The sequence below is a fragment of the Phacochoerus africanus genome, chromosome 16, assembly GCF_016906955.1.
Source record: "Phacochoerus africanus isolate WHEZ1 chromosome 16, ROS_Pafr_v1, whole genome shotgun sequence".
Classification (NCBI taxonomy): domain Eukaryota; kingdom Metazoa; phylum Chordata; class Mammalia; order Artiodactyla; family Suidae; genus Phacochoerus; species Phacochoerus africanus.
The window spans coordinates 42,906,952-43,016,476 of record NC_062559.1 but is presented as its reverse complement, the minus strand read 5'-3'; the positions used below and the strand labels follow the sequence as shown (position 1 = coordinate 43,016,476).

General features: G+C 47.2%; 2 protein-coding genes across 3 annotated transcripts; one reads left to right on the top strand and one right to left on the bottom strand.

Annotated features, from left to right (window-relative positions):
- The first annotated feature begins 5,869 nt into the window (after window positions 1–5,869).
- On the top strand, window positions 5,870–40,171 carry WIPF3 (WAS/WASL interacting protein family member 3). Its single transcript, XM_047763126.1, has 8 exons — window positions 5,870–5,881; window positions 11,633–11,765; window positions 14,330–14,461; window positions 19,600–20,355; window positions 24,589–24,738; window positions 25,774–25,875; window positions 36,074–36,150; window positions 38,003–40,171. Exons 1-8 carry the CDS (start codon window positions 5,870–5,872, stop codon window positions 38,024–38,026), a joined length of 1,386 nt encoding a protein of 461 aa, XP_047619082.1. The 3' UTR covers window positions 38,027–40,171.
- Window positions 40,172–47,596: 7,425 nt separating this feature from the next.
- Window positions 47,597–106,563, bottom strand: SCRN1 (secernin 1). 2 transcript variants are annotated; one of them, XM_047763577.1, is made up of 8 exons: window positions 106,370–106,563; window positions 79,429–79,588; window positions 69,288–69,469; window positions 61,575–61,777; window positions 60,029–60,223; window positions 57,166–57,331; window positions 50,542–50,722; window positions 47,597–47,859 (listed from the first exon to the last, which is right to left on the bottom strand). In XM_047763577.1, the coding sequence occupies exons 2-8, from the start codon at window positions 79,585–79,587 to the stop codon at window positions 47,701–47,703; spliced, it is 1,245 nt and encodes a 414-aa protein (XP_047619533.1). In that variant the 5' UTR covers window position 79,588; window positions 106,370–106,563; the 3' UTR covers window positions 47,597–47,700. The 2 variants fall into 2 exon arrangements, with proteins under 2 accessions (XP_047619533.1, XP_047619532.1); XM_047763576.1 differs by lacking the exon at window positions 47,597–47,859 and adding an exon at window positions 49,057–49,267 and having other exon boundaries at window positions 106,370–106,421.
- Window positions 106,564–109,525: the final 2,962 nt, after the last annotated feature.

The following is a 109,525-nucleotide window of genomic DNA, read 5'->3' as shown; positions in this document are numbered from 1 at the left end:
TATTTTTTTAAATTATCAAATAGTAATTTCGACATTTCTAGGGGAACAGTGACAGCTCTGTGAATTACATAAAACACACATGGAGATTTGTGTAACCACCATCACAGTCAGGATGTAGTGTGGTTCCATCTCCCAAAACACTCCGCCTTTGTAATCACAGCCTCTCTATCTTTTACGCCTGGCAGCGGCTCATCTGTTCTCTGCCACTGTAGTTTTGCCTTTTCCAGAACGTCTTAGACATGTCATCATATGGTCTGCAATCACATGAGCCTAGCTTCTTCACTTGCGATTCTTTCCTGTTGTGTATATCAAGGGCTCTTCCTTTTTATTTTCTTGTTTTTATTCCATTGCTGGGTAGTATGTTATTCCCTGTTAATCCATTCGCTCACTGCAGGACATTTGAGTTGTTTTCTGTTCTTGGTTACTATGAATCAAGCTGCTGTATAAACATTCGTGTACAGGTTTTTGTATGAACCTAAGTCTTGGTTTATCTAGGGTAAATACCCACGAATGAGATTACTGGGTCATATGTGAAGTGTGTGTTTAACTTTATAGGAAACTACCAGACTGTTTGCTGGAGTGGCTGTAAACATAGCAAATCCCATCAACAATGTATGAGAGTTCCAGTGGCTCCTCATTCTCACCAGCACCTAGTACTGTCAGGTTTTTTTGTTTTGTTTTGTTTTTTGTTTTTTTTCTTAGCCATTCTAATAGGTGTGAGGTGGCATCTCATCATGATTTAAATTTGTATTCCCCTAATAGCTAATGATATTGAACATCTTTTTATTTTCTATTTGTTTTCTATGTATTCTTTTAGTGAAACATCTAAGGATTTTGCCTTTTTTTTTAAACTGGGGTTTTTATTTTTCTTACTGTTGAATTTTGAGAGTTCTGTATTTATTTAGATGCAAGTCCTTTGTTGCATCTGCAATTTGAAAATATTTTCTCCCAGTTTGTAGCTTGTATGTTCATCCTTTTCACAGTGTCATTCTCAAAAGTTTTAGCTTTTTGATAAAGTCCAGTTTAATAATTTTTTTCTTTTATGGGTTGTGCTTTTGATGTCCTGCCTAAGTACTCTTTGCCTAACTCCAGGTCACAAAGATTTCTTATATGTTTTCTTTTAAAAATGTTATAGTTTGACATATTGCACTTAGGTCTATGATCCATTTTGAACTAACATGTTTCAGGTGTGAGGCTTAGGTGTAGTTTCCTCTCTTTGCATATAAATGTCCAATTGTTCCAACATCTTCTGTTGAAAACACTAGCCTTTCTCTATTAGGTTGTCTTTGCACCTTCATCAAAAATCGGTTGACTGAATTTGTGTGGATCTACTTTTGAATTCTCTATTCTTTTTTTTTTCTCTTTTGCCTTTTTAGGGCCACACCCTCAGCATATGGAGGTTCCCAGGCTAGGGGTCCAATCAGAGCTGTGGCTGCCAGCTTATGCCACAGCAACAGCAACGCCAGATCCGAGCTGCGTCTGCGATCTACACAACAGCTCACGGCAATGCCGGATCCTTAACCCACTGATCGAGGCCAGGGGTCCAGCCCCACAACCTCATGGTTCCTAGTCGGATTCGTTTCCACTGCATCACGACGGAAACTCCTTGAATTCTCTATTCTATTCCATTAATCTATGGATCTCTCCCTTTACCAGCACCATGCCAGCTTGACTACTGTGCCTATATTAAGTCTTAAAATCAGATAATATGAATCCTCCAAATTTTCTTTGCCAAAATTACTTTGGCTATTTGGTTCCTTTCCCTTTCCATATAAATTTAAGAATCAGCATGTCCATACCTATCTGAAACTCTTAGTGGGATTTTCATTAGCATTGTACTACGTTCATAGGTTAACTTGGGGGGGAATTGACATCTTTACTATGTGGAGTCCTCCAATTCATGAACATAGTATGTCTTTTCATTCAATTAGGTCTTTTTTATTTCATCAGCATTTTGTGGTATTTAGAATCCAAATCCTGTGGTTTTTTTCCCCTTGATTTATGCAAAAGCATTTCATTTGTACTTGGAGCTATTTTAAGGTATCACGTTTTTTTTTTTTAATTCCAGTTTCCATTGTCTATTACTAATATATACAGATGTGATTAATTTCTTTTGTGTTGATTTGTATCTAGTAACCTCACTGAACTCATGCTTGCTTTTTATGTATTGAAATTTTCTATAGAGAAAATCATGTTGTCTGTGAATAGGGACAGTTTTATTTCTTCCTTTCCAGTATGTATCCCACTTATTTCTTGTGTACTCACTAGGACTTCCATTTATGATGCCGAATAAGAGTAGTGGGAATATCTTTGCTTGGTCCTGATCTTAGAGGGAAAATATTTCCTTATTAAGTATAATTTTCGCTATAGTTTTTTTTTTTTTGGTTGATGCTCTTTATTGAGCTAATAAAATTCCTTTTCATTCCTACGTCGATGAGTTTTTGTCATGAATGAATGTTGAATTTTATCAGATGATTTTTCTGCCTCATTGTATGTGATCGTGTGATTTTTCTTCTTTAGACTGTTAATATGGTGGATTTTATTAATTGACTTTTCTATATTGAACCAGCCTTGCATTCTCAGAATAAACCCCACATTGTTATAGTTTATTATTCTTTTTTTACTTGATTCTATCAACTTCTTCATAGTTAAGGATGATAACATTTGCTTCTATAATGTAATCATAGGTAAGTGTTTCTTGTTTTGTCTCTAAAACAGTCTCTTAAAAGTTGAGGTATAGAGAGGTAAAGTAACTTGTCCACGTTATGCCACTAATAAACGGTGGATGCAGGATCCTATTCAAGGTGAGGGGCTCTGGAACCCTCATTTTTAACTGCAAAAAAGGCTGCCTCCCATTGATTGAAGGCTGATGGGCCCCCTCCATGGGTGATTCACTCTACCAAAACGACTTGGCCAGTGCCAAACTGGACTCAGATGCTTGCTTCCTTAAGCGGTAACTCAGCCAGAAAATTGTAGAGCTGACCCTTGAGCCCAGCTCTTTGCACTGTACCATATGGCCTTCTTAACAACTACCCAGTGAATATATCTTTGGCAGCCCAGCAGCACCAAAAGAAGTGACCGGGGAGGAACAAAGGATGTCAGGAGCATGGGCCGCAGAGACATCAGGTGGGGTGTGGAGGATCGTCTGCAGGCCAAGGAAGGACTCCTTGGGTGCTCACTAGGGAGGGAAGGGCCTGGCAGGCGGGGGCCAGAACTGGAGTGAAGGCCAAGCGTGATGATAGAATTATAGAGCACGCGTGCTAAGCATTAGCCCAGGGATGGTCACCTAGGAGCCCAACCCAAGGGGGGTTGGAAGCAGGTTCTGGGATGGATAAGCATGTCATCAGGTCCCGCAGCGAGACCTTTTCAGGGCTGTCTCAGGCTAAGCTGTGAGTCATTGCTCCTCTGGGATCAAATCCAAGTCCAGACGCAGAAACTTCTGTCAGTCTCTCCATCCAAAGGACCCAGAAAAGTGACTGTGAGAAGAAGTCCGGATTCACTTACAGTATCGTCTGTAATAGGTGACATACTTTGGAAACACCTTGAACTTTCTAGAAATTTTGGAATTTTGCCCCCCCCCCCCCCCCCGGTTATGTTTGTGACCTTTGTCTCCTTCCATATTTGAGCAGCGCTCATAATCTTTATTTCAGAGTCAACCAAGGGAAACCACATGCTGAAAACCCTGCATTTCTCTCTGCAGCCAGCAGAGAGGTGTGGAGGAGAGGAGGGGACCTGGGGGACCACCGATGTTGGCTGGTACAAGCTGTGTTACCTGAAGAGAGAGTTTCAGGTGCAGGCTGTTTACAGTTGAGGGTATCAGCCTCTCAGCATAGGGTTACTCTGAACAGTTTCCATTTTAAGTGCTCCCAGCCCTCCCCCTGCCAGGACGGCTGCCCGTTCACATTTAATGCACTAACCAGACTGTTCTCAGAGCCCATCAGCAGCCGCGTCTGCCCTTTCTGGCCCTGGCAAAGGCCTAGCACTTAGCTCCTTGGGTCCCGGCCCCGCCCCACCCCCACCCTTCCTTTTCCTTCTGATGCCCTTCTCTGCCCCGTCCTTCCTGCTCTGGCTGCCACAGTGCATGTGAAACAACATCTGATGTGATCTCCGGCCAGAGGACAACCAGCCCTTCCCAGCTGCAGGCTTGCCAGGTATTTCCTGAGTGTTCAACCTTCACTATTTTCCTGGGCGACGTCATTACCAAGAGGCGAATAGCTTGGTGGCCAAAAGACCCTGACTTGCCTGGGCTCATCTCTCAGCTCTTCGCTTACTAACCTGCTTCCCTCTGCACCGTATCTTAAAACTGGACGTAATACTCATAACTAGTACCTACATCGTGGGATTGTCCGAGTGCCCTTAAAATGAATTAATACCCAGGAAATACTTGTCAAGGTGCCTGGCACATACAGATGCCTCTCCGCTTCTTTTTGTCATTGTTGTTTCTGTCACCTTTGCTCACTGCAGCTTCCTTACCCAGACTCCAAAGTCACCTTTGTGTGCACAGTAAAGAGGAGGAACCAGGTCTCAGTGAAAGCTGGTTACTTCAAATGAAGGAGTGGAAGAAGTCACAGGTTTCAAGCTTCGATGAGTGGGAGAAAGCCTTTAACAGATGCAGTGACGCTGGAAGTGATGAGCTGGAATTCACCAGAGCAGCATAATTTCACTAGTTTGCAAATTAATCTGCTGGGATGGGAGCATGGTTCTTTTTGGTAGTACTTTTTGTCTAAATTAAATAGAAGATATGAAACCTCAGCCATTTTTTGAGACATTGTTCAAACTGTGTATCATTTCTTAGAATTCTTAGCACCAGGCCCTTGACGACCAAAGCTGAGCCTTTATTTATTTATTTATTTATTTTTTGAATTTACACGGTTGTTCTTTCTAGGTCCAACATGGGTTTTAAAATCAGGCTTTCTCATAATTTAAATCGTAGCCATAAAAACCTAGGAATATTAGCATAATCGAATAAGAGAATGGTGCTGAATTGAATCCCAATTTCTAGGATCAGAGTGACCAAAGGATAAAAGTGTGAGGACAGTTTGAAGAATCAGGGCCGTGGCATAACCTCGAAGGCAGTGCTTTCTCTCCCCATACCTGCATGCTTTGTTGGAGCAGATAGATGTCAAAACTCCAGGGTCTAAAGTTTATACGGAATTCATTTCAACAAAATACTGATAGGTTATTCACAGTCTTGTTTTGTTTTGTTTTGTTTAAGTTGGATATGGAGTTCCCCTTGTGGCTCAGCAGGTTGAGAACCTGACTAGTATCCATGAGGACACAGGTCTGATCCCCGTCCTCGCTCAGTGGTTTAAGGATCCCACGTTGCTGCAAGTTGCGGCGTGGGTCACAGATGTGGCTCGGATCCTGCATTGCTGTGGCTGTGGTGTAGGCCAGCAGCTGCAGCTTCGATTCGACCCCTAGCCTGGGAACCTCCATATACCGCAAGTATGGCCCTGAAAAGAAAAAAAAAAAAAAAAAGTTTTTTTAAAACATACTGGATGTGCTGCTACTAAAAGGGAAATGGCTCATTTTTTTTTGCATGTTAAGAGTTCCCACTCAAAAATAAAAGGAAGAACAACATATAAAAGCTATAATATTTGGCAAGATCTGAGTAGGGCTATGATTACAAATGATGTGTTTTGGAGAAGGTGTGGCTCATACAAGGAAAAGGCTAGTTGAAAACATTTTTGTTAAAAAGATCTTGTAGAGGAAACTGGTTTTGATGTAGAGCTTAAAAGAGAAGTTTTGGCAGGTACCACAGGGCTGGGGCAGCAGGAATGTTCCCAGAAGAGGCAGAGCATGAGCACGGGCTTGGAAGTACAGCGTATAGGTAGTGGGACTATTTTATAACACTGGTGTGGGTAGAAAAATGTCGACATTGGTAAGTAAAACTCAGGGAAGCATAGAGAAATGCAATCAAGCCCAGGAGATATATTAATGAGGACTTTGAATTTTTTTATCCCAAGGGAAGTGGAAAACCCTTGCAGGTTTTGAGCAGAGTGATCTTGATCTTGATCTTGAACTTGATCTGGGTGGCAAGTACTCTGCTATGGGTAAGCATGCTGTTCCAGGAACAACAAAAAAAAAAGGCTCCTTATCTGGCCTTCCAGGATCAGGAGGCTTCCTGGAAAATAGCCAAGAGAGAAGTGTGAAAAGAGCAGAGAGATTAGCTTGAGCTAAGGTCCAGAGGTGAGCTCCAGCAGGAAAGACTCAGGAAGTGGAAGGTCTGGGCTGGTCACTAAGCACCTTGTGCAACGTGAAGGGATTCGCCCTTGATCTCGAGGGCAGTGAGGAGTCAGCAGAGACTTTTATGGAGGGAAGGGTCATGATAAGTGTCCCTTACACTGGTCACTCTGGTGGCTGTGTGGAGGTAGGCAGGGCAAGAGGCACGAAGACCAGGTGAGGAATCCAGAGGTGCTGGTGGCCTGCATTACGTCTGCATCACAGAGATGGAGAAAAGGAGCCAGAGTCCAGAGTCATCACTCGGCAAAGATCAACAGGAGTTTGTGATTGAATGGCCGTTGAGGTCAAGGAAGAGGGAAAGGTCCTGGGACAGGGAGTTCGCTGCCAGCACATGGTAACCAAACGGATGCCAGGGGATGAGATGACTGGTGGATGGGTGCAGAGGGTAGGACCAGACTCCCCTGTAGCCTGTAGCCCCAGCTGAAGGGTCCTAGCTCTTCTCTACCTCCTGATCAGGAAGTGGTGCTGTGAGGCAGCTCTACTCCAGAATAACAGTCCAGGGTCTGTAGATAGTTGTTTAAAACCAGGCTTGGAAAAAAAAAAGGAGGTTAGAAGGTCTATTTTTATTTGCATATTTGGATTTCTGAAAATGAGAACTAAAACTGTTAGATCTCCAAATGCCTCATCCTAGAACAGCCTGACTTGTGTATGTTCAGGCTGTGGGGAACATTGTGTCTGGCCTGACAGGGGTGAGTTTGCTTTCCCTGAAAATATTTCCTGTCCCTCTTTGGGATCTCAGGCCCTCTGTTCTCCTACATAAAGATGGCAGCAGCAGGAGGAAGGCAGGGCCAGTTCTGGCCGTCCTTGAGGTTCAGATGTGGTAATGAAATGCTGGTACCCTGGCTGCTGATACCACGTTTGGAGGAGGCAGGAGGAGGGTGAGGGCTGGGCTAAGGAGCCCTCTGTGGACCTGGAAACCTGACTACTAACTTGAGGTTTAGCAGCCACATTGGAGAAGGTACCTTTAGGAGACTGCAAAGCTGAAATTGTACTGGAATGATAGGGTTTAGGATCATCCATGAGACAAACAACCTGCTAGATTTGAACCCACCCACTAGATTTTGATTAGTTTCTCCCAGAAACCAGTATCAATCAGATGGACAGGTGTAGTGATGGCACAGGGTGGCAGGGTCACAAAGAGCAGGAGGACATGCACTTCATTCCATTTGGGCTGGACTGCCACCCCCTCCCCCAAACCATACTGAAACCTGATCAGCTCATTTGTTGGAACAACAAATGGGTATGCAAAAGCTTTCATAATTTATCAAGACAGGAGGACAGACACCTCATGGCCCTTGGCCCAGTTACTACTCTTCGTAATCTTCCTGGTTCACTTGAGATTTTCAGCCTTGGCCTGGCTGGGGGATGGGCTCATTTGCATGACTTCTGCTACTTTGCATCCTTTCAGGATCCAGGTTATTCCATTAGAAGCTTGCTCTAGGAGAACTGAGTTGAGAGTAGCTTTGTGTGGAACTCAACAAATTGTCACACCCAACAATGATGTTAAGAAAGAACAGGAACTTTGACATGACATTTTAGTTTTTCCTGTGTGTAAGGAGACCAGGAGACGTGTTTGGTGGATATATTTGCTATGGGAAAAGGGTTCAGTAGTGATCTCTCTCTCTTTCTTTTTTTTTTTCTTTTTGCCTTTTGTCTTTTTAGGGCCGCACCTGCAACATATGGAGGTTCCCAGGCTAGGGGTCTAATCGGAGCTGCCGGCCTATGCCAGAGCCACATCAGTGCCAAGTCTGAGCTGCGTCTATGACCTACACCACAGCTCACAGCAACGTCAAATCCTCAACCCACTGAGTGAGGCCAGGGATCGAACCTGCAACCTCATGGTTCCTAGTCGGATTAGTCTTTGCTGTGCCATGATGTGAACGTCTTTTTTTTTTTTTCTCTTGATTATATTATTAGTAAAGTCGCCAATAATCAGGATTGACATAGAATAAAAGACTCAGTGAATATCTGAAAATCTTCTTTCTTATCTCTGTATCCTGTAACCGTGGTAACAAGACTTTCTTAGGGTTGTAGATTTTTAAGAAAGCAAATTACGGATGCATTGTTGATATATATTGCAGATGGCGTAGAATTAACCGTCACGGTATAATATGGTCTGCAGTGTGCAAGTGAATATGTCCTCAGATGTCCTTTTGCCTAAAACCTGTGAAGCTGCTGTCCCCTTAGCCATGAAGTTATTTGATCTTTTTTACCTCAGAGGAGAGGATTGATAGATACCTTACTAGTATCAGGTGAGAGCGCGCCCTCTAGTGGAAAATCATCAGGGCTGACAGTGGCACAGGAAAAAAAAAAAAAAAAAAAGGCAGAGGTCAAAGAAGAAATGTTCAATTTAGTCCAGCAAGTTGAACTTCGTCACCTAAACCTGCTGTGACTTAGAGCCTCCTGCTGATATGGAAGATGTTTATCAGCAAGTCTGTCAAGTGGAATTGTCAAGAATGCACTGAGGCTTGTGCTCAGTAAAGTATGCAAACTAAAATCATGATTCCAAGGATATGCACCATTCCTCAGAGCCCTGACCTGAAAGGTGTGGGATGGGCAAGGTCAGGGAGCTAGGGATGCATTTTGGCAATAAATTTAAAAATTGAGCAGATGAGATGTATAACTCCACCCCCACTCAAGGACGTCAGAGATAGGGTTCCAGTTGCTTCTTTAAACAGAAGAATGCAGTTCATTATATTGTTTACCTTGTAGCTAGAAAAAAAATTAAAATCACTTTCACCCCCTAATTCCTGACCATAATATGTGCCTGAGATTATAATGCTAGATTTTTACAAAAAAATTATGCTCAGAGTTCTCCTGAGTGCAGCGGGTTAAGGATCTGGCTTAAAATCTCAGCTGTGGTGCAGGCCACAGCTGTGGTGAGGGTTCCATCCCTGGCCCAGAAACTTGCGCATGCCACAGGTGTGGCCAAAAAAAAAAAAATTCATACTCTTGGGTAAGGTCATGTTATTTCTGTTGGCTCTTTATTCCTGTTATTAACTATTTGTAAATTTGGGAGGAGACTTTAAAAATCTTAAAAGTTTGCAGCTTAAAATGATTTATTGGCTAATGCTAAAATCATGTTGTGTGGGAACTAGCCCGTTGTAAATATGCAGTCCTACACACATTGCTAAAAAAAGGTATATCATTGGGGAGTTCAATTCATTGGTGGCTCACCGGGTTAAAAATCCTGTTTTGTCACTGCTGTGGCAGTGCAGCCAAGAGAAAAAAAAGTATATCATTACGGTTGGGGCCTCTTGCTCATAGCTCTGTCATTGCCCATCATCCATGAGCACTTCTCAAGGGCTCAAAAAGCATGTTTCCAGGCAATAATAAACTGATTTTGAAGCTTGTGCCCTTCAAAGCCGGTGTAAGATGCATTACCAGTGCAGTAGCGTCAGCCAGTGAAAATGCAGACTCAGCACCTTTTAGCTAAAGCCACAATTGCCTTTTCCAGTTTCCAGTTTGTGACACTGGAGAGTCTCCACCTGTCTGCTTGGCAAATCTGGCTTGTCCTTTTCTGACAAATGGTCCTATGGAGAAAATGGCTATAGCAGGAGCTTGTAAATCCTATCTATCCATCCAGGGCCAGCTAAGCTCTCCTATCTTCCCTGCAGCCTGCTCAGCCTGAACTCCCACTTGATGAGACTCATGGAGGCACGCAGTCATATGCTGCACTGTGTGCCAGCTTAACTCCTTGCACGGACGTCCTGTCTCCCTAAACACCTGCATATGTCCTTGCGGGCAAGGCCAGTGTATTATGCTTCCTGGGGTCTAGTTCCTTCGTTCACTCACTCACTCATTCATCCAGTAAACAGTTTTTGAGCCTAACTGGGGCCGGGTTTTACTCTCTGAGATCTATTGGTGAGCAAAACGAACGAGGTCTTTTTCCTGGTAGAGTCCTGCACGCGGAGGGGGTGGGGTCAACCTTCAACTCAAACCACACCTGGACATTTTCCACAAGGAGAGAGAAGTATAAATGTATTCACTGTGATGAAACTTACAGAGGCCAAAAGGAACATGGTGCCCTAAGAGAAAAGCCTGGGTGGCCTCGTTTAGACTGGGGATCAGAAAAGGCCTCCAGAGTGGTGATGCTTAAGCTGAAAAACCAAAGACACACGGTGTATTTCTTGTTTGAGAACTGCTTAACCAGCTCTGGGGTCTTGTGGTCTAAGCCTCCTAACTGCAGAGGATCCGCCTGGAGGTATCTTCCAGGACAGCCCCGTCTTTCCCTTATTTACCACCAGTCTGTCCATGTGCTTCTGGTTCTGATAGTCCATGGAACCCCTGTCGGTGCAGGGTGCTCCCTGGTTCTGATAGCCCGTGGAGACCCTGCCAGTCTCTATGGTGGGCGTGAAACAGTCGGACTTCAGTGCTACTTGCAGAGATAGGACAAAGAATAACAAAAGTTATTTTTTATGAAGTTATTATTAACTTTGCATTTTAGGGCTACACCTGCAGCATATGGAGTCCCCAGGCTAGGGGTCAAATTGGAGCTACAGCTGCCGGCCTATGCCACAGCCATGGTGATGCAGGATCTGAGCCGTATCTGCGACCTACACCACAGGTCACAGCAATGCCAGATCTTTAACCCACTGAGCGAGGCCAGGGTTCGAACCTGCATTCTCATGGATCCTAGTTGGGCTTGTTAACTGCTGAGCCACGAAGGGAACTCCTATGAAGTTATTATTTAGGAAGCATTTTGCAGTCTAGAGAACACTCACTAGATCTAACCATAGCAGGATGCCCTGAGGCTGCCGTGTTGCAAAGTAAAAACACGCGGCCTTTGGAATTAAGCAGATCTGAGTTTGAACCTAGCCCCGTGACCCTCAACAGAGATTTCATAGTCTGTTTTTTCATCTATAAAATGAGGGCACACCCACTTGAAACTCACAGGGTTTCATGAGGATTAATGGGATGCATCCAGGCACAGAGAAGGCAGTGACTAGACCTTCCCTGCAACCCCCTGCACGTCCTTCTTTCTGGATCTGTCCCGGAGGGGACCTAGGGACACCAGGCAGGGTGATTGTTCAGAACCTGGGAGAAAGGATGAGGAACACACAGACGGACGCGGATAAATGGGTGGGGCTTACCGAGGAGGGGGACGAGGGGCTGTGCATTGGGGCTCCTCAACTTAGGGGAGTTTGAGCACAAGAAAGTCCGTTCTAGGTCCCCAGGGAGAGGGGTGTGAGCAGTGCAGGAGGTAAGTCTCCCTCAAGAGACCCAGAGGTGCCTGCATGGGTGGGATGGGCCTTGGGAGGGCTGCAGGTTAGGGCACACGGAGAAGGCAGAAAAGCTGTGGGAGGAGGCACTTACCTCGGTTAGGACGTGTGGCTTATCTGCACATGTTATATGTAATTATAATCAAGTTCCTGTTAATCCCTTACAGATAAGTACCGATACTTCCAGCTTGAGAAAGGCAGATCCCAAAGGCCGGAGTGCACTGTTGGCTGATATCCAGCAAGGAACTCGACTACGAAAAGTCACGCAGATCAATGACCGCAGTGCCCCACAAATTGAGAGTAAGTGAGCATCTGGGCCAGGTCTGCTGAGAGCCAAGGGCAGGCCATGGGAGGCTCTCCAAAGACCCCTGGCTTGCTCAGGGCAGGGGCCACAACTGCTACCTAGGATGCACATCAGGCCATCTCAGACCTGTTCGGTGTATAGTCCACATGGTCAAGAGGATCAAAGGTACGCTTCCAGGTCTGCAGATGGGTTATAGCATACCTTCCGTCACTCTTCAGATTCTTAAGAAAAAGAAAAAAGAAAAAAACCTTCATGACAAGGAAACTTTTTTTTTTAATGGCCGCACCTGCAGAGTATGGAATTTCCTGGGGCCAGGGACCGTATCCAAGCCACAGTTACTACCTGTACTGCAGTTGTGGCAATGCCAGGTCCTCTAGCCAATGGCACTTGGCTGGGGATTGAACCCACACCTCTGCAGCAGCCTGAGCTGCTGCAGTCAGATTCTAAACCCTCTGCACCGCAGCAGGAACTCCAGATAACTTTTTTAATTGTGATAAAATACACATAATCTAAAACTTAACATTTTAACCAAAGTATCCAATTCAGGGGCATTTATACATTCACGGTGTTGTTGCAACCATCACACCTGTCTAGTTCCAGAACATTTCTGTCACCCCAAAAGGAAATCCTATGCCCATCAGCATCCCCTCCCTGCTCCCTTTACCCCCCAAGATCCTTGGCAACCACTCAGTGTACCTTCTGTCACCATGGATTTGCCTTATTCTGGAGAGTTGACATAAACGGAATAATGTGATAGGTGGCCTTTTGTCACTGGCTCCTTTTACTCTTCATAATGTTTTAAAAGTTCATCCATGTAGTAGATGTATCTGTACTTTATTCCTTTTTATTGCTGAATAATATTTCGTTGTGTGGATGCACAACATTGTGTTTATCCATTGTGAAGGAACAGTTAAAGATCAGCTTACCCTGAGTCAGCATAGTCCTCAGACTCAATGAGAAGGAAAATTAAAAATCTCAGCATCAGGAGTTCCCATCGTGGCGCAGTGGAAGCGAATCCGACTAGGAACCATGAGGTTGCAGATTCGATCCATGGCCTCGCTCAGTGGGTTAAGGATCCAGCGTTGCCGTGAGCTGTGGTGTAGGTCGCAGACGTGGCTCGGATCTGGCGTTGTTGTGGCTGTGGTGTAGGCCAGCGGCTACAGCTCCGATTCGACCCCTAGCCTGGAAACTTCCATATGCCACGGATGCGGCCCTAAAAAAAGACAGAAAGACACACACGCACACAAAAAAATATCGGCATCAACAAGCGCAAAGTTTTTGGGTTTTTTTAACGAGGAAAAATATTTCTGCAGAATTCTCTCACAGGATCTCATGACTATGGGTTTCTATGTCTTCTAGAGTTAGATGGTGTGAAAGGAGCTCTGTGCTTGGGTCAGATGTGTTCTGATTCTGCTGCCAGGAAAATCAAGGAAACTCTCTGGGGCTCAGTTTGCCCATCTGAAAAATGGGGGAGATAATAATATCTGCCCTCTTTTTTTGTCAAGGTTTTTGAAGGTTCAAATAATACATGCAGACCTATTTTTCAATATAAGGTATTATTAAGTCTCCATATATTTTGTAGTGATGCAATGGTAATCTCAAAGGTAGTCCTAAAATATAATTGTATCTAGTATCTGTAATTATATATGTTACTGCCATGGGTAGACAAATTATTCTCAGAAATATTTTCAACATTGGTCACAATAAAAATTAGTTTCTGGCTAGACCCCTCTCTAATTAGTTAAGCCCAATGAACAGATAAATCCATTTTATTGGAACACTCATTTCCTCATCATTCCAGTGAAGACGTAATGCATGATGTTAATACTCCAAATACTCTGGCCACATTCGTTCACCAGTGGGCACCGTGCCCTGATTCTCTGTGCATATTAGCTTCAGGCTGTGAACATCTCCTGCCAGGAACACTTGTAAGCCGAATGTCTTCTCGATTTTTCTGTAGTTGGTAATGACACATATCTGGAAGGCTGGAATTAATGACACCTTTCCTCAGGGGCTCATGAGCTTTCTCTTCCATAGGAAGAAAAAAAAAGTGCAGGGAGCACATGGGGCCTGGGGAGTGGGAGCTGGGGAGACTGGAAAGGAAAACCCACAGCAGAAATCTCTGCAGACCTTCTCTTCCCACAAGTTCTGGGCCAGGCTCTGTGGACAAGAAGTTAAAATGACAGCCTGAGTTAAATCTGTGGCTTTTCCTGGTCTGGTCCTCCCACCACAGCTAGTGGAGAATAGGGCCAGCTCTGTGCCTACCTACAGTGTTTGGGTTTTCTAATTCGAAAGGAGCTGCTAGTTCCCCCATCGGCCTTTACTAAACAGCTGTATAGGGATGCCTTTTTTAAATCCGTTTCAGAATGGTCACTACTGAGGGTTCTTTGGTAGCCTGGAGAGGGTGGCAGACAGGCCCAGGCACGTGAGTCTACAGGGTACCAAGGCAGGGGCTTCTTGAGAAAGACACCAAGTGGAAGGGTAACACTGGAGGTGGGAGAACGAGAAGCCAGGGTGGCTACTCAGCTCTGCTCACATCTCCTTCCTCTTCTCTCTAAAGGCGCTAAAGGAACAAACAAAGAAGGAGGGGGTCCTGCAAACTCTCGAGGCGGGAGCACACCCCCAGCCCTGGGAGATCTGTTCGCGGGGGGCTTTCCAGTGCTGCGACCCGCAGGCCAGAGGGATGCAGCAGGTAAGGAAGAGTTCAGACTGGCTACCTTGTGACCCTTGTCGCCTTACCTTGTGGGACCAACTGCCGGTAAGTGCAAGTGTATAGAGTAAGCCCTCACGTAGGCAGAGAGGGCATATTTGGAAACCTAAGCAGAGGAAGTTTCCAAAACAGAGAATGACTTTTAAAGGATCTTTGAAATCCTTACCCTGTTTCCATCACCCATTGTAATCACTGAAGAATGACTCGCCATCGTGTGGCGTCCTTAGCGATGGTGTGGTTGTGGCCCACACTGCCCAGTGTGCCCGGCAGATGTCAACCACGATAGAAGACCTGAGTGACGTCACTGCAGACGCACTGGCAATGGTGAGTTGTGATGGTTCTCTGTCATCAAATCCCTTAGGTGTTGCTGTGTAACAAACCCTAAACCCAAGGGACCTTACCTAACCATTTATAGCTTGTAGCTCTGCGGGGTGGCAATTCGGATGACCTCAGCTGCACACCCTCTAGCATCTACAGATTGGGTAGGTGCCTTTGTTAATCTTATGTTTCTTATCTCTCTGGTGCCTCCAGACTGATCCATCTGGTCCCTCTGCATCTAGCAGACTGTTCAGGTTTGTCCTTGTGATGGTGACAGGGCTTCCACAGAGAGGACAAAAGTACCTCAAGCCTCCAGAGGCTTAGTCTTGGAACTAGCCCAGCATTACTTCCTATGTCATCCTCTCGCCCCAAACACGTCAAAGGCCAGCCCAGAGACGGGGGTAGGGAAAGGGCCCTCAATCTGATGAGAGGACATGTGAAGTCACATTTCAAGGATTATGGAACCAGGAATGAAGAATAATCGAGATCATTCATGCATCCAGTCCACAGCCATCATTTGTGTTTTAGGGGGTGCTAGATGTTTTGAAAGCACTGGATTAAAATCAGACAAGTATATAATTATTGGGTGGAAAAAAAAAAGTGTTTTTTCCTATCACTGTGCTCCTTAGCCAGAAAGATGTAAAAAATCCAAGAATTTCATTAATCCAGGGACTATCAGGCCCCAGGTATTTCTGATCTAGAATCTTCTACCATGTGACTTTGCTCACCTTCTCAATGATCTCTGTGGCCAGTTGACATTATGGGGTGCATTTGCTGCTATCACCTACTGATAAAGTCCAGCTGGCATCTTCTCAGGGGCCATATTTCATTTCCTCACTTTTGCTGAGGGGGTGGCAGGCAAGAACGTGTGGAAGTCTTCCCGAATAAAGCGAGCTGGCATTCCTCAGTGGCCTCTACTTTTTCAAAATTTCTGAGTCATATACAGAAGAACGTCCTCTGGGGTATAAAAGGTCCACTGGTTTCTCTTCATAGACATATGGACAGGAGAAATAACCCCCAGTCCGCTTTTAACAGGGACCCGCCAAAGGAGTCAGCAGTGTTCTGACTTGCCTCCGGTAGGACACAGGTGTCAGAGGTATGAGCCACTAGATGAAGACAAGAATTGACCTCTTTGGAGGAGATCAAAATCCATAATGTAGTGCATCATGATGCCAGTTACAGGATATAAACCCAGGGACAACCCAAAAGGTAGATGCACAGACTGGGGGCCATGTCAGAGGAAGAGAGACCCTGGCTCTCCTCAATCAGAACTCATCCATCAGCCCCCTCGTCATGCAGAGAAGAGGACTCAGGCCCTTGCTGCCTCTCTCATCTGACTGCCTACCACTCTTGCTGGCTACACCCTCTGCTCCAGCACACTGCCCTCCTTGCCGCTCTTGAACACGCCGGGCATGCTGCTACCACAGGGCCTTTGCACGGACCACTCCCTTGGCCTGAAAGACTCTTCCTTGGGTGTCCACATGGCTCAGTCTCCCTTCCTGCAGGTCTCTGCTCAAGTGGCACCTGATCAACCTGTCAGGGCGGCTCTTCCTCATCATCTCATGTAAAACACGAGTCCTCTTCTTTCATCCCATATTCCCTCTACCTTGATTTATTTTTCTTATATACTTATCACCATCTCGCATCGTAGTTGTCAACCAGTTTCTTTGTTTCTTTTCTGCCTTCTCCCTCTAAATGTAAGCTCCATGAAGGCAGGAGCTGTGTTGTATTCACTGCCTGGCGCACAGTGGTGCTGAGTAAATATTTGTTGGTTGGAATGTGTGAGGGGACGGTGTGGTAGCTCAGAGTCATGAGGCCCAGAAATCACAATGTCTAGTGCTCACAGAACTTTTGGGGGTCCATGAACATGTTTGAATGTCTTTTAAAACTTAAAAAACATGAACTTTTCGGGCCAAAGATGGTATCTGTCTTTATACCAATGCAGTCATAAAACATACTTTTAAAAACATTTTTAAGGGAGTTCCTGTCGTGGCACAGTGGTTAACGAATCCTACTAGGAACGATGAGGTTGCGGGTTCGATCCCTGCCCTTGCTCAGTGGGTTAACGATCCGGCGTTGCCGTGAGCTGTGGTGTAGGTTGCAGACGCGGCTCGGATCCCGCGTTGCTGTGGCTCTGGCTAGGCTGGCAGCTACAGCTCCGATTAGACCCATAGCCTGGGAACCTCCATATGCCGCGGGAGCGGCCCAAGAAATAGCAAAAAGACAAAAAATAAAAAATAAAAAAAATAAAAAAAATAAAACATTTTTAAGGAGGAAGGGGCCCACACAGACAAAAGCTGCCAGGGTCTTTGTAAGTGATACATAATGTGGCCCTGGCTTAGAGCTCCAAGGAGGGGGAGGTGGCGTTAATAAAAGGTGATGAGGAAACACCACTGGCTTGGATAGGATGTGTAATGAGACTTCCTTGTAATACAAGGTTTTCTGGAAACTCATGCAAATGGAAGGAAGAAGACATGTATCATCTTTTGATAACCCCCAGGCTCCACAAGTTGAGTCTTCTTATTTCAGTGGAGCCCCCTTGAGGTACTCAAGCTGACTTTTCCCCACACGCTTCCTGGTCTCCTCTTGTGTTTCCAGTTGGATTTCTGGGGCTGGAATTCATGTTATGAAGGAGAGCCTCCTTCCTCCCTTCCTTCCCTCCCTCCCTGCCTGGGTTGCTCACCTGTGCTGACTCCTGTGGGTCTCACCTTAAATTCATGCTGCCAGCGCAAGGCTTCACCTCAGAAGGGCAGGAACTTAGGCTGGACCAGGATTTGTGCTGTCCTTGCTTCTGTGGCTCATATGGTGCTAAAAATGGGTTTGCCCACTTCTCGTTAGATCGGCCGTGTGTAGTAAGCAGAGACTCTGTACTGGTCACTGACTCACTTTAAGGGCTTCGGCATCTTGGCTACGTGGTATTCTCAGACACTTAAAACGTGAGGATTAGTTACCCAGGGGTTGATTTTGTTCCTCAAACTTGTTACCCCTTTAAAGTTCATCTGGGACCTGGACAAACAGGGAGGGCTTGCCTCGTTTGGAGAGCTGCCTGCCTTCTCCAGGCTTGAGAAGTGGGATGCAGGAATCCCCGAGCCTGACACGTACTCTGGACTTCATAGAAAGTGTCTCATCTGGGAGTTGCGGGTGGTCGATCCTGTCCCTGGAAAGGCCATCTGGGGACCTTCCCCTCCTGGTCACAGTCAGCTGTTCTGGCAATGCCTGCCTTGGACCCCTGGTGGGACCGCATCAGCCAGGGTAGTTGCCTCAGTGAAAGACATCATCTCTTCCGTGACCATCTCAAAGAAAATCTCAGCAGAGGAAATGGCACCACCGTCCTGCAGAAGAGCATTCCACAGCTGACCTGTCATGGACTCTGTTGTCCAGGCGCCTGTCACCTCATAGCCAGAGGAGGGTCCTCTGTTTGGAAAACCAGACACTGCCATTCTGCTCGCTTCGTTTCAGCCCCAGAATCACCGCTTCCATACCTTGCTTTGACTGGCCCGACTTTTGGCGTCAAGTACGTTTAGTATGATGTAGTACCTGGCTGGGTAAACACACTGGAGACCCATGGGCCGAAAAGCTCAGAACCACCAACAGATGCTGGCGTTGTTATCTGATGCAAAAGCTGTGTCTCCTATTCTGCAGCACCAGGAAGTTGGAGGTGTGAGAAGCAACCATTTTTTTTAAGTGTTTTCCACATATTTTCATGGAGATTATAAAATATAGGGGTGCTTGAATAGGAAAAAGTGTATTCCCAAAAATTCCTTTTAGGGAGAGCAGTACATTGATTTGGAAGAGATGTTTTACTATGCCTCCTGAGGGAGGGACGAGGACACATGTTAGCATATTTTAGTGACTACAGGGCTTCTATGCACTAAGCAGGGAGAGGAACCTTTTTCTCCTTCAGAGCAACAGGGGATAAAAGGGTAAGAAGTGGCAGTGGGGCAAAGGGGTGCGCAAAGGGTGAGGCAGCCCCTCCCAGGGAGCACCCCCACCCCAGTCCTCCATGAAGCCCATCAAACCCCACATGCTTACTCTGAGGTTTCTTGTTGAATGCAAGAGGCCTTGGATTTCACCTTGGGTGATGGGATGAAGAATCTACAGGGTGAGGAAGTCAGGAGACCAGGAGACAGCGAGCCCTTTAGAAATGGGCACAGGTCCTTGGAGAATGGAGCTTTGAACTTCCAGATGCCATGGGACTGGGAGGTTCAAGGTCATTGAACCCAGGTCCCCAAGCCAGGGTGTCTCCCGCTGACTTCCAGTTGGCCTTGTATATTCAGGGAATCTTGAATCTCCCGCTCTTGATGCAGAAACCAAGTCCTTGTTCACAAAATGCTCGGAGAGAGGAAAACCTTCCAGCTGCCGGTTGGAAGCTTCCTACCCATGAAGATTCGGGCAGACCTAGCGGGTAACAGGGAGTGTGAGGATGGCCTTGAGATGAGCAGGGTGTGAAGGAGGTCTGGGCAGTCCTGTGCCCTGGGCTAGGCGACTGAAGCCCTTGGCAGATGAGGGTGAGGGTGGAATGGAACAGGAAAGCCGGTGCCACACAGCAGACAGTCTGGTAGCTTGAGCTGGCCTTGTCTCAGGAGGATGTGTGTTGATGCTGGCAAACCATGAGGCTGGTCCAGCTGGCCTTTTGTGTGACAGCTGCTGCCTCTGAGGCCTCCAGTAGACAAGCAGGAAAAGAGTGCACACCATGTGGTTCACTGATGTCACACTGGACAGCATCTGTCATTGCTGCGCAGAGGCTTGGGTTTCTCCCAGTTCCACCTGCTGAGCTAACTCAGAGCTCGTTTTACTTTCAGGTGGCAAGACAGGGCAGGGCCCTGGCTCCCGAGCACCTTCTCCCCGGCTTCCCATCAAAACTGTCAGCGGCCCGCTCAACCCCCCTGCCTCTCCCCGGCTAGGCCATGCCCCCGAAGCGCAAGGCGGGGCCAAGACAGTCCCTCCTCGCCCGAGCATGCCCGCCCCGCCCCCTCCCACCCCGCCTCCACCTCCCCCGCCCTTACCCCCACCCCTGCCCCCATCCTCCCCCATCAAAGCTGCGCTGGTGTCCCCACCTGGCCCACCCAACAAAGGGAGCCCCGCCGTGGTTCCACCCCCAGTGGTTGCACCCCCGCTGCCCTGTGCACCTCCCCCGCCGCCCCCGCCGCCCCCGCCAACTCCACCCCCGCCCCCGCCGGCCTTGGTTCTCAGTGACAAGGCAGTGAAGCCTCAGCTAGCGCCCTTGCTCCTACCACCCATCCCACCCCCGCTCCCTCTCCTCCCACCTTGTGGGTATCCCGGGCTCAACACGGATGCAGGCAGCCCCGCCCAAGATGTTCGGGAGCCTCCTGCCCCGCCGCCCCCGCCACCCCCACTTCCCCTTTATGCCTCATGCACCCCTAGGTCCTCTTTGCCTGCGCCCCCTTTGCCAGGCGCTAACAACAGCGGTGAAGCCCCACCCCCGCTGCCTCCCAAGTCCCCCAGCTTCCAGGCCCAGCCAGCGAAGCCCAGCGCAAGCCCTGCGGGATCGGGATCGCAGACATTCCTGCAGAAGAAGAGGCCCGGCCGCGGCCCGGGTAAGCACTGCTGTCCTGCTCCAGGGTGGCTATCAGAGGATCATTTGACTGTTGGCAGCAACTGCGGAGGTACTAGGGACACAGCCAGAGGCCTGCTCCTGTGGGCCACTTGGGGACACCAGGGGATGTCTTAATCCTGCCGATTTTGTTTTAGGACAGACCTGTGCAGTGCCCCCTCTGGAGCACAGTGGGAAAGCTTGTGCAGGACTTCATGTTAAAGACAGGAACCCAAGGATGAGGGAGAGGGGAAGCCTTGTGCAAGATCATGCAGACCACACACCAGGGAGTCTGGCCTTGCTCCCCTTGCCAGAACCAGCTGTACAACGCTGGACAGTCACTTAGCTTCTCTGTTTCCTTCTCCTCCGGGAAACGGGCATAACTGTAGTTCCTCCTCTGGCAGCTGTTGAAACAGTGAGATCTAGAGAGGGGTTATTTATTTCTATCACCAGACTCCAAATCTATTCCAGAGAACAGAGGCTTGTGGGCGCAGCTGTTTCCAGAACTAGCTCTCCTTTTTAATTTTTGTCTGAGTTATTATAGTCTGGCTCCCAGCCAGAATCTTCACTGGCCCTCAGTAGATTAGATTAGCATTCTGCCTTATTTTTGGCAGTTTCTCCAGCTTAAGAATACTGAGGGTCCATATTTTCAGCCAAACATTAAAAATAATCCCTTCATATATCTAACTGAGATGATTCTGGATTGAATATATATGCCCCATGCCTGATTTGCATGAAGTGATGAGGCTTCCGTCACCTTTGTTGTCCTTTTAAATAGCATACCACCCCCCCCCACACACACACACACTCTCTTAAACACCCACATCTGCACACACCCCCCAACACACATCCAAAAGTATACACACACACATGCCTTGGTTTTTCTGAAAATCTTTTCATGCAGAAAGTTTCTTTAATGTATATCCTTGACTTAAAAATAACATAAGTTCATGGAGTTCCCATCGTGGCGCAGTGGTTAACGAATCCGACTAGGAGCCATGAGGTTGCGGGTTCGGTCCCTGCCCTTGCTCAGTGGGTTAACGATCCGGCGTTGCCGTGAGCTGGGGTGTAGGTTGCAGACGCGGCTCGGATCCCGCGTTGCTGTGGCTCTGGCGTAGGCTGGTGGCTACAGCTCTGATTAGACCCCTAGCCTGGGAACCTCCGTATGCCACGGGAGCAGCCCAAAAAATGGCAAAAAGACAAAAATAATAATAATAATAATGTAAGTTCAATGTAGACCAAGTGGAAAAAAATTGAAATCACCCATAACATCACCCAGAAATAAACACTGTCATATTTGGATGTGTTTCCTTTCTTTTTTCTCAATATATCTGTGTATTTACATGGCTTGTACTCTTTTCTATTCTGTTTTTGTTTACTATTACATTAGTAGCAATTTTGATATAATTTGGTATTTGTCAACTCATTAAATTGTATCTCTAAGCATATTAATATGATAATTGATATACATTTTTCTAGTGTTAGATATTTAAACTGATTCCAGTTTTGCTATTATGAGTAATAGTGCAGAAAATGCTTTCATAGCAATTACAGTCTGGATTTTTTTTTTTTTTTTGTCTTTTTGCTGTTTCTTGGGCCGCTCTGGCGGCATATGGAGATTCCCAGGCTAGGGGTCGAATCGGAGCTGTAGCCACCAGCCTATGCCAGAGCCACAGCAACGCGGGATCCGAGCCGCGTCTGCAACCTACACCCCAGCTCACGGCAATGCCCGATTGTTAACCCACTGAGCAAGGGCAGGGACCGAACCCGCAACCTCATGGTTCCTAGTCGGATTCATTAACCACTGAGCCAGGACGGGAACTCCTTGGATTTTTTTTTTTAAGATAGATTCCTGAGAAGGAATTCCTGGTACAAAAAATAAGAATATTTTTAAGCCTTTTGACCCTAAGAGGTAAGGTTTTAATCATTCTTTTTTCAACAAATTAATCATCATAAGGTTCAGGATGAGCCCCTTCCGACACTTGATTCTTTTTTGTTGTTGTTGTTGTTGTTGTTGGTGGTGGTGCTATTTCTTGGGCCGCTCCCTCGGCATATGGAGGTTCCCAGGGTAGGGGTCGAATCGGAGCCATAGCCACCGGCCTACGCCAGAGCCACAGCAACGTGGGATCCGAGCCGCGTCTGCAACCTACACCACAGCTCACGGCAATGCCGGATCCTTAACCCACTGAGCAAGGGCAGGGACCGAACCCACAACCTCATGGTTCCTAGTCGGATTCGTTAACCACTGCACCACGACGGGAACTCCCGACACTTGATTCTTAAATGTTCCAGGTATGGTGAAAACAACAACTACAACAACAACAAAAAAAAAACAAAAAAAACCCTCGATGCTTTAGATCCAGAGAAATCTGAGTTCAAATCCTGCCTTCCCACCCACTCATGTGTAACCTTATGCAAGTTTTTAAAAACGTTCTTGAACCTTGCTTTTTTTTTTTTAATTTGGCAAATGGAAATAATAGTAATAGCAATACTTTCACATAGAATTGTTGGGCATATTAGGTGAGAAACTGTGCCTGAAGTGCTTTGCAGGGAGCTGAGTTCAGCAGCGTGATTTCCTGTCTTTCTAACATGTGAAGGGCACCTTTTCACCCAGAAGAGGGGTTAGCAGCCCCTTCGCCTCTTTAGTCTGCTTGTGGGAGTAAGCAAATCTTAGTGGATCCTGGTACGAAGGAGGGGAGACCAACAGAGGGGGGAGAAGGGGTCTGGAGAGAGGGGAGAGGAGCGGGTGGGAGCTAAGGGGAGAGGAGAACTGCTGCGGGCACCTTCGCGGGCTCCAAAGAGCACACCCGAGGCCAGGGGTGGAGGCTTGCCTGGCCTCTTAAGGTGGGTCTTTGGACATGAAACCTGGTTTTCCATGAACAGCATGAAGGTAATTTCTGCTTCGTGCCAACTGCGGGGAAGAGAAAGAGGTTGTAATTGTGAACATCTTGGCACAGGCTATAATGGTGCAGTTGCCATCCCCTCAAGGTCAGGGCGAAGAGTCGAATACCTGTGTTGATGTGCCAAGGCAGCAGGCTGCTAATTGCCAAATGAGTCATACGCAAAAGTCTTGGCAGAGGACAAGCCTCCTGCAGAGGTCGTCAGGGGGGGCTGGATGTAGGTGGGATTTGAGTTGAGCCTTGGTGGGCAGGTAGGATTGAGATTGACTGCAAGGGGAAACAAGAGCCTGCCATGCAGGGGAGTCAGCGTGAGCAGAAACCCCGGGAGCAGGAGCAGCCCCCCACCCCCCAGCTTGTTCATCTGTCCCCTCTCTGAGCCTCTCCTGTAGAGAGTCCTTCCCTGGCTTAGGTCTCTATTGAGGTTCCCCTCCTTTGGGCTGTACCATCCGGCACGAGGGGTGTTGTCATCCTTAATGTCACAGCAGCTAGTGTTTATTGAACCCTCACTGCGTGCTACTTGACTCTATTTTTTATTTTTGGCTTTTTAGGGTCACACCCGCGGCATATGGAGGTTCTCAGGCTAGGGGTCCAATCAGAGCTGCAGCTGCCGGCCTACACCAGAGCCACAGCAATGTGGGATCTGAGCCGCGTCTGTGACCTACACCACAGCTCACAGCAATGCCGGATTCTTAACCTATTGAGAGAAGCCAGGGATCAAACCTGTGTCCTCATGGATGCTAGTCAGATTCATTTCCTCTGAGCCACGATGGGAACTCCGCTACTTTAATCAACTCGTTTAACCCTCTCAGAAATCTTAGGAGATATGTGTACTGTTAATATTCCCACTTTATAGATGCAAAAACTGAGGCACAGGAGTTCCCGTCATGGCTCAGTGGTTAACGAATCTGACTGGGAACCGTGAGGTTGCAGGTTCGATCCCTGGCCTTGCTCAGTGGGTTAACCATCCGGCGTTGCCTTGAGCTGTGGTGTAGGTTGCAGACGCCGCTCGGATCCCATGTTGCCGTGGCATAGGCTGGTGGCTACAGCTCCGATTCGACCCCTAGCCTGGGAATCTCCTTATGCTGCCAGAGCGGCCCAAGAAAAGGCAAAAAGACAAACAAACAAACAAACAAAAAAAGCCTGAGGCACAAAGAAGTTGTTATTACTCCAGCAGGAGGACTGGGGTTCAGTCCCAAGCAGGCTGTCTTCGGAGGCTTCCCTTTTATCACCACATCATGTTACACCCGAAGATCTCAGTACTTCACCTCGCACAGAAGGCTATAGCATCTGCCATCCCTGTTCCTATCATCTGAATGTGCTGCCATCTTTTCTGTCAGGGACCAGTGGGGGGAAGCTAAACCCACCCCCAGCACCCCCTGCGAGATCACCCACCACAGAGCTTTCAAGCAGGAGCCAGCAGGCCCCAGCCTGGACCCCGGCCCCGCTGCCCGGAGGTCAGCTGCGGAACGGAAGCCTGCACATCACTGGTAAGTGGGGCCCACCATCTGCCACACTGGCTGCCAGTGAGGAAGTGTTTCCCTGGCTCAGAGTCGGAGGGAGTCTCCCAGCCCCCAGTGATGTCATTTCAGAGGTGTGCTACCCAGAAACAGGGTGCACACTCTAGCACAGAACAACTTACAGCTTGTGTTAAATAGGGTTTCTCCCGAGGCTTTCTGGGGGTGGGGGGCGGCTCCAGAGCCCACTCGCCAACCTTCTGATTGAGATTAGAGAGAGAGAAGAAAACAAACATTGAATTTCTATGTGTGTTTCTCTATCTGTCTCCATGGAGAAATCGGGAAAGAGCTTGAAAGGTGGAGTGATTTGGACAAGGTGAGAGGCTGGATGGAAGGCCTACCCACAGCAGAACAATTAAGGCAAAAAGATGCAGCTAGGAAAGAAAGTTATTTGAGGTCAGGTGTGACCAAAAATCCCCGGATCCCTTGGGTTGAGCTACTGTCTGACACAAAGCCTAGAATACAAAGCAGGGACTCAACCCATGAAACAACCTGAAAATCCTGCTCCTCTTGCCATCAGGAGCTCAGGGCAGAGCCCACTTGCTTTGGGAGGCCCAGGGACCCACTGCACACAGGCTGTGATCCTTCCCAGCAGCCAGGCTAAGGGCTCTCGTTCTGCCCACCCCCCTCCCCAGAGCCCTCCCCAGGAGCACAGGGAGGGCCTCAGGCCATGGGAACTTGGCTGGTCCTTTGTCGCTGCCAAGTTCCCCACCTCCGACTCTGGACCCTGGATAGGGCTCTGGCACTTGTGCTCCCTTTAGATGCTTCATTAAAATGTTGGTTGAAGTAAGTTGGGGTGAATAATGGGGAGAGTCTGGGATTTTGCTTTTTCTGATCCCCTCTCTTCCCAGCTAAACAGTGAGATATTGAGATGAATGGATGTCTTAGGGGGAAGAGTCCTGCCATTAAAACCTGGCAGTGGGCAAGTAAACCTGTGTACCCCTGGAAATTATCAAAACTTGGGTCATTATAGTAACCAGCGCAATTTTGTGTTTCCCATATGTGCAGATGACTTTGAATCTAAATTCACGTTCCATTCTATGGAAGACTTTCCTCCCCCGGACGAGTATAAGCCATGCCAGAAGACTTACCCCAGCAAGATCCCCAGAAGTAAGTACCGCTTCATAAGACTCCTGGTTTTCCCTGACCCTCCAGAAGTAGGTGCTTGGGTGCACTGACCGGCCACAGGCTGTAAAGAATGACGTCAGGATTTCATTGTGCTATCGCAAGGGTGCAGTGCTGTTCATACTTCTGGAAGTTTTGGAGCATTTATTTGTCCTAATCCCCCAGGGTTCACTTAAGGCTTTTTACAGAACCCCAGGTTTAATTGTTTGGCATTGGATTGGATGATTACACTCCCCTCCCTGGGACTTTGGGCTAAGGAGCTAAACAGCCCAAGACAAGAGCAGAATGGGATACAGGAGCTTTGCATTAATAGCTGGGGAAGAACCCCAAGACCCTCAGTTCAAAGCTCTGGCTGACTGGGAATAGAGAATGTCCTTAGGTGAGTGGTTCGTACCTTGACTAGGCATTGGAAGGACCTGCAAATCTAAAACACCAGGCTGCAACTAGACCAACTAAATCAGAATATACAGGGTGGAACCTGGATGTCAGTATTTTTGAAAACTGCCGGGTGGTTCCAGAGTCCATCCAAGGCTGAGTCTTGGCCCAGTGAGAGTCTTCCTCCTCCCGATCGTATCGTGTAGCCAGGCCCCAAGAGAGGCTTCACGTGGCTTCCCTATCCAGCCCTAAGAGTGGACGAGGAAGACTGGCCAGTCTGCCGTTCATGGCCAAAAGGGCAGGGAGGCAAGTACTTGAGGAAGACGAGAAGCAGAGGAAAGCACAGCAGGTGCTGACCCCACAGTGATGCCGCCTGTTCGTTAACATCATCCTTGTCCTGGGCTGATCCAACCAGACTGGGCACGAGCTGGGAGGAGAAGACTGAGCCAACAACCTGGATGAGGGTCAATTTCCACCCCACGGCCTGAGTCAACCCCCCACTTCCAGACGTCTGTGGACCGGCATGGGAAGTTGTCACTGTCCCCGGCTAGCCCATGACCAGGAAGCTGAGGCTCCCCCCGACCCCCCGCCCCTGGGCAGGCAGAAGTTCTCAGGCCCTCTGTCGAACCTGTGCCCGAGTAGTGACAACACCAGATCCTTAACTCACTGAGCCGCCAGCGAACTAGAACCTGGCTCTTTGGCCCTCTTCTTTCAGGGACTTTGGGGAAGTCCCTTCCCCAGGGTTCAGCTTCCTGCAGGGCGGACCAGGGTGCGCCAAGCACCAGCCTGCTCTCTGCTGAGATCCAAGGTCCAAACAGGATCCACCTGGGCTGATCTTTCTCTGCCGGCCCATGGGATTGCACAGTAGAGAGAGGTGACAGGTACGCTTTTTTAATGTAAATGTTGAGCCTCGAACCAGGCTCACCTTCAGGTCTCCACCCTCCTCCTCCACCTGCGAGCCCGGTGTATCCTGGGAGGCGGAGGAGTCAACCAACTACGGACTCTCTTGTCCTGTAGTATTTACTACTGAAAAACATCACCATGGAGTTCCTGTTGTGGCACAGCGGAAACAAATCCGATAAGTATCCATGAGGATGCACGTTCAATCCCTGGCCTCGCTCAGTGTGTTAAGGATCCGGTGTTGCTGTGAGCTGTGCTGTAGGCTCCGATCCCACATTGCGGTGGCTGTGGCATAGGTCGGCAGCTCCAGCTCTGATTCAACCCCTAGACTGGGAACCTGCATATATTTTGGGTGTGGCCCTAAAAGACCAAAGGAAAAGAAAAAAAGAAAAACATCCACATGTAAGTGGGGCCGTACAGTTCAAGCCCATGCTGTTCACGGTGACCTGAACCCCTTCCGTGAATCAGAGAGGAGCAGCCTGTGCGATCCCGTGCAGACTCCTTGTGCCCCTACACACCACATGGGGCTTGCTTGTAGTTCCTAAATGGCCCAAGCACTGTCATGCCCCACTCCCGGTGTGTGCAGCATTCCAGGCGGAGCATGGCACACATCCAGGAGAGGGGCACCACAGTGTTTGGGCGGGATGGAGTATTCCTCAATAAACTGGCAGCCAGGTTTCAAAGAGTGGACCTAGAAGGATCCAGGGTAGTTCTCTCTCTTCAGCCCTCCAGAAGAAGAGGGCAGAGCAAGCCTAGGCATGTTATCCTACGGAGGTACCTACGCTCGAAAAGGACGAGGGTGCATATCCTCCTAACATGAAGGCTATTTGATCCCCTCTAAGGCATTGGAACTTGAACCTATAAGCAGAGAACTGTCAATAAAATACTAACCACCACCAATACAGTAAGTGGTCCTGTCGTGGACCCCCTCAGGTGTGCCTGGCAGGGTTCTGGGGGCTTTGCAGACTTTATCATGAGCCCTTAATGTAGAAAGTTCACACGTAGGGGAAAGAAGGTCCACAGAGGCCAAGCGACTTGCCAAAGCATCCCAGCAAGTAAGAGGCAGAGCCAGGAATTTCAGATCCAGGTGAATTTGCGCCAGAGCCAGTGCTGCTTCCGCGTGGCCATGGTGAGCTCTGAGAAGGGATGTGATTAGATCTAGGTTGAGTTGGATAACTGGGGGCTTGATCCGAGGAGGTAGAGAGCAAGGTCAGGACACCTGTGGCTTTGGTAAGTGTGCATGGGAGACGACAGGATGGAGGGAGAGAGGGTGGCCAGGGATTGGGGATGCAGGAACAAGGGAAACGGGGGAGCCAAGGACCTCTGAGTGTCCGCCTGGGCTTGGATGGATGACGTGGCCCTGAGAAGGAGCGGGAGGGGAGCTGGTTTCAGGAGGAGGTGAGGTGAGATGTCTGGACGACTGCAGGGGGAGCTGACCCGAGGCAGGTTGAGCAGGAAACACGCAGGTCTGAGGCTGAGGGGCAAGGTCAGGAATGGGAACTAGGTGTGCGGGTCATTAGCTTGGAGCCCTACCCTAAACCAGGTGTCAGCAAACATTTTCTTCAAAGGGCCAGAGAGGACAGATCTGAGGTTCTACCAGCCATCTGGCCCCTGCACAGCTGCTCAGCTCTGCTGTTTTGATGTGAAAGCAGCCACACAATACACAAACAAATGAGCATGGCTGTCTTCCAGTAGCACGTAATTTGCAAAAGCAGGTGCTGGCTGGGTTTGGTCTGCTGGCTGGATTTAACTGATCTCTCTGCCCTAATCTACTCCAGAAAAACAGTCTTAAACATCCCTTTCTGGGAGTTCCCGTCATGGCTCAGTGGTTAACGAATCCGACTAGGAACCATGAGGTTGCGGGTTTGATCCCTGGCCTTGCTCAGTGGGTTAACGATCCGGCGTTGCCGTGAGCTGTGGTGTAGGTTGCAGACACGGCTCGGATCCTGCGTTGCTGTGGCTCTGGCGTAGGCCGGTGGCTATGGCTCCGATTCGACCCCTAGCCTGGGAAACCTCCACATGCCGCAGGGGCGGCCCAAGAAATAGCAAAAAGACAAAAAAAAAAAAATCCCTTTCTGTTACCTGGCCTTTCTCAGGAATGGGCTGTGGAGTCCTACTGGCTTTAGACTCAGTAGATTCTCATCTACATTAGCTGCATTGGGAGCCCATGGTCTGTCTAGTCTCATCCTGGAGAACAGAACAGCCACACCCCACACAGCTCGCCAGGAGGACGCAGGTGACCATCTGTGCTTCGTTCCTCTCCTTTCGGAGAAGTGTTCAAGTCAGGGTGCAAACCAAAATGCATGCTCACCTGATGATCAAGGACGAGCAGTTTAAAAAGCCAGCCCCACCCTCCTGATGAACGGACATGCTACAGACCAGAAAGGGCACTTGTCATCTCAAAAAGAAGATATGGCTTCAGACTGCTGTGGCACTGGACAGAAAGTACTGCAGTACCCTCTGAGCACAACCACATGAGCAGGTTGCTGCCATCCCTGTGAGCCACAGAGAAGAACCTCGTGGGGGTTTTTTTGTTTGTTTATTTTGGGTTTTTGGTGTTTTTTTTTGTCTTTCTGTCTCTTCTAGGGCTGCACCTGAGGCACATGGAGGTTCCCAGGCTAGGGGTCTAATTGGAGCTGTGGCCACCGGCCTGCACCACAGCCGCAGCAACACAGGATCCAAGTAGCGTCTGCGACCTACACTACAGCTCACGGCAATGCTGGATCCTCAACCCATTGATCGAAGCCAGAGATCGAACCTGCAACCTCATGGAGCCTAGTCAGATTCATTTCTGCTGCGCCACAACAGGAACTCCCTTTTTTTTTTTTTTTTTAACTTTTGATTGTGGTTAAAAAATATGTAACATGAGGCGTTCTCTCTGTGGCAAATGGAATCGGTGGCATCTCTGCAGTGCCAAAGACACAGGTTTGATCCCTGGCTTGGCACAGTGGGTTAAAGGACCCGCCTGGCCTAAGTCACAACTGTGTTTTGGATCTGATTTCTGGTGCAGGAATTCCATATGCTGAGAGTCGGCCCCAAAAGAAAAAAAATGCATAATGTGAAATTTACCATCTGAACCAATTTCAAGTGTACAGTCCAGTAAGTTAAACACACTCCCATTGTTGTGTAGCCCATTTCCAGCCCTCTCTCACTTGGCAAAACTGAAACTCTGTGCCCATTAAACAACGCCCCATTCTCCCCGCCCGCGCTTTCCTGGCAACCACTCTTCTTTCTGGCTCTGTGGCTTTGTGAGTTTGACGACTCTTGGTACCTCCTACAAGTCGAATGATGCTGTATATTTGGCTTTTTAAGACTGGCTTATTTTGCTTAGCGTAATGTCCTCAAGATTCATTCACGTTTAGCATATGTCAGAATTTCCTGCCTTTTTAAGGCCGAACAATATTCTGTTGTATGTATTTACCAAATTTGTTTATTGATTCATCCATCAATAGACACTTGGGTTTGCTTCCATCTTTGGCTGTTGTAAAGAATGCTGCTATGTACACGAGTGTATGGCGACCTCTTGGAGACCTTGCTTTCAACTCTTTTGTGTTTATACCCAGACATGGAATTGCTGGATGATGTGGGATTCTAGTTCTAATTTTTTGAGAAAATGCCGTATTGGTTTCCACTTTACGTTCCTACCAAGAGTGCCCAAGGGTTCCAGTTTCTCCCCATCCTCACCCAGACTTGTTATTTTCTGCTTTTAGTGTTTTGTAGCCTTCTTGATGGGTGCGAAGTGGTCTCTCATCGTGGCCCAAGTCCTCCTTTAAAACAGAGTTATGTTACACTTACAGCAAACGTAGCTGCGATTATTTCCATTAGCAGAGAAACGTCTCCACCAAGCCCTGCAGTAACTTTAACAGTACTGGGTGGTTCACATCATAAAATCAAAGGGTTAGACATCCCAGGACTGAAAGAATCAGCAGGCAGTGTGGGTGCTGGCGTCTTTCTTTTCCCCTTGTGGAGGGCAGTTGAGCAGGAAGGACTTCTGCCCTGGCGCCTTGTCTGAGCCACGCCTGGTTATCACTGCGACTCACCCTTGCACGTGGGCTTCCCTGATGGCCACTCCAGATAAAAGGGCAGCCCTTCCTGTCCCATCACGTGTATTTTCTTCCTGCTGCCTTATCATTTTCTTCAAAGCACGTATCACCTCCTGACATGTTGTCTATTTATGTGTCCCTGTCTGTCTCCCCCAGTACAGTGAAAAGCCCTGGAGGGCAGGGCCAACATCCATTTTTTATTCACTGGTCTCTCTTCAGCTCCTAGCCTGGGGCCAGGCACACAGACACCCGATAAACACTTGTTGAGTTCATCAATGAACATATCCACACATATAGACATGACTAAACCGTTTACAGAAGAAATTTGCAATTCAGCACAAATCCCCAACAATGGAGTTAAATAAATTAGGGCAGGCTCACAGGATGGAATGTTACGCATCTATTAAAACAGTGCCGGTGAGTGTTTAGTGACCCAGGACGGGGTTAACACTGTCCTGAGAAGTAAAAAAACGGAACAAAAACCCCCAGGATACTAAAAGTGCATTGCACAAAACCTCAATTTAATTTTAAAGAGAAATTACTTCATGAATTTTTATGGAGAGGGGGAGAAGTGGACCAAATAAAAGAGAACAGGCTAGAAATACAGACACTAACGCGTGAAGAGTGGTTAGTATCAATGGTGGAGGCCGAGGCAATTTTTATTTTTCTTTTGCTTCACTGTTTTGTCCGAGAATTCTATAATAAATATATATTGCTATTAGTAATCATTAAAACTGACCTTAAAATTCCAAATTAGGGGGAGAGACGACACTCACCCCTGGTCTGAGGGCCTGTGGAGGGAGGGGGAAGCGAGGCAGGCCCCGAGGTCTGTAGGGTGACCCTGTAAGTTCTCTGTATGGGGGAGGCGGGTCCCTCAGACCAGTGTCAACTAGGGCAGTGACAGCGAGAAAGGAGAGGACAGGCCAGATGTGCACTTTCTAAGGCTTAGCTCTGGCAGGTGCTAGAACTGCCATTTCTCGTGAAATGGGTCTTTTTCTTTCGTGAGAGGACTGTGAGAGGTTTCCAGGGTGAGAACGGGGAGCGTCCTGTAAGGTCCCCCAGCTCAGCTCCTGCACGGCAAGCTGAAGGGACCCAGGCAGAAGTAGAGTGACCTGCTGGTGGCAAAGCCGGGGCCGAGGTGAGAGGTGAGGCTCTCCGTTCCGCATCCCCTGTTCTCTGCACCCCCCGCCCACCCCGTGCCTCCCCACCTCCTGCCTCGAGGACCCTGCCCCAGACAGATGGACGTGGCCCAGAGCCCACGGGTAGAGCTGCTTCTCCTAGGAAACCGCTCTTCTTCTTGCCCGACCCTGGGAGTGGCCGTCCAAGGCTGGGGGCACTTCTGGCTCTCAGGGACCAGCTTTGATGACCAGCCAAGTCTGTAAACCCTTTCTGGACGTTTTCCAAGCTGTGCAGTATTCAGCCTCTTGGTGGTTGGCTACAGAAAGGATTTTTTTTTCTTTTTTTGACACACATATCTCTGTGTCTGGGAAAAGATCCAACCCTGGCTTGGTGTACAAATGACAAAAAATAAAGTTGGAAGCCAGTGTGGCCCTCAGGCCCCTGCTCCTTTAGCCCAAGCACAGGCTTTCTTCTTTAAGTCCCACAGTTTAGAGAAGTCTTTCATATCCGGCTGCTCTGTAGCCAGCAGCTCCGGCCACACAGCCGTGTGAATGACGGGGCGGTGGGGAGGGGGTGCCATCTGGTCACCAGGAGGAGGCAGCAGCTGCCATCACTCCGGCTGCTCTGCGTGAATGTGACTGGATGGAGATGAAAAATATATATATATATATTTTTTGGTCTTTTTCGGGCTGCACCTGCGGCGTATGGAGGTTCCCAGGCTAGGGGTCAAATTAGAGCTGTAGCCGCCAGCCTACACCACAGCCACAGCAACGCCAGATCCGAGCCCCTTCTGCAACCTACACCACAGGCTCACGGCAATACTGGATCCTTAACCCACTGAGCGAGGCCAGGGATGGAACCTGTGTCCTCATGGTTCTGAGTCCGAGTCAGATTCATTTCCACTGAGCCATGATGGGAACTCCGAAAAAAAAATATTTCTCACTGGTGCCAAAAGTTTGGCCAAAAGTTTGAAAACCACCGTTTTAGTGAATTTGAAATATTCTTCTATAGGAAAACAGCCCATGTGAGGGACTATTTCAAGGAGAAAGGCTCCACTTGGTGAATTCTAAGAGATCCTGGTGGCATCTCATGAGGGAAAACCCTCTAAGGAGATATTTGGATTAAAAGCATCCTGAGTAACCCTGGCAACGCTCAGCCACCCACTTCTAGCAGCAGTGAGATTTCCCTTACAGCAAGCTGCAGAGCTTTCCTTTGTTTTATGAAGAAATTAATTCTCCTTTAGCTCTGCTATTGTTTCTAGTTGGATTTGTGAGAACTAGTGGGCACAACCTACCTCTGGAGCCGGCTGTTTCATTGTCCAGTGGTTCTGCACAGGCGGGGGGGGGGGGGGGGGCGGGGGGCAGGGGGTGGATTTCATCCTTCCAGGGGATGTTTGTAACTGTCTGGAGACGTTTTTCGTTGATACAAATGGTCTGGGACATGTGCTCTGGCTTCTAGTGAGTAGAGACCAGGGATGCTCTGAAACTGCCCACAACACACAGGCAGCCTCCTGCGACACGGAGCTATCCCGCCCCAAGTGTCAATAGAGCCAAGTTAAGAAACTTTGGTCTGGGGAGTTCCCACTGTGACACAGTGGAAAGGAATCCAACTAGTATTCATGAGGATGGAGGTTCAATCCCAGGCCTCACTCGGTTAAGGATCAGGTGTTGCCATGAGCTGTGGTGTAGGCTGCAGATGTGGCTTGGATCCCAAGTTGCCGTTGCTATGGCTGTGGGGCTGTGGTGTAGGCTGGTAGTGGCAGCTCCGATTTGACCCCTAGCCTGGGAACTTCCATATGCCCTGAGTGTGGCCCTAAAAACCAAAAAAAAAAAAAAAAAAAAAGAGAGAGAGAAGAAGAAAAGAAGAAAGGAACTTTGGTCTGGAGTTCCCACTGTGGTACAGTGGGTTAAGAACATGGGTTGCTGCGGCAGAGTGGGCTCAATCCTCTGCCTGTGCAGTGGTTAAAGGATCCAGAGTTGCCACAGCTGCAGTGTAGGTTGCAGCTGCAGCTGGGATTCAGTCCCTGGCCTCAGAACTTCCATATGCCATGAGTGTGGCCCTAAAAATTTTAAAGAAACAAACAAACTTTGGTCTAAAGGAAGGCTTCTCTGTAGTAGACTAAAGTTTCTTAAATCTAGGAACAATGGTTTCCAGGCCAAACTGCCCCCTGGAATTAGGTCTGGGGCTGTATATCAGTGTTTTGTCACTTTTTACTTGGTTATAAATCTGGCTAAAAACCTAGCTCTCCCTGTACCATTCGCCAAAAAATTGCTCCTAGAACAGATGCACTCATTAATTTTCAAAGTATTTTAATGAAAATTACAGTACCCACTGGATCAATGTTATGTCAGTTGTAGAGACCCTTCTGTGTGGTAGTTCATTTTAAAAACTGTATCTTACCATACAGGTTCTCAAGATGATGACTTATATGTTCATTGTAGAAAACTCGAAGTATTTTAAAGAGATTTTTCTGAAAAAAACCCCAGCAAATCCAAAAGGAATAAATTTAGTATATTATTTTTTTGAAGGACTTCTGAAAAGCATTTTTATTTATTTTTAGACTTAACAACACTTCCTGTTCTTTTAAATTTTTTAAATGATTTTTATTTTTTCCATCATAGCTGGTTTACATTTTAAATGGACTTGTAAAATAGTTAAAGTCTTGATATTATTTTTACCGTTTCAAGCCTGCTTTTTTCTCCTACGTTTCAGACATCACCTTAAATTATTTGCGCCTTTGTAGACATTCAAATGGCTGCTTGGTGTGCCATTATATAGTAACCCTAGATTTCCTAAATACCGTTGCTGAATACAAGTTATTACCAGTTTTCCACTATCATAAATAATCTGTGATAAATATTTCTGCTTTGCATGTTGCTTTGTAAGTAGCAGAGCAGCCTGAATGGTCTGGAGGGCTTTGGGACATGGTTATTTAATCCCTAGTCTGTGACAAAAGCAGACAGAAAAGTCTTGTACCAAAGGCATCAGAGAAAGAGACGCAGGGACCCCATTCAGATTCCCTGACTCACAGGAAAAGTTCGGGAATTCCTGGGAATGCAGATTTTACACTTGGCAAGACCCACCAAGCCATGCACCTGCAGTATACATCTACGTAAGTAAATGCCATAAAGAAAAACAAATCTGGAAGAATAAATACCAAACTTTTAGCAATGGCAAGTCTGGAATAGAAAATTGGAATTAGAAGGGCAGGCAGAGGGGAAGCACTTTAGTTTTTTTCTGTATTATCGTTTGTCTATTCTTTGAATTCTTAATTATGAGAATATATGTGTATGTAACTCATATAATATTTCAGCGTAGTAAGTTTGAGAGACCGAGCTGGATCCTCATGGACCAGAGTCAGCGCTATGTCAGCATATACTTTTACTCTTTTTCTGAAGCAACCCTAGCCTGGCGCCTGGCATATATGGAACCAGGACACATGAGTCTGGAGATGGTGGTGCGTTCAAAGCTAGGAAACTCACCTGCGTCTAGATGACAGGCCTTAATAACTTTTCCTCCCCCCAGCACAGTGGACGTGGCACCTCTGTATCCATGAGCCGTGACTTGGGAGCAGTGGGTGGAAACACAGTCTCAGGCCAGGAGCCTGAGGGTTTCAGGTTGACAGGCTCACATTACCCCTGGTTCCCTTGCCGTGGCCCTAAGTGCTGGTTTAGCCAGAGTTTCTCTGTGTATCGCACAGCCGGCCCTGGGCCCGCTGATGGTGAGATGGTTCCTGTGTCTTTCAGGCCGGACGCCGGGGCCCTGGCTGCACGCGGAGGTGGCCGGACAGAGCTGCGACGACATCAAAGGCAGAAACGCGCAGGTAACACAGCCCTGGGGCCCTGGGCGTAAACCCGGGAATCCTCCTCAGGGAGCCCAGCACGCTGAGGGTGGGCTTCCCCCCCAAACATTTAGGGTGCCTTAGTTTCCAGCTGGAACGAAACCCTCACAGCTTCACAACCTAAAGAGCAAAGATGCGCAGCTTTTCTGCCATCACGCACAGAAGCGGCTGTGGCCACACGGACCCCTTGGGAATCCTCCTTCCCGCGTTACCGTGGCTTGAGAAGCCGGAGAGAAGAGCTCTGTGATGTGTATAGAATGTAATTCGTGTTCCGTCATCTGCAGAATGTTTCTCACCGCACCCTGCGGCTTCTTTCCCACCCACGTGACCATTTAATTGCTGCCGGCTCCAGGAAGGCTGGGAGGGTCGGGGGACCAGAGCCGTGCCTGTGTGATGAGACAGTCTCTGAAGCAAGGCCCTCGTGCTCACAGGAGGCCACCTGGACAAGGCGTGTGCTCACCTGGGCAGATTTGACGTCTTGCACTGCACGCGACAGGCTCTCATCTCACAGGCCCTTTGTGTCTTCGAAAACATGCCTTCTGGCCGACCCCTGCCTCCTCCCGTTTTCAGAGTGCCATGGGACAGGAGGGTGGCCTACTAGACTGGGACCTCAAGGAAAGGGACATGCATGAGAAGGAAGGGACCAGGTTCCCGGACGCTGGGACGAGTTCCCTGGAGGAAGACAATCGCCCTCCTCCTCCTCATCACGGCTGGTCCAGGAACCGCGATAACCATTCTCAGGTGGTCCTAGGCTCAAAACCAGGTGCACGCTTGCAGGTCAGGGGACGTGTGTGCACAGGCAGAGAGACAGGAAGAAGAAGATAGACAAAGTGGTTAGCAGGCAGGCACCCCACGAGGCGACGGCTGATGTTGACGTTCTTCCTGGTGCATTTCTGCAATTTCTGAATTTCCTGCAATAAAGACACTATTCCTGTGATCAGAAAAAATACACGAATAGCCAAAATAACAGCCCCTACGTGAGGAAGCTCCTTATATAGTTGAGATAACTTGCAGATGTTATTTCATTTGATCCTTTTAGCAGCCCTGTGATAGAAGCTGGAGAGATACCTCTAATGCCATTTCTCCCATATGAGAAAACGGAGCTCCGAGGGGTTAAGGAACTCACTCTAGGTCCCACTCGAAGGCCTCTGACTCCGTGGCCACCGCTGCTTCCTTTCCCTGGCTGGCAAGAGCCGCCAGGGCAGGACTCACCCTCACCGTCAGATGCGACGAGCACACATCTGAGTCCCTGAAGCCCATCAGCGTCTAGTCGAGGAGGGATTGTAAGGCTCTCTTGGGCATCCCGTAGCCGAGGAGATCTTTATGTTTAGCCGGACAACATCTTCATCCATTTTCACTTCAGTGAGACAAAAAGCCATCGCCCAGAGAAAGCGTGGGGTTCCAGCCATGGTGAATGACACCTCGGGGGCTCCTCTTCTGGGGGTGCAGTAGAGGGCCCCAGTGATCCAAACAGGCTGGGGGAGGCCTGAGCTGGGAACCTGCAGGCCCGGTCCACTCCTTCCCGTTGCCTTGTCTTGGAATCACCATCATTTCTTCGCTCCTCTTGAGCTTCCTGCCAAGGGAGTCTGCCGGCGCCAGTCCCTTAAATGTTTATGTGGCATCAGGTCCCCACCTGCCACGAGCTGTGCTACCATCTCTTTTCCACACCCCACCCCACCCCCACCCCCAGGTGACGACCAGCAGCCTGCATAGGATGGGACCCCCAGGCCCTGGCAGCCTTTGTGCGTGAGGGAAAGCGGCGGTGTCCAGCCCCGGGTGGGTCATTTGATGCAGAGTCTTCTGACTCCACCTGGTAATCACTGTGTTTCCACAGATCTCTCTAAAGACACTGCGGTGAGAAGACAGATGAAGCCAACATCCTGTGAGCCACCTGGGGGTCCACATGGCGGGGCGGGTGTCCCCAGCGGCCATCGGACCTCACCTTTCCCAGGCTGTAATTCAGCTGTCACAGAGGCTCGGAATGGAGCATCATTCATTGTAAATACGCGGTTCGCACAGGCTTTAAATCAGTATTATAGCCGACTTTTAGTTGAGTAATTTAAAACACACACACATCACCTCTCCATTTTTTTAAATGCATCTTAGCATTCATCTGGCAACACAGATGAAAACCCTGTCCCCACCGCATGGAGTCCATTCCATGGCTGTAAATAAGCACCCAGGCTGGCCCTCCCTAGATGCGGAACTGTTTTTAGAAGATCCGTAGTTTCCCAAAGACCTGGTATCCACCACGGCTTCTTACTGGCATGAATTTACATCCTCATCACACAGACTGCAAAATCCAACCAGGTGATGCCTTAAGGTGACACAGCTCGCAGAGAGTGGTGTGACAGTGCCACACGGCCTCCGGGGAAGGAGATGCCCCGTCTCACCTCCGTCTTGCTGTCCAGGGCTGCTTCTGCTGCCTGATATAAATACAACACAAAGCAAAGGCAAGGCCCACCCCAGGGCCCCTTTGGAGCCGAAAGATCTTACAAGTAGCCAATGCTCTGACTGTTTACAGTGCCCCTCGTGCCCCAGCCTCCGCAACTCCCCTCCTGTCCCTCCAAGTCCCCAGTGCCCCCCTGGCAGCCAGGGTGAGGGGGGCTGCAGGAGATGTCAGTATTTGCCCCCCAACTGAGAAACCTATGTAAGTCACTATTAGAGTCTATTGCTTATTCTATTGCAGAGGTCTTCCCCCTGCCCCCCACCTGCAGGGTTTTCCTGGAAACCCTGAAATATATTCCGAAATATCTGCCTCAGGTATCAGGGACCCCCCCCCTCCCCCGCCCAAGTCACCCTTAGGGAACCTGGCTCCACCCATCAGGCCAAAGCCAGCTCCCTTCTGAGCCGGAGAGACCCTAGCTGGTCTGAGTTCCCCGGCCCCTGGGCCCCTGCGGCAGCGCCCCTGCGGGTGAAGGAGCGCACAGGCTCAAGCAGCCCTGAATGTGGAAAGGGTCATGACTAGCCCCAGCCCGGTGACCTGTGACCCCTTCTCACACACCCTTTTTCTGGAAGGGGCAAAGGGCCCACAGGGTGTTTCTGCTTCCTCGCTGGCTCCAGAGGTTCCCCATTCTTAGAAGGAAACAGACTGATCCCTGGGTTGTGCTCAAAAATAGCTGCAGATTAAAGGAAATCAGGGCGGGAGAGGTTGGGAAGAGCAGTGACGAAATAAGTTTCCTTCTCAACAATCCGCCCATGCAACTCACATCTCATGGATATCAGGCCCGGACCAAGCCATCTGTAAAAGGTAGACGGTTGGCAGGGTTTTGGCAAACATGTGACTGCACCCACCTAGCTGCTGTCCACGGTGGAGCTGGTGCCCTCCAACATTGTGCTTTCTCGTTGCAGCCAGAAGCAGCGAGCAAGGTCACGTTCCCTTCCCTGGGGAGTACATCATGCCAAATTGTATCTGCTCATCAGCTGTGGGCATAAGCTGATGCATTTGATTGGTCCTGCAAGGTTTCCAAAAGGTCAGAACTTCATTATTATAACACTATCCACTCCACTTCCCTCCCGGTTATACAAAATAATTACAAGGGTTTTAATTATCGTGATTAGGAAGGCACCAGACCAAGGCAGTTCCATCTTCAGAGTAGACTACTTGCCTTGATAAGATGTTACACATTCATGTTCTGTGCCACGGGGATGGAAATTCAAAATAAAATCATTCAAGGACAGAGGAAAGGAATGAGCAGAAACCAAAAACCACAATTAGGGAGAAATCCCAGGAATCTGGCATCTCTTCCCTAGACCCATCACTGCCTTCTTGCCCTCTCAACTCTGGTGGTGTCCACAGGACAAAGGCTTAGCCCCTGGCCCACAGTCTCCAATGCAGAGGCATCGAGTCACAGCGCCCCTACCATCCTCGCATCTCCCCGCTGGCACTGTTATCTGTGACTCCCCTGGTGTTTCACGTGTCTTTTCTATTTATTGATGTTCCCTCTGCAGATTCATTTCTTTGTACCCAACAAACTTTAATAAATGGGAATGCTTCCAGTCATTTGCTTGTCCAATTCCATCAATGGTTCCCAGTACCAGTCTAAGCCACCCGTTTCTAAGGATCATAAGGGCTAATGCGACACACTGACACAGGGGCCACCACTTTCCATAAAGGTCTGTGTCAGAAACGAGGCCTGGAGTTCCCATTGTGGCTCAGCGGAAACAAATCTGACTGGGAACCATGAGGTTGTGGGTTCGATCCCCGGCTCTGCTCAGTGGGTTGAGGACCCGGCGTTGCTGTGAGCTGTGGTGTAGGCCGGGGGCTCCAGCTCCAATTGGACCCCTAGCCTGGGAGCCTCCATATGCTGCAAGTGCGGCCCTAAAAAGACAAAAGAAAAAAAAAAAGGGAAATGAGGCCTTTCATTTTTTAGCTGAAATTTCTAACTACAGAATGTTCTCCTGACTTTTGTGGCTAACTGAACTCATGATGGGTATTTGGGCAAACCAGCTGAGGGAGCAGCTTTCTCAAAAGCATCTTGTAAAAAGTAGGTAACACTACATTTATTTAGTTTTATTAATATAAGACGCGCAGAGCGTTGCTTACAAATTTTATGAGCTTGTGTTAAAATGGAACAGCTTTCAACCTAAGTTGCACTCAACACTGCCCCCTCTGCTTAGCAAACTCCTCAAAAAATTCCCTAGGGAGTTCCCATCATAGCTCAGCGGTAATGAACCCAACTACTATCCATGAAGATGCAGGTTCGATCCCTGGCCTCACTCTGGGTTAAGGATCAGGCGTTGCTGTGAGCTGTGGTGTAGGTCACAGATGCAGCTCAGATCTACCATTGCTGTGGCTGTGGTGTAGGCTGGCAGCTGCAGCTCCGATTTGACGCCTAGCCTGGGAACTTCCATATGCCACGGGTGTGGCCCTAAAATGATAAAAAAAAGTCTTAGGTAGAACAGTATCGTCTCCATCTCCATCAGGGTGTTTTAGGTGCTCTGTTTGGAATGTGGTACAGGGAGATGAGGTTTACCTGATAGGTCATTTGGCTTCAGGGAAAACATGGGTCTGAATCTCTGTTTTGCATCTTACAAATTTACGGAAGTACCAAGTTTAACCAGTTTATGCCTCAGTTTCCTCATCTGTAAAATGGGAGCATAAATATGTATGTAAGCATATAGTTGTGAAGATAGAATAACATAACACCTGGGCAAGCCCTTAACCCTTGGGTCACAACAGACCCAGGTATCAGCATGCATGTGTGCCTGCACACACACACACACACACACACACACTCTCTCTCTCTCTCTCTCTCTCTCTCTCTCTCTCAGAGAAGCAGTTTGCTAATTACACACAGAGTCACACAGGGCTCTCATTGGCTGCATCCCAGGAGTTCCATTCAGATGAACTACCCAGATCACCAGCTCTGCTGTTGGATAACAAGGAGAGAGCACTAATTAAAATTCATAGATGCTCCTGAAATAAATATCATCTAGAAAGTGATTTCAAAGTTAGCTGCTACACACTTTGCATCTGAGTTAGTTAAGGACTTGACTTGCCTTATTGGCTGTCATATTAATGGAAGCACAGATAAGTTCTTTCATGACCCAAAGGGCCCGACTGAGTGGAGGAGAAAAGCAATGGCCCAAGATAAGTGACAAAGTGGATCATGAACTTGAAAGCCGTTGACTGTGGAGGTGGGTGAAGTGGCCATAGTTCTAGGCCCCCCTGATGGAGTTTCGGGTGGGACAGGTGGGGCCTAAAGGGGAGTGGGGAAAGCTTAATGGAGAGAAAGGGCTGTGGACTCCAGTAGCAAGTTCCAAATGCTGAGACCTTCCCCCAGGAGGCTTTGGCATCCTTCATGAACCTGTTCTGTTATGAATCGAATTGCATCCTCCAAAAGTTCATGTGTTGAAGTCCTAACCCCACACCTCAGAAAGTGACCTTATAGGGGGAGAGAGTTGTTGCAGGTGTCAGCTGAGGTCCTGCCAAGTCCAGTGTGACTGGTAAAATGGGGAAATGTGGACACAGACACACAGGGAGGGTCGTATGCAAAGAGGAAGAGAGAGACCAGGGCGATGCTTCTCCAAGCCAAGAGATATGGGGGATGGCCAGTAACCACCGGAAGCCAGCTGAGAGGCATGAAACAGCCCTCAGAGGGAGCCAGCCCTGCCAGCACCTTGATCTTGGACTTTAGCCTCCAAAACTGTGAGAGAGAATCCATTTGTTGTTGAGGCCACCCAGTTTGCGGTCCTTTGTTAGGGCAGCCCCAGCCAACTCATACATTCTCGGTTACTTTGGAGTCTTGCAGTTTATGAAAAAAAAAGAGCTGACAATAAAAGATTAAAGAGTCAGCAGCTCCTTGGCGTGTAAACAGGGCTGACATCCACTCTGACCTTGGCAGAGGTCACGCGTTGCCAGTGGTTAAGTCCTGTTTTCACGAACAAGACATTTAGTTGCAGTTACCTGTCACGTGGAGACAAAATCATGGAAGCAGTCTGGCGTTTCTAGGTCACAAGAGGGGAGAGAGCTGGGTTTTTTTTCTGAAGTGGCATCCTTTCCTCCAGTGGCGCTGCTATGGCTTTAAAATAAAGAGGTTTGTTATAGATGACAACAGCCATTCTGATGACTGTTCTAAATTTGGTAAAATACACACAACAAACTTACCAGAGCTCTTTGATGGCTCAGCCGTTTAAGGATCCAGTGTTGTCCCTGCTGTGGCTCTGGTTCGATCTCTGGCCCAGGAATTTTTGTGTGCCATGGGTGCAGCCAAAAAAACACAAACAACTTACCATCTTGACCACGTTCAAGGGCACAGTCATGTGAAGTACATTCACGGTGTTATATGGCCAGTCTCTAGAACTCTCTTAGCAGCTTGCAAACCTTAAACTCTGTACCCCTTCAACAGGAACTCTTCGTTCCCCTTTTCCCCCAGTCCCTGGCAGCCACCATTCTCTTTTCCGGCTCTCTGAGATTGACTGCTCTTGGTACCCCCTAAAAGTGGAATCAAATATTTGACTCGTTGAGAGTGGCTTATTTCACTTAGCATAATGTCCTCGAGGCACATCCGTGTTGTAGCATGGGTCAGAACTGCCGTCCTTTTTAAGGCTGAATATTCCATTGCTTGGATTTTGTTCATCCATTCATTCCCTGATGGACACTTGGGTTGCTTCCACCTTGTGGGTATCGTGAATAACACTGCTGTGAACACGAGTGGAAAGATACCTCCTGGAGACCCTGCCTTCCATTCTCTGGGGTCTACTCAAAAGTAAAATTGCTGGATTATATGCTAATTCTACTTTTAATTTTTTTGGAGGAATTTCCATACCAGTTTCCGTATCAGCTGCCCCGTTTTATGTTCCCGCCAACAGTGTGCAGAGTTACAATTTCTCCATATCCTTACCAACATTTATTTTCCTTTTTTTAAATAGTAACCATCCTGATGGGTGTGAAGTGGTATCTTACGGTTTTGTGCTTATTTTAAAGAGTGATTTTATCCACGGAATGGATAAACGGAGGAAATGCTGAACTGGTTGACTTTGCCAAAAATTCCAGCCAGAAAATAACATCCCCTTGATGCATTTCCCATGTTGTGACGGACACCCACACTTATTCACTTACTCATACGTAAGGACACAGGGCATTCATTTCAGTATTTTTTTTTTATTGTATGCTGGATGTATTTAGACACAATTCCAAGAACAAGCGCTGGATGGGGAAGTTATCTGGTTTGCAGATATTTGTACAAAAGGCTGTTAAGACTACACAGTCAGTTCCCACTGCAGGAAAACAGAAAGACTTTCCTTTTTATTATTCTCTGTCCATAGCATTTTCCAGCTCACACATTTAACTTCTCACAGCATGACCGCAAACACGTACAGATTCATCCCCACGAGAAATCAGCCTTGACATCTCGGGACATCTGGATTCAATCAGAAGCACATGTGATACAAACCGAAGGAGGGGATCTGGGACTTAGGAGCATGTGGAATGAAATGCCATGGCAGCAAGGAAGCACAAGGCAGTGATGGCCTGCAGGTCACATGACCTGCCACCCCTCCCCCTCCAGAGAGGACCGGCCAGCTTGGTGGCTTCCCCTCCCTCCTTCCTCTGTGTGCTTCCTCCCAAAAGCTGAGCCCAGCTGGAGACCTTCCCCAGAAATGACCTGCCTGCTTGTCAGTCAGGTATGCGGTTAGTGATTTCGTAACAGACACACTGGTCCCATCTGGCTTTCCTGCTGGGCCAGGCAGGGCTGTGTAACACCTGTACCCATGTGGGATGACATCAGGCAGCAAAGTAGTTTGCCTGGTTGATAATTATTTTTATATGTAATAATTCACCCAATAGTGAAGGAACTTCACTGCTAACGTCTAAGAGGCATACACCTGCTCTGGGAGAGCACTTATCAGAAGGGCTCTAATAATAACACTGTCTTAGGTTACAGGGCACTAAATCACCATAGTTTCAAGTACACACCTAAAATTCCAAACCACCTCCGAGAGCGAAAGAGTACTACTTCTGCTTTGCTAATTTACTGGGCTCCTGCCCCTCCCTGGAGTATGAGCCTTCATGCATGGTGAATCCCACTTACTAACCAAAACTAGCCACCTTATGTTTGGTTGTGGGACGCGGGGGATCGGAAGAGACTCTGTCCTTCACGGCCATGTCTTCTTTCTGCACAAGGCATGCACAGCCCCTGACCCCTCCCCCAAGTCTTAACGGATACACACAAGGTATGCTAGGAGGCTATTTACATACCGACCTTTAAACATGATTTTCATTGTTCATCCTGAACATTCACTTTCCCCACACTGCCTTCAGAAAAGCAATCCCTGGTCAAGAAGGCATCCATGTAATGATAAGCATTTTCCAAAAGCAGAGTCTGTTAGGAGCATTTAGAAACAAACATCTCCCCTGCAACAGTGCACTCAAAATCCAACTACATATTTCAAGCTGTTAATCTAAGTCACTAAAAGCGAGTACAGCCACATCAGCAGATTCTTTGCTCTCTTCTTGTCTTTACCCACAAATCCCAACGCACGAAGAACCGGTCCACCACGATTATTTGGGTTTTAGCTGGACACAGAAGACCTGTGTACAAGCCTGATGGAAGGATCCCAGCCCGGTTGAGCGTCTGCTAGGCTGTGCCACGGAAGGGCTGCCACGCCCTCTAGTGATAAAACAGTGGCACCACAATTGTGATGTATCGGCGTCCGCCACGGCAACTCTCAGTTAGACTGCTCTCAACTCTCACTCTCCCTGGGTTGCTGGAGTGAGGTCAATGTCCCTAACAGCTGAAATAGCCAGCATTTTTCCCGCTGCACAGTGGCTGGGTAAGGGCATAAGTCTGGCTGGGTTATCCATGACCTTTCTTTGGCCCATAATAATGAAAGCAGGCCTCTGTGTAATTTATTCTCACTAGACTTCTTTTGGTCAAACCCCTAGGGTATCTCAGACATGCCAGGTCTGATGAAATGTTTCTATAACACACAGAGGTGAGACCACGTGGTGGAAATTTTTACTTTATTTGTTTATCATGCAGAAATTCCCCGGCCAGGGATCAAACCCATGCCACAGCAGTGACCCAAGCCACAGCAGTGACAACACTGGATCCTTAACCAGGGAGCTCCTGTGGTGAGATTTTAGAGTGGCTTTCGGCAGGTGGGCTTAGGAGGGGCTGAGGTACCTATATCATCCTCAAACCTCACCCTTCCCTGCTCAGCAGCTGTACACAGATGCTCTGAGAACAGCCCCCACCTAAGAGGAGACCCTGAGTTCATCCGCAGGGAGAGCCCAGGCCAAACCTGGATGAAACGCAGCAACTCTAAGCCACTGTGAACGGGTGCTGTTCACTCCGTCAGCTCAAATGTTCCTCCCACCTCTCCCTGCTCGTCATCGGTGACTTTACATATAGAATCTGCAGAACTGCTGGGCAGAAAGCTCACCATGCTCTTAGGCCGACACCCTTACAAGGGAGTTAGTAGAAAAAAAGATTTGTTCCAGTGAAACCTGTGACCTCAGTGTCCACATCTGTGCCTGGGGCCTGAGTCCCTTCCAGCTCGCGTGGCCTTTGCTACCCTGCTGCGGAGAAGGAGTCACTGACTCTAAGTCACTTCCAAGACAACTGGCACTCACAGTATTTTCACGTGCAAATGCCTATTGACGGTGGAGTTAATGAGGCCCTTATGGTACAGGGGAGGCTGGAGCAATGAAGCCGCTGTCCCACCACCAGCTGCCGTGTTAACACACACTCGTCATCTCCGCCCCCTTCTATGTCAAGAGTGGTGGAGAGTCTCAATAGCTGGAGGTAAGCCCACCCCCACCCCCACCACCTGCCCACTTCAGCTGCCAGTCTGAAGGCGGCCCCTGGGACACCTGCCGGGCCTGAGGCATAAAGCCAAGGACCAGGGAAAGCCAGGTGCTTCCTCCCAGGCGCTGTGGGATGCAACAGGCCAGGCAGCAAGGGCAGGGGTGGGCCTGTTACCCGGGAGTGAAATGCTTCTCCATCCATCTGCACCCTTGCTGCCCTCTGTCTTCCCAGGGCTGAGCCCATCTGGTCCTCCTCACACGCCTTTCTGGGCTCTGCTGGTGACCCAAATCCTTCACGTGCACACGACGTGGGAAACAAATCAGTTTAATTAAAGTCTCTGCTAAGATAATGGGGAGGCTGCTCAGATTCCAGCTACTCCCATCTAAACAGCCAAGAGCGTCTCCCTTTCTCTCCCTCATTAGTGGAGAAATTTGCAGCTTTGTGGAGTGGAACTCTGCCACGGGGCCATTTAATTAATCCTAAACTAGATGGCGGCAGCCAGGCCCAGGATCAATTCTAGACACAGCCACATCCACGGGCGGCAGCCCCGGGCCTCCTGGGAGAGCCACGCCGTGGTCCGGGGCCATCCTGGCGTGGCTGCCTCTGCATCTCTAAAGCGGGCGGGTCCCCGCTCCCACGGAGGAAGCCGGCCGGGAGTCCACGCACCCACACACGCAAGCACAGTGCACAGAAGCCAGGTTCTTTCGGATCCCCGGCAGCAGGGTGGCCGGGGCCTGCAGCTGAGCCCCCCTTATTCCGTCCCAGACCCAGCTGGAGACGTTTGCATCACGGGCAGGCGCCTAGCGAGAGGGAGACCAGGGGCTCCCCCCGGCACGCACATGGGAGCCCTGGGCCGGACAAAGAAATGCTTTTTGTTCACCTGAAAGAAACCGCTACTGAGAGAAGGAGTAAGACTTGAAAAGCGTTTGCCTTCTCTGCAAACTTGGCCTGTCTTTCAAGGCTTGATGGACTTTGGGTCTCCCATGAAAAGGCTCATGGGTCCATTGTCACTGAAACACAATAAGAGCAGCTTAAGATCCACAGTTAGTCATACACTCGCACAACAGGCAAATGGGATACAGGTTACACCGCAGAAGAGGGGGGGCTACACTGCAGGAAGAGGGGGGCGCTTTGAGATTCGAGGCAGAACACAAGGGAACAGCGTGACCTGGACACATCGGAAGGTTCTCGTTTTACTCAGACGGGAGAGTGGTTTGTCTTGCTGGTAATGTGGTCAGGTGGGAAATTTTCGGTAAGGAGGAGACAGCGAATGCTTACTTCACTTAAAGAACTTAATCTCCGTGTCGACACAGTCATAGAAGAGGTCCGCCACTTCGGCGGGGTCCAGGGGGGCAGAGCTGCTCAGGATCTCCTCCATGGCTTCCAGGCCTTGCTGCTCCAAGTCCAGCATGGTCGTCCTCAGCTTCTGACCTCGCTCCTGAGGACGCACAGAGACAGAGCCATTGCCACGGCTGCTGAAAGCCCCCCAGGGCCTGCCCACCCCATCCAGTCGGTTTCCCACGGCACTGCCACAGGGGCCCGCCCGATGGGATGTGGGCAGGTCACGGCTCTGCCTGGAACACTTGGCCCAGCTCCCGCTGCCCGCGGGAGGAAACCCAGCTCCCAATGGCCCTTCGTGACCTGGGAGGCTTGCTCGTCTCACTCTCGCCATGCCCCCCACCACATCTCCTTTCTCCTCGCCAGACCGAATTAGTGGCAGTCCTCCACCCCCTGACACTCTTCCTGGTCACTGCACAGGCAACCCTGCCCCCCCCCAGCCCCTAAAACACGTGGGCGGCTTGCACCCATCTTCAGGCCCCTTCGAAGGCCTTTCCTCTGGGCTCCCACAGTCCAGGGCCTTTCCTTCTGCCACAGTTGCTCACTTCCTGTCTGGTGATGGTCCGTCTACTTGCCAGTGTCCCCCATGAGACCCCGACCTCCTGAGGAGTGAGAACTGGGCTTAGCTCTAACCTCCAAGGCCTGGGACAGAGGAGGCAGTCCCAATAATGTCTCTCTCTTCTTAAAAAAAAAAAAATTTTATAGCCACACTACTGGCATATGGAAGTTCCCGGCCAGAGACTGAATCCAAGCCACAGCTGCAGCCGGATGCTGTAACCTACTATGCCCAGCCGGGGGTCGAACCCATGCCTCTGCAGCAACCCGAGTCGCTGCAAGCAGATTCTTAACCCACTGCACCACCGTGAGAACTCTATCAATAACGTTTCTCTCTCTCTCTCTCTCTCTTTTTTTTTTTTTTTGGCTGTGCTCACGGCATACAAAAGCTCCAAGGCCAAGGACTGAACCTGCGCCGCAGCAGTGACAATGCTGAGCCCTTAACGGCTAGGTCACCGGGAACTCCAACAGTGGATGGTCACGTGGATCAATGAATACGCATGCGACAGGGCTATCCCCAGTGTACGTTTTTTCTGAGGTGGTGAGGTCTCTTCTTCCAAGTGGGAATCACTCATGCACAGTGGATGACAGTGAAAAGTTTCCAGAGGCCCAATTAGTCCCACAACAGAGAAGCCACTGTCACCACCCATCCACCACTTCCTAATGCTGCCTTCACTCAAACCAACGGTCCTTTCTCAAGTGCAAAGTCCACCCAGCCTCATCCGTCTCATCGCTGGAATTTTGTGTAGGTCATCTCAGAACACACGGCCCTTTCCACCTCTGCCTTCCGTTACCAAATATCCACAAAACCGTGCACCAGGAAGTGGCGTTTTTACCCTCCTGGGGCTTCGTGTCGGCCACCGTCAAAAACACGCACTGTCAGGAACCAGTGAGGGCCGCCCTGGACTGAGCTCCCCGTGGTGCAGCGGCAGCATCTCGGTGCCCCGGAAACACTGGGGAGGAAGGACGGTGTCAAATAGCTGTGTGACTTACACGTCAGAATGGCCACTTCTGGGCAAAGAAGAGCGAGTTCTGTAAACAGGGAGACTGCCCTTCTCAGAGATACTTTCTGAATTCACTTGGATTTCCTTTTTTTTTTTTTTTTTGTCTTTTTAGGAAGCCACGCACAGAGGCATGTGGAGGTTCCCAGGCTAGAGGTGGAATCAGAGCCGTAGCCACCAGCCTACTCTGCAGCCACAGCAACTTGGGATCCAAGCCACGTCTGCGACCTACACCACAGCTCACAGCAACACCGGATCCTTAACCCACTAAGCGAGGCCAGGGATCGAACCCACAGCCTCATGGTTCCTAGTCAGATTCGTTACTCACTGAGCCACGACGGGAACTCCATACCTGCCTAACATTGTTCTTCCTCTATTGATGCGAAAGGCATTGCACCAATGTTCTTATAAGACGCCCCTTTCTTCAGGACAAACCGGACCTTTACAAGGTGCTCAGTGCCCGTGGGAAGCAGATGAACATCTAACAACCCCGTTCCCTCCTACTTCCTTCGGCAAAAGAGAGGCTTTGGTTTTCTGGGCTAGCCCATTGCGAATGGCTGCTGTGGGCATATACTGAGCGTTTGTCTTGTTTGAATTGATGTCTTGTAACTTCATTAACCAAAAAGGATTGAGGAGGGAGGGTTGCCCTTTGGAGAATAACTATTTCAAAAGTAGGAACTTTTTTAAAAAGGCTTTTTTGTGAAGGAAAATATACGTAACGTAAAATGGGCCACTTTAGCCACTGAGAAGTGGACAGTGCCTGACATAAATACATTCGCACTGTTGTTCAACCACCACCATCCACCTCCAGAACTTTTTTGAAGAATCCCTTTTTTAAAAACAGCAAATGACTGCATCTCTAAAGTGTCACCATCAGAGGCAACTTTTTAGGCCCAGAAGCATTCAAACAATTTTTCACAGCAGAAAAGCAGTTTTCCCGACGAGAACTGCACATTTCTGTTATTCCCAGGTCGACAGTAGATGAAAGAGCTACTCTTAGCCCACTGAGTTCTAGAACAACATTGAAAGCAGAGGCTTGGTTTGGTTGGCTTTCGAGAGACTGGATGGAGCAAATACCACCAAAGTCGCAGGAGGGGCTCGGGACCCTGGGTCCCTGGGGGCTGACTTGCTAGAGGGGAGGGAAACGATGGGTTTGCCAATGATCCCCCTGCTTCGCTTCGGGCGACCTCGCCACCCCCCGCCCCCGGGGCCACGGCCAGGCTCACCTCGTCACTCTCGATGATGGCCCGAGCCCACTCGTGGGCCTTGTACAGCTCGTGCCGGCGGTCTGGCTTCTCCTGGAACCGGGGCTCCTTTCTGGCCGGGTCGTCGTCCCCAAAGCAGGGAGACTGTGCTTTGGGGACGAGTTTTACATCATCGACAAAGATGAAAGGCTTGAATATGGACCTGGAGAGAAAGAGAGGTGGCTTGAGGACACCAGCGGCTGACCCTTCAGCAAACATGCCCTGAGCCCACTCACGGGGGTGGCAGCAGGGGTGGGGGTGCTCAGCCAGAGTCACACCTGCATGTTTCGGTAACCATTTTAGGAAAACGAAGTGCTGTTCATAAGCTGCACATTCTTCTATGTAGGGCAAGGAGACATCGAAACAGAGCAGCTTTGTTCTGCAAAGGCCATTTGAGAGTCCCTTTCAGTTACATAAAATAAGGCAAACAGACACGCAGCGTTTGAGAGAAGGGCACAATGGGCCACCGCCCTGAGCTGGTCTCTCTCTGCCACGGTCTGTGAAAAGGGTCCTCCTGCAAAGACGGGGTGTGAGACCCCCATCTTTCTTTTTTTAAGGGTCTACCTTATTTGCAAATGCTTGGAATATCTCTGGCAGACTCAGGGAGGGGACAGATTAAGGCAGATGACAAAAAAAAAAAAAAAAAGAAGAATCCCAAAGGCTCCAGAGAGGGCACCCCACAGAGAAAAGAAGTCTGGTTGGGTGAGAGGACAGCCGAGGGCCAAGGGGTGGCCCGTGCAAGAACTCTTTGATGCAGCTCTTTTGGCAGGAGGGAGGTACCTTTGGGGCCATGGCTGAGTGTGTGTGTGTGTGCGTGTGTATACTTGCGCATACCTGAACACACATCAACACAGTCCCCCTAGATGCATACCCCCCAAAAAAAACAGCTCTGCATCTAAGGAAAGGCATCCTGGGATCCCAAGTCAATGGTGAACACTGGGGAAAGAGCAGAAAGCCTAACTCTGTAGCTAGAAAGACACTGCTGAATCAAAGCCATGCACCTCTGGGCGCCCAGGCACCTCCGGGCTCGGGGGACGCCTGTTTTCAATCACACCGCTTCATCGCCCGTGAGGGGCCCCCCAGAGCAGCCCGGGGACGGCTCTGATGCAGGACACAGCTGAGAGGGCTCCAGAAAGCTGATTCTGCTCTGTCCTCAGAGCGGCCTCGCAGACGGACCTTGAGAGAAGTCACCTGCCCCAGGACTCGCCCTGTCCCCTGGCCCCCCCTGTGGTGTGGTGTGACAGGAATACAGGATGATAGGCCCCAACGGGGAAGGGCTTCTGACGGCAGAGGTCAGCCCAGCAGCTGGTTAACGAGGAGGTTTCAGGGTGGCTGAGCTCCCCTATGGGGCCCCTCATGAAGGACAATTAAACGAAGGAAACCATGAGTGAGGCTCAAGGAGGCCCCGTCACTGCACCTGCCAGCTCTCACTGGGACGAACGGAAGGTCTGAGGCACAGAGAGGGCTGACATGAACAGCACAGGCTCGCAAGGTCTGTCTCAGGGTCTGCAGGATTTTAGCCCAGGGTGACCCCCGAGCCACAGCCTAGAACCGGGCTTCACTGGAGGCAGCTCTGCCTGCTCTGCCCTTTTTACTTCTGCCTAAAACTCTGAGCTGGATGCATCAAGCCAGAGTAAAAAAACCCTATTTTCCTCTCATTTCTTTCTTCCTTTGGGAAGGAAAACAAAATTATCATGAAAGAGTCTAACATTTTGTGGTGTTCATTTTCAAAGAGCTTTTTTTTCATTCAATACTCATGGATTTCATTCAATCAGTCAGTCAACATGGGTCCAGTGTTGAGTATCAGGTACTATTCTAGGGACTAGGGATATAGCAATGAACAAGGCAGGGCAAAAGCTTCTGTCCCACTTTACAGGTGAGCTGACCGAGGCTCCCAGAGGCTCCGTGCCTTGTCCCCAGGCACATTCCTAATCCACGCCAGATACAGAACTAAATTCAGAACTTCTAAACCTAAAGTCATTCCCCCCTCCCCACTACCTCTCACTCTTATCTCCTTCTGTGTTTTTTGGTTTTCATTTTGTTTTGTTTTTAACATACATACATCCTGCTACTGCAGAAAAGGAAGACAGCCTTTGTGCTTTGGGATTTAGAATGTTAGTATCCGTGGCCAGTTTACACTTCTGGCTTCAAACATGGCTCTGTTCTTACTGAAGGTGCAGAAACTTCCCAGGCGACCACGCCAGGCTTGTCCCACACCCTGGGGTCCCCTGGTAGGGGCGGGGAGGTCTGCTGGCACCGAACAGAGCAGCACAAAGGCTCCTGCTTGGAGGAATCTGCTAGCCTTTGAACCAACCCCAAAAGAGCCCCCAAACACCAGTTTCTCTCAATCGCAGGCATCCATCGCTCTGAAGGGTTCACTCCTGGGTCAGACCAGACACACGGGGAGTCACTGTAATCACACAGTCAGAGCCACATCTGGCTGAGAGCAGACCTATCCGTGAAGGGGTTTTTCTATCTAGAGGGAAAGGGAACTAGTAGTTTGGAGCATGAGACACCCTTAGGGCTGGACCCAGATACTCCAGGGGGGTTGAAAAGTCAAAAGCGTGGGGTAGGAGAGAAGGCAAAGAGAGTGTTGGGAGAACTGGGTACGAGATCGAGGGGAAGCTACTATATACAGGCCCTCAGCTCTGTGTCTGCCCCTGCAGGCTGTCCCCTCCGCCCCCAACCCCCACTCCTCTCCCACACCCCTACCCCCTGCACACCTCCAAGGGCTGCATTTACACAAACAGTGTCTATGGCCCAAACCTTATCTCCAATAACAAAAAGGTGCCACTTGTCACTAACACTTGAATGTACCGGATGAGCTGGTCTCAGCTGATACAATGTAGCCTGGGAGAAGAGGAACGAACGAACACACACACACACTCCCCAGGCCCTTTGCATCTCCCCAGCTCCTTGCCATTAAAATAGGTCAAACACCCTATTTTCCTAGAACTGCCTCTATTCTGTCTCCCAGGCTGAAGTACACAGATTGATGCAACTAAAGAAATGGATCGGGAAAGAGCCTTGTAATATTTAAAATGAAAAAATGTTTAATTCTCTCCTCGTGCTTTATCGATCCTGTATCTTGAGTATTTGAGTGTTTTCTCAGAGGTGGGGGCGGGGCCCTCGGTGATGAAAACAAGAAGCCCTAATTCACGGTGTCCGCCAATGTTTGAGGGATAAACTCACCTGTTGTGGCCCGTTTTAAGCTATGTGATGCCACGTGACTTCCCTGAACACAGAGCTGGGGAGAGATGCCCCCGCCAGCGCCCACAGCCTCCTGCACATGACAGGACTCAGAACTTGACACGGTCTCAAAACTCGAAGCTACCTCTCTGCCCTTTCCCACCACAATTCTTTTTTGTTTTGTTTTGTTGTTTGCCTTTTCTAGGGCCACTCCCCATGGCATATGGAGGTTTCCAGGCTAGGGGTCTAATGGGAGCTCTAGCTTCCAGCCTACACCACAGCCACAGCAATGCGGGATTCGAGCCGCGTCTATGACCCACACCACAGCTCACCAGATCCTTAACCCACTGAGCAAGGCCAGGGATCAAACCCGCAACCTCATGGTTCCTAGTCGGATTCGTTAACCACTGAGCCACGACGGGAACTCTGCACCACAATTGTTTACATAAGGGAAGTTTTAACAAACACTGGCTTCTGCATAGGCAATGGCCTCCAAAGGTCAGAATCTGTGCGCTAAAGCCAGTTGGTGTCACTGTACGGATGACCGAGGCACCAGCTGACTCAACAGAATGTTAATATGATGGAATCTGCCTTCTCAAGAGAATTCATGAAAGGTCTTTTGCATCTCTCTCTCTCTCTCAAACTCTGACTTTTGCATCTGCTTCCAGCTCTGGAACTTACACATCAGACGGGAGGGAGGAAAGAGGGAGGGAAGGAGGAAGGAATAAAGGGGCTGTGAGAACACGCTATTTTGAGAAAAGGATCTGTCATTAATGCAGTGAGCAAAGAAGTGCTGGAGCAAGTAGAACAATAGCAAGAAAGTGTCCTTTGGTTCCTAACATTATTTGGGAGGATAAATAATACAGCCTCCTCTGATCATAATCTTTTGCAAGTCCAATGCTCGGAAACTATTTCCTGCAAATATCTCTCTAATGTTTTTAGCATTAGCAGAAGCTAGTTAAAACGTCCCCAATTTTATTATCTACAAACCCAAGAGTAGGTAATTACGCTTCCTGCTGAAAAAAATACAAAATGTTGAGCATGCCCAATTACAGAGAAACACCAAAATGTTGAATAGGAGAGGAAAAGAAATTTTATATGACCATTCTGTAGTCACAGTAGGAAATGTAGCTCATTTAACCATAGAAAAGAAAAATGAATGTCTTCCAGGAAGCCCTTAATATCCTTTTCAATTAATTTAACCATGAATAATTTTCTTTTAAAATTACTTGAAATTTTTCAATTGTAGATGTTAGAAGGCTATTTTCTAGCTCATTTTCAGAACTGCTCTAGGCTGTGTACTTTAGCCCAGGAAACAGAATTGCTTTATCTTCATGTCCTTGCATCACGAAGCCCCATCTCCTAAGCACAGTTAGACCAGGTATCTGGACATTGGGGACCAAGGCGTGTGTGTGTGTGTGTGTGTGTGTGTGTGTATTCCTCAGTTCAACCCTCTACTTTAAAGGCTCCTGTCCCCTAAAGAACAATGTCCAATGACCTTGGCAGAGCATTTGAGACACTTTCAAGTGGGGCTCTCTGTGGGCTGGCAGAGAGTGGTAAGGTCAGGGTTCACCAGGGTTGAGGGGGGGTCCAGACATCAGGGAGAGGAAAGGAAAGCTCCAGATCTGTTGGACCAAAAAGAGGGGTGGGAGGGGAACCATGGAACCAAGGGTTCAGGACTGGGAGATAAAATCGGGAGAAAGCAGCAAGGGTCAAACAAATGGCATGTCCTGAAGGGTTGTCTGGAATACTGCTGGGCAGCTGAGGCTTGCTGGCAGAAGCCAGTCGTGGTCTCAGGCCAGGCATGTGTATTTGGGAGGGGGGTGGGGGAGGAAGGTGCAGGATAGATGGAAACAAACTACAATAGGATGCACAGTTGCAACAGGTGCCATGCTGTTTCATGCCTCTCTGCCTTTGCACATGCTGTTCCCTCTACCCAGAATGTCATTCCTGCTTTTAGCACCTAACAAACACTTCTTTTCACAAGACCCAGCGCTCAAGAGTTCCTCCCCTGTGACGCTTCCCTCTCTGTCTCCTTCATGCCACCTCTTCTCTTGGACACACTCTGTCTTTAGTACCCAACAAGCATAATATTTGGTGCACAGCAGGTGCCTAATAAGTGCTTGCTGAATGAATAAATGACTGAATGAAAAAGTAAGCACAGTTAATACTGAATTCAATAGGTCTTGCTAGAAACACCTACTGATGTTGGCCAAAGGGTCAGGAAAGGTACTTGGATTCTCCCCTGAGTCATCTAAGAAACAGTCCCTAGCTGGACACCATCACTGTCGCACATTCCTGAGACAATGAGAGGAAAGTAAATATTTTCAGCTGGAAAGGGAATGAAACCAAACAGCTACGGATTCCCTGGTAGCAAAGTCAAAGATCTGACACCCAATATTCACACAATGATGATGGTTCTCAGCCAACAGAACACCTGAAAGATACCAGAAAACTACCAGAATGGGCAGTGTTCTAGAACTTTCCAGTCCGAGGATCAGACTTCCCTGACAGATTCCTAAGCCTACATTAAAGATTCTGATACAACAGGTTTGGGCCAAGGCTAAAGTTTTCAAAAACACCCCTAAGTGACTCTGATAACGAACAGATTTAGAAATCACTGGATGGTTGTGCCCAAGCTACTGATGTGATTTGTGGGGCATGTGACTGAACATTACCAAGGACAAGGGCTGCTGTCTGCCTGCTAGATCAGAGATGGTCTTAGTAAATAATAGTTAAACCTACTATGCATTTACTTGGATTACTGTATTTAATCCTCCCAACAAGCACATAGAAGTAGGGGCTGGTATTACGTCCATTGCACAGGACAGATACTGAAGCTTGGAGAGGTTAAGGGACTTACCAGCTGCGAAGTGACAGCAGTGGAATTCAGTTCCTAGCAGTTTATTTCAGAGGCTGTGTTCTCAAATACTGTGCAGTACAACCCCTTTGCTGAGCAAATGGGCAGAAAGCAACTCCCTAAAACACCATGTCTTCAAGAACAGACCAGTGAACTTGAAATTGCTTCATTGTGCATTGCGTCTGGACCATTTTGTCCTCTAACTCGTAGGAACTGGCTGTTTTGATCAAGCTTGGGCATTCCTGTATCCCTCTGTCTCAGTAGGTCTTATTTAATCTTTGCATCCCTCCTATATAGCACAAGGCCTGGCCTATAAGATATATTAATACGTATGTGTTGAATTTAAAACAATGTGATTCCATGACTGGGATGAACACTATGTGACCAAAGCCAAGAACTTCCGTTCATCAAAGCTCTCTGTGCTGCACTGGTCAGAGTGAGATGGATTAAAAAAAGTGATTCAGCTCTACAGATGGCGGTACAGGAACTCAGCTGGGATTGCTGGATGGGCTCTTGAGGGAAGCACATGCCGCCTGTGTGACTGTGTTCAGACAAACCTGGAAGGATCGGGGGTCCCAGTGAAGTAGTGAATGCATGGCGAGCTTCTGTTTTGAGGCAGAACAGACACTACACTGGCTGTGGTAAGGAAAGACTCGGAGTCTATACAGACTCCACTGGCTTTGTCCCGTAAGATGTCGATCATAGTCTGCACAGTGATGCTTTCTGTGAAGAAAAAAGAGAGAGAGGGGAGGCAAACTGCTACACAAAATCCACCAATCCTTTCCCTTTTGAGGGAAATTATAGCTGGGAACAGAACTGCCCAAACAAGGACTACATTTCCCAGCTTCCTTTGGGGCGAGGTGTGGCCACATGATAGATCCTGACCAATGAGAGGTGAGCAGAAATGATGTATAACTTTCCCCTCGCATCCATGAAGAGGAATGCTTGTCCTTCACTCTCCCCCCTCCCCTCTCACTGGCTGGGAGATGCCAGTGAGTGGACTGCAAAAGGAAGTCATGTGCTGAGGCAGAATAACCCACCGGCCCTGAACTGTCCATGTAATCTGGAATACAAACATGGAAGAGAGGGAGTTCTCGTCATGGCACAGTGGAAACGAATCCAACTAGGAACCGTGAGGTTGCAGGTTCGATCCCTGGGTTAAGGATCCAGCGCTTCCATGAGCTGTGATGTAGGTCACAGATCCGGCTCGGATCTGGGGTTGCTGTGGCTCTGGCATAGGCTGGCAGCAACGGCTCCGATTAGACCCCTAGCTTGGGAACTTCCATATGCCACAGGTGCGGCCCTAAAAGGACAAAAGAAAAAAGACAAAAAAAAAGGAAGAGAAATAAATTTCCATTTTCTTTAAGCCACATTATTTTAGGGTCTCTTTGTTACAGCACTTAGCAACTCCTCAACTAGTACAATATGCAGTAGAACGATATTCATGAGAAAGTACACAGTTGAGGGAGGTCACCAAGCAAGCTCTCTGGTGGAGTCTTGCTGGGTAGAGTCAGTACTGTATTTGGAGGATGACTTCTCTGCAGTAGGAAATATGCACAGAGAAGTGTCTTGGATATTTAGAGCCATTAGCACTATTGGCTTTGAGTTCAGATATATGGACTAAACAAATCTTTCTGCAGCACAGAATCTTAGTTCTACATTTTCTTCCTCTGTTTACAGTTCACTGAAACACTATCCTTTCAGTCTGTGTTCACAGAGGTCACATCAGAGCACCACACAGAGTAAAGGTGCCTTAAGTTTCACTAGCACAATACATATCCTCTTTGTAAATCTATGAATAACACGTCACACCTAAAAAATATTAACAGTAAGTCCTTGAGTCCTTCAACAACCCAGCATTCAAATTACTTCATTATCTCATAGATGAGTTTATTGATTTAGACCAGGATACATCAGGCTGATAATGTCTCTTAAATCTCCTTTAATTACTACCTTTCATTTTCCCCCCTTGCATTTTACTTGTTGGGCCATTTCTCCTGAAGAGTTTCCCACAGTCTGGACTTTGCAGATGGCATTACTATGTTCATCCATCCTCTGTATTTCTGGTAAACTAACAGCTAGATCCAGAAGCTTCATTGGATTTAGGTTTGATATTTTGACAGGGCTCCTTCACAATTGGTGCTGTATACTTTTATCAAGCTAAGGTTTTTTTTAATTAAAACCTTTTAGAGTTTTTAAGTTCCTGTTTTAAATGGATATCTTCCTACCCAGAATGTATTAGTTATACTCTATAGCAAAAGTCCTAAGTGTTCTTCTAGATTAAGAGTCAGACACCATTTTCTTAAAGAACAAGTCAGGAAATAGTTTAGGTTTATGGGCCATATAATTTCTGCTGTAACTTACCTGTTGCTCAGCTCTGCCATATAGCAGGGAAGCAGTCATAAACAGTAAGAAAATAAATGAGTGTGGCTATGTTCAATGAAACTGTATTGACAAAACTAGGAGCTGCTAATAGGTTAGTTTTCTAGCTCCTGTTCTAAATGACCAAAGGTTTGACTTACAAAACACACATCTCAGAGTTCCCATCGTGGCACAGCAGAAATGAACCCGACTAGGAACCATGAGGTTGTGAGGTTTGATCTCTGGCCTCGCTCAGTGGGTTAAGGATCTGGCGTTGCCGTGAGCTGTGGCATAGGTTGCAGACGTGGCTCGGATCTGGTGTTTCTATGGCTCTGGTGTAGGCCAGCAGCTGTAGCTCTGATTAGACCCCTAGCCTGGGAATCTCCATATGCTGAGGGTGCAGCCTTAAAAAAACAAAAACAAAAAACAAAAAACAAAAAAAACCCCACACATCTCACTAGCAAATATAAAAGGTGGCCATTGTGGTTTGAGTGGAAGGGTTTTCCATTTAGGCACAAAAGTAACAAGCTATCCAGTCACTACATTTACCTAAATAGAGATTCTGAGTAACTGGGTAGAAGATGGAGGGCTTGTGAAGAGAATTCACTTTAACGATTTGGCTCAACAAATGTTCATGGAAAAAAGAACCATAACAGGCATCACAAGAGGATCCTAAGATGAATAAAAGACAGCATCCCTGCCATCAAGACCCAGCCTTCTAAAGGGAGAGGAAAATACAGCGAGAAGATAGGTCAAATATACAAATGCTGAGGTTCAAGTGAGGCTGCAATAAGTATCACAAAGATGCTTTAATGGCATCCGTGTTTAAAAGAGAAATAGAAGCAGGAAACATCCACAGATGAGGAAGCATCATGTAAAAATGCAAGTTGCCGTCTTGGCTGCACAGCAGGGACTTTAGCACAAGTTGGTCTCTGTGTACAAGGTCTATTCCCTACTCTTCTGCTTTGCTCATTCTCCTCTAAGTTCAAACAAGGTCTCTGAAAGAGCTGCAAGATAAAGGATATGAGAAGGAGAATTGGAAGGGATATACGAACTCACCTTCCTGCTTTTCCAAGCTGTCTTTGCCTGAACAGCAGGCTAGATGGTCATCAGATGGAGAAAAAACATCAGAAAAATTGAACTCGTCCTCTCCCGTCCACCAGCCTTGACTCTGAGCATAACTCCTGAGTTCAGGGTGCTCTGCGTCGATCTTAGTCGTGAGTGACAGCTGATTGCAAACGCACCTGACTCCCTCTGTAGAGAATGCAAAGCCCAATTACATAAGAATAGACTTAGAAAGACATGGGGAGGAGGGATAAGTTAGGAGTGTGGGATTAACATATACCCACTACTATACACAAAGTAAATAATCAACAAGGACCTACTGTAGAGCACAGGGACCTCTACTCAACATCCTTTAATGCCCTATATGGGAAAAGAATCTGAGAAAGAATGGATATATGTGTATGTATAACTGTATCATTTTGCTATATACCTGAAACCAACACATTGTAAATCAACTATATGCCAATAAAAATTTTTTAAAAATCAAGAAATGGAAATTACAGGGCATCTCTCCGCTGCAAGTTGCCTTTAACTACAGGGAGAAATCGATTCCATTTTTGAAGAAACAGATGATCCTTGGTCCTCTATTAATCTCTCTCAGAAGGTTTGACCAGTCCTGACTCATTTTATCATATTTTAAATGAGCAACAGTCACTTGATCTGGCTAATGAAACCCCAAGCCTTCACTACTTACAAGGAAAGTAAAAGCTCTGGAAGAGGCGCTGTGCTACTTAAAAATGCCACAGCTCTAGAGACTCCTCCTCCCCAATTTAGTCGCACTCCACCTGAAGGAACAGTTTGCACCAACTATCATCCTAAATACAGAGGTCTTTTTTCTTTTCTTTTCTTTTCTTTCCCTTTTTTAGGGCCCCACCTGCAGCATATGGAGGTCCCCAGGCTAGGGGTCGAATTGGAGCCACAGCTGTCAGCCTACACCACAGCCACAGCAAGGTGGGATCCGAGCCATGTCTGCGACCTGCACCACAGCTCAAGCCAATGCTGGATCCTTAACCCACTGAACGAGGCCAGGGATTGAACCTGCCTCCTCATGGATACCAGTCTGGTGCATTTCCGCTGAACCACAACGGGAACTCCTGGATATTGTTTTTTAAAACATAATATATAATACTTTGCCCACTCAGTTTTTTTCAGGTCTCCACATTTGGGAAAAACACGGTAGTCCTGATAACTAATTGTTTTCAAATAGTGGAATGTGCCTGCAAATATCTGTGTGTCTAGGTGTGTGTGAGCATTTAAGACCCTGTGGGGCTTTGTTTCTATAACTGAGAATTGGGTCCTGCCCGGAATCAAAGAGTCCATAGGAAATGTCAGGAGTGCGCTTTCCCGGCAATGACAGGTTTCGCTGCAGGCTCAGGACACTGCACATTCCTCTCTAGAAGCAGAAGCCCAGAAAGGAGAGGCACAAGCTTAGAGATATAGCCCAGAGAGGCTTTGCAAGAGCCACCTGAATTCTGCAGGTCCAGGAAGCATGGCCTCCGCCCTCCTGTCCTCGAAATGGTCCCCTGCCACCTGCACTCACCCGTGATTTTCTCCGCAGCCCAGTACTTCCCCACGGTCTCCAGCACCCAGGCTTCCTCGCAGTCCACGATCAGATACGCACTTTGGAAGCTGTGGCAGGAGCCTGCATCTTCATAATAATTCCCGCCTTGTCCATGTTCCTCCAGCAAGGCGACGATGACATCCAAGGCTTCTTTAGCTGTTGCGCTTCTCTCTAAACCAAGCCTGCAGGAAGACAACCGCAAGTACATGGCTGTCATTTCGCCCCACCTGATTAGCACCCTGGGGACCAAAGGCCGGGACGAGGCCGAGTTAGGAAGATACGCCAACATGGGCGTCTATGTAAGACACACAGGCCGATACGCGACCAGACGAATAGCACCTGAACTCGGAATGCACAGCTCTCGCACACTGGCTTCAAAATCACGGGGGTGTTTTCCATCTTTGGACACCCCCCCGCCCTTCTACACAGAGAGTCAGGAGCCCAGTGTCTTCATCCTCTTGAAAGGCAGTTCAGGAGGAATCCCATTGTGGCGCAGCAGAAACGAATCCGACTAGAAACCATGAGGTTGCAGGTTCGATCCCTGCCCTCCCTCAGTGGGTTAAGGACCCGGCGTTGCCATGAGCTGTGATGTAGGTCACAGACGCAGCTTGGATCCCACCTTGCTGTGGCTGTGGTGTAGGCCAGTAGCTGTATCTCCAACTCAACCCCTAGCTTGGGAACCACCACATGCCGCAGGAGCAGCCCTAAAAAGCAAAAAGCAAAAAAAAAAAACAAAAACAAAAAAAACAAAGGCCGTTCAGACACCTCTTTCTCTTTTCTGAGTCCCCTGGAACTGGCCAGCTCAGCTCCAGCTCTTAGAGGGACCCCCTCTCTGTGGCTTGTTCTCCCTCCTGCCTCTGGGCAAAAGGCAATGTGTGCCCAGTCCAGCCTTGACTGCTATTACTTTACACCAGGTGGCTTGGTTAGTTGGTAACAGACGTGTTCCCCAGCCAGCTCTTGCCCCCGCACACATAATTCACATACAATCTCATGAGGGGTGGGTGGCTGGTTAGGGCACAATCAATCGTTTTTCTACATATTTTTCCTCCTACCTATCAGCCCACCTCTGCTGGTGGGACTTTCAGCTTCAATCATCCAAAAGGACATGCTTCTCCCACAGTGACACAGCATCTCCTATTAACAGACCCCTTAACACGGGCACAGACACTGCCCTCTGTGTGACCTTGGGCAAGTTACATAATATATTTGAACTTCACCTTTATGTCACCTCTAAAAGAAGTACCAAAAGATAATAAGAAAATAAAAAATGAAAGAAGTACCTACATCACTGAGTACTATGAGGATGGTTTTACGAAATAATGAACATGAAAACACCTAGGGCTGGTGCCCACAACCCAAGCACATGATCGGGAAGTTTCCAGAGGGAGCACAGCGTGGCACAAAAACAAATGACTCAGAAGTAAAGAGACCTCATCTCTAATTCTAGTTCTGCCACCCACTGCCAGTACAATCATAATGTAACCTTTCTGGACCTTGACTGTCTCATCTATAAAGTGAAAGAGGAGGGCACAGAACAGATGCTCAGTAAATATCTCTTCATTCAAATTGGAATTCTGGTGGCAGGAGCATGGAGTCTTAGAGGCGATGGAGGCTGCCAGGATGGCAGCACAGCTCAGCTCTGGGTGTGTTTTCCACCTGAGATGCCATCATTATTAAAATTCACCCAGCTTTCTTTCTGGAGGGACATTTCACTGGGCTGCCCGGGAGAAGAAAAGAGGACGCGATTCCATGCCCCGGACTTATCCTTGCCACAGGCTTATTTTCATAAATAATTACGTATCAATTCATCTGGCGTTTCTCAGTTTAAGCTTATTTAGGAAGCCTTGGTGACAAGGTGATGCACTGAGAAGCTGAAGCCGGAGACGCTAGGGGAGGGATAAAAGAAAGAACTCATTAGAAGACGGAATTAAGAGGGCTTCCTATTGGTCAGGGCCTTCTTCTCCGAAGAGGAGTGGCGGGCACAAGCGCTCACCTTACCTTGAGGACACAGAACAAAAGAGCATATGCTCCGAGGACCTCTCACAGCCTGGGCTGGGCACACAGGAGGGCCCCTTCCTCCTCTCTAGAGGTCCCTGGCGGCCCCTGGTCACACGGCCCCATGCTTATTCCTAGCCCTGCCCTCAGGGCCTTTGCAGGGCCCCTGCAAGCACGTGCCAGGAGCCTGTGAACACCCCTCCAGGGGCAACAGCTCACCTCTGGCAGCAGTGACTTCTCTTCTGCGGTTTCTAACTCACTCTCTTGCTGTTCTGCCAGTGTGCGGCCCACGCTGAGATTCCCAACACCCCCCACCCCCGCCGTGCCCTCCCACACTGACTTTGGTGCCCTCAGAGCATATGGTGTCTGCAGTGGGACCTCAGCCCTCATCCATCAACACAATTCTGATGCTACCCCTCCAGGTCTATGTGGCAAAGATACACGTTAGTCTCACCTGACCCCTCCCACATGGTCTCCCTGCCACTCTGGGAACACAAGGCCCCTGCCAGGGCTGTGATAGACAGAGGGGTCACACCCCCTCCACCAGAGACTCATGGGGACAGATGCACCAGGCTGCAGAGATCCAGGCCACGAGTCACACGACATCAAGGGACCTATTCTAAAGCCATTCACGACAGTGTCACCTCCTAGAGGAGGCAGATTCATGGGCTGCCACATAAGAACAGAGCCTGGCCGGTGCCCCCACCTACTTTTCCTTTGGGTGCTAGACCACGTGACGCCCTTGACTGGAGCAGGAAAAGGGATGAGATGAAAGGGGCCAAGGTCAGTGTCTTGCGCTGACATCCACCTGCGGCGCCGTTCAGATCCTTCCAAAGTGGGTGGCTGGTCTGGGTTTTTCTGGGTCTTGGAATGAGAGGCTCCCAAATTCAGGTCCTTATTTTTTTCATACGAAATCCTGAAGAAAATCCTGACTTGGGATTTTCAAACAGTGTCATTTTTACGCACAGGATTCACTGCGTAGACACCAGCCAAGGGCTTCTGTAGATAAGGGCAGTGGAGTAAGTATCTGACAGGCCGTAACTTGAGTCTACTGCCTTTCGCCTTTATTACGTGAAAGCTTTGAATTACGTGACCAGTGATGCGGGTTTTATTTTGTATTTGCCACCTTTGCCATTAGCAATAATTACTGCCCTCCTTATGGAACCTCCTGTATTTGGACCGTAGCAAATGCAGTTTCCTCTCGGTCTGCCCTGCCACCCTTTAGGTACACTTAGAAGTTGATTTCCTTTTTCACAGATGATATGATTTCTTACTGTTTTAAATTGGAATGTGTCTTGCCTCATGAAGCTTTAATTTTTTTTTTTTTTTGGTCTTTTTAGGGCCCCACCCGAGGCATATGGAGGTTCCCAGGCTCGTGGTCGAATCAGAGTTGCAGCTGCTGGCCTACACCACAGCAGTGTGGGATTCAAGCCGCATTTGCAACATACACCCCTGCTCACGGCAATGCCAGATCCTAAACCCACTGAGCAAGAAGGCCAGGGATCGAATCCACACCCTCATGGATGCTAGTCAGATTCCTTTCCCTTGAGCCACGACGGGAGCTCCATGAAGCTTGAAATTATTATTTCAAGTTCCTCCCCGATGAACATTGGCCCAGAATTGTGCTGAGCTCACCGTGCCCATATCTGGACAGTTAACGCAGCTCACCGAGGAGGACAGTACCCTTCTGCACCTCCCCTGATGAAAGCCTCTGTGCTCGGGGACTCTGTTTGCTTCTTTCTTGCTTTTTTCTTTTTAGGGCCACACCCACCCCACATGGAAGTTCCCAGCCTCGGAGTTGAATCGGAGCTGAAGCTGCCGGCCTACGCCACAGCCAGAGCAATGTGGGATCTGAGCTGCATCTCTGTGCGGACCTACACCACAGCTCACAGCAACGCCGGATCCTTAACCCCCTGAGAGAGGCCAGGGCTCGAACCCGCATCTGCACGGAGACAATGTTGAGTCCTTAACCTGCTGAGCCACAACAGGAACTCTGCCTGTTTTTTCAACACCTGTGCCTCCATTGATAAGGGAGACCCCTGTGCCTTTGTGTCCCAGCTGAAGTAAAACTAGGTTATAACTAGATTTACTGTGGCTATACAATCACTGCTCTGGGGAAAGTCACACAATTAGTCAAGTCCCCTCCCCTTTTAGGGATGAGCCTGGTGTTGCCACAGGGAGGCAGATGCACATACCCCTCCTTCTTCTCCCGCAAATCAAGGGGTCTGCAAGGCTTCCCGCGGTTCATGATTTTGTGGGTGCTGAATGATTCCCCGCCTCCAGCCGGAGGGTGGAGGGCAGGTGGGAAAGAAGTGGACATTCAGGCTGCACTGACTTGGGGGAAGGGTTGCAAAACCTTTGGACTAACCTCTGCCTCTTGGTGGCCAGAGCTTCCTGGCTGCAGGAAAGGAGAAGTGACATGGGCTCTAGTTGGGGAGGCGAAGGTAGCCTCCCTGAGGAGAGCGGCCCTGGGATGCCAGGCTCTGGCACCTTCCAGCTCTGAAGCCTCAGGCAAGTCCCTTGGCCTCCCTACGCCCCAGTTCCCTGTCCACCAAACAGAGGCAATCAGGCCCACTTCACTGGGTTTGGGGGAGAGTTAAATGAAATACTTTTTGCAAACCTCATCATATGATGGTGTTCGGGAAAAAGCAACTCTAATTACACACGTTCTTTCCTCCTAAAGCTAGGCTTTTGGCATAAACATCACTGCAAATGAAAGAGAAAAACAGTATTGCTTAAGGCTTGCTTTCAGACAGCAAGCCTCTAGGAAACACAAGTTATACTTTTATCTTAAACGCAGTGCCTATTACAGTGCTACCAGCGTTGATTTCTGTCCCTCTGAACTGAGGCTGGATTTGACGTGCTGTTGGAAAGCACAAAGAATCAGAATCCAAAGAGGGGCAGCCACCAGGTTCATTGAATAATCCACCTCAGGTCTGGGAGGCACGAGAAACGGAGTGTAACAGGCAAGAGCCCTGCTCTCCCAGCAGCTGTCCGGGGGCCAGGGAGGAAGTGGCTTCCAAGCACAGAGGACAAGCGAGGACAAAGGAAGGAGTGGTCCCTCCTACAGCAAGACCTAGGAAATACTGAGGCCGAGTTGAGAGCCAACCGAAAGAAGGATTCCCCCGGAGCACTGGTCCCCCCCCACCACCCCCCCCCGCCGGAATCACCCAGAGGGCGTGTTCACAAACGGATGGCTGGTCCCACCACCAGAGCTTCTGATTCAGGAGGTCTGTGCTGGGGACCCAGAATTTACACTTCTAACCAGTTCCCAGGTGCTACCTGAGTTACCACATCACCAACCACATGTGGAGACCCACCCCCACCCCTACTCTGGAACCTTGTCCCTCAAACAGTGCTCTGTGGATTCCCAGTGCCCGTCGCCTGGGGGGTCTCTTAGACATTGACCTAGGAGGGCTTCTGGCTCGGGGGCCACGTTCAGGATTCGGTTGGGATGAGATGGCCCCTTCGTGTCTGACTGCCTGGCTAAACTGACCCCAGCTGTGTCAAGCTGAGACCTTGAACTCCAAAGAGCCACTCAGGGTGCCGATGCCTGCAGCAGAGTCCTCTTTACCCATCTTGTTATGGAAATAGCTGGGCACAGTTGGCCAGGGAAGGAGTTAAATGGCTACAGTTAAATGCACCCTGTCATCTACTCCCGACACGGAGTCCTGTCTCAGACCTTGGTAACTATCACAACCCCAATTACGTGCCAAATATATCTTTCTCTGTCTACATCTCTCAGCCTTCTAGATCAAGGTCAAATGCCTCTCTTTCTAGAAGCTTCCCCAGACGAATGTGGTCTGTTATTACCTCTGAACACCCAGCAGTGTTCTCTGAGGGCCATAGTCTAGGATTCTCCGCCACGCCTGTGGCTGCAAATCTCAGATGACCTGATACACATCTCTCCTTCTGTCATCTTACATTGGTCTGAAAATCGTGCACTGCTCAATATGCTTCTCCCTGCAACCAGACTAAAATCTCTTTGAAGTTTCTGAGCTTCTTCATGAGTCCAGAGTCAGGCACAAAGCAGATATTCACTAACGCCCCTTGCTTTATAGGCTGATGATCTTGAAAAGCTACCTCAGAGGCTTTGAAGCAAGAAAGAAACATTCTCTTGCGTTGTCCCTTAGAAATCAACCGTGAAAATGGTGATATTTGCCAGTTCTATAAACGCCCTCCCATAAATACAATGATAACTCAAAGTGCAAGGCTCTAAATGAGGCACAAAAGGGGCATTATTTTTCATTAACGCTTCATTTTCAGGCTTTCTCTTACGCATGGAGGTAAAGTTACCAGAGCAGCTGTCAAAACACAGGCTCAAAACTTGCTGTTATGCTATCCATTTCATCCTGTTGATCAAGAGAAAACTGATTATAAATATGAGGCCTCGTCCTCCTTTTTTCCAGCTCAGGGAACCTGCTTCTTCTTTTGTAAGAAGCAGGAAGAGTGAGGAAGGGTGAGGAAGGTAGAAGGGCAACGTGGCATCAAAGAGGCGTGCCAAGAGTCCTGCCCATCAGGTGGCAGAAGCCACGGACCCAATGTTCTTTCAACCACACCTGATTGCATTTCACTCTTTAGGAAAAAAATGAAGGCATTTCAGAGGGCTGTTTCATTCCCGCCCATCCTCCGCTTTTGTCCTGCCTGCCAAACTCAGTCATCGATCAGCCACTCCGTGCCAGGCACACAGCCCCTCACGCTTGTGACCAGGCGTGAAGAGGCACGCTGGGATCCCCGTCCTGTGCAGCTTACACTCTGCTGCCCTGTTAGCTGGTGGCTGGAAGGGGAGGGAAAGGATGAAAAGACGACCAAGACATAGAGGGAAAGGAGGGAAGTGACTTCTGTTGTTGTTCCCTGTATATTTCATGTATTTTTGTAACTTTTTACTTTTATGTATTATTGGACCTACGTCAAAGACCATAAAATTCATCCATTTAAAAGTGTGGCTCAGCGGTCTTCGGTATATCCATAAAGCTGTGCCACTATCACCATAAATCCACATTTGGAACATTTCAACATCCCCCAAAGAAGCCCCATATCCATTACGAACCACTCCCCAGTCCCCACTCCAACCCCAGTCAACCACTAATCTGCTTTCTGCTTCCATGAACTAGCCTGTTCTGGATAGTTTTCATCAATATGCGACCTTTTGTGTCTGGCGTCTTTTACTTAGCATAATGTTTTCAGGGATGCAACATGTTAGAGCAAGTATCAGTACTTGATTTTTTTTTAAATCTGAGTAATATTCCACTGTCGTCTATTTTTTCCCATCCCCTCCAACTTTATATCAAAAGGCACAAGTCAGGCATTCCCACTGAGGCTCAATGGTAACGAACCCGACTAGTATCCATGAGGACGTGGGTTCGATTACTGACCTCGCGCAATTACTGACTCTCTCAGGAGTTAAGGATCCAGTGTTGCCATGAGCTTTGGTGTAGGTCACAGACGCGGCTCGGATCCTACCTTGATGTGGCGTAGGCTGTGGTGTAGGCTGGCAGCTGTAGCTCTGATTCAGCCCCTGGCCTGGGAACCTCCATCAGCCAAGGGTGCGGCTCTAAAAACCAAAAAAAAAGGGGGGTGCCACAAGCCTTCTTCAGAAGGACTGCACTACCAAGTATGAGGTTTGGAGGGAGAGCAGTCCCATCCCCACCCCCGACCTGTTCTGGGCACTTGTTTTAACGAACCACCATGCAGTACCTGACCAGGTCCATCCCCAGCAAGGCTTCCGTCTCTGCGGCCGGTTCTCTGGCATTGATGGCTTCGTTGGCTATGCACACTCCATGCTCATTGGCTCCCATTTCTGCCCCCCACAGCCAGGCAGGTCTGCTGATCATGATGGCATGGGTCCTGGGGACTTGGTCAACTGAAATGTAAGTGCACTGCAAAATGAAGACAGGAAGAAAGGGCTGTCGCCTGGCAGGTACCGCTGAGGTTTCACCTTGGTACTCACCCTGAACCACCACATCGATGACAAAGCCGAGAAATAAAAGGCCTTGGAACACGCAGACTTAAAAGATACCACACGTCTCAAAGCAGCTCAAAGGTTTCCACGGTGAGTTTCAGTCCTGCCACGCACTCAGTTTTCAGTCTCTGGTTAGGCCAGTCTGTGCATAATGCTTCCATCTATGGTAGTTCATCTTCTCGAATCGGGTATTCAGCCCTTCGCTGCCCTGAATGGTCTGTGTCTAGTCGTTTCAGCAGGCACAGGTGGCCACCAGCATTTCAAATAAGCGTAGTTATTAATTTGTAAACCTCCTTCTAGATCAGTGGCGTTCAAACTTTGAAAAAGGTATAGAGCCCTTAATATATGGCACAGATGAACCTACCTACCAAACAGAAACAGACTCATAGACATGGAGAACAGACTGGTGGTCGCCAAAGGGGAGGGAGGAGGGAGTGGGATGGACGGGGAGTTTGGGGTTCGTAGATGCAAACTGTTACATTTAGAATGGATAAGCAATGAGGTCCTGCTGTACGGCACAGGGAACTATATCCAATCTCTTAGGATAGAACACAACAGAAAATAATATAAAAATGTATATAAGTGTGTGTGTATGAATGAGTCACTGTGCCATACAGCCGAAATTGGCACATTATAAATCAACAAGAGTTTAATTTTTAAAAAATCATGTAAAAAAGAAAGTTACAGAGCCCTATGTATTAAAAAAAAAAACTTTACCTGGATGCTGAACAGAGGCTGCAGAGGAAAGGGAAGATGCTTTGTCTGAAGAAGAGAGGTTCCCTAAGCTTCCTGCAATGACCTGAGGGCTCCCTGGCACCCAGTTTGACAACCTACGTCATGCTCTAGGGGTAGGAGAGAGAAAAGACAGTAACACTCCACGTTTCAGTAAGGCGTTAAATGGGTGCTCTCTTACCCATCGTGCTTCCCCGTCTGTCCCATTTGATCCCCACACTGAGCCCGCGAGGCGGACACATGAGGACACAGCCCCAGAGGCCTATTTCTGAGTGCTGTCCCGTCAGCAGCACACACCTCTTAAAGAGTCGTGTCTTACCTTCCTCAGGCCGCTGTGTCTTTACCTGGAAAATGAATGAGCTCATCTAGATCAGACTAGTTCTTTCCAAGTATTTTTAGCCCCAGAACCCTTCTGCCTACACACTCTTACATAAAAGCATAAAGACAATGAAACTGGTCAGAGCGTATGGCAGCTGGAAGGCTAGGCCTGGGCCTGGGGTTGGGGACTCGGAGCCTTTCCCTCCCCGCACTGGGCTCCCCGGGAGGACTCCATTGCAGCAGCTGGAGCAGCTGGAAAAGCACTAAACTAGGTTGTCTGTAGGGGCCTCGCTGACATTCTAGCAGTCTCTGGAACTCTCCTCGTGTAGTGGAGATGGCAGGAAACTCTGGGCTCTAAATTACACAGAGCTTTTGAGCTCTCAGGGGAGAATTTTAGCAGGCGCAGCAGCTATTTACATTTTAAAGCGGGCAGCAGAAAGCAATGGATCAACACAGCCTTAGATTGTTTTTCGGTTCAAGATCCAGGAACATGGATTGCAGGCAGCCCAGAAAGTTATTCTGCATTGATTTTCCATAATCTCTAAACCTCAGGTAAGAGCTGAAGGGTGGTCACTGGTCACGTGACATCCACACCTTCCCAAGCCCTGTTAGGCCGGTATCACTCTGCCCTGGGATAACGTTATTTCCCTCGATAACTATTTGTGAACTGAAAGCTGATGAAGTCCAGAGCTTGTCAAGAGACTGTTCGATTTTTCATGGCTAATTGGTAATAAAATACACCCTTGAAATGTCTTCCCCTCTTTGGTTCCCCAAAGTTACTTTAAAAAAATTATTCTTTGGGAGGAAAAACTGGCCAAAGCAGTAAACAAACTGTGTTCTGTGCTCTTCTAAATGGAATTCAAATTTTTAGTTAGAATTGTACTATTTCATGTAAAAAGTAGTCCAGGCACGGTAAGGTCCAGTGACAAATTCTGTCTTGAAAAGAATGAGAAAATAGGGAAGGAATCTCAGATTCTAAAGCACAGATGTATTATAAAAAAAAATGTTTAAGGAATGAAAAAAAGCAAAAATAAGACGTGAGTTTATTTATTTGTCCTCAAATTCACTGCTGCACATTCATTCCCATTTCACCCATTTCCTAAAAGCACCAACCACACCCAAGGCTTTCTGTGCTAAGCGCTGCTGGCAGAGAAATCAGTGAGGAGACCCAGTCTCTGTCCCTTCCATTGGGAAAGAAGGAGAAGGCACACAGGTATGACCACTAGCTAACTTCAATAAGTGTCACTCGGGGAGTTCCCACATAGGGCGCAGATGCAGCCTGGATCCTGCGTGGCTGTGGTTGTGGCTGTGGGCAGCAGCTGTAGCTCCAATTTGACCCCTAGCCTGGGAACTTCCATATGCTGCCCGTGCGGCCCTAAAAAGACCAAAAAAATAAATAAATAAAAGTAAGTGTCACTGAGGCCTGTCTTAATATGTGCTACATCTCGCCCCCTCCTGCTGCCTTGTACCTCTGAGCCACCCGCTGGTGCTCTTCCTTTTCCTGTTCCCTATTCCATTCCACTTAAACCCTTGCCAAACACTACGTGGACTGACTGATGTACTGCAGGTGCTGTTTATGTACGCCGCCTCCCCCAGCTAGAACACACACTCTATGAGACACACAGAAGAGGGGGAGGGAGAGATTATGTGGTTTAGCTCACCAATATAGCCCAAATCTGGTACATAGTAAGCATCAATAAACACTTTTTTTTTGAATGAATGCATGCATGACAAAGGTCAGAGGGAGTGTAATAGAGATTCAAAGGAAAGGAAACACATCCATGTGGCCAGAGGTTTTAGCAGGTGGGTGACATTTGAACTGATCTTGAAAAAATGGGCCAGACATCAAGGTCCTCCGGACAGAGGTCAGAGCCTGAGAACAGAATGGCGGGGATGTCAAAAGTGTGTTCCCGGTTCGGGGAGCCCCCCACCTGCACGCACCCCGCCTCCCTGCATGCACCCCGCTCCCCACCACCTGCCACTTAGGGGAGCTGAGATGGCGCTGAGTCACAGGGCTGCAAAAGCTCAGGAAGCGCTGACTGAGAAAGATGCTCCACAGTGAATCCGAAGGACCATGTGGTCTCTGTGGGAGTTCAGCCAACCTGACACTTTGCAGGCCAAACGCAGAACAATGAGGAAGGAAGGAGAGATCCCCAGTTAGCCAGACGGGGCTACATCAGCCCCTCCTAAGCACGAGCTGAAAATCGATGCCCCTGATCCCTTCAAGGCACGGTGCAGGGAATTGGGGTGGGGGGGGGTGTGCGCCCCAGCCTTCATGAGCCTGTAACACCTGCCCCTTGGGGCATCTTTGACGTGAACCACAGAAGGCTGGGCCTAACAAGGGCCCCTCTGTGGTGGCATTTCACACACAGCCCCCTGGGTTTGAAATCTGACTAATCACACCCAGGTCTGGGAGGGAGGGGGGAGGACGGCTACACTTGTCTCGCAGAGATGGGTTATTTAAAAATCCCAGCTTGGGAGCAAATCTCACAAACGAGGAACGTTTACACAAGATGTAATTAGCTAAACTTTGGAAAGTCAGCCATCTAGAACATGAATTCCACAGGCAGTCATTTTCTTCAGTAAAATTCACCTGCACTCACAACTGGCACATTATTAACGAGGCAGAGAAGAAGTGGGATTTGAGGAAGCAGAGAAGGTTTCTTTAGGGGGGAAAAAAAAATCCCCCAAAGTTGTTAAGGATCCAGCATTGCCATGAGCTGTGGTGTAGGTCACTGATGCGGCTCAGATCTGGTGTTGCTGTGGCTGTGGTGTCGGCCGGGAGCTACAGCTCTGAATGGACCCCTAGCCTGGGAACCTCGATATGCTTCTGATGAGGCCCTAAAAAGACCAAAAATTAAAAAATAAAAAAGCACCTAAAATCTTCTTTCAGTGCAGAAAAACACTTTAGTTCTAGAAATTCCTAGCCAAATTTCTATTAGGGAAAAAAAAAAAATGAAAAAGAAAAAGAAGAAAGGTCCCTGCTCAAAAGATCGGTCTTTACACAGATGGCTAAGCTGCTTAAGGGGGCAGCAGAAAAAGAGGAGTTATTTGTCTATAGCTGCCCCATGGCCACACCCATCCAGCCTTCAGGAAAATCAGTCTTTTAGCCAGTGTGACTTTGGGTACCAAGGCCACACAACAACATAAGGATGCCCAGAGTGGGCAGCATGCTGAGGGCCACTTCCACGTGCCTAATTAGTATCTGCCTCATGCCCACTATGGAGGTTTTAAACCCGTACTGAGCTGGCCACTTGCTCTGAGGTGGCTCCTGGGGACACATCCTCGGGACAGGTTGGAGGACAGAAAGATAAACTTTGACAAGGTATCAGAGACAAAGACAAAAGAGAATTCTTCTGCAGAGCAAACCCTAGATTATTTTTGTGTGATTGTGTCAGCAATGAAAAGGCAACATCAGCTTCCCACCATCGCCTACCCCCTGCACTTTCCTGCACACACCATTTCTGGATAGCGCCCCGTGAAAGGGGAATAGAGACTCTCGCACAATAGACGTTTCAATGAATGAAACGCAAGCATTGTGCCTTTCCTCCTGGACTCGGAGAATGAACACAACCCTGGCACCACCAGCGAAAACCACTGTGAAATGAGGTGATGAGTCAGCCAGACTTCGTAGAGTGGGAAACAAAGGTAGGGAAAGAGGGATGCTTTGGGGACATATTTTTAGTTTCAGAAAATTTGTCACTCTAGAGCAGCATTGCTAATTATCACTGAGGTTGTTTGTTTTAATTTTTTCATTCCAGTGTCTTGCCTGCTCCTTGACTGGGTTTTGAACATGTGCCCTTTAAGGCTCATGTGAGTCTAAACAAAGACAAAAGAAGATGTCGACCAAATTTTAGAAGAGCGGCTTTTTATTTCCCTGAAGATCTTTGGGGATGGACAATGCCAAGGCCTGGGGTCAGAAAGAGGTTTGGGAAAGGGGACACGATGCAAGGAAGCCCCCTGCCCTGCCATTCTCCCATGGGGCAAGGGGAAGCTCTGCCGCCACGGAAGGCTGCGGATTCTGCTCCTGGAGCCGCAGAGAAAGAAACGGGAAAATAGGAAGAAAGACACACAATGGACTTAGTGGCTGTGGAGCTCTGCTTAGGTTTCTTTGATTCCAGAATGACTGTGCTCTCCTGCTGTAAGGGACAGTCTTTAGAATTAACATTCAGAACCCACCTCTGCCCCATCATGTACACAATACACCCTAAAAACCACAAACACAGCTGCCATCTTGACATTACTAACAGTGCCAATAGCTGTCTCTCTCTCTCTTTTTTTTTTTTTGGTCTTTTTTGAGGGCTGCACCTGCAGCAGATGGAGGCTCCCAGGCTAGGGATCAAATCAGAGCTGCAGCTGCCAGCCACAGCCACAGCTACATGGGATCTGAGCTGCATCTATGACTTACACCACAGCTCACAGCAATGCCGGATCCTTAACCCACTGAGCAAGGCCAGGGATCGAACCCACATCCTCATGGATACTAGTTGGGTCCATTAGCTGCTGAGCCACAATGGGAACTCCTGCCAAAAGCTATCATTAATTGGTAATTTTCTATTCTTCTTGCAAATATGTTCATTGGGGAAGAGCAGGAAATTATCTGCCAAAAACCTACCCCAAACTGAAAGTTGTGTAACCTCATGAGGATATTATCCCAGACAGAACTTCATGCAGTAGAAAATAAAAATCAATTAAAACTAACTTTCGAAAGAGGAAACAATGAACTCTAAAGGAGGGAAAAAATGGAGGAGAGATTTATTATATAATAAGAGAATCTTGCAGCAAACATTATATGTCAAGCCTGACTTGGAATTCTGTCTCCATAAATTATTGTATAATTATCCTCTTGGGCACAAAGCCTAAATAATGTAAACTTTAGATGAAATCCATTATTTTTCTAGGAAAATACTCTTTTTTTTTTTTACCACAGTGTGCATGCAGCAGCTTGATGTGGGATCTCAGCTCCCAGACCAGGGAACAAACCCAGGCCGCCGAAAGTGCTAAATCCTAACCACTAGATCACCAGGGAACTCACGGGAAAATATTCTAATGTATCTAATATATCCTTTTTTTTCTTGAAGGTGTGAGATACATTAGATCTTAAGAATAGACCTACACCCATCCAGGAGCACACATCCACACCAACACACACACACACACACACACACACGCACCCACGCACACACAGAGCATCATAATCCAGGAAATCATTCATCTGCTTAACACCCCTGGCCATGGGGAGAGGCAGGGCCTGAGGTAAATTGACACCAGTCCTCTGGTGCACAGTGGTGCAGTGTCTTCTGCGAGGACAGAGGGACTTCCACAAACAGATTCATATTTATCCATCCTACCTCGCAACCAAAAGGGGAGTTGTTTAGAAACCAGAATCCACAGAAGAAAGACTAAAGAATACAAAATAAAATGCTCCAATCTGCCAACTCTACAACTGAACAAAAACGTGCAGGATAATTTTAGAAACTGAGAAACTCTTTGCTGGAGGACCCCCATTTCTTTCTTTCTTTTTTTCTTTCTTTGACCACACCTGCGGCATGCAGAAGGTCCCGGGCCAGGGATCGAACCTGCACCACCACAGAGCCACAGCAGTGACAATGCTGGGTCTTAACTGACTGAGCCATCAGGGAACTCTGAGGACCCCATTTCTTCTTCCTCCATCTCAGCCAACATGAACTTGACATGGCGTAGATGACAGATGGATGGGCAGACTGATGGACAGACTGAGGGAAGGGTAAAGGGTAGGAGAGGGGATGAACTGGAAGGGAAGACCGCCTGGCAGGATGGACCAGCTGGACCGGTGGGTGGGTGAGCAGATGAGTAATAACCATCTTTTTGCAAATGGTTATTTTCAGAAAAATGAAGTCCAGGGACTGCAACGCTCACATATGATATTTCTAGGGAAACTTCAGAATATGTATGTTTAAAATGTCATGAAATGGCTGAGGAAGAGATTGGTTTTATGAAACGTTCTCACTCTTCAAAGTTAAAATTTTTCTATATGCTAATGAGGACTATTATGAAAGTTATTGTGGTTCATGGCCCAAATATAGAAAAGAACTCATCATTCTGTACTTGGGACAAGAATAGGGGGTGGAGACAGGTGTAACTGTAAAGGAATTAAAGGGCCAGGACTAAGTTTGAGAAGCAGAGTTAGCATGTGCTAAAGACAGGAGAACTTGGGAACTGAGCCCTAGGGCTACAGAATCTCCCAACATTAGCCTATTTCTTAAAAATGACTGTAACTATGACAGTAATATATAGAGTGATTTCACCAATCCCCCCAAAAGAAAACAATTTTTGTAAAAAAATGTTATGTCAGTCCTATTTATAAAAGGCTTTGTGCAATGGTGTAGTTATTATGGCTACTAAAAAATGACTCCAGAGGTCTAGTGGTGTAGACCGATTGTTTATTATGGTCATGAATTCAATAAGGCAGGAATTTGGACAGGGCACAGGAAGGATGGTGTGTCTCGGCTAGTTTGGGTTCCTCCCAGGATGGAGCCTGGGTTCTTAGGGCTGGAGCCCTAAAAGAGGGAGACGAGTAGACCCAGCCCTTAAGGCCACACGGCATGGCCTCCATCGTGCTTCCTCAGCCAAGGATGCCGTCCCAGCCCCCGCCAAGGCTCAGAGCGGGGGCGTGGGGCCGGGGAGGTGGGGAGGGATAACCCCCCTCTCCACGGACGCATGTCCATCACACTGTGGGGAGCACATGTCGAATGGGATGTGGCACGGCCTCCCTTGGGAAATGAAATCTGCCCACATGAAAATCAAAGCGTTGCATCTGCTTGCACGACTCTCCGGGGAAAAGACAGGAAGATGTAGGGAGACCGACAGGGCAGGTCAGCATCAACGCACACCAGGCCAAGGTCACACTGAGCCCTCGCGTCCGGGGAGAGGGAAACATTCAGATCCAAACAACATGGACACTCAGACATCACCGAATATACTCAATTGAAACCGCGCATGACCACCAGCACGCTTCTTTCTTTGCCCTGTGAAAGAAGAAGTCCCACTAAAGCGTAGGAGCTTGGATCAAGTTGGTTCTGGCAAAAGTCCTCCGGGAGACAGCCAGCCACTGCCCCGTCCCCAGACTCACGTCCCATCATGCTCAACTCGGCCTGTTCATTCCAGAGCCTCTGCTCAATTCACCTGGCATAAGCAGCTTCCTGTAGAGCTCGGTGCTCTTTGGTACCATTTAATGCTTTTAAAGGGTTGAAACAGGAAAAGATTCAGATAAGAAAAGGAGATACCTGAATGCCTGTTTTAAGCCCAGTACAATCGCCAGAAAAATCCTTTATTGCATAAAGCAAAAAAACATCAGAGTAGGCGTTCCCGTCACGGTGTTAACAAATCCGACTAGGAACCATAAGATTGCGGGTTCGATCCCTGGCCTTGCGCAGTGGGTTCAGGATCTGGTGTTGCCGTGAGCTGTGGTGTGGGTCACAGATGCGGCTCGGATCCCGAGTTGCTGTGGCTCTGGCATAGGCCGGTGGCTACAGCTCCGATTGGACCCCTAGCCTGGGAACCTCCATATGCCGCAGGAGTGGCTCAAGAAAAGGCAAAAAGACAAAAAAAAAATTCAGAGTAGAGATTATGTCAGCAGCAAGAGCTTGTTAATTTACCAGCCTTCAATTTTTTTCTCCAAATTCTTCATCCTTTAACAAAAAATTACCATTTAAACACACACAATTAAATATACCATAACAAAGAAGATTATTCCATGATTGCAAAGATGGCTCAATTTATCATTAAATAGAAAAAGAAAAAACCTTCATAATCACTGGAAAAGCCTTTTTTTTTTTTTTGCTTTTTAGAGCCGCTCCCACGGCATATGGAGGTTCCCAGGCTAGGGGTCAAATTGGAGCTGTAGCTGCTGGTCTACACCACAGCCACAGCAACACAGGATCCAAGCTACATCTGCGGCCTACACCACAGCTCACAGCAATGCTGGATCCTTAACCCACGGAGAGAGGCCAGGGATCGAACCTGCATCCTCATGGATGCCAGTCAGATTCGTTTCTGCTGAGCCATGACGGGAATTCCTGTCTTAGCAATTTTTAAGCACTCCAAATAGAAGTGGATGGATAATTTTTTAACATGATAGAAATATATAAACCAAGACCAGATGCTGTGACAGATACACAAGACTGTTATTCCCTTCAGCCCTAACGGTAAGAGCAAAAAAGTGGAAAACAACCCAAATGTCCAGCAATATGAGACCAATAAAGTATGATGACATCCATAGAATGGAACACTACGCAGCTCTAAATGAGAAATGAAGACTCTCTTCAGAGACCAGATGGCGTGACCTGCAAGATATGGTTTTAGTTGAAAAAAGCAGCATGGAAAAGTGCATAGAGTATACCAGCATTCATCTAAGAAAGGAGGACGTGACTGGGATAAACATACGTGTGTGTGTGTGTGTGTGTGTCTGTGTGTGTGGTTTGCTACATACATACGTAATTTTTTAAATGGAAGGATAAACCTCAAACTTCCAAAGCATGATTATCTACAGGAGAAAAGGGAAATGGAGCTAATGATACAAGACAGAAGCTAGACTTTGATGGATATATCTTGTTTTGTAGCTTTGACTTTGGAACCATGTAAATATTTTACTTAATTATAAAAATGGGCCACAGCAATGAATGCAGAATTCTCCCCATGACCCTGTTTTTAAGGCTACAGACAAACCTGAATGGAAAGAAGAATCAACAGAACCCACATGATAGTTCTGACGAGTGAGCCAGCTTCCACGTTAGGGTGCTGGGCAGAGCCAGAGAACTAACTAAGAGACAGTCATGCACGACTCACCTCAACCTTGCTCTCGGGTTCATGATCGGTGGCCGAGAAATACACAACCTCTTGCACTTCATCCCGGGGCCGAGCTGAATTTTTCCCAAATACCACCAGACCGTCCTTCGCACGTGGCGGGAAGGCCACGAAACAGTAACTTGGAGGGGCTACAGCCATCCTGGAAAGAGAGAGAGACCAGAGAGAGAATGGAAGCGGGCTTAACGTGGAACAGTCCACCAGTGAGTTCTTCAAACATATTTCATCAGCTAACAGAGTTTTAGTATTGAGCTGTGTGCAGCTAGTTCACGAAGAGATCCCAGCTGGCAAATGAAGGGGGGCGGGCACCTGGAGGAGAATCACAGATATTGTTTAGTATTCCGTGGGACTAAACGAGCTCAGATTTGCAACAAACCGCAGTGACAGCCAAAAGTGCAATGACGTAGGAGAAAGGAAAGGAGGTTATTGTTCCAGGCAGAAAATACACACATACTGCAATCTGTCACAGCCCTAAACAAATAAATACACATACCTTGTAACAGGGCACTACGACAGACGTGTCTCTGATCTAGAGATGCATGGCTACCACGTGATCGATGTGGGGGTGGTGATGGAGAAGTGGGTCTGGAAATAAACCAAAAGGTACACCCCTTCTTCGAACATATTTTTGCTCCACCTCGATGACATAACACTCAAGCATCTCCTGGCTTTCCTGCCCCCCACATCCCCACCCCTGCTCTCTAGCTGTTCTTAGGCTGACGAGGTCCCGTCTACCTGGCTGCTGAGCATCCTCCGGACTTGGTCCTTCTTCTTCATTGACCGTTCTGTTTCTCTCTGGGAAAACTCAGCGGCGCCCTGAACTTCCTTTGTCATTTGCATGTGAATGACCTACACCCGCAATCCCAGCTCAGTTCTCTCCTTGAGCTCCTGACTCATAGACCCAACCTACCAGACATCCAAAGCTGATTTCATCTTCTTCCCCAAGCTGCGTCCCTTTCTAAGGTTCCACATCTCAAGAGCCCGCTCCATCATCCCTCACCCTGGAGCACTGGGAACTCGAAGGGTCCTTACCATCTGCTTCTCCACTCCCTAACATATCCCCAAGTCCTGTAACCTCGACCTCCTAAACCTCTATGGAAACCATCTACTTCTTGCCATCTGTACCACCACCACCCTGCACCGAGCCACCATCACCTCTAGCTGGATCACTGCAGCTGCTCCTATATCAGCTGTAGCAGCTACTATTCTCCAAAACATTCTTCATATTGCACCCAAAGTGATCTTCTTAAAAGGAAGACCTGATCACATCATCCCTGCTTAAAATCCTTTATATTGTCCCCACAGCTCAGAATAAAGACCAAAAGCTGATCAAGCTCCTGCCCTCTCCCCAGCCTCATCTCCTACCACTCACCTCTCCAGTCTCTCAACTCCAGCACACAGGCCTTTGTCTGGTTCCTCCGATACCCCCAGGCTCTTTGCACAGGCTATGTCCTTTTCTGCACACTCCTTTCCCTGCTCCCACCATCAAAACAGTTTGCCTAGTTAACTGCTGCTCCTTTACAGACTAATCTATGCTGCTGTGCTACACAAATAATCACTGTCTGTAATAGCTGGATAATTATTTTACTATCAACCATCAGTACTTAGTCTTTGCCCCCAAAATCTAAGCAACAGGAAGGCAGGGTCCGTGTCTCTTCTGCACACGTCTCTGTGCACCCAGCTCTACACAGTTTCTTCCATGGGGTAGATGTTCAATAAATCACAAGCGAGTGCTGAGTCCTTCCTTCTTAATACTCCACCAAACCTCGGCCGACTCTGCAACTCTTTCTTCCCACCACACCTCTGCACCTGGCTGGAGTGCCCTTCCCTTCATCTTCATGCATGGCCTCCAGGATCTGATTCAAAATCCCTTTCCTGGAGCTCCTGCTGTGGCCCAACAGGGTCAGCAGTGTCTTGGGAGCGCCGGGACGCAGGTTTGATCCCCGGCCAGGCACCATCGGTTAAGGATCTGGCATTGCCGCAGCTGAAGTTTAGTTCCTGGCTATGGCTCAGATCTGATCCCTGGCCCGGGAGCTCCATGTGCTGCAGAGCAGCCAAAAAAAGAAAAAAATTCCTTTCTTTCAGAAAGCCTCCTGTGAAGAACTGTTGTCATTTTCTCAGCATCCATAAGCACTTAAGCATCTAGTTTGTTCTAGGATAACGTGCCTGTGTTAACTTGTAAATGTACTGCTCTAGCTGTTCCAAATAAGCTCCCTATGGGCAGACCCCATGCCACCTAATTATAGCAGCTCTTTCCCCAACTCCCTGCATTATAGATGCTCAACAAACATTACCCATTGAACCAACTATCATATTTGTGCCATCTATGACCCAACTTAAGTGTCTTTTATTTCATGAACCTAAAATAAGTGAGAAGTAAAGCAATAGTCTCCGAAAAGCACCTGGGATTCAAAACTCAGCTCTGCTACCTACTAGCTGTGTGATCTTGAGCAAATCACCTTATTTCTCTGAGCCTAAGGCTTTCCCGCAGCCCACAGATTTATCATATCAAGTAAACTGATGCTTGAGAAGATATTTTGCAAACTGTGGAGGCCACAGGAGTATATTTTCTTTGGGTTTTGACTGTTCCAAGACAGCAGCATCTTGAAATTTCTGTGGAACAAGCCAATCAAAACCACCTCGCTCATACCTAACTGGAGCAGTTTCCAAGCTGCAGAGTCAGCAATGTTCTCTGTTTAGAGCCATCCTTGAGAGGGACCACACTGCTACATCTACAGCCTGGCTGCTTCAGGTCAGGCTGTGCACACAGACCCCACCTGTCAGCGTTCTTCCTGGCAGTGTCTATGCAGGCCCCTCCCCGGGGCACAGAGAAGTAGGGAGACCATAACTCTGAAAATAACTTCCTCCCCACTCAGAAAACAGCCCTCAGCCCCTTCGTGAGAAAGAAAAGGCAAGAAGATAAAGAGACTCCAGCTCTTTCTCCCCTTTCCCATGTCACAAACCCACATTATCTCCAGACCTGAAGGAGAGAGAGAGAAAAACCAAGATGCTGTGTGTGGAAGGAAGACCTGTAATAATTACAAGATAAAACGCCTTTACAGAGGTTCCTAGAACTTGGAGGTGGGAGAAATTGCTGGCTGAGCCAAAAAAAAAAAAAAAAAAAAGGTGAAACAGACCCAGGAGCTAAGATACGACAGAGTTCTCATCATGGCTCAGCAGTTGATGAGCCTGACGGGTGTCCATGAGGATGCAGGTTCAATCCCTGGCCTCTCTCAGTGGGTAAAGGATCCCGCATTGCTGTGGCTGTGGTGCAGACCGGCAGCTACAGCTCCAAATCGACCCCTGGCCTGGGAACTTCCATATGCTCCAGGTGCAGCCCTAAAAAGACAAAAAAAAAAAAAGGGGGGGGGGGGAAAGGACACATTTTCCTGCATTTGTGTGAGTCTCATGAGTGATATGACTTCTCTTCCTCCCCCATTGCTGGACCACATCAGAAGTGCTGGTGTCAGAGTCCCCTGGTGGCCTAGCAGTTAAGGATTTAGTGTTGTCCCTGCTGTGGCCCAGGCTTGATTCCACATGCTGTAGGTGTGGCCCCCCCCCCCAAAAAAAAAATCTGGAGCTTGCGGGGAGCCGAGAAGATACAGGGACTCAAAAAAAAAAAAAGGACCTTGCCTGATGGCAAAAAAAACCTGAAGGCAGGTTCCTAGCCAAGGAAGGGAGCTCACCTGAACGGTACAAGCCGAAGGGGGGCTCCTGGTCAGGATAAAAGCCTGCCTGCCTGTATGGTACAAGCCGAGGGCAGGCCTCAAGTGACACAGCTCTCATTTTGACGCTGATGGGGAAGAACTGGGGCTTTCCTGGGAAAGCAATTTCCATGTTTGCACCGGAGAACATGGGTTGTTTCTCAGATAACCTAGTCTTTCCTGCTGCTTTGTTTGTTATTCAGTTTTCCTCAGTCTTTCCTGATTATTCACTTATTATGCTTATTTTCCATTCTTATTTTCCTGTGGAGATTTGTGATTTAACAAAATTACAACAATAATATAAGAAGAATTACATCCTAAAGGACTTTCCCCTGTTTAAATCCAACTTCATTAATACAGAGTGTTTATCTACTAATTAGTTATACGGTAAACTTTAGAGTTAGGATTTTAATGAGGTTCATAGAAGTTAGACATATATTATTCTTGACCAAAAGACACCTAGCTATGAGTTATAGAAGCTTTTAAGTGATAGCTAGTTAAGTTGGTTTATATTTTCTTACACTGCCTCCTTGCCATAACACTTTAAAGACAAACACCAGTCTAAAAACAAGATTTGGGAATGCCCAATTCTTGTGTCCGTGACCTCTTCAACTTGTGGAGACTTGCGGGCCATGGGATGATTTGTACCGAGTCTCCTCCTTTCCATATGATGTATTGTACCTAATTGCCCTTCAATTGTACTCACTAAATTTAGTTAAGACAAAGATGTTAAAATGGGATGTACCATGCAAAAGTTAACCAAGGTACTTTTAACACTATGACGTAATCTGTAGTGAAAAACTGTCTATATAATCAACCATTTATGCCAATGAAATTTGAGCAGTCCAGCGCCCTGAAAGAAGGGACAAAGAGGCTATCTCTGTTGCAAAAGCTGACGTCCGTCCCTCTCCTTTGGGAAAAAGTATACACTCCCCGGCCGCCGGAGCTGGTCTCCGGCTACAGGAGCTCCCTTGTGGTGCAGCAGGTTAAGGACCTGGTATGGTCACTGCCGCAGCTGAGGTTGCTGCCATGGCTCAGGTTCAATCCCTAGCCTGGTGACTTCCACATGCCATGGGAGCAGCAAAACAAAAAAAAAGTGCTGGTGTCTCATCTATGAGCAGAACTTTAACTGAGCCTTAAACATAGTAAAAATCCCCTGATCTTGCATTTATAAGATATCTCTGGAGAAAATAAACAACACCCGCAAGGTTTCTGACAAAGCACTGACTCTTCTGTCTGAACACCTGCTTGATCAGCAAATCATGTGAGTCACTTGACCGTGACCAATACGGAGGCAGTAGATGCCCAGGGATATGTGGGCTCGCGGAAGTTGGGTTTTCTGCTGAATTTTATGAGTGACTGGGGCGGCCAGCAGGGAGCAGAATTTTAATGCCTATTTTTTAAAACGCTAAGTGAACCAACCAACTGTGTATAACAACCTGTAGCAAATTAGCCAAGGCCAACTGTCTTTATTTTTCTTGGATCACCATTTTACACACAGACTAGCCTCAGAAACGACTTAGATGGATCCTTTCCTACTCTCTAGAGCAGTGCTCCAAAAGAACTTTCTACAATGATAAAAATATTTTATTTCCGCTGTCTAATGTGGTCGCCATGAGCCTCAAGTGGCCATTGAAGTGTAGTTGGCGTAACTGGGGAATTCAATTTTTAATTTTTTTGGCCTTGCCCACAGTATGCAGACATTCCCCAGCCAGAGATTGAATCCACACCACAGCAGTGACAATGCCAGGTCCTTAACCCATGAGGCCACCAGGGAACTCCCTCATTTTAAATTTTATTACAATCTTTAAATTTAAGTAGCCACACTTGGGTAGTAGAAATCCTAGCGGCCAGAGCAGCACTGCAACCTCTCAATAAACCCGGAAATGAAGATTTTCACATTGAGGTTTCCAATGACCCCAAAAGAACTTATTCGCAAAGGCCCCTGCTTAGTCTAATGACAAAATTAGCTATATAAACCGCGTTAGCCAAGAGGGGTAGGACACGTCCAGAACACTGAAGAAAAGTATCAGTAGGATGCAGCCGCTAAACTCACCAGGTGAAGTGAGTTTCAGCAAGCCCCTTTCTCCAGAAGCTAAAGGTGATGGCAGCCCTGGAGGACAATTCCGTTTCTCTTGACGTGACGCTCCCATTCCTCACCCTGAAGATGCCACGAGAGTGGCCCTCATCGCTACCTGAAGTCCCTGGTGTACTTGTTCAGTCAACTCCTCTCTTTACTCCTCTGTGACCTCTGATACCGCGCATCTCTTCAAACACCTCCTCTAGGCAGACATCTCACTCCTAGTCCACGAGGGGCAGGTGGCTGCGGGAGAGACTGTTCCAGAGGGCGGACAGGCAGGTTTGAAGGCCCTGTGGCTGGAGGTGGGGGGAGGGGCCATTACGTCAAACAGCCAGTGCAGGAGTTCCCGTCGTGGCTCAGCGGTTAAGGAACCCAACTGGTATCCATGAGGTCTCGGGTTCGATCCCTGGTCTCGCTCCATGGGTTAAGGATCTGAGCTGTGGCATAGGTCGCAGACACGGCTCGGATTCCGCGTCGCTGTGGCTGTGGCCTAGGACAGCGGCTACAGCTCGGATTAGACTCAACCCAGCCTGGGAATCTCCACGTGTTGCAGGTGCAGCCCTGAAAAAGACCAAAAAAAAAAAAAAAAAAAAAGGCCAATGTGGCCAAGCCAGAGAATGAGGAAAGGCTGGAGGGGCAGGTCAACAGGCTGGGCCACACTGGGTCTTGAAGGCCAGGCCATGGCAGGGATTTTAGTGTCTATTCCATAATAAACACTGAAGGCTTTTCAGCCAGGTTTTTGGTAGAAAACAGAGCCAGTGCATACAGACAGGTTTTCAAAGAAGCTGGCTCTGACAGGGAGGAGACAGCACAGGTAATTCCATTTCTGTGTATCTACTCTAAGGAAATGAGCAGGAATATGGACAAGATTTATGCACAAAAGTGTGCATCACAGCGATATGTACACAGGTGAAAAACTGACTGAGGAGTTCCCACTGTGGCACAGTGTGTTAAGGATCTGACTGCAGCGGCTCAGGTCACTGTGGAAGCATGGGTGTGATCCCCAGACTGGCACAGTGGGTTAAAGGCTCCGGTGTTGCCACAGGTGTGGCACTGGTTGCAGCCGCAGCTCAGATTCAATCCCTGGCCCAGGAACTTCCATATGCTGTGGATATAGCCATAAAAAATAAAGAAAAAAAATTTTTAATGAAAAACTGACTGAAATTTAATTGTGCAGCATCAGAAAAATGGCTGAAAATTTATGCCACACATAAATGCTAGAATACTGATTTTATAAATGTACAATAAAAGCATTTAAAAAAAAACAACAAAAAACCCAACTACGCAGATTTTATAAATGTGCAAAACTATTTGTTTTTAAAAAATGGTGAAATACTGTAAAACCGTTAAAAATGTGAAGAATTTTTAATTGCATGGAGAAATGGCATAGGAAGGGGGCTAATCCGAAATAAATTATCTTAACTGTGTAAAAATACGCATAGGAAAACACTAGAAGTGGTAGCCTGACCACTAAATTCTTTGTTTTTTATATGTTCCTTTAGCTTCAATTTTCCTACAAGTATTCATACTTATATAATCACAAAAGAAGATTTTAAAAAAAACAAACCTGGGGATATTACCAATTTAGTCATTTTATTTTAAAGGAAAAAATTTAGCTCTATCTCTATGCCCCAACATCTAAAATTTCAAAACTGACAAATTCTTTTTTGAGTTATAGTTAGGAAAAATGGGGGGGGGGTTGGCCACATCCGTGGCAACGTGGAAGTTCCCAGGCCAGAGATGGAACCTGCGCCACAGTGCGGATGGGACACAGATGGAACCCAAGCCACGGCACTGACAATGCTGGATCCTTAACCTGCTGCACCACAAGAGAACTCGTAGGACAAAATTTTTACTCCGTGTTATTATAGTTATTCTCTGATACTTTATTTTTTTCTTTACAGCCAGCCCAATTCAGCATTATTCAAGGAGTACTCTCATTACCATTATTTACACAAACAGCTGGCAAGCCTCCTACCATTGCCTCCTTACCAGAAAAAGAAAAACCGACCCATCAGAAAGACAATTTTCTGCTGACTCTGAGATGAAATTCTTTTCAAACTGATTCAAGGAAATCTCAGTTTTGTTCCTATTATTTGTCAAATACTGGTTAGCATGCCAGAGAGTCGTGCTAAACAAACACACAAAAATCTGGCAAGTTAACTCATCTACGTACTGTATACAACATGCATTTTGAAATCTGTCTACAGGATTTTTATAACTGTTAAATCATTCACGGATGACACAAGAAACTGACTTTACATTTTTTCTCCTTTTCCTTCTATAATCTCATACAGCATCATGAAATGTTACGTCTTTCCACAAGGAAACGTCAACTAAAATTTAATTAACTCCCGATCACACTTATTAATGCAGAAATTTACTACATAATTTTTTCATCCTTATATTCAGCTTTGGAAAACAGTATAACCATTCGATAACACATTTTCTGTCATAACTAAACTAAAATCAGTGAACAGAGCTTGCTCAGAAATAAAGCCATGATTGATAGCAGGGTTTATTTTATTTATTTATTTTTTTTGACTTGCTTGCTTTGAGGTCCAATTCTGAAGCCATCCTCTGAGCCGTGGGGATCCAGAGGTAGGGATGGGGGTACAGAGTTTTACTCGAGACTTAAAACCGAACCCAAGGAGGTCTAAAGCAGTGTTTTCCAAACTGCACGTTGTGGTCCTTTTGTGGGTGATGAAACCAACTTAGTGGACAAGATCAGCATTTTTTTTAGAAAATATGTGCATCTCACATAGTAAGGGTAAGTGTTGCCACAAAAAACGGTAGGTTCAGAGGTACATACACCAGTGTGTGTATGTACCAGGTTGAGATGGAGCATTTCTCTTACCATGGGTTTCAAGCAAAAATCTTTAAAAGCAACAGGCTTTGCAGGGCAGGTCTACTGAATAGGCTTCTTTGTGGTAAATACCAATTAGGATTCTTGCCAGGTTAGCAATAAACTAACAGTTCTAATTAATGAAACTCTCCAATTTAACCCCCATAGATGATTAAATGAGCAGGCATTTCCTAGGAAGTATTTGTTAAGAATATTTCAAAGTAGATTTATCCGTACTTTATGCTGAGTAGAATAAGCCAGTCACACACACACACACACACACACACACAAATGCAAACACCATATGATTTCACTTATATGAGGTTCCGAGAGTCGCAGAGTCAGCTTTGCAGGATGCACAATTTTCTGGAGATTGGTTGCACAGCCATATGAATATTCTTAACACAACTAAACTGTACACTTGAAAATGGCTAAGGTGGTAAATCTTATGTGTGTTTTATCACAACTAACATATTAAAAAAAAAAATCAAATAGCCACACGTGACTCAAGGCCACAGTACTGAACTGGGCAGCTTCAGATACTGTGCTCTCAGCTGTGGGAAAGGAGCCCTCAGCTCGATTCTAACCATCACGGTCCTTATCAAAGTCCTTTCAGGATGCATGGCTTCCTCTTGGGAATTACAACTCCCGAGTCCCCGGAGCTCAGAGCACAGGAGCCTTGTCTACCAACATCCACCCTCTGCCTGGTGCCAGGAGGCTGGGCCCAGGCTCGCGGGGCTGGAGCGCCGTCCCCCTGTAACTAGGAGACGCTCACAGAATGTCTAGACAAGGAGGGGGAAGCTGCATGGGAAAAGGGGTCTTTGTCCTCAAGTTCGGCGAGTAGTTATTGAAGGGCGTGAAAGTCCCAAGCCAAGAAGGGCTTCTCTTGGCCTGACTGCCAAACTGCCCTGCCCTTTCATCTCGATGGGGCAGCAGTGGCCCCCGTCAGTCACCTTACCCAGTAATAAGAAAGCCTTGCGTCCCCAAGAGGAGGACAACGACTGTCTATATAAGCTCCTGGCTTGATGGCCGTCTTGCATCAAACTGTGATAAAGTGCCTTCACGTGCATAAAGGAATGAAACCCAAATGTCCTCACTTTCGGGCTCCCAGCTCTACTGGGTAAATGTAAAGCTAATGTTCGGAATTATCACCTTCCAGAAAAGCAAGGAATGCATTTTACTATATTACATTATTTATCGATAAATTCCTTCTTTAAACTATTGACATCCCTGCTGAACTGACAACGACAAATGATACTTACTTGCATACTTATTTTTCTGTCCTATATCTGCTATTGAGATAGTAAAGAAGAAATAAGGTGTTCGGGGAAGGAATTCTCTAACTGGAAATGGAGATGTAAATGCCGGCCAGTGAGAGATGCGGAAGTTAGCTCAGGCTCCTCAAGCTCTGCCTAAAGACAGATGCTATTAAGGAGTTCCCGTCGTGGCGCAGTGGTTAACGAATCCGACTAGGAACCATGAGGTTGCGGGTTCGGTCCCTGCCCTTGCTCAGTGGGTTAACCATCCGGCGTTGCCGTGAGCTGTGGTGTAGGTTGCAGACGCGGCTCGGATCCCGTGTTGCTGTGGCTCTGGCATAGGCCGGCGGCTACAGCTCCGATTCAACCCCTAGCCTGGGAACCTCCATATGCCACGGGAGCGGCCCAAAGAAATAGCAAAAAGACAAAAAAAAAAAAAAAGAAAGAAAGATGCTATTAAGTGTTTCGCCAAGAGCTCAAGAGAGCAGAGCACAAAGTGACAGCCAGTGATTTCCAGCTTCTAATATCCGACACCTTGAGTGAGGAAGAAAGATCACACAGGTTATGAAGGAGCAGGCTTTGGGGTCAACCCAGGTTCAAATCTCAGCCCCGTGTCATCTTTCTGTAACAAGGATAAGGACAAGGTGGTGGTGAGGTTTAAATGAGCTGAAACTGCAGGTGCTCAGAAAGCCACCTTGGACACAGAAAGGATACGTCACCATGAGGGTGAGAAAAGGTTCACGATGAAGGCTGTTCCTTTCTGAAGGTCCGATCTGTTCATCCTTCAGAAACTTGGCTTTTTTCTTGCAGTATCTAAACGTTCTTTCACCTTTTGAAGATGTGCTTAATTGTCACTTGATGTCTTTTAAGAGCTGCTTGCTATTCCTTTTCTCTAATTTCAAGGGCAACGCCTACCTCTGACAGTTGACTCGCGTCTTCAGTGCCACTCTGCTGCTGACATACTTCTTTTTTTTTTTTTTTGCTATTTTGTGGGCCGCTCCCGCGGCATATGGAGGTTCCCAGGCTAGGGGTCGAATCGGAGCTGTAGCCACCGGCCTACGCCAGAGCCACAGCAATGCGGGATCCGAGCCGCGTCTGCAACCTACACCACAGCTCACGGCAACGCCGGATGGTTAACCCACTGAGCAAGGGCAGGGACCGAACCCGCAACCTCATGGTTCCTAGTCGGATTCGTTAACCACTGCGCCACGACGGGAACTCCTGCTGACATACTTCTGAGCAGCATGGGGTGGCACAGAGGTGCCAGGCTGCTGCGCATTCGTTTGGTTTGGTCCAGATCATTGGCCTAAATGGTGTTTGTTTGTTTAAATCTGGGAGCTCCAGTCATGGCTCAGCAAAAACGAATCTGACCAGCATCCATGAGGACACAAGTTCAATCCCTGGCCTCGCTCAGTGGGTTAAGGATCTAGCATTGCTGTGAGCTGTGGTGTAGGTCGCAGGCGCACCTTGGACCCCACATTGCTTTGGCTGTCAAGTAGGCCAGCAGCTATAGCTCTGATTCAACCCTTAGCCTGGGAACCTCCATGTGCTGCAGGTGCATCCCTAAAAAGAAAAATACAAAAAATTAAATTACATTAAATTAAAAATAAAACAAATCTGAATTAACAGTTTTGAATCTAGAGACTTTCTACAGAAAGTCAGACACTTAGGGTCTCTTGAAAACTCAAAAGATCCAGCAACACGGGGTTCACATTCCTGCAAGATGACAGGACTAGAGCCAAGAAGGGGCTCTGGCCACAGTCCCCTCCACTTCCTGATACTGAGGCCAGGGGAAGTGCCACCCATCATCACCCACGGGCTATTGCTTTTTTGTTCTTTTTCCAGTGTCAGCTCAACTGTCCTCATTTACAAGGTCTGCTCAGCCCAAAGTCCCATGTGTTTAGGGCCAAGAGGAAGACATGCTTCAGAGACAAAGAGACTCTTGTTCACAGTCCGACTCCACACACTAACCATGAGAAACAGGCAGGTTCTGAACTCTCTCAGGCAGAGAGAGCTTCCGCCTGTGAAAATGGGACTGATCCTCCACACACAATATAGCACCGTGTTCATCTGAGAGCCTATGGAAAGCACCCAGTCCTGTGGCTGTATACAGTGGATGCTCAATAGATGTTCACTTTCCTCCCTCCTACGACTCACTGGTGATGGGCTTGCCACCTTTGCACCAAACCCTACTATGCTCTTCAGCCTCTCAACCAGCGGTTTACACCTGGCTCATCAGACACACTCACGTTCCAACCTGAAACTAAAAAGAGGCTTAAAGGATCAGACTGGAATGAGGGAGCTGCTGGTTTTGTGTGTGTGTGTGTGTGTGTGTGTGTGTGTGTGTGTGTGTGTGTGTGTGTGTGTGTGTGTTTGATGGAGCTTCTGGACTGAACCATCAGTTTACAGAGAATACAAAGGACACCATGGGATGCAGTCGGCAAAATCCAGACCATAAGACACTCTCTAGGGCAAACCTGATTTCTTCGACAAAAATTGCAAGAAAAAAAAAGATGAAGAGACGAAGTTACTTAAGACATATATCAACCAACTGCAATGAATGGAACTGATCTGGGTCCTGATTTAAATAAACTGTTCAAAAATTTTATAAGACAGTTGGGGGAATGTGAACACTGGATATTTGATGGTATTAAGAAATATTGTTAATTTCTTAGATATAATGATACAGTTGGTATGTCTGAAAAAAAAAGAGCCCATATTTTTAGAGATATATACTGAAGTATTTCCATGTGAAATGATATAATGAAAGTAATCCAGGGTGAGGAGAAAGGGTGGGAAATTCAGATGAGACAAGATTATCTACCTAATGAAAATGACTGAAGCTGAGTGATAGCAGTGATAGGTATACCATTCTCTTCTGTATATGCCTGAAATTTTCCATAACAAATACGTTTTAAAAAATAATACATAAAATGTTTAGGGAGTTCCTGTCATGATGCAGCGGAAATGAATCTGACTAGGAACCGTGAGGTTGTGGGTACGATCCCTGGCCTCCCTCAGTGGGTTAAGGATCCAGTGTTGCTGTGAGCTGTGGTGTAGGTTGCAGACAAGGCTCGGATCCCGAGTTGCTGTGGCTGTGGTATAAGCCAGCAGCTGTAGCTCTGATTTGACCCCTAGCCTGGGAACCTCCATATGCCATGGGGGTAGCCCTAAAAAAAAAAAAGAAAAGAAAAAAATTGTTTAAAATTCTTTATTTTTTTTTTTTCTAAGGCTGCACCTGCGGCATATGGAAGTTCCCAGGCTAGGGGTCGAATCAAAGCTTCAGCTGCAGGCCTACACCACAGCCACAGCAACACCAGATCCAAGCCACATCTGTGACCTACGCCAAAGCTTGCAACAACACTGGATCCTTAACCTACTGAGCGAGGCCAGGGATCGGCCCCTCATCCTCACAGACACTAATTCAGGTTCTTAACCCATTGAGCCACAAGGGAAACTCCTTAAAATTATTTTAAGGTTATTAGGACTGATCCAATACAGGGAATTTCTTCTTGGAGTTACAACTTGTGAGTGACTTATCTGAGGGCTCAGGTTCCTCTTAGAGGAAGGATTTGGGGGGGCAGGGAGTGTGGGGAGAGATTTCAGTGTGGCTTAGTATGTTAGTGCACTTGGGGGAAGAGGTGAGCCCCTGGCTCCCTGCTGCATCTCTTTCCCTCAAGCTGTTGAACACCTGTCTCTGCTCATTAGACTGTGAGCTTCGGAAGGGCAAAGACACTGATGTAAATCTTTATTTCCCTGGCACCCTGAACACAGACTGGCACATAATAAGACTGAGACAACTGCTTGTTGAGCAAATGAAGGGGACGTGGGTACCTATGTTTCCTCTTCAATAATGGAAAAAGAGTAGGTAAATCTGATTCTTACAAGGTGCCCCTAAGCTGGGCTTCAACCTGTGGGATTCACATTTGACCACATGTCAAAATGGTCTGAGGAACGGATTTCTAGAGGCCCCTTCCTTGCAGATTCTGACTCAGGGTGTCTGAGCTGAGATCACAGGAAGGGTATTTTTAGCAAATGGCCAGGTTATTCTGAAACAGTCAGTTCAGCTTGGTGGGGAATATCCACTGTTACAGGTTATTTAACCACTTGGCTTCTCAAAAGTAGTATTCATTTTTTCTCTACCTGGACTTCTTTTTTTTTTGGATTGTGGAAACTTCCAATACATGCATCCAAGAGAAGAGTAGAATAAATCTCCTAAAGCTTCAGCCAGCTTCAAGGGCCATCAACTTTCTGCTATCTTGCTTCTCAAATTTATTTTGAAGGAAACCATTTGATTTTAATTGATTGTTGCTGAACTCAGCAACAGCATTGGCTGTGATACTCTCTGGCTCCGAGACGAAGGTGGGTGAAACCCATCCCTGGTTAATTTGAGCGCAGTATGACAACGACGTAGGAGGCTGTGTTTTCTCAGTCTTTGGCTTTAAAATTGGGAAATCAGACTACATGATAATCAGGAAGATTTGGATTGTTCGTTCTTATTTAAATGTTTCACATTTTTCATTACTTTCAAGAAATAAAGTCTCATGTAAATCTTTTAAAAATGCCTTTTAAAAAAGTGTTTTTCATTCAACACGGATCCTAGGTAAATCCTTTGGTGATGACCATGACTCCTCTGCCTTCAAGAGAAAGTGAGAATTTAAGCCAAAAAAAAAAAAAGAAGAGCTAGATATCATTTCAAGTAGCTGATTATTTTGAAATCAGTAGGACCTGCTAAGATTGACACTTTGGATGCGTTTTTCTTAATGACTGAAATGATCACAGACTGAATTCCGAAAGATACTGCAATTTAGGTGATCAGCAAGAGGAAATCAAAAGAGTGTCTATTTCAAGTGCGCAAAACCAAAATTCCAGGTATTTAATGACTATTCAACTTCACCATAACCCTTGAGAATTTAATGGACCACTGCTGGTGCATCCCCCTTTGCCAAAATACAGCCACTGAGATGATCATAAGAATCAAAAAACAAAACAAAACAAATTTATGATACGTAATATGCTATCTACGCATATCATGGAAAGCTGGGAAATATACGTAAACACACAGGAACAAGGTGGTGAAACGAAAAGAGGTCACACAAATTATACATGGTGTCATTCAAATGATGTATACTATATAAACAGATAATACAAAAAGATCACAAGGAAGTGCAATAAAAATTTTAAGAGCAACAGAATTCCTGGGCTTTAGAATCCCAAACAATTTCTTAACCTCTCTCTCTCTCTTTCTCTCTCTCTATATATATGTACTTTCAAATATCCCATATGAAAATACAGAATTTGTAATGAAAATATTTTTTTAAAAAAGAAAATGAAGAGATGCAATCAAAATAAGCTATTATCCCAACTCACTGCAGCTAATATATGGCTTTGCAATAAGGCAGAGACTCAGATTGAAGAGAACCCCACAGCTCAGCTGTGGCAATGAATTCATTTTATCTTTTGGCCACATCTGATTTTCCCTCATTTTCAACATACAGTGACAATGAGAAATATGAATAAAGCAAAATTAAGTCTAACTTAATGAATGATTCATGCGACAGCCTAACGACTAGGGAAATGCAGTTTTCTATAGTCAAATGCACTGCTGTGCTTCTAAATCTATATTCACAGGATTAAACTAGGAGGTAGCTGGTCACTCTACAAAAGCATTCTTCAAATCACTCCATTATTCCTCTATAATGCAAGATATTCTAATGTTTCCCAACTTTTAAACACCACACAATTTTCATAGGCAGTCCACATAACAGTGACTGCAGTTGGCTGGGAAAATATATAATGAACATATTTTATGAATTTAGTAACACTTTCAGTGCCTTTCTATGCACTAACTGGCAACAGAATACTTCTACATCTGAAAAATAATGATGAAGATATATGTGGCTCATTATTCTGTGTCCACTGAATGTTGGGACATATGTAAATTCAAGGACTACCTTCGAAAACTCCACTACACCCAGTGACCTGTCCATCACCTTGATGCACTTAAAATATGTTACCACTTAAAAGAAAACTCAACCTGCATAAGCATCACTTTTGCGAGAGCTCTTTCAGGAATTTTAGAATGACGGAAAGAGAAGGGTTAGTTGAATGGCATCCATTTTTCATGGATACAATTTTTTTAATGCCAGAAGGAGTAGATAAAAGCACAAGCAAGAAGCTCCCTAATGGCTCAGTGGGTTAAGGATCCTGCATTGACACGGCTGTGGCTTGGGTCACTGATGTGGCATGGGTTCTATCCCTGGCCCAGAGACTTCTCCATGCCACGGGTGTGGCCAAAAGAAATATGAAAGCACAGGAGTTCCCGTCGTGGTGCAGTGGTTGACGAATCCGACTAGGAACCATGAGGTTGCGGGTTCGGTCCCTGCCCTTGCTCAGTGGGTTGACGATCCGGCGTTGCCGTGAGCTGTGGTGTAGGTTGCAGACAAGGCTCGGATCCCGCATTGCTGTGGCTCTGGCGTAGGCCGGTGGCTACAGCTCCGATTCAACCCCTAGCCTGGGAACCTCTATATGCCGCGGGAGCGGCCCAAAAAATAGCAAAAAAAAAAAAAAAATATGAAAGCACAAGCAGAGTTCATTCTTCATTCAAGCTACCCAAATGAGAAAAATATAGTCAGATCAAGTTCATTGTAAGGAAGATGTTTTCCAATACATGGCAGCTTGGAAGACGATTTTCCATCTTTTATAGTAATATAAAGGGAGTTCCCTTGTGGCGCATCAGGTTAAAGATAGGGCATTGTCGTTGCAGTGGCTTGAGCCACTGCTGGGGCATGGGTTCGATCCCTGGTCTAGGAAGTTTCATGTGCTGCGGGCGTAGCCAAAAACAAAAACAAAAGAGAGAAAGAAAATGACTTGCCCCACATTAATAATATACATCAAACTTGTGCAGTCAGGATACTCCCACCAAGAGGTTACATTGTGGCTTTCTAAGAAAAAGTCAGATAGGGAGTTTCCATTGTGGCTCAGCAGGTTAAAAACCCAACTAGTATCCATGAGAATTTGTGTTCAATCCCTGGCCTCACTCAGCGGGTTAAGGATCTGGTGTTGCATGAACTGTGGTGTAGGTCGTAGATGTAGCTCAGATCTGGCACTGCCATGGCTGGAGCGTAGGCTGTGGCGTAGGCCAGCAACTCCAGCTCCAATGTGACCCCGAGCCTGGGAACTTCCATGTGCCATAGGTTCGGCCCTAAAAAAGCAAAAAAAAAAAGAAAAAACAAAAAACAAAACAAAAAAAAAACCAAAAAACAAAAACAGAGAAAAAAACGTTTAAAAAAAGAGAGTCAGACAGATCTTGATTCCGAGTACAGCGCTTCCACATACTAAAATCTTTATCTATAAAATGTGGCCATGATGTCTGTCATGTACTGTTACGAGGATTAAATGAGATAATATACGCAGAGTATCTAGAATACAGAAACATTCAAGAAAGGTTTGTTCTTAAAGGTTAGGGTTACCTTGCTCTTAAAGGTTAGGATTCTGGGGAAGTAATGACTATGGAGACAGAGGAAGAAGAATGTGTTTGAACTAGGCAGGTATGGAGTTCTCATCGTGGCACAGTGGAAACAAATCCGATTAGGAACCATGAGGTTGTGGGTTCGATCCCTGGCCTTGCTCAGTGGGTTAAGGATCCGGTGTTGCTGTCAGCTGTGGTGTGGGTCGCAGACATGACTTGGATCTGGCATGGCTGTGACTGTGGTGTAGGCTGGCAGCTATAGCTCCAGTTAGACCCCTAGCCTGGGAACCTCCCTGTGCTGCAGGTGCGGCCCTAAAAAGACAAAAGACAAAAAAAAAAAAAAGGCAGGTATGTGATTAGCTGCCAAAAGCATGCCCTGTGGGAAAGATCTGCAAGCTATTGAGCCAGCCACCTGTAGGGTTCTTTCATTTCCTTCTGTTCTCATTTCTTACATTGCTGCCATTGTGTCCACCACTTTGGCAAGGCTGCTTTGAATGATGACCTTCCTATTCCCACCATCTGTTTTCCTCTTTCATGTAAATAATGCGTTGTCTATTCTGATCTTTTCCCATTAACATGAGATGCGTACCTGTTAACTCTGCAAACTGGGATTTTAAAAAATTGTCCCAATCACCTCTTAAAATGGTGGTTTACACTCTGCCACCATCCTAACTCAGCTAAACATTCATCTCCTACAGAAGAAGTTTAACTCTTGCTAGAATGAAACCAGAGGGTTACTTTATGTCTAGCAAAATGGACTGAATAACTACTTTGTAAATGTCCATTAACGCTAGCGATGTTTACTGTGTTTTTACCATTAGGAAATTTATCAAAAAGGACCCTATATACATATGTATGAATACATTAGTGTGTGTATGTAAATACATATATATATCTGTGTTTACAAATACTGATGCAAATATAAGTCTATATGATAGGTAGGAAGGAAGGAAGAAAAAAAAGACCTGGATGGATTAAAATCTAATGCAGAGTCAGAAGTGGGACCAAGGGTGGGTGGGCTGTTGAGACAGAAACTGCACATTTTATCTAGTTATGTCATTTTAAATTTCCTTATTGCAAGCTCATATTACTTTATTGGATTTTTAATTATTTTTAAAAATCTGATTACTTTAGTGCTTAAGAAAGGACATTTTAAGACATTTAATTCCTTCAGGTCACTAAGGCACTGCTAAATGCAATTTTACAATACACTACGGTTTTACTTGGAGAGGGAGAAAAAGATATTCAGAAGCGCCTTTAATCACTACATCATTTTAACTAGGATTTTTAAGAAGTATATTAATTACTATATGTATTTTTTGGTCTCTTTCGCTTTTTAGGGCTGCACCTGAAGCACACGGAGGTTCCCAGGCTAGGGGTCGATTCGGAGCTGCAGCTGCTGGCCTACACTACAGCCACAGCAACCCCAGAGTCGAGCCACGTCTGCAACCTGTACCACAGCTCATGGCAATGCTGGATCCTTAACCCACTGAGCAAGGCCAAGGATGCAATCCAAATCCTCATGGATACCAGTTGGATTCATTACCACTGAGCCACAATGGGAACTCCCACTAATATGTATTTTGAGCCCTAACCACCTACAAGCACTGTGTGTAACCTGAGAGAAAATGAAGCTAATAAGATCTTCTCAAGGTCTTTATCATCTAGAAGAACAGGTGCACATGTACACAACCAAGAGAGGAAGGCAGTGACCCCACTTAAAACAATGATCAGAAATGCTTATGGGAGATTCAAGAACTGGGTCACCATGCTGTAGAGTAGGGAAAAACATAATGTATTGGGGAAATAAATAAAAATAAAAATGAAAAAATGCAAAAAAGAACACTGAGTGCACCTTAGCAGAGTAGATTAAGCTCTGGGAGATTTAGGTTAAATACATAACCATTAAGAACAGAAGGAAAAGGGAACACTAACCATCCCAACCTCCTCCTCTCTGCCTCAGCTGAGGCTCAAGCTGGGAAGCCCCCAACTCCCTCCCTCCAAGTCACCCACACAGTTTAGCCCATCACCATCGCAGACTGGGGTGGAGGCCCTGAGGATGCTGGGAACTGCTGGTGGAGAGAGGACAGGTGGGTGTGATGGACACATATATCACTTGCTGCCTTCTTGGATCTCAGGTGGCTCACCAGTCCCAAAGGAAATGAGAGCAGGTGGTCTTAGCCCTGCCTTCCACAGACAAGGACTTTGTAAACATCCCTGAAAGATACCGAGAACAATGGACCACATAAGGCGCAGACTGGGGGCAGGTCTGAGAGTGAGGGTCGAAGAGGCACACCGAAGGATGGAAAAGGACATGCTTTTCACCAGGTACAGGGCAGGTACAAAGTGCTGGAGGATTGTGGCCCAGCTGCCTTAAAGCTGAAGCAAGCACAGCCCCCAACATCTCTTTTTTACATTTCTTGGTTCTTCCTTTCACTGGTTTCCCAGGCCGAGGTGAACTTTTTAAAACATTAGCAAATTGTTTCCAGAGTCCCTGAGGACTGGACTGGAATTATACTACTGGCTTTATAGAGTCATTTGACAGGGGTAATTAAAATAATCAAAATTACAAAATTTTACACTTTGTTAGAATATTAAGCACTCACGACACGTTTAAACACATGCTAACGACAGGTATAACTATCTATACACTATGCACAAATAACAAAATAATCCTCACAATAACTACATCACAAAGGCATTATTATTCCCACTTTAAAGATGATAAGATTGAGGCTAAGAGTAGTTCAGTCTTGCCCAAAGTCATACAACAAGAACGTAGTGGAATCCACTCCCCAGACTCCAAAATGCTCTCAACTACAAGGCTCCCCTGACTCCATCTTCCCAATCAAAGACTAGAAGCATCTCTTTGTTGGCATGAGCTTTTTTTAAGTCCCTTATTGGTGTTCTGTAGTTTTATTAGGGGTTATGCCCATTTTCTGATAAGATTACTCTGGAGAGATGTGCAAATCCTCCATGGAGAAACCTATAAGACTTTACGGGGACGCTGGAGAAGATTTAAAGAGCAGAGAGATACTCCTTTTCTTTGCTCAGAAGATCCAGTGCTACAGAGGGGCATCGGTCTTTTCTACATTAATTCATGGGGTGACTAGACAGCAATCGATTTTGGACATAACCTGACAAAAACAATCCTGAGGTTCATCTCAAAAGGATACGTGGAATTCGCCAAGAAGTTTCAGAAATGAAAACTAATGAGCAAAGACTAGCCTTGCATGGTATTAAACCATATCATAAAGTTTCAATAATTAAAACAGTTCAATAATGACACCAAAACAGACAGATTAACACAGTAGAGGCTCCTGAAATACACCCATATAACATAGGAAATTAGTATATGATGAAGACTGGATGTGAAACCGAGGTGAAAAAGATGTATTAAATAATAAATAGTGTTGGGATAACTGAGTACTTGAGATAGGGAAAGAAGGAGAGATATCTACCCAGATCAAATCACTCTTAATCCTCCCAAAATATTATTACCCCAAAATGTAAATGTTTAGGTCATGTATACTGGTAACACCAGAGGAAGTCTGGACTTACCGTTGTCCCCGTATATACGAGTGAGAAGTAAAATTTACCTCGATGTGTAGTGTAATAAAGTGACGTGAATTGCAAGAATCCTTTGTGTTTTTTAATATGCCATATCTCAACCCACAGAAACCACCTAGCAAAATTGGTGGCCGGCTCTCGTTCATCCTGTTTTTCCAAGGAGATGGATAAGTGTGACTTAACTCAAGGTCACACCCGTAATTCAACCTAGAACAGGAACTAGAAACAAGAACTAGAACCAAAGCCCCCTGACTTGCAGCCTGGGAACCTCTCTCTGTATGAGAGGCATTCATCTCCTTCTGATGTGGTTGGCATGTTCATTGAAACCTGACAGATCAGAATATGGAAGTCACTTTCCAGTGTGCTGCGCAGTCATGTCCACTCTGCCCTCTCACCACCCTGGTTACTGATCCACCGCCGTAACCCCTGCCAACCCCGATTCCATTGACTCCAAATCCTAAGTCAGCCCACACTCTGCTTTTTCTGCTTCATAAAGTCTGACACGGCAGCAGTCCCAGCCCACAGCACACTCACCTTCTCCATCTACAAAGTATCCCTGAGCACGGCTCCTCGCAGCCCTTCTCCACTCAACCCTCCCCGTCCAGTGTCTGCTCAAACGCTCTCCTTCTGCATCCAGTTCTATGACCAGCATCACACACCTCAACCAACCTCCACTTTTGGTCAGCAACCTAGACCAACACAGTCCCAAAGAAATATGCTGGAAGCTGGATGCAAATCCCATACGTAACTATGTTTTCCAGGAGCTGCATCTAAAGAAGTGAAGGGAAATGGGTGAAATCGTTTTAAATAACATATTTTGTTTAAACCCCAATATATCCAGAGTATTAATTCAATATTCAGGCATACCTCATCTCATCATGCTTTGCGTTTACTGCGCTTCAGAGATAACTGTGTTTTTTACAAACTGAAGATCTGTGGCAAAGCCTAAGGGGAGCAAGACTACGGGTGCCATTTCCCCAACGGCAATTAATTGCTCACTCCCTGCCTGTGTCACATTTTGGTAATTCTCACAATATTCCAAGGTGAAAATTAGTAACAAATATAATAAAAATAATGTTAAAATAAAAAATAAATAAAACGACCACCAGTGATCTTTGATGTTACTATGGAGAAGATTATAACTTGCTGAAGGCTCAGATGATGGTTAGCATTTTAGCAATATGATTTTTTCTTTTTTTAATATTTTTTTAATAATGTAGAGTTGATGTACAATATTGTCTAATTTCTGCTGTACAGCAAAGTGACACACAATTCCTTTTTTAGATATCATTTTCCATCATTGTCTGTCCTAAGAGATTGGATATCATTCCCTGTGCTACAGAGTAGGATGTCATTACTTATCCATTCTAAATGCAATAGTTTGCATCTACTAACCTCAAACTCCCAGTCCATCCCACTCCCTTCTCTCTTCCTCTTGGCAACCACAGTCTGTTCTTTACGTCTGTGAGTCTGTTTCTGCTCTGTAGATAGGTTCACTTGTGCCATATTTTAGATTCCACATATAAGTGATATCATATGGTATTTGTCCTTCTCTTTCTGGTTTACTTCACTCAGTATGAGACTCTCTAATTGCATCCATGTTGCTATAGATGGCATCATTTTGTTTTTAGGGCTGAGTAGTATTCCATTGTATACATGTACCACATCTTCTCAATCCATTCATTTGTCAATGGACATTTAGGTTGTTTCCATGTAATAAAGTGTTTTTAAATTAAGGTATAAAATTGTTTTAGATATACTGCTATTACACACTTAATAGACTACACTATAAATATAAGTTTTAGATACCTGGGAAACAAAAAAATTCTTTATTTTGATATTTGCTTTATTGCAGTGGTCTGAAACTCAACTCTCAATATCTTCCAGGTATGCCTGCATAATCAACATAAGAATTATTAATGAACTGTATCTATTCAGTGAAATTCTGCCATTTGCAACAGCATGGATAAACCTAGAGGGTATTATGTTTAGTGAAATAAGGCAAAGAAAGACAAATACTTTATGTTATCGTTTATATGAGATCTAAAAAATAAAACAAACAGATAAATATAACAAAACAGAAAGAGACTCACAGATATAGAGAACAGACTAGTGGTTACATTGTACCACACACTCCGTAATTTAAAGTGGAGAATAATCTATAAAAATACTATGTTGTACACTGAAACTAATAATAACATTGTAAATCAACTATACTTCAATAACAATAAATAAACTAATGAAATATTTAAAATTCCCTTTTCATATACATTTTTGAAATATGGGAACTCCCACTGTGGCTCAGGAAGTTAAGGACCCAACAATGTCTCTGTGAAGATATGGGTTCAATCCCTGGGTTAAGGATCCGGCATTGCCACATGCTGCACTGTAGGCTGAAGATGCAGCTTGGATCCAGTGTTGCTGTGGCTGTAGCACAGGCTACAGCTGCAGCTTTGATTTGACCCCTGGCCCAGGAACTTCCATTATACCAGAGGTGCAAGCATAAAAAGAAAAAAAAAATTTTTTTTGAAATCTGGTGTGTATTTTACATTTACAACACATCGAAACCCAGACTAGCCACATTTCAAGTGCACACAGGGCTGGGGGCTAGTGGCTGCTGGATTGGACAGCACACCCTAGGCTCTTACTCCAATGAACATGCTCACAAACTTCCAGAATGACTGACGGGTGCTGGATAAAAGGATTATAGGTGATTTTTTAAAAAATAACTTTGGCTTTTTTTTTTTTTTTGTCTTTTTGCCATTTCTTGGGCTGCTCCCATGGCATATGGAGGTTCCCAGGCCAGGGGTCGAATCGGAGCTATAGCCTCGGGCCTCCGCCAGAGCCACAGCACTGTGGGATCCAAGCCGAGTCTGCGACCTACACCACAGCTCACGGCAATGCCGGATCCTTAACCCACTGAGCAAGGCCAGGGATCGAACCTGCAACCTCATGGTTCTTAGTCGGATTCGTTAACCACTGTGCTATGACGGGAACTCCTAACTTTGGCTTTTTTGTATTTTGTATTGTTCTCTGACAAATACAGACTGCATGTGTTAATGTATTTTTTAAACCTGTGATTTCAAATAACTTTGGCTTATCAGGAGACTGTCAATGAAGGAATCTTCACATTCATGCTCTAATGTGAGTCACTTTTTAATGGCACACGTGGCATCAGCATCTGTCTTCACTTCAACACATCTGTCTATCCACACTGAGGTCCTATCTGTTTTCACCATCAGAAATTATTCTCCCTGTTCCCTGCAGCCCACCCACCTTCTCCTTTTACAGATCACTGGGTTGAAGGTACAGAAGGTTCAGAAGAAATACTTTCCAAACCCTTACCACCTCTGCACAAATACCAACCCAGGCACAATTTCTAGTTCTACTTTAGTAGAACTAGGGTCAGTGGTATGACTCCGAGAGCTCAAATTCAAATTCTAGAAAAAGTCTCTGTCTTCAGTGCTGCTGCAAAGATATTTTAAAATAGGTTTGTTATTGACTGTCACTTAAAGTTAGATATATTTAAAAGCTATTAGAGGATCCACCTTGGTTTCTTTGAGAGCAAGACAAGCAGCTAATTTTTAAATCAAAGAATGCCCTTCTCACTGGGACTTTGACATAAAACATACAAAACATAAAATTATGTTTTTGGTGCTTAAATATAGAAGCAGTTTAGTCCCTGGAAAATGGGAACAGGAGGTGGACACAGCTTAAGAGGTTAAATGGGCTTAAGTTGGGAAACTAAAGTGTAGGCACTTACTTTAAATACCTACAGCTTTTAAAATTCATGTTACAGTTGGTTTTCATGAAGTGTTTGCCATGCTAACAATGACAGGTTTGCCCCTTTCTCCCAGGCTTTGAAAAGTGGCACGTGGAACCCTAAAATGGGGAATTAGGAGACCTGAGTATCAGATCCCACTGCCAGCTGCTAACCAGCTATATGACCTTGGGCACAGTCCATTCCCCCTGCAAGATTCAGCCCCTCTGGGTGTAAAGAGGAGGCTGACAGCAAGGGCTTTCTCAGGCTGCTTCCAGCTCACTGTTCCTGACCTTTGCACTAATCTTCCTCTATCCCATTATCCCTGAAACACTTGCCTCCTCGTGCATCTCGTCCTAGCTAAATGAGAAGATGGCTGGCAGCACAACAGTGAAACGGGAAAGCAAGCTTTAAAAAAAAAAATTAAAAAAAAATCCTAAAATGAGTCACCTTTCAAGAATTTGCCATCCTTTGGGGCCTTAGTGCTTGCTCATAATGTTAAATCCGTTTTTCCAATGAAACTTGCTCTAAGAACCTGGTATTTCTTACGTGTACTGATCTTGGATAATGTTTATACTAAACATCTCTTCTAAGAGCCACTTGTAGGTACAAAACAGCACTAAGTTATCAAACAGGTATCAGTAGCCACACAAATTGACTTTAGTGGAGCCTGGAGAAAAATCAGACCAAAATCACAGAGTTTTAATCAGGTGTTTGCACCAGCTTTTAGTAATTTAAAGAAGATAATTACAGCTTCTCCAACTTCCCACTTAACCTCCCCAGAACCCTGCAGCGCCCTAAAATCTAGCCCACTACAAGAATCACTCCCTACCCCACTAGGGCTGGCTGCAGTGATAACCAGGAGAGCCTTTCCTTCCGCGGATTCCCTCAGCAAGGCTTAAGCCAGGGGGCAGCTGCTGTTAGCTGTGGTCTGTGCTGCGTTCGCCTGGCCTGATCGTTCATGCTGCCATTTTGAATTAACATAGGTTTGCTCTACAACTGATGCATCTTCTAGTTAGGCTTGGAACACAGTAGGCACACCACACACACAAACACACACTCCATCTGGAAGCTGGACATAAGCGTAATTCAAGAAGACACTTGCAAACCAGAATTAAACAGCAAATCTAGAAAGACTATATTATTTTACAGAACCCTTCCAAGACAGTTTCGAGTTCCAGCAAATGACTGCTTCCTTATCTGCATTTGAGTTTAATGGATATTTTTAACCCCTAACTTAGTTCTCTTAGATTCTCTGAAGTTCGAACATCCCTCCCGCTTTGCAGATCCCACCCGTCTCAGACCTCAAGAGTGATGTCGCCTAATAATCCGCGCCCAGAAAGACAAGCGAACGGAGGATGCAAAGACACACTGAAGTGGATAATCGTCTCAGAAATACGTGTGCTTTTTACGCCTAAGTGCCCGGGCGCCACCGCCTTAACTTGCCCTGACCTCCCCCACCCCCAAGACCAGCCCGGGTGTGGCTTGCGGGGGGAGGGGAGGGGGTTGTGTCAAGTCCCGCGGCCCGCGTAGACTTCAGCCACAGAACGCGCGTTTGCCCTTATGGGGAGGGTGGTCTTCCGGGCACGATTCGGCGGCGACTCCGGACCGGGTGGACAAGGGGGTCAGGGCCAGGCCAAGGGCAGCGGGCCCTCCAGGCAGCCATGTTCTCGAGAGCCCGCCGGCGCGGCAGGTGCGTTACCTCCCTGGAAAGTGCCAGGCCCGCCCCGCCACCAGCAATGCGCCGGAGACAGCCGCGGACCCTCGAGCGGCCTGGAGGTGGTGGGGGCCGGGGGGCCGCACAGGGCACGCACCCCTGCGGGCCAGCAACTTGGGTATCAGGAAGCCAAAACACAGAGCGGCCTGGGAGGTGAGGAGAGTTAAAGAGAGGTGGGGGGGGGGGAGGATGGGTTGGGATGCGAAGACCGAAGACAGGTTCCAACCAGGCTGCAGTGCCTGCGCCCCTGGGTGGGGTGTCCCTCTCCTACGTCCCTGCAGCCTGTATCCCCAGTCACCCCCAACCCCGGGCTGAGGTCCCCTCTCCGCGATCCCCTAGAGACCCCAGCCAGCCCGGGGCCGCGTCCGTGGGATACGGCCCCAGTAGTGCTGCCCGCCAGTTTGGAGAGACAGAGCGAGGCGACGAGGCACTGGGGACGGCGATGGCGGAGAGGGTGAAACCCGCGGAGGGAAGCGGCTGCAGACTCCCTGCACTCGCAGTGGTGCTGGTCACGGCTCACCTGCGGGGCGGCGGGCTCCGTACTCGGCTCGGCGGTGCTGATGCTGCGGCCGGAGAGGGTGCGGGTGCTGCCTCGGCTGCGATTACTGTGGCGACATCGGGGGCTGTAGCTGCAGTGGCGGAGGCGGCTGTCGGGCGCTTCCCCCTCCCCAGACTCCCGGCGCTCGGGCCCGCCGCCCCCAGCGAACAGCTGGCCGGGCTCACGTGATCGAGGGACCCACCCCCACCCCCCGCCGCCTCCCCCCACCCCGGCCGGAGGCCGCGCTGCACCCGCGCGCTGCCTGCTAGCGTAGGCGCCTGGGAGCAGAAGGGGTGCCAGGGAGGGCGAATCTCGCCGCGGAAAGCGGCTCCTCTTTGCGCAATTTTTATTTCTTTTGGTCCCTGCTGGGATCGCGGCTGTCTCGAAAGGGAGAACTCGGGCTTTAAGGAGCCAGGCCCCACTGTCTCCCGCGTCTCTCCCGGACTCAGCAGTTTTGGTGGCTGCCCGCGGGCCTCGATGCCTAAGCACGATTTCCCCGCGGAGAAACGTGTCCCGTACTTTGTTGACTGATGTGTCCAAGCCGACTCCCTTCCTAGGTTTGAAAATGCGGTTCTGCGCCTGTGCCCAGTACTTGGACACTAAAGCCTAAAGAGGTTAAGCAACTCGCCCAAGGTCACAGAGCAGATAGCAAAGTCAAGATTCCACACCTGGGTTAATAAATCCACAAACAGGTGACAGGTGTGTTGATACTGATGTCAAGGCCATTGGTCAGGACGTGACCATCCGTCTGTTGGCAGAACACAGACTCTATCTTTTCATAATCAGAAAAGACCATCTCAAAGGATGTGAAGAGAGAGCTCACAGGAAAACAAATGCAATACTACAGGTACATGAAAAAATTTCAAGCTCACTTAACTGCAAATCAAATCGTATACAAAGTTAGCATTTTCCACCTGTCAGATTAGCAAAAATCAAAAAGTTTCATAACCTCCATAGAGGACAACGTGACAAAATCTACTAAAATAACGTACAAATATAGTCTTATCTAAAGATTTTGTTTCTGAAATTTATCCTGCAGATATACCAACATAAGTAGGAAATACATCGAGTAAAGGTCATCCCTTGCGACATCATTTGTGCTAGCAAATATTAGAAGCATATGTCCATCAATAGAGAACCGTTCAAATAAATTACAGCAAGTCAATGCAGTGGAATGCTATCGAGCTATTTAAAAAATGAGGAAGATCTATTTCTATGTACTGATATGAAAGATTTTCAACCTATACTAAGGGTGGGTGGAGCCACTGCAGAAGGTTGTATAAATGTGTTATCATTTATGGGGGGGGGTGTGCCTGTAGTCATTTGCAAATGCATAGACCAATTTTGGAAGGATACCTAAGAATCTGTAATAGTAGATGCCACCAGGGAGGAAACTGGGTGACTGAATGCAGAGGAGGAAAGGAGACTTTTTTTTTCTGCCTTTGAATGTTATGCCTGTGCTCGTGGTTTGTCAGGAGTGAATGGATAATGGCAGTGGGCTGGGGGAATCAATCCAGAAAGGGGAGAACAGAGCAGTCCTCTTAGATACTTGCAGCACAAAAGGACCTTATTCTGCATTTAAGTCCAAGGAAACTGTCCTTTTACTCTTTTAAAAAAAGTAGAGTTGATTTACAATGATGTGCCAGTTTCTGCTGTACAGCATAGTAACCCAGCCATACATATATATACATTCTTTTCCTTATACTGTCTTCCATCATGTTCTAAACACAAGAGATTGGATATAGTTCCTTGGCTGTACAGTAGGATCTCATTGCTAAATGTAATAGTTTGCATCTACCAACCCCAAACTGTCCTTTTACTTTCAACTTCTGTCTTTATGTTATAGTAGATTGTTTTTGTTTAGACAGAATAGAATTGGCTCTTGCTTTTCATTCAGTTAGATACTCTTTGCCTTTGCATTGACGTGCTTAGATCAGTAGCTCCTAAAAGGAGGAGGGCAATTTTGCCCCCAGGTGACATTTGGCAGTGTCTGGAGACATCTTTGTTGTCACAGTGGCAGTTATGAGGGAGGTCTCCACTGGCATCTAGTGCATAGAGGTCAGAGGTGCTATTAAACATCCTACAAGGCAAACTGCAGCCCTGAATGTCAGTAGCACTGAGGCTGAGAAACTGGTATAGACTATGTTTAATGTAATGATCAATATGATGGGTTTTAAATGAAACATATTGCTACTTTTATTTTTCTAGCTGTTCTTCATTCTGTTTTTTGCTCTTGCCTTTTTTTTGAAGAATTGAGTATTTTTTCCTATTCCTTTTTATATCCATTATTGGTTTATTAGCCATATGGAGTTCCTGGGCCAGATCCTTTCACCCACTGTCCTGGGCCAGGGATTGAACCTGTGTCCTGGCACTGCCACCATATTTATATTTTAATAGCTATTTTAAAGTCCTTGTATGCTAATTCCATCATTTCTGTAGATTTTTAGTCTTTTATTGATTCATTTATCTCCTGCATCTTTTGTAATTTTTCGTTGGATGTAAGACTTTGTGAATTTTATGTTGTTGACTGATGGATTTTTAAAAAAATTTCTTTAAAGATTGTTGGACTTTGTCCTTAAGAATAAGCTTCGCCCATTTGAAACTTGTTTATAAGCTGTTTAGGACAACTCTAGGGTAGCTTTAATTCTGTAGCTACTTTAATCCTTTTACTAAGGTACGACTCACCAATGGGCTCTAATGACTGGCTCATGTAATCAGTATGATCAATCTGGCTGGTAGGAACCTGGACAATTCCCAGTGTGTGAGCTCTGGGAAATTTTTGGTGCACAGCTCCCCAATAGTTGTCCTGTCCTCAGGAGTTACTCTTTGCCCGATCCTGTGGTGATTCATCATAAGCATGCACAGATTGGTATTCACTCAAAAACTCAAGGAATTTGAGTTACGCAAATTTCTGAAGTTTTTCTTCTCTTTAGTTTTCTCTTCTTCAGAGCTTTGCCCCCACAGATTCTAGCTGCTTTGATCTCTGTTTAACAGTCAACCCCACAAAACAACCGGGCTCTGTTTTGTTTCCCTCTTTTTACCATGTGCAGTTCAGGAACTGCCTCCAAGCAGAAAGCCAAGGTAAGTGTAGCTCTTATTTATTTCCTTTCTTGAGAATCACAGTCCTGCTCTGCTGGT

Bases quoted from the DNA above. Each gene is read 5' to 3' on its own strand.
- WIPF3 (XM_047763126.1), top strand. The intron at 11,766-14,329 runs GTAAGTGAGCAT...TTCTCTCTAAAG, and splicing joins CAGTGCCCCACAAATTGAGA to GCGCTAAAGGAACAAACAAA. The intron at 14,462-19,599 runs GTAAGGAAGAGT...TTTTACTTTCAG, and splicing joins AGGCCAGAGGGATGCAGCAG to GTGGCAAGACAGGGCAGGGC.
- SCRN1 (XM_047763577.1), bottom strand. From the start codon at position 79,587: ATGGCTGTAGCCCCTCCAAGTTACTGTTTCGTGGCCTTCCCGCCACGT. The intron at 61,778-69,287 runs GTACTGCATGGT...GTCTTCCTGCAG, and splicing joins CTGGGGATGGACCTGGTCAG to GCTTGGTTTAGAGAGAAGCG. The intron at 47,860-50,541 runs GTGAGCCTGGCC...GTGCGTCCTCAG, and splicing joins CCATCATCGAGAGTGACGAG to GAGCGAGGTCAGAAGCTGAG.